The sequence below is a fragment of the Dipodomys spectabilis genome, unplaced genomic scaffold (assembly GCF_019054845.1).
Source record: "Dipodomys spectabilis isolate Male_0828 unplaced genomic scaffold, ASM1905484v1 ptg000095l, whole genome shotgun sequence".
NCBI classification, from domain to species: Eukaryota; Metazoa; Chordata; class Mammalia; order Rodentia; family Heteromyidae; genus Dipodomys; species Dipodomys spectabilis.
Window position 1 is genome coordinate 288,069 of NW_024870772.1, and position 144,179 is coordinate 432,247.

The 144,179-nt window shown below is 38.7% G+C and overlaps 2 protein-coding genes across 2 annotated transcripts; both read right to left on the reverse strand.

The window, feature by feature from the left end:
• Positions 1 to 10,854: 10,854 nt before the first annotated feature.
• LOC122112810 (sciellin-like) lies at positions 10,855 to 22,009 on the reverse strand. Its single transcript, XM_042685759.1, has 5 exons — positions 21,941 to 22,009; positions 18,434 to 18,508; positions 16,417 to 16,525; positions 13,972 to 14,074; positions 10,855 to 11,770 (listed from the first exon to the last, which is right to left on the reverse strand). The coding sequence occupies exons 1-5, from the start codon at positions 21,949 to 21,951 to the stop codon at positions 11,754 to 11,756; spliced, it is 315 nt and encodes a 104-aa protein (XP_042541693.1). The 5' UTR covers positions 21,952 to 22,009; the 3' UTR covers positions 10,855 to 11,753.
• Positions 22,010 to 22,614: 605 nt separating this feature from the next.
• Positions 22,615 to 94,382, reverse strand: LOC122112596 (sciellin-like). Its single transcript, XM_042685455.1, has 25 exons — positions 94,231 to 94,382; positions 90,993 to 91,054; positions 89,797 to 89,914; positions 86,803 to 86,862; positions 81,952 to 82,020; positions 76,586 to 76,725; positions 75,141 to 75,261; positions 73,058 to 73,123; positions 57,899 to 57,979; positions 55,619 to 55,684; positions 52,081 to 52,140; positions 48,040 to 48,084; positions 46,969 to 47,028; positions 46,625 to 46,684; positions 45,483 to 45,542; positions 44,712 to 44,771; positions 38,470 to 38,529; positions 37,399 to 37,458; positions 36,790 to 36,840; positions 35,049 to 35,099; positions 29,697 to 29,756; positions 29,494 to 29,553; positions 29,299 to 29,352; positions 25,645 to 25,707; positions 22,615 to 22,735 (listed from the first exon to the last, which is right to left on the reverse strand). The coding sequence occupies exons 1-25, from the start codon at positions 94,380 to 94,382 to the stop codon at positions 22,615 to 22,617; spliced, it is 1,860 nt and encodes a 619-aa protein (XP_042541389.1).
• Positions 94,383 to 144,179: the final 49,797 nt, after the last annotated feature.

Here is a 144,179-nt window from a genome sequence, read left to right on the forward strand (position 1 = left end):
CAGAAAGTTTCTGTAAAGAAAGTATAAGGAAACTTCACAATGGATCCAAACATCTCCATATGTATTAGACATGCCAGTGGTCACAGTATTCTATGAAAGAGTTAAGCATGTATGTACCTGTCTGCATTTTCGATGTCTGTGTTTGTTAAAATTTCATAGAAAATCTAAAGTTTCCCCCCTTTCTTTTGTAAATTAGTCATTCAGTATTGAATTAGAAAACAAAAATCATGATAATAAAAAAATAAATAAATCAGAAATCTTCTAGACTATGCTCATGTTTATACATTTTAACTTTTCTTCCTGTGGGATGTCTTCTGTATTTCCATATTGAAGTGTCATGGAATTAGGCACATAAGGAAAATCCTATGATATCTTTTGAATGCTGCCTCAACATTGTTGTTGAAAACATTCTCAGATTGTGAAATAAAGGTGAGATATTAGGTCCTGAAACAAATGTATGTAAAACACAGTGCCTGGAACAGAGTTAAGACCCAGGGAATGGAAGTAATTATTGTGTCAATGATTACTCATAGGGGCATAGTCTTTGATTTTTTTCCCTCATGTGTTTGCCTATCAAAGAAAACCTGTGTTGATGAACTAATTTTCTACCTCTTTTTACATTTCAAAATAGGGAAGGATCATTTTGTGTTGAAATTCAGTCTACTGAACAACATGATTAGAGAGACCAGAGCAGAAAGAAAAGCAATGTGGATTTAAGAGTTTGGGGATATGGCTAGAATTGAGATAAAGGAAAGCAGAGGAGCAGAGAGGACTTAAATAAAAGTAGACTGTGGTATTTGGATCCTCTCAACAGTTCTTTGAGAGGTACTAACAAAAGATGGAATTTTTAAAAATTACATTTCAAGAGTTGAACTTGCCTTCTTGAAAGTAGCACTGTTGTGAGTTAAGAGACTGAAACCTGAGCACCCCTGGATTTACAAGGCTTGACACGAAGATTGTATTGAAAAGGATTAACCCTACTCTAATAGAGATGAAGGTTTCTGTTGTACACTCCTGGGAGGTAACGTGTTTGCCCTTGGAATATGTCACCTGATGATTTTACTTGGGGTTTTGGCCATGCCACCTACTCTATACTAACAGTGTGATTTATAGTGGGGACTTTGAACTATAATGAAACAGCTTTACCTCTAGACAGTCTGGAAATGAAAGCCAGCCATTCAAGTGATCTGCCATGTCTCTAAACTGGACCCCAGTAAAACCTCTGGACACTAAGGCTCAGTGGCTTACCTGGCTGTCCATATTCAGTAGGTATATGCATGTATCACTGCTGGGAAAATAGGTGCTGGGGAACAAAAACTCAAGCTCAGCATTTAGCATCTCCTGAAAATAGCCCCACAGCCCTCTTCCCTTGGCTGATAGTGTACCATGATCTTTCCCTTTAAAAAACAGAACTGTAGCAGGACACTGCAGGCTCTGATGTGCAATCATGTAATCGTAGCTACTCAGGAGGCTGAGATTTGAAGATCACAGTGTAAAGCCAATTTGGAGGAGGAAAGTGCATGAGACTACCTCACATTAACAAGCAAAAAAAGCCATCAGTGGAACTGTGGCTCAGGTGGTATAGTGCTAGCCTGGAATGAAAAAGCTCAGCACACAGGCCCTGAGTTCAAGCCCCAGGACTGACACAAAAAAATAGACCGAAAAGAAAAAAAAAACATAACTGAGTATAATTGCTTTTCTGAGTTATATGAATTCCTTCATTGAACTATAAAATTTTACAGTGATCTTAGTCAATATTGTGTTTGCATCAGAAAGAAAGAAAGAAAGAAAGGAAGGAAGGAAGGAAGGAAAGAAAGAAAGAAAAAAGAAAGGCCTTCATAGTTCCTCTGAACTCAGAGGTATCAGGTGAGAGTGGTCTTGGACCCACACTTCTCAGAAGTGCTTGCGAAATATAAGGTGAGATTGTTCATTAAGAAAACCTAAAAGCAAAAATGGGAGGCACAATACAACGGAACAAATGTAGATGGTAAACCGCTAAACTACACTTCCACAGTTTCATTAGAATACATAGCCAAAATAGGAAGACATGGGAAGTAGACATGCTAATTAGTTATATATTTTTACAATAGTGATATAAATCAAGTAAAATGGGTGCATGTAATGTAGATAACACACATTATAAATTCTGTACATTTTCTAATTTTGTTACATGGCTTGATGTTATTCAGCACCTCGTATTAAAGAGGCTCTAAAAGAATCATAAATTTGAACAATTCAATAGTAAACCTGCAAAGAACAAAATGCAACTCTCAAAAAAAGTAACCTATACAAATGTGAGCCAGGAAAAAACTTATTTTTCAAATATAAAGCAAAGCAAAATTGATGTAGACCAATACAAACCACAAGTTAAGTAGGAGTTAGCAGTGTGTCAGTGTAATTCTAAAAGTTAATAAAATACTGCACTATCCAAATTAGAGAAAGGCATGTAAAGCTTAATCTGTCACGGTATTCCATTCTAGTGAGATCATTTTTAGATTATTGTATTCATTTGAAAGAAAAAGACTTCAGCAAGCCAGGTCTCAGTCTTAGCTTTGTTGCTGACAAATTGATCATTGAATGGAACTGGTCAGTCTTGCTCCCTAAATTCTTCACTTATAGATCCTGTAAATTTGGAGGCATCAGATCAAATGGTCACCCAGGTCTAAAATCATTTGCTCAACAGGGAAACACTCCTAAAAATGAAGCTTTAGTTGCAATATCTTCGTATACAAAGCATGGTATAATAGGAAGCCCTGGGCTCCCATTCACTGGTCAACTATCATAGGGATAGGTCAGGGACTGTGGCTCACAGGATTCCCCTCCCCTTTGGACATCTATCTTTAGCAGGTACATCACTAGTAGCTACATTCCATAGCCTCCCTCGGAGTTAGCTGTGGCCAATTGGGTGAGAGTTAATTGGTTAGTGATCAGTGGGTGTGAGTGAAAGGAAGGAAGCTTTGCCACATCTTTTCTCATCCTCTTCTTTCAATCAGGGGCACAGATAAGGAGATAGTGGGACAACTTTGACCAGGAAGCACTTAGATACTGTGCTCTGGACAATTTTGTGGACAGAATCAACTTGTGTTCTGCTCTGAGAAACAGAAGAAAAACACCATGTCTGAGCTACTACTGTGTTTTAAAGGCTTTTCAATATAGACATTTACTTGTACCCTAACTTACGCAGAAAGTGGTATTAGGAATCAGATATAATCAAACAAAAGCCTAAAACTATAATGGACAATGTGGAAATAAGTACTATTGGCTGGAAATCTAATGGCTATTATACCACAGCAAAAACACTGAGTAACATTCTCACTTGTATGTAATGGCGCACATGCTAAAGGAAGAGAGTGAAAAATCTTCGTGGTATAGTCCATGTTGGATACTCCTAGACTGGGAGTCCAGTTACTGAGAGCCTAGTGAGCTAGAAAACGCAGCTGCAACTTTACAACAAAGGACAAGAGATATCATTGTCTCTCAGAAACTCTACCGGGGACTTCCATTCAATGTTTTTCTCGGAGAATGGACTCATCCACAAAGCTCGTAGAGTTAGTCAAGTTACTATAACATATCAAGTCATTATAACAAATGCCTGAAATAAGTCCATTTATAAAGAGAAAGGGGTTGTTTTTCCTCTGACTAGGGCAGAATGTAGATGAGCTTAAAATATTTTATAGTGTCAAAAAACCAGGAAAGTGTCCAAATACCCAGTGAGAACACACATGACAATGTGACTATGTCAGAGAATGTGGAAGAGTTACCAGTGATCGATCCTGGCCTCATCTGAGCAAGACAATACATAATGAAGTAATGAGTTATAATGCAAAAGTATACAAGGAACGTCCAGGCTCTCAAATGGAGAAGACACAACAACCTCAAAGTTGAAGAAAAGCTGTTTCAATTTCAGTAGCTACTCCACCCTTAAGGAGATGAAATGTGAATCTCCATTCATCATTATGGACTGTGCATTCTCTTTCACCCAAGGAACACAAAATGGAAAGGCAGGGCAACAAAAGAGTAACTTTACCATGGAGAAATCTGACAAACTCTGCCTCTCCCAGGTAATTAAGATTAACACCAACAATAATAAATCATATGGTTAGAACAGACCTTCAATTGTGTGGAGTCTAAGAATGGTATTTTTCCTCTATAGTCTGCCTCCTCAAAACACATAATCCCAATCTACTCATGAGAAAAACATCAGAAAAAGTTTGGAGTGAAGAGGTCAATAAAGCCATGAAAGTCCAAGAAACTGTCACAAGCAGGAAGTGCTAAGAGGACATGATGTCTAAATGTGATGTGAGATCCTGGAAGAGACCCTGTAACAGAAAAGAAGACATTAAGTACACCCAAGGAAATCAGGGTAAACACAGACACTTGTTTATAATAAGCTGAATAGATTTTGCAAGCAAATACACTGTATACCATACCATTAAATGTTGTAGGCTTTATACTTCTTCTTTTCTCTTCTCTTCTCCTTATTCCCTTCTCTCTTGCTTTCTCTCATGACACTAGGGTAGGACTTCTGAGCCATTCAGAGCCTTACACTTCCTTGGCAGGTGGTTCTTCACTTGAACCATGTGCTCAGTTACATTTTCTTCTTTCCATGAAGTAGTTTCTCATAATGGTTGAAATTTTCATTTTTTAATGAGAAGTATGGTTGAGTAGCTTTCATAGGCTATTTGCTATCTACACACTTTCTTTGGTGAGATATCTGTTCTAAACTATTGTCTAATTGGTTGCTGTTATTGCCGAGTGTTAAAAAATGTTTGTATATATTAAAGACAAGTGTCTTGAAAATATTTTCTCGTAGACTCTGACTTATCTTTTATTCTTTTTAACACAAGTTTTTTTTTTTTACTGAAGTTCAACTTACTGGTTTTTTTCTTCTGTAGAAAGAAGACTTTCACCAAGCTTCAGGGCATGTTAATTGCTCCTGCTTTCTTCTAGAAGTTTAATAGACTTGCATTTTTATATTTAGATCTATGTTTATTTTGAGACAATCTGAAAACTTCATAAAATATGTTTTATAAAGCTTATTTGACTGTAACTGTTTCAAGGATTTAAACCTGTTCATAAATCAGTACTAGTATACAATATTTTAATAACACAAATCTCAAAAGGTCTAAGTGAATTAAGCTACATGTCAATTGTCAGAAGATACAATTATAATAAATCTGAAGATCTTAACTTATTTATAGTATTAGGTAACACCTATTCTAGAAAATTGACCCAATATTGCTCTGAGCCAAGCAAAGGGGAGGTTTTATGGTGAGAAAGGACTGAGAAAGCAGAAACAGGGAACAGAAAGTGAAATGGGTTGTGTCAAATCAGTTTCTTCCTAGAGGTTACTTTCTTTGAAATATCTTTGTAAAAAAGGATCTCCTTATCATAACTCTAAAACCAGCTTGTTGGGAGATTTGGTGGTTGTCTCTCTTTTCTGATTTTTTTAAAGGTCAAATACACAACTTGGTTTCCACTTATGGCCACAAACTTTAGCAAGACTAATTCCATTTTTGTCTTGGTTTCTTGGGACAAATTCAGACCAAACCAATAGCCTCCTACAAATTTTATTTAATATAATCTTCATCAATGATGTATGTTTTTGATGATCCATGATGAAACTACCATGGCTTAGTTCTTGTCTATTTCTTTTTTGGGGGGGCCGGGGTGGGGCATGAACTCTGGGCCTGGACGCTGTCCCTCAGCTCTTCAGCTCAAAGCTAGCGCTCTACCACTTGAGCCACAGCGCCACTTCCGGCTTTTTTTTTCCTGCTTATGTGGTGCTGAGGAATCGAACCCAGGGCCTCATGCATGCAAGGCAAGCGCTCTACCACTGAGCCACCTTCCCAGCCCTCGTCTCTTTCTTTCACACCCTCTCTTCACTAACTCCAGCCTCCTGGCAGTGGTTCTATTGTTGAATCACATCAAAGTCTCACTGGACTTAGGGCCTAGCCACATAAGCATGTGTCCAGTTGGCCATTAGAGGCCTCGAGAATCCTTGACCCTTTACCCTTCCTTTATCTCTTAGGAATGGAAGTAAAATTCACAAAGAAAAACTATTAAGGGACCACCTAATAGCATGTCCACCAAGAATAAGCTTGTGGTCTACTTTGCCCAGATGAGTGACTTCAGCCTTGGGTCCAGGGCTAAGCAGGACTCAACAGAGAGCATAAAGCAGAAGAAATAAAATCTGAACATTGTTTTACAAAGTAATAGGTGAAACTTAATAGTCTTTTGATTGTTCTGCCTCCTAGTTTTTTCATTCTCATCTCATTATACTATATTTAGAAGAAGCAGTTCTGGTTTACTCAACACTAGTTTAATTTCCACCAAATCTAAGACTGCACCCTTATTTATTTATTTATTTATTTATTTGCTTGCTATACTTTGAACTTGAATCCACATGTTTGCCAATCAAGTGCTCTGCGCTTGAGCTATGCACCCAAGCCTCTTTTCTTTTTTTTTGTTTCTTTTTTTCCAATAAGGTCTCACACATTTTGCCTATGGCCAGCCTTAGACAGTGATCCTCCTATCTATGCCTCCCAAGCCGGTGGGATTAGAATTACATGCCCAGAATATTTATTGAGATAGGGTCTTTTTAGACTAGCCTCAAACTGCTATGTTCCCAATCTCTACCTACAGAATAGCTGGGATTATAAGCATAAACCACCATACCAAGAGCCCTTTTAATACAGCATCTCTTAGAAGTCTTTCTCCATTCTAGGACCTTCTGTTTATTCGAATACTATTTAAAATATTTTCTCTATATCATACTACACTATTTTTTGTGGGGGGAGGGTCCGGTCGTGGGGCCTGAACTCTGGGCCTGGGCACTGTCCCTGCTCTTCAGCTCAAGGCTAGTGCTCTACCACTTGAGCCACAGCACCACTTCCGGCTTTTTTCTTTTTGCTTATGTGGGTGGTGCTGAGGAATTGAACCCAGGACCTCAGGCATGCAAGGCAAGTGCTTTACCACTGAGCCACCTTCCCAGCCCAGATACTACACTATTTTTAAAACTACTCAGATCACACAGAGTAACTCTGTTTCATTTCCTGTATGAACCTTCATAATGTCAGAATGACGATGTTTGTGTTCTGTTTTCCAAATGTTCTGCACTTAATTTAAGGTCTGTGTGACTGGGCAAGAGCTTTAGCTGTTTTGTTCATCATGAGGACTTAGAAAATAGCAAGTTCCCTCCAAAAATGTTTCATAATAGAATGATTGATGGTTGGTTATAAACCAAGAGTTTGTTTATACAGTGACTAGGAAGTGGATATTTAAATGTATGGATTAGATATTTACATCAAAGAGAACACAAGGACAATGGAGTTAAAAGGTCCTTTATGGATGGTATTGCTAAGATGTTTACTTCCCTCTCATAATGAAAAAACTAAACTCATTACCTACCTCACCTTTCATCTTTCAGAAGCAGTACTTTACAAATGGCAGATCCAATTTAAAAAAAAAAAGGTGGGGTCAAAATGCTGCCCATCATTTTTAATTTTTTTCTTCTTTTTTCCCCTATGGGGTTTTGAGATAAATTCTCTCTATGGACCCCCAGGCTGACCTCACACTTTCAATCCTGTCTTGGCTTCCTGAATGCCAGGATTATGGGCATGGGCTGACTTTATCTTGCACCAACATTTGCACTGGGTTAACGTCAAGTGAAATTCTTACACATAACACGTTTCGTGGTTTTAGGCCAGGCATTGGTAGCTCATCCCTGTAATCCTAACTAATTAGAAGGTTAAGATCTGAGGATCGCCCTACAAAGCCAGCCCAGGCAGGAAAGTCTGTGACATTCTTATCTCCAATTAACTACAAAAAACCAGGAGTGGCGCTGTGGCTCAAGTGGTAGTAGAGTACTAGCCTTGAGCAGAAGAGCTCAGGGGCAGCGCCCAGGCCCAGAGTTCAAGCCCCATGACAAAAAAACAAAATAAAATAAAAATGGTGTGACTTTAGGTATCTAGAAAAAAAATCATATAAAAATATGAACAGATAAGAATAGATTCAATACTATGTTTGAGCTGGTGGCTACATTGTAGAGCCAATATTCTAAACCTCAGGGTTTAAACAGAAGAAAATGAGCCCATCCAAGTATCCAAGTTAGTGAGGACATGTATGGTGACTCTAAATGCTGACTATTATAGAATAGGCTGAAAAGTTAATTTTCACTGTGCCAAACAACAATTCTACAGTACAAATAACACAAACAAAAGACCCTATCATTGTTAGCTGCCAATGCCGCAGATCAATCACCTGTTTTCACAGAGCTCTGAACATGCTGAGCAGGATTTTTTTTTCAAACATGATTTTTCAGCGTGCCAAAGAAGACAGGGAGCAACTGGCAGTGATGGTCAGGCCATCTCAACATTCATATCCAATGAGCTAAATGATTGCAAACAAATATCTAGGGATGCACAGGATACTTCTTGAATAAATTCTTACTTCTTGGCCTTATATTAAAAGTGCATTCTAGACCTAGGTGTGGGAGTACATGCCTATGATCCCAGTTACTTTATTGACAGATAGAAAAATAATGTTAGTGTGATCTTGTTCATAAAGTGAACTGGATGGCTGGATGTAAGAGTGCACACCTGTAATTCTAACTACCCAGGAGGAGGTGGAGGCAGGATGGTGGTCCCAGGCCAGCCCTTGACAAAAGTGCAAGACCCTATCTAAAAACAAAATGTAACAAAACAAACAAAACAAAAACCCGAAAGCAAAAAAGGCTGGGTGTACGGTTCAAATGAATTCAAACCTCAGTATCACCAAGAAATAAATAAATACTATTTTAACAAATTCTATTTCTGAAATTATTATATTTATTTTGCTCTCTAAAAAGGTATTGTCATGATGGCACCATTATTTCTCTTGTAGATATATCTTTTAATTAGTAAGCTAATTCAGGATACCATATTCTTAGATTTAGGCAATTATATCCAGGAAATCTATGCCAGTCATGATAGAATTAATTGGCTAAAAGAATTGATATCTTCCAACAAATTGTTATTGGAATCTGTCATTCTGATAGTGGGAATCAATTCAGACATAATGAAGTGGTCTTGAATCAGAAACCTTTCTCTCTCATTCCATATTTATTCCATTTTTACAGCTGCATTTAATGCAACATTATACAAGGAAACGTCCATTAAACAACTATAGAAGAGTGAGAACTGTGTTTCCTTGAGGTTTTTATACTTTAAAAAATGACATTCACATAATTTTTAATTACTACAGAAGCATTGAGATGCTAATAGTCTTTATAGAAAAGGGAGGGCTGCTATTTCATGACCCTTTTCTGCAGTGCATTTTAACTTGAAGAAAATTATTTCTTTTGAGTCACTTTGATAGCATGTAATAAAAGAACAATAAAACATATGGCTCAATTATCACTGCTTCTCATCAAGCATGAATTAATGAATATCAAATTATTATTAATTGTTTTTTCTGGCTCTTTCTCCATAAGACAATTATACATCACTGTATTTTGATAAGTACTTTGTGCTTAACTCTTTGTAGACCAGATTCTATGAGACACAGATGCATGAAATTATCAGAATAGTTCTTTGAATTTGTCAACACTTGCAAATTGTAAGATCATCTTTTGATCTCCCTGGTCTGTCAGTTTCCCACAGCTGCTTAAAACCTTCCTCAGCAAGTCCCCCTTCAAAAAATAGTTGTTATGTGTCCATAAAATAGTTTATAGGGGGCTGGGAAGGTGGCTCAGTGGTAGAGTGCTTGCCTTGCCTGCATGAGGCCCTGGGTTCGATTCCTCAGCACCACATAAGCAAAAAGAAAAAAGCTGGAAGTGGTGCTGTGGCTCAAGTGGTAGAGTGTTAGCCTTGAGCTGAAGAGCTGAGGGACAGCGCCCAGGCCCAGAGTTCAGGCCCCACGACCGGACCCAAAAAAAAAAAATAGTTTATAGGTTCAATTCCACAATGTTAATAATAATTCTAATTTCTCATGTGATTGTTGATTTTTCAATTCTTTCACTTAAAAATATCTCTTTAGCCGGGCACCAGTGGCTCACGCCTGTAATCCTAGCTACTCAAGAGGCTGAGATCTTAGAATCACGGTTCAAAGCCAGCCTGGGCAGGAAAGTATGTGAGACTCTTATCTCCAATAAACCACCAGAAAACCAGGAGTGGTGCTGTGGCTTGAGCTAGCCTTGAGCTGAAGAGCTGAGGGACAGCGTCAAGGCCAAGAGTTCAAGTCCCATAACAGACAAAAAAAAAAAAATCTCTTTAAAAATAAAAACTAAAAATGCAGCAGTAGAGTTCACCAGATAAGAAAGAAAGTGAATTATACAATTCATGGGTGGAGATGGGAGGGAAGGACTGAGATACTGTACGAAAAGAAATGTACTCATTAACTGACTCATATAATTGTGATCCCTCTGTACATCACCTTTATAATAACAATAAGTAATTTTTAATGATAATAAAAACTGTACCTGAATGCCTGTAATCCTAGCATCCTAGCAACTCAGGAGGCTGAGATCTGGAGAATCATGGTTCAAAGATGGCCTGGTAGAAAAGTATGCTAAGCTCTATCCTCAAAATGAATAATAAAAAGTGAGGCTGGAAATGTGGTTCAAGTGGAAGTACACCAGCCAAGGAAGCAAACCAAACAAGTACAAAATCATGAGTTCAAACCTCAGGACTATTAAAAATAAATAAGTTAATAAATTAAATATAATAAAAATGAAAATTATAACATAAGCAGTTAAAGATAAGTTAACCAGCATATCATAGAATATAAAAAATTGTGATCACTATAACTGACAAAATCAATGTCAATGAATATAGACATTCCACAAAAAAGATTCTGAGCAACTATTTTATTTTATAAGTGTTTTGTACATATAAAGTGCTAAGTAACATGTCTTTGTCATCCGTAACCATTACTTCACATAGATGATTTGTTTACCTGGATTTTGAAATGCATGCAAAGAAAATTTAACAAATTATAATACATAAATTGTACATATAATGATTTCACCTATTACCCATAAATCTCCTTCTTTCTTAAAAAAAGTTTATAAAAACTATGTGTGCAATAAAATGAAGGTTGGCACTAAGTTGAAACTGTTTATATGTTCTATATATTTATATGTTCTAAATATTTCCGTAAGCTTAACAGATACATATAACAATATATTTCTAAAGAGCAAACTCAAACTTCTTTTAGAATCAGATAATTTAAGGAGCATAAAGGTATCTTGGAAGTCATTTTCTACAATCTCTTTGTGTCATAAATAATATCACAGGAATCTGGAAAGTTTAATTTTTCTAAGGCCCAAATGACTCCTAATGTTGACATCCATCTCTTTGCCAAACTTTGTGAGAAGTTTTCTGTCAGCATTTCTCTTACAGATCCAAATTCTTATAGGAATTAACTGTGAACAAGTAAGATATTGAATTATAATGGAAACCCTGATCATAACCAAATTATAGGGCAGGATGGATTTGATTTGAGCTGACAACACTCCCTGCCTTTGACATTGACAACTAGAATCATGTGAAATTTTTAACACTAAATCTACACAGATACCAGATGGTTCTTCCTATGTCTATGACCTTACTGAAGATAATCAGATTATTTATATAATAGCAGAATTGCTAATTGTATACAAAGTTGATTTTCAGTATAAAGCTTCTCTATATCACATCTTTGTAAAATACATCTTGTAATTTATCATTCATTCCTTAATGAATTTTTTTCATCTTGATTTCCATGTGCCAGCATTATTGAATCCATTTGGCTGAAAAGTAAAAACAGAATCAGTTAGATGGACAAATTTAGCCTGAAAAATAAGCTCACAAGTGAAGTTTAAATCTACCACTGCAAAGGGTGAACCAATGCAGCAGTGATACTCACAAGACAGCATATTGGAAATTTACGTTACAACTGGTGGGGAATTGGGGGGAAAATGAGGGAAGGAGTAACAATGTTTAACAAGAAATGAACTCACTACCTTACCTATGTAATTGTAACCCCTCTGTATAGCACCTTGACAATAAAATTAAATTTAAAAAAATGGACCATTGGGCACAGTGGTAGAGAGTAAGACTTCTGGTTTTATTTTTGAATACATACATACATCACCTGTGGCTTTTGGTCCTGTATGAAGTACCAGACAGCAGTACATTGTACTAAATTACTGAGAATCATATCCTGGCAGCTTATGTGCATTGAAAAAAAAATGCAAGCTTCATGGAGTGTATAGAAGGAACAGGACAACTGCTAACTCTTTTGGTTACCAAGCCCCTAGGCCATGCCTAACCGTCATTGGTCTAACCGTCATTCACATGAAGAACCATGATATAATATTAGATTGTAATAACACTGTAAAATTAAAAAGAAAAGTGAATATGGGAACTGTCTGGAAAAAGCAGAATATAGGAGGCGAAGTATGAATATAATTAATCTTATAATTATTGACTCTGAAGCCTGATGGAATGTGGGTTTCTCAATTTTTTTTTCCAGATGTAGCTTCCCAGGAGCTCATTAAGTTCACGCATTTCTCACTAAGTTCCATACTTCAGACCCCATGTAGCAATGCCAAATAGTTCCCTCCCTCCACACCAAGACACTGGCGTGGCTGTGGAGACAGGAGAAGGCTTTGCACCCAGGACAACTGTCTTTCTCCTCAATATCAGTCTGGTTAAATCTAAAAGTAAAATGTAGAACTCACTTTAAAAAAGACAAAGCATCATAGAACTTTATTTTGTTAATGTAGTCATTGCACATCTTTTAAGTCGCTTTTAATTTTCATGTTCAATTTATAAAAGCTGTTATTTAAAAACACATGTCTTTAATATTTTCTTCTCATCTTTTTTACATAAAGTCCAAATTTCAGTAACATTTGTTCTAACCTTGCTTAAAAAATCTTACATGCCAAATTTAATATAGAATTCAGTGTGTGTGTGTGTGTGTCATTGAAAAGTAACATTGAAGTCAGATGCCAGTGACTCACTTCTATGACCCTAGCTATTCAGGAGGCTGAGATCTGAAAATAGTTGGAGATAGTGATCTCCATTTAAAAAGTGAAAAGCTGCCAGGTGCTGGTGGCTCACACCTGTAATCCTAGCTACTCAAGAGGCTGAGATCTGAGGATCTCAGTTCAAAGCCAATCTCAGTCCAAGACCCTTATCTCCAATTAACTACCAGAAAACCAGAAGTGGCACTGTGGCTCAAAAGGTAGAGCATTAGCCTTGAGTGAAAGAGCTCAGAGACAGCACCCAGGCCCTGAGTTCAAGCCCAATAACTGCAAAAAAAAAAAAAAAAGAATGCATTCAAATGCAAGTGTAAAAAATTATTCACAGAGAGGTGCTTCAATTTAAAAATCATTTTACCAGAGATCTATTTTCATTTAAAAAGCTGGAATTTTTTTTTTTTTTTGTCAGTTATGGGGCTTGAACTCTGGGCCTGGGCACTGTCCCTCAGCTCTTCAGCTCAAGGTGAGCGCTCAACCACTTGAGCTACAGCACCACTTCTGGTTTCCTAGTGGTTTATTGGAGACAAGAGTCTCACGGTCTTTCCTGACCAGGTTGGCGATCCTCAGATCTCAGCCTCCTGAGTAGCTAGGATTACAGGCATGAGACACCAACGCCTGGCTTAAAAAGCTGGAAAATTTTTCTAAACCAATGTCTTTTCTTAGTTAATCTTTGTCCTGTCTGATATCAGAAGACAAAAAATTATATTATTTTGATATATTATGTAGTTTATAACATTTATATTATAATAACATTTTGATTATTGTTTGTTTATACCATAATTACATATTTATATTTGCTGAAGTGATTATTACCATAGCTACTGAAAAATACCACCGAAGTATAACTATCTGTTGCTGAATTCTTAACTAAATTTCATAAAATGTCTTAACTTTATTGAACTACATAATTTCCAACAACACTTAATGTTCATCCGTGTTAGTGAAAGTGACTGCTCACTACTTACCTATAACTTTTGAGTAGCAAGGTTCACAGTGTATTGTCTGTTTATAAATCCAAATACTGTCACCTGCTTGTAGATTTTCCAAAGGGCGTTTGCATATCTCACACTGAAGAAGAACACACGTGCATATATAAATATAACACTTAACATTACAAACTAAGTCTAGGGCTCCAGAGAAATCAAGATAGAAAACCCTTCATTTTAGACCATATTCTTTAGTGACCTCAGAGTCTCAAGACAAACCAGGGGAAAACCGAGAGTCTCTGTGTCTAATTGACATACCATACTTTTCAAATGAATTCTCATATCATCTCTCTAATGGGTGGGTAGTATCTACTAGTGAAGTAATGGAGTAGCTATAATACTTGTAATTTGTTATTTCAAGGATACAAACTTGCCTTTATCATTTGCTTATGTAAGGGACAGCTATGCCCCAACAAACAAAACAAACTGCTAATCTTACAGGATTTAGGGGATATTTTTCTTATGATGAGTTGTATCAATCTAGAAATAAGATCTAATTCATAAATATATAAGTAATAAACATACAGGACTATATGAACTTGTATACAACCACATTAACCAAAATATGGGATATGCAGGAGAAAATTCAAATGGTGTAATCCCTTAGAGATAATTCATACTCTGACAAATTCAATACCAGGAAGCTGGTATGTGAGGTTGGGGTGGGGGGAGGGGCAAGTACACACAGATTCTCCATTAAGGAGAGGGGGTAAACTAATGAAGAGGAGAGGGAGACAATGTAGATAAATGTTCAACACACACACACACACACACACACACACACACACACACACACACACATACTGTGAAGCTAGAAAAATTGAGGGGATGGGTAAGGTTGGGAGAGAGAACAATTAAAGTGATGATGTTGATCAAGATACATTATGCTCATAAACAGACAAGTTAAATTATAATCTTCTTATACAACTACTTAAAGATAATAAAAATGTAATTTACAAAAAGAGAAAGTATTGACCTGTGGTTTAGATGAGACCACTGCTGATCAACTGATTTCCAAACAAGAGGTAGTCAGTGGCTTAGCTTTCAAAATTGGGCTCATTAAAGCAAAAATCATTGGCCAATATTTTGTATTTAGACCATTTCACATAACTATTCATCATCATGTCTAGAAAAATATTACTTTTTCATGAGTGTGGGACATTTTGCTTTTCACATACCAGAGCCATATTGAAAATGAAATTCTTCACTTCAAATATAATAGATGAAAATTATTTCTATTCACAAAGCACAATAAACAAGAGAATTTTCTATTCAGGTGAGATGATTTACATCAAGCACAGAATGTCAACACTAGAAAGGGTCCAGATTTGGACAAATGGCTCTAAAATTGTCTGCACATTAGATCTACCTAAGAAAGCTAATATATACTAAAAATACTAAATATACAAATATATACTAAAAATACTAATGCACGGAAACTGGTGGCTCATGCCTATAATCCTAGCTACTCAGGCGGCTGACATCTAAGGATTGCAGTGCAAAGCCAGCCCAGGAAGGAAGGGCTGTGAGACTCTTATTTCCAATTAACTACCAGAAAACCTTAAATGATGCTGTGGCTCAAAGTGGTAGAGTGCTAGCCTAGCGCAAAAAAGCTCAGAGACAGCACAGGCCCTGAGTTCAAGCCCTATGACTAACAAATATAAAAAACAAAACCAAAAACACCCACAAAAACTAATACCTGAAAATCATCTTTGGGATTTGTGGTTTAATCAGAAAGGTCTCAAACATTCTGCCCCACCCCCTTAACTTAGTCTTCTCAGATGATTATAGTCTGTATCTCCTCAACTACCACATTTTACAGGTAATGAAACTGAGGCCAATGTTCTTTAAGTGATTTTCCAACATCACATAGCCATAGTTAGTGGTAAAATAAGAACTCAGGTCTTCAGCTTCTCCTTTCAATACTCCTACAATTATACTAAAAGCTATAATATTGACCCCACCCAATGTTAGTGTGATAATGAAAAATAGTGACTGATGAAAATGAAGCAGTGAAGTATTCTGCTAGTGAAAATTTATTATTTGTGATTAAGCAACAATTCGTTACAATTAATTAATTTCAAAAGCAGACTGAACTTTACCCATTTTAAAGCCTATGAGTCATAATTTCATAATCTCTCTATACATATATAAAGCATGATTTATTAAAATATTTCACCTTTTCTAAAAAGAACAAGTGTTTATGTTTCTCACAGATGTGAATTTCTAGTGGAAGAGTGAATAGATGTATCCATAATCAATTCTAAGCCAGGATAATAATTACTAACTTTGGATGGTTAAGTAGTGTATTTTAATAAGGATTATGTTTTAAAGATTTAACTTCACTCTACATGTTTCAATAGATATTTTTACATGTCCTTATGCAATTTCACATTTAGTTAAGCAAAATAAAAACCTGCTTACCTTAAAGCAAGTGGAATGGCAGCAAATTTGTAATTCATCTAAAATCATTTTAGTTTCTACACCCAAGGGTTTGCGGCAATAAGTACACATGTCCCTTTCAATGACAGACCTATAAAGACGTAGACAATTGAAAATGAAGCAGATATATTCTTTATAAAGTCATGTAAAAATGATAACATTAATTTTGAGGATACTTCAGGAAATTACACTAAATTCCAGGAAAGCTCAGAGTTAATTTATTTTAATAATAAAATTGATTCTTTCGTTACCCCAAAATGATGTTAAAGAATTAACATCAGGGAAATGCTCAAATTATTAATTTATCAGCAATCAAGAGTGCAGCTAGACAAATATGCTTGAACTAGGACATACGTATCCCTTGAAGCTAGATGAGGGTTGTTAATTATTAATTTACATAGATCGTTTTATGGATTGCATAAGAAAATTATGTTGCAGATAATGTAAATTTTTAATTCTCAGACATTCAATAGAAGCTGGACGCCAGTGGCTCATGCGTGTAATCCTAGCTACTCAGGAGGCTGAGATCTGAATATCACAATTCAAAGCCAGTCCGGGCAGGAAAGTCCATGAGAGTCTTATCTCCAATAAACTACCAGAAAACTGGAAGTGGCACTGTGGCTCAAGTGGTAGAGTGCTCGCCTTGAGCTGAAGAGCTGAGGGACAGTGCCCAGGTCCAGAGTTCAAGCTCTATGACCAACAACAACAACAAAAAAAAAGACATTCAATAGGCCAAAAATAGACTCAAAATTGGTGGGTCTGTTGTATCCTGGACTCTAAATTTTAGAGTCACAAGAACATCTTTCTTACTATTATGGTAAAAGAAAAACAGAGGAATATCTATTATTACAAAACTTATATCCTATAGAAAGATATAACCCTGTTACAATGTTGCCAATGAGAACAAAAGAAGTTTTGTTTTGAGATATGGTCTTTCTCTCAGTGAGTAATACTTTCAGTCCTTGTAATAAAGAACCATCATTGGTGGAATAACAGCTATTTGCAGTATAGCTTATTTTTGGTGGTTGAGTTGAAATGCTGATTAGTTTCATTTACCCCACTAGAAATCTGCAGGCCACACTCTCCTCACTGAACATTAAATAGTAAAGAGGATCCATCCCCAGGAATGTAAGCCTAGAGTGAGGTCAGTTGGTTTGTCAGCACTAAATCAGTACACCCTCAGAGAGCTGAGTTGGGTGCAGAAATGACCCAGTAGTATAACCACACAACTGCTTGTAAGATGAGCCGGCTTTGGAAAACCACAAGGAAGGAAGGCTAGGGGCAGTGTAGTGATGCAATAAGACCCAAGAATATAGCCGGCCAGACACCTGAAATCAGCAACAGCAAAAGAGCTCACCTAGGAGACAGTTTGTAAGGTACAGAAAGGGCTACTGCAGTAGAATCAAAATCAGAGAAAAGCAGCGCCAGGAAATCAAAAGCAAAATCTGAGATGTAGAATTGTGTTCTGTTCTTTTCATACATGTGTATACCAACTATCATTATGAGAACTAGCTCTAGCATATAAGACAATGAGAATATCTAAATATATGCATCTGTAAGGGTATGGTATAGTTTGAGTATGAAATGTTCGCTCAGAGTCCATGTTTTAAACCCTAGGTCCCCAGCTGAGAGGCTATGGAAACTCTGGGTGGTGGGAGTAAAGCCTAGCCAGAGGAATCTGGTCACTAGGAAACACCTTTGAAAATTATACCAACCCCCCTGTGTTTTCCTCTCACTCTGCTTCCTGTCTGCCATGAGGTAAGATTCTCCTCCATCACACATTACCACCACCATGATATTCTGTCCAAGTGCATGGGGACAGGAAACCATGGGCTGAACTCTCTAAACAGGAAGCCAAGTTAAATTTTTCTTTAAGTTTTTTTATGTTAGGTATTTTGTCACACAGATGCACAGATAACTAATACACTCTGTATATATGCTTTGTGTCCATGTGTGTTTGCATATATTCATTTGTGATTGGAAATATAAACTTACTCACCTATCTGAAGTTGAATAAACAGTTTGTATATATCTTCCAGAAATGTTTTCCTGATATCCATCCTTTGGTGATTTGCTAAAAATAAATATATAGAGACACACAAGATTCAGGCTATTTTCCCAGAAATTGATGTACATTTCCATATACAAGTAACATTAAAAAAACTCTCACTTCCCTCCTAAAGCCTATAGACATATTTATTATTCTTTGTGATATACTTTTTAAAATTCATATTAAATACTGATTCATGACACACCTCCAAGCTGACATATTACTAAGGTAAACAGAGAAGGTAAGGAATATAGGCAAAAGTGTAAGAAGGTAAAGAAGAATCACTTTTCATGAAATTATTTGTTCTGATAAAGTTATATTGTAGTCTAACATAAAGGAAAGACACACATACACACACATACACATGCACATACACATGCACAGCATTCTCATATAAAGAGACTCAAACTTTTAGAGAAAAATACTAAATATTGAATGTTGAAAGCATTTATGAGTCATATGGAACGTAAGCAAAGGAAGTATAATCTTTTAAAGTCCTCTCTTTTCTATTTTGTAGATCAGCCCAATCAGTAATTAATCATCATTCTTTGCTGGAGACAAGTGAAATCTGCAATAAATTCTAGCCAGCTGACTTCTCACAATTGCTTCCTGAGTCTCCTGCTACCTGGGAACAGGAACAATGATGTTCAGTTTCACAGAGAAAGTGATAATTTACAAACCTCACCTGAAATACTTTATAACAAGAAATCTCTCTCTTTCTCTTTCTCTCTTATGCTTCCTCATTCACTCTGTACATCCCATAGGCAGATGGCTACCAGAACTACAGTGTACTTCATAAAACACATTATGCCACAGCATGTCTTACATGTAGGAGTTTATAGATGTCTAGGCGTGATCATATGTCACTACTCCTATTGCATTGATGAGGAAACTGAAACTTGCAGAGTAACCTTGCCAAGACCACATGACTAATGTGACTTAACCCCACCCTGATTTTAGTGACTGTGCAATCCTGTACTGCCTGTCAGGGTAGATCTGAGGGAAGTTTGAGATGTTTGAAGTGTATCACTAATCTTGTTAGGTTATATAGAAAAAAAGAGTCCCTCCAGAACATTCTGCCCTCAAACAATGTTATCCAGATATGTTACAACATTACCATTTACAATGATTTTTCCCAAACTTGAATGGAATCAGAAACACAGGATAAGTATATTAAAACACAGATTACTAGAACAGAGACTTTGGACCTGCAGTTTCTGATTCAACAAGTCTCAAGTAGTTTCAAATTATTATTATTATTATTATTATTATTATTATTATTATTATTATTATTATTATTTTGTCAGTCGTGGGGCCAGGGTGATGTCCCTCAGCTCTTCAGCTCAAGGTTACCCTTCTACCACTTGAGCCACAGCACCACTTCCGGTTTTCTGGTGGTTTATTGCAGATAAGAGCCTCACAGACATTCCTGCCTGGGCTAGCTTTGAACCATGATCCTCAGAGCTCAGCCTCTTGAGTAGCTAGGATTATAGGTGTAAGCCACCAGCACCTGGCTCTCAAATTATTTCCATTTTTAAGAAGTGATGTTGATGAATGACCCAGAGACCATATGTGGTGATTACTGTTCTACAGGTATACAAATGATACACACAATATACAATATTGTGTGTGTGTGTATATATATATATACTGCATATAGTGTATATAAATAGTATATATATGTATAGCTAGGTATATATATATACATATATGACATATACTTATACATATATACTTACATATATTAAAAATATGTGTATATATACATGTATATATATATATAATATCCTTCCATTGAATATCAAAATAATACTAATAGTAGTCAAAAATTGACTATAGTCATTTAGTTAAGCAATTCAGCATGATTTTTTTAGATTATGTACTTCTATGGACCAAGTTAAATTCTATTATTTTTCTATTCAATAAATTCAAAATGATGTTTAGTAGAATATGCTTACTTCCTGAAAAATCATTTCCTTTTTTTAAAAAATCAGTATTATAGTTGTTTGCCATTAGTTCCCATGAGATATTTCTTTAGAAAGTAAAATATTTGTATGAAATATTCCATTGGGGTTAAAATGCATGAAAAAGATTATTACATTAATATAAAATAAAAGCCTATCTCCTTTTTATTCTATATGCCAATACTTGGTGTCTTGTTGTCACTATAGTATTTAATACTCTTTACCTATTTATCAATTTCTTTCAGATTTAGTAGCTTCTAGCTACCTTCAAATTTACTCTGAAATGTTTTATCTTTTAGTTTAATTTGAAAACAGCAGAAATCACTGAAATACATTGGATTAAGAGAAAAGGCAATTTGGAAGTTGCATTCTAAAAGGTAAATTATGCATGGGCTTAAAGAGCCTTCTTAGAGGATTGCTTACCTCCTGACACCTATAGTTTCCCAAAGCACACCCCCATTACATTACCCTACCACTGAGCCTTGTTTTTTATACCTTAAAAAGTAAGTAAAGCGGGGTGCCGGTGGTTCACGCCTATAATCCTAGCTACTCAGGAGGCTGAGATCTGAGGATCATGGTTCAAAGCCAGCCTGGGCAGGAACATCCGAGAGACTTATCTTATCTCCAATAAACCACCAGAAAACCAGGAGTGGTGCTGTGGCTCAAGTGGTAGGGCGCTAGCCTTGAGCTGAGGGACAGCACCCAAGCCCAGAGTTCAAGCCCCATGACCGACCGGAAAAAAAAAAAAAAAGTAAGTAAGATCTAAGCATGGAAGTTCAGAGCCACTAAAGGCAGAAAAGTCCCCCATGAGACTCTTATCTCCAATTAACCAATCCAAAAAAAAAAAAAAAACTGGGAGTGGCACTCTGGTTCAAAGTTGTAGAGCACTAGCCTTGAGCAAAAAGAGTCCTATGAGCAACAAAAAAATAAAATAAAAAAGCAAGTGGGTTATGAATCATTGATCTTGTTTACCATTTTCCTCATCTATCACTCCAACAGCAGCTTTCATGAGTATCCAGTCCCTGTTATTTGAGCCCAGGTTACATCTACTCAAAGCTACACCTTCTCTTCAGACTGGCAGAAAACAACAGTAGTTACAGACAGCAAATTCAGATGGGAGCACCATATTAATATAAAAATATTTATAGAATTTCAAAAATCTTATAATTGTATAACCAAGTAGTCATACACACACACACACACACACACACACACACACACACACACATACACGTGAGAGCTTTCAAATGGCAGCCCTGTTGTATATACATGTATGATTTAAACTGTTTAGTCCCAGCCACTGGCTATGATTATGAACTACTTAACATTGGAAACAATACCAAGTATGATATTACAACTAGAGCTCATTATACTCATCACTTTGGCCTTCTCTTGGTAGGAAGTGTACCCTAAACAACTGGTATCTCTTTTTAAGATAGACAATTACATAATTACAAAATAAGGAAAGGTGATTGAAACACATTCCCAATACCTATTCTCCATGTATGTCCTTGTGTACACAATGGTGTCCCTAGGTCCTTGGTGCCTGGTTCCAGCACTGGAGCTGTAATACAAACCATTTTCTTTCATGTTGAAAGTTTCCTTATAAGGATAATAAAAAATAACTAGGCTGTTATCCAATTCAATATAAAAAGCAAAGCTTGTATTCCTTCTAAACTCTAATTGTTGAAATATAAATGTTAAAGTGCTGCTAATCAATGCTGCAACATTTCCTTGTATCTCATTCCCATTCCATTTCCAAAGTATAATTACAAAAACTGATCACTCAGATAATATTTGTAGTGAACAAATATTATCTCAAAAATCTGTGTACCATGTGTTAATGTTTACTTCTCTCCCATAAATCTCCCTAAATTTCAAATACAAAGGGGACTTGAACTGACCACCATGACAATTGATCAAATGAAACATTTAGAACTTGAGAAGGGATGTAAACAGCTATGTCACAAGTATGCTTTTTGAAACTGTAGGTGCTAAGGAAAATCCTACACCGATGTCCCAACAATAGTAGATTGCTACTCAACACTATGGTCTATGGCTGTTCACCTCTAATCCCAGGTAAAATTAGAAATTGCTGCATTTCAGAGGAAGAAGCAGCTCCCATGTGAGATTTAAAACAAATAAACTAACAAATGAAGAATAATCCTATCTTTTCTTTTTGTTGCCATACCTGGCAGTGTTCTTGGTTTCATAAAAAGAGACAGGGGGGCTTGTGGATTCCTTGTGCAGAAGAGCACTGGTGAAGCCATTCACTTGGCCATCTAGACTGAGAGAGCAAATGTACATAGTTAGCACTTACAATCAAAGCCACTTAGAGGCTTTTTGTTTTATGAAAATTCTATTCAATTTACATTATTAACATACCGTGAACCTCTTTATGACTGGTTTCTGCACAAAAGCACACTAAACACAGGGACTATTTTATTACCTCCATGGAAACCACTGTTATCTGTATGAATCACACATTGGCATGTGCCATGTTACTTATTGCCAGGAAAGGACAGCTTTGCATGGAGTATCAAAACCATCAGAAGTTGGTTCCCATAACCTTTTCACACAAGCATGTCATTTTAGAATGCTTGCTAGGTACAACATATCTGAGAATTTATCAATTTAATGAAAATGATCCAGGAGTTGCTTTGAGCATTTCTGTTCCCATCTTTTTTTTAATGAAAGGCAAAGCTCATCTAAAAATGATAGCATGTTTCAGACTGGAGGCATATTCATTTTTTACCAGTGGAATTGAGGACATTTTCAATTGAAAGGAAAAAAAGGCTCCTTTTCCTTCTTCATTCACATTGGTAAATTCTAACATAGGAGGGATGAAATTATAGGAGAGTTCAGATATTAATCAAGCTTTATAATTCTCAAACCTGCTTTCCATTTCCAGAGAACTCTTAAAGAAGAGGAAACATGGCTAGAGATAGAGCACCTTAGTTAGTTGTAGAACTAACACCTTAATTGTAGAACTACCAGGCATGAGGACTTATGTTTGATCCCCAGCAATGCAGAACAAACCAACAACAAAACTTGAGAGACAGAGAGAAAGAAAGAGAGAGAGAAGAAGCAAAGAGATAAATATACTAAAAGAATAATCTGTTTTAAGATAGATGCTTGACAAGTATATTTTTGAGTTCAAAGGATATCAAGTAGTGAAAAAGTAGAATTATTGTTATTAGATTTTCTAACATAATTATTAAAATGTCATCCCAAGAATAATAAATCCAACTAGGAATTGTTGAAAAATACTTAATTCAAGTGCTTGCCTAGGATGGATAAGACCCTAATTTTGATCTTAGATAGATAGGTAGGTAGGTAAATATGGAGGTAGGTAGGTAGGTAGATATTCAAATTATATTATATATAAGGTAAAATCCACCTGTTAAAAATAGGTAGCATTAAAGAACAAAGATGATGAGCAAATTTGCACTGGAGTCAACAATAAAAAATAAAACAAAATGCCAGTTTGCAAAACTCACAAACAGAAGACAAAAATAACTAGCAAAACAGTAAAGACATAAACTGAATTGGGTTTCTCAAAATTCTTATGATGAAGCCCCAAGCCTTAATGTAACTATTGTATATTATTTCCTTATTAATACTTTCATGAACAAGTTCAATGCAAATTGGAGTCACTATCAAATCAAATTAAATGGCAAGTTCTTTACTATGCTAAATTGTTCACTCATAATTTTTAACGTTGGCCACTGTCAAATAATATTTGAATGTGATTTGTGAATAATTTCTCTAATCCAGCCTATTCCCCCAAATAGTAAGCATGCTTCCAGGACAAGTAGATCGTCCCGAAATGTTATCCTTATCATTCTGTTGCAGTCTTTCTCAGTATGCTAAAGAAGGTAGAAGATGGTTTGGAGATCTACAGAAAGAAACCACCTTACTATTGGATTCAGGAGATTTTTGCAGGCATTGTGGAAGGAAACTAAGCTAGTTCCTCTTTCCTGAGCTTTTACACACTCTACAGGAAAAAAAAAACCTCAACATTATGTCTTACACACAATTAATAGAAATATATGAAAAATGTAAACTTACTGTTGTGTTTGTTTACTTTTTTGTCAGTTGTGGGGCTTGAACTGCGGGCATGGGCGCTGTCCCTAACACTCTACCACTTGAGCCACAGCACCACTTCCGGCTTTCTGAGTGGTTTTCTCACACACTCTCCTGTCTGGGCTGGCTTTGAACAGCAGTCCTCAGATCTTAGCCTCCTGAGTAGCTAGGATTAAAGGCATGAGCCACCAGTGTGTGGCTAAACTTACTGTTTTTAGAGTTCCTTTATATATAAGTAGAACTACTAAACATAGAAATGTTATTAAAGGAGGGTGGAGGGAGGATGGGAAGGGATGGGAAGGGGAAACAAGGAGGAGGCTACAATGCTTGATAAGAAATGTACTCATTGTCTTGCCCATGTAATTGTAACCTCTCTGTACAGTATTTTCACAATAAAAAAAAAAAGAAAAAAAAGAGAAAAAAAAGAAATGTTATTAACTCCTCTCTAAAAGTAAATAAATTGTAACAACAGTGAAACTTTTATCTTAATCTTCCTTGTGATGACAAATATCTTGTAGTTATTTTAAAGCTATTATACTTCATGCTATTAAAAATTTGAAAATTAGGTATGTGTACATGGATGGCTGTGGGAATTTGCTCATTTTTGTAACACAAGATCCCCAAGGAAAATATTCTCTGAGTAATTGCTACACCACTAAAAAAAAAAAAAAAATCTACCAAGCAACAGTAAGTAAAAATAAATTCTCACAGCCTAAGTAAAGAACTTTGAGTTTCCATGACTCCTTTTCACTAAGTAATCAGATAGGCCTGAGAAAGAAGTCCTAAAAATTAATATTTGATTATTTCTTTTCCTCTTATCATCTGCTAAGCACCAGAATCTATAATATTTTGAATTTAAATAGATTACTCTATTTTGTTTTGTTTTGCTTTGCTTTGCTTTGCTTTGCTTTCTTTTGTGACATGGGCTGTCACAAAAGCACCACGCAAGCACCAGCTCCGTCACTTCAGCCATTCTTCCATCTCTAGCTATTGTTTTTATTTAAACTCTATACCACAATTCAACTCCCCAGAAAATAGTATAAGATTTTAAAATGTATACAGGTGAATATGGAATTCATAAGAAAGAAAATAAATCATAATGAACCTTACCTTCCATTCTTATTTTCAGACACACGAGAATTTACTTCAATTAAATTTTCTAGGGTCTGGCTTCTAAAGAAACAAACATATATCACAATTTTAGAACATAAACAAATATAATAATAATAAATTAGAAGTCAGCATGTATCTAGACATAGTCATTTGAGGTCAATAGAGATATGGGAGATACAGTGCTTGCTTAATATGAAAAAGACCTTGTGTTTGATCCCCAGCATACAAAGTATAGATTATGTTATCTGAGAAAAAAATGTTAAAACGAATTTATTGGAAGATTTGGGTAGTCTGAAAAGATATCACTTACTTATATTCACATTTAGTTAACATTTAATGAGTACTAACCTAGTCTCACAAAGTACTAACTCTGTATTTTTACATGGTTTGTCTATTAAAATCTCTCAAAGTCCTGTGACATAGCATTTGGGGCAGGAAAAGAGTAAAAAATGAGGTCTCTGGGGCCACTTAAAATAACTGTTGGGCTGGGCGCCAGTGGCTCACACCTGTAATCCTAGCTATGCAGGAGGCTGAGATCTGAGGATCGTGGTTCAAAGCCAGCCTGGGCAGGAAAGTCTGTGAGACTCTTATCTCCAATTAACCACTAGAAAACCAGAAGTGTCATTGTAGTTCAAGTGGTAGAGCACTAGCATTGAGCTGAAGAACTGAGGGACAGCACCCAGGCTCAGAGTTCAAGCCCCATGACCGACAAAAACAAACAAACAAACAAACAAACAAAAAAAACCAACTTTTCGGGCTGGGAAGTGGCTTAGTGGCAGAGTGCTTGCCTAGCAGGCACAAAGCCCTGGGTTAGATTACTCAGTACCATATAAACAGAAAAAAAAAAACAGAAGTGGAACTGTGGCTCAAGTGGTAGAGCACTAAGCACTAAGAGGCTCAGGAACAGAGCCCAAGACCTGAGTTCAAGCCCCAGTACCAGAAAAATAATAATAATAATTGCTAGACAAAGTCTCAGACCAAACCATCTGCACATCTAAAATCAACTCTTGGATGTTTATGTTTAGACTTCAATCACAGACACACAAAAAAGTAACCCAGCACTGGAGTAAACTATTCCTAATGTGGAAGATAAACGGGTATCAAAGAAGATTGTATGCATAGATGAACACATCAAAGTAAAATTCCCTTATACAACTGAGACATTTTTATTTAAATGGTGGAAAACAGAGCCTTTGTATGCCTTCCAAGTTGTATGAACCATCAAGTAAGCCATTTAATCCGTGGCTTTACGAATTTATTGTATTTTAATAAATAATACTACATATCTCTGATTGGGAGACGTATAATATTTTCTCCCAAACAATCTATACTAATAATGTTTAAACTAGAGAGTCCCAGGCAATGCAAAGAATGGAACGTATATTTGCTTTGGTTCTTTGCACAGTTTGATATTACTTGCTAGATGGAAAGATACAAGAAAAGAAGTATGGACTTCTCACAAACTCCTCAAGTTAAAAGATGTGAAAATATTTTGTTCCTTAATTAAGACCACATCCACTGCATGGTGTCTTTTACACTGTGGCACAAGATGAATAACTGTGAGTCACAGTGTGAAAAATAGACTTTTATAGGAATCCATACTAAAATGTTGCAGAGTGCAGCCAAGACTGGATTCCAAACTCTCTCTGTGGCAGTGAAAGGAACACTTTGAGATTTGTTGTTTTTATGAGCAACTGGAATTAATCCCACCAAACCCACCGATTTCTCCATAGCTTCAGAGAACTGCTCAAGAGACATTGTTATTTACTACCACAATGGTAATACTTTTCAGTGTAGTTTTCAAAATGTTTGGAAAAAGATACGAGTTATCTAGAGGTGAAGCAACAAGACAATTTTGGATTATAATAGTGTAACTTAACTTTCCTCAGCCATGATAACAAATATAACACTTCCTTATAGAGAAGGCTAAGGAAAGCAAATGGACATTCTGGGGACCAAGAAGTTATGTCATTTATTATTCAACTTTTCTTTCCTTCTGTGTGTGTGTGTGTGTGTGTGTGTGTGTGTGTGTGTGTGTGTGTACACTGGAGTTTGAACCCAGAATCTTGTCCTCTCACATGTTTGTTTGTTTGCTCAAGGCTGGCACTCTACCACTTGAGTCACACCTCCACATTCAGCTTTTGGGTATAATGAGCTTTTCTGCATAGGCTAGCTTTGAACCACAATCTTCAAACCTCAACCTCCAGAGAGGCTAGGATTACAGACATGAACCACTGGTACCTGGCTACAACTTTTCTTAAGATAAACTCTGATAATAAAAAGTTATTAGCTCAACCTGAACTGCTTTTACTCCATCTTGTGGCCCAGGTATCTATTAACAGGCAGCAATATTTCTGTCTATACTGCTAAGTTGATCTACTTTTGTAAAGCATGAAACAGATTTACAAAATTAAGGGACTTCAAATCAAACTTTACTATGACAGGTCTTTTATGTTAGAAACTAAATCTTAGGTATTAAGACTTTACTGCTGCATGAGGTTCTCAAGTAATAGAGGACCTGCCTGAGGCCTTGGGTTCCAATCCTTGTACCAGAAAACAAAAAATCCTAAAAGAAATATTTGTTTCTATGAAAGGGATATTGAATATAGTGAAGTAACTGTCATAATTCTTCAACTTGTTGATATAGAGAGATGGGAACAAATTTATGTATTTTTATAATTCTTTTCATTGAGAGTGTCTTAAAGATCTTTTTTTTTTTTTGTCAGAAATGGGGCTTGAACTCAGGGTCTGGGTGCTGTCCCTGAGCTTTTCTGCTCAAGGTTAATTCTCTACCACTTTGAGCCACAGGGTCATTTCTGGTTTTCTGGTGGTACACTGGAGATAAGAATCTCATAGACTTTCCTGCCTGGGCTGGCTTTAAACCATGATCCTCAGATCTCAGCTCTTGAGTAGCTATAATTATAGGTATGAGTCAGCAGTGCCCAGCTCTTAAAGATTTTATATGAAATAAACCAGCAAGTCTATAGGGAATTTAGTCATTTCAATTTTTTTAAATTGTCGTTAAAGTAGTACATAGGAGTTGCCAATCAACAAAGTAGTTTATGATATTTTAAATACAAGATATAACTAATCATTTCAGTGGCCCTAATTCACTGTGATTCATTAAGCTTTTCATGAGTAAAATATAGTCCATAGCTCAAGGAGATAAAATAGATTTCTTCCATCTAATTTTGATGATAGCTCTCAGGATGTTAGAGCTAGAACGTCATAGGTATTATTCTAGGTCAACTAGCAAAAAGCAGTGAGTGATCTGATATTTCACCTTTAATTCACGACTATTGTTAAACACCTAAAATGTGCAATGTGCCTTTGTGCAATGAACTATATCTATGTAAAATAGACATCCAAAGTGACTGACTATGGCATATAAGTAATAGACCGAAGATTATCTCTGGGCATATAGTTCCTAGATGGAACATACACTCGTAAGTTGTGATGTGCAAATAAGCCCCAAACTGACTCCAAAAGAGGATACCATGTTTCCTTGTTGACAAGAGACACACAGATTATAAATGTGTCCTCACTTCAAACACTAAAGAAAAATAGAAGCTTTCTTCAAAAAAGAAAGGAGAAAAAAATCCTACCCTAGACCTTGGGAATATGTCCAAATTAATCAGGGAAGTCATTTACCGATTTGTGTTTCTGAGAGCCGATGGCTTCACGTTAACAATGTCCAAACCTTGACTGTTTAAAAGAAAAGCGGAAAGTTTGGATTAGTCATGTTTAGGGGTATTGTGCTAAGTCAATAAACAGACAGTGTAAATTTTATTCATCCAGGGGCAATCTACAAATGAAAATATTAACTCACTGCTTTTATTTTATTACCTCTGATTGCTTTTAATTGCTTCAGGGTTCACTTTGATGAGGTTATCTAGATCTTGGTTTCTATTTTAAATTTTAAAAAATAGAAAGAGAATGGCTTAATGATAAAGTTATGTTGCCAAGATTTGAGTTATAAATCTGCATGAAATAATAATAAAGCAACGTATTCTTCCTGACCAAAGCACATTAAAAAATAGTGCTATTACCTTTGGTTGTTTGTGAGAATTTCATGATTCACTTTGATGAGCTTATCAAGATCTTGGTCTCTTTAAGGGGAAACACATATTAAAGCAGCTGGGGTTAAAGATAATAGGTTCAAGGGCATTATAAATAGGAAAACAAGATTAAACTGTGAGACATTGTTTTGCTATAGAATAGCCATAATACACATCTTTTAACTTATTTAGAAGAGAAGAAAATATACTGTAAGCAAAGAGAATTTATTCTGATTTCACACATTTTATTACTAAAAGCATCTACAATGGCATGGGGATTAGTACTCAACTTATTCATTACAAAGAGTAATTAACAGTTTTTCCCTCTGGATTGTCCAAATATTATGAAGATAGAAACTGATTTTCAAGTCCTTAACACTTTCCCAAATTGTGTACTGATTATATTGTTATATATTTATAAAATGCTGATTATATATATTTTTTGGGGGGGGGTCTGGTTGTGGGGCCTGAACTCTGGGCCTGGTTGCTGTCCCTCAGCTCTTCAGCTCAAGGCTAGTGCTCTACCACTTGAGCCACAGCGCTGCTTCCAGCTTTTTTTCTTTTTGCTTATGTGGTGCTGAGGAATCGAACCCAGGGCCTCAGGCATGCAAGGCAAGTGCTCTACCACTGAGCCACCTTCCCAGCCCCACTGATTATATTTTTTAAAGATCTAAATCTGGAATTATTCTTAATAAAAGGAGTTGTATTTCACCAAAGTTGTGACTTCTCTTTAGGACACCGGAGAACTGGATTTAACACAGATGGCCAGATAGACATATACTCCCAAAAGTGTGTCCTTCCATGCAAAGCCCTACCAGTTTCTTTTCTAGTAACAGAATAGTGTTTTTACCCATGTAGTTTGCTCTCATTTACTGCCTCAGTATAACTCAGGTTTTAAGGACTAGAAGGTGGTGATATTTTTTTAAGGAGCCTTCTAAGTTGCCCATTTACTATTACTATTACTATACTATTATTATTTACTACTACTACTACAGTTGTTGTTGCTATTAAGTAGTACTGGTGTTTAAACTCAGTGCCTTATCTTATATTTGCTAAGTAGCTGCTCTACCCTCTACCACCAAGCCACTTCAACATCCTTTTCTTGTATAGGTTATTTTTGAGACAAGGTCTTATTTTTTGCCTGGGCCACCATAGACTGCTTTCCCATCTGGCTGGATAATGTGAAGCTGGGGTGAAAGGTACATACCTCTCTGCCCAGCCATTTGTCCAGATAAAGTCTCATGAACTATTTTTGGCCAGGTTGGCCTTAGACTACAATCGTCTCATATCCACCTCCCAAGCAGCTAGATGAAAGGCTTGAATTACCATGCCCAGCTATTTTATGGTAATTATTAATACATTGGCACAATCAATGTGTTTCACGGTGACATTTCATAAATGCATATATCCGAACTTGATCATGTCTACTCCTCTGCTTCCATCTCATACCCTCTTTCCTCTCCACTTTTCCTCCAATCCCCTTTCCCTTCCCTAATAAGATTTTTCTACTTTCAAGTCATATTTTTTTGTTTCCCCATATGAAAGAAAATATGTGGTTGTCTTTCCTGTGTCAAGTATAGTGCTTGACTTTTCATTCTTCTTTGTGGCTGAATGATAGCCCATTGTATACAGACCATTTCTCCTTCATCTACTCTTCTGTAAATGAACATCTAGGCCATTCCATGATTGGGCTATTGTGAACAGAGCAGTAACAAACATGAGTGTGCAGATATCTCAACTGTAAGCTGAGCTTGATTTCTTTGAAACTATATTCACGAGTGGGTGATCTAGTAGGATCACATGATAGTGCTACTTTTTGTATGGTGCTCTGTTACTTTTTTTTTTTTAAAGAACTTTCATACAGATTTCTATAGTGGCTGTACTAATTTACATTCCCACTAACAGTGTGTCAGGGTTCCTTTTCTCCTGTATCCTCTCCAGAATTTGTTCTTGTTATTATTGTTTGTTTGTAATAGCCATATTGACTATGACAAGATGGGACCCCCAATGTAGTTTTGATGTGCACTTCCTGGATAGTTAATGACATTGTGCCATTTCCATATATCTGCTAGCCATTTCTATTTCATCCTTTGAGAAGTATCTGTTGAGACCACTTGCTCGGTTTTGGTTGGTGTACTTGTTCTTTCATTGTTAAGTCTAGACTCCTAAATGCATACTCAAGAGAAATACACAGCAGGTGCCATGGCAGGCTATTGCAGGACCGATGCCATCTGCTTCCAGTGCCATCCAGGACAGCAACACACCTGCACCCACTACTCCTCCACAGTCCTTTCCTCTCTTGTAAAACAAAATACATTTCACTCACCACAAACACTGACACAGAGTTACAAAGGGTGAGGAAGCTGTTGAGAGATGGCGCATGAAAAAGATCTGAGCAAAGACATCCATTCTGTCTTCCAGCCCCGCCTCCTCTATAGGATGTGCTTCTGCCCACCTCAGAAATTTGTCCACCTGAATCTCTCCTCCTGGTTCTCAGATCTCCATGGTAGATAGAAAGTCCCTACCTGAGTTTTCACTGTTCTGTATTATCCCCAATAATAATAATATTCTCAGTTAAAGATAATCTACTGATGTCTATAAATACAATTAAAAGAATGATTTGGCAAATGAGAACTATTCCAAACATGAGTTTTGCTTATAAATGGGCTGAGTGTACCTGTTATAAAGTAGGTGCTTTGAAGATTAAATAAGATAATAAAGTCATAAAATACAACTTGTATATATATATATATATATATATATATAGAATAAGATGGAAATGTTTTAAAAAGGACTAAGACAACAATGCTTGAAATGGTTAGTTTAGCAATATTAAAAGAATAACAAGGAATAAAACTTTATATATATAAATAGTATATTCAAAAGCCCCAGCTTTTTACATGTAAAATAAGTCATATTTCACTGTAACCACATAGAATATACATGTTCCAGCAGAGTTAACAATAAGCATCATTAAACATGAAAAAAAAAATAGGGGAACGTCTATTTTAACTGGGTGCAAAAAGTTCGGTTCATATTTTATGAAACAGCATTTCATAAAATCCAATAAGAAACACATTTTACATTGTAATCTCATACTTCCTTCTACACACACATACACATGCACACACATACACACATACTTTTATGTGAAATAACTCCCTTTCTACACAAGAATGTTCATATTTTCAATTTGGCTCATTCTGTCAGGGTGGGGTTAAGATTGCTGATTTCCACTCACTGAAGTAATCCTAAAGCTCTTTAATAGATGGTGACCCATATCTTGAGAAAGTCTATTCAAGCCATGTCCTACCCCTTATCACTACTAAAAAGGCAACCTTCTGTGTTCATAAAACAACAATCTAAGTAATAAGGTTGACTTATCTTAATGTGTAGGCTATGTAATTTGTCTCCATGGAGTCAAAGCAAATACATTGAGTTTGGTGTTTAAAAGCACATGAATATGATATTTAAATTTTATGTAGGGAAAAATGCAACATCTTTTCCTACACAAATGATTACTTGGGACTTCATTAGAATATTTCAGTCTTATTTCCACAGAGGCCACAAAGTCACACTGGTGCATCATCTTCCACTGAGGAATTCTTTAAGTGACTCTGAGAATATTACAGGACACGCCCGCACTGTCCCACACTAGCTATGATGCTCTCTTAGAGACTCCAATGTTTTCAAATATTTCATTAACTTTCATGTCTTGGAAGATTAATAAACATATGAGTGCTGATGTAAAGACCAGAGTGGGATTGTGAGCTGGAAGACCTCACATAAGACTGAGATTCTCAGTGTGTAAATGAAGAACTTGGAGCAGATCATCTTTAGGAGTCTGTCTATCTCTAATATCTACCCAGGACATTATCAAATGAATTTTATTGCCTTTAGTGTCTTTTATTTCTTTTTAGATGCAACATACTGGCAATACATCCTATATTCAGCAAGCAGTATATGAGTGTTCCAAAATGTAATATATTAAATTGACAACCTATTATTGTCTTGGAGTAATATCTTTGTGCCCTTGGTACATAATTAGCTTTAATCTATGTTAATTGCCTGCTGTTAATAAGATTCAGAATGACTACTGAATTCTCTTTTTGGCGTTCACAGACTATAATTATACCTAATGTGCAACTAATGATACCTAGTCATAAGCTGGAAACTCAGTAGGTGCTCAGTAATTACTCACTGCCTAAGAGATCACAGAGCTCCGGTCAGTCTTCCACTAATTATCTCTGTGACCCTGGTCAAATCACTTAACCTTTCTGAGTCCTAATGTTCTCTTCTACCAAAGGAAGAGGTTCAACTAGAACAGTGGTTTGTAAAATGGTCCCAACCCATCTTTCTTCCATCTCTAAAGCCTTATGATCTTTTTTTTATTCATTGAAGATTCTGCAGTGGTTTTTTATTAAGGAGTGTTAGTGAGAATTGTACTTTATTTCATTTTATTTTGTTTTTGCCTGTACTGGGCCTTGACCTCAGGGTCTAAGCACTATCCCTTGGCTTTTTCCTTTAAAGGTAGTGCTCTACTACTTGAACCACAGCTCCACTTTTGGGTTTTTGGTAGTTAATTAAAGAGTCTCCTGACATGTCCTGGCTTCAAACCGTGATTCTCAGATCTCAGCTTCTTGCCTAGCTAGGATATACAGCCATGAGCCACTGGCACCTGGCATAAGCTTTATTATCTTTATTGGCACCAAGAAAACATAAAAATGGAAATAATGAAAACATTACCAAGATTTTATTTTAAAAAAATATAGAAATGGTAGATACAGTAATACATAAGGGTATAAATTGTTTTATACAGCCCAGAGACAAAAAGTGAATTTCATTTCCGTAAGAAAACTACTTCAAATTTTTTTCAAATTTTAGGACCATATTCTTTTGTGGGAGCACAAATTCTTTGTACAATGGACCTCATGAAGTTCCCTCTGTCTGAAAAGACTCTTTTACAAGCAAGTGAATGCAATGCTAATGAGTCTAATGGATCTAAGTCTATTTTTAAACTATTAATAAATATTAATTCCAGATACAAAAGCATTCATATCAATGTCACACAAACAAAGCAAACACGAACAACTTGTGCACAGACATGTCCCTTCTGCCCCCTTCTCTAGTCCCTTCCTTCAACGGTTTTGCTAGGGCTAAGAAAAGTGAAGGTTTTCCGCTATTTCTCATTTTTATTTACTGTTAACAAATAGTGTAGTTAACATCTAGGTTTCTAGGGACATATAAAAACTATGATGATCATTCAAGTTCTACATTCATATTCATGCTATTTTTAGTTAGGGAGAAGGAAAAACAAGCAAATAAATAATATTCCTCTCTTACCGAGCAGTGTTTTTGACAGCTTTGGGGCTTAGTTCACCAAACTTCTGGTCTCTGATAAAATAAAATAAAACCTAGTCAAAATCAACAGGAATTGCCACTTTTCAAGATTGGCCTAATTTTGATAGTTATAAATTACTGAATAGGAGCTAGAATAAAAATGAGTAAGACTACTGGATTTCTACTTTATATCCATTAATTGCCTTTTGTTTTGTTTTCTTTTTGAGACAAGTTCTCATTATGTGTCCTAGGCTAGCCATGAATTTGTAATCCTTCTGCATCAGTTTCCAGAGGGCTAGAGATACAGGCTTGCCCAACTTAACTAATATTGTTAACCTTCAAAACCACTGAGGTAGATTATTACCATTTCATTGAAAGACATTGAGCTTCAGAAAAATTAAGACACTTCCAGCAGCAAGATACCTAAGAAGTGACTGAGAGTGAACCAAAATTAAAACCAGAACACCTGTCCTGCAAATCCCACGCCTCTTCTCTTTCACGTACTTCTGCTCTCTTAAGTTCACAATAATTCCTTCCCTGCACACTACTTTTCACCATAAATCTTCATAATTATTTTTGAGATAACAGAGTTTCTTTGCCATGCCTTTAGTGATTCTTGCTCTAGTATGTAATACACCTTAATGTCTCAAGAACAGAAACAAATCAATAGCTTACAAAAAATATTCTAGTCAGGTATAAAAATGTTATGTGGCTGGTTTTCTCACAAGTCATTTCAGAATGAACCCCTAAGTTCATGACAGAGAAATGAGCAAATATTCTTTGGTTCATTTAGTTTTATACACATGTAAATGTTTAATATTTTAGTTGTTATTATAAAGGTGTACAGAGGTGTTACAGTTACCTAAGTCAGGGAAAAAGCACATTTCTTTTTGGACAATGTCATCCCTTCCCCAATTCTCTCCCAATTTTTTCCTCCTGTCTCTACCCACAAGTTGTGTAGTTCATTTTCAACATAATATCTAGTGAGTATCACAGCTACATTTGTTCATCCTGTCCCTCCATTTCTTTTTTTCTTTTTTTTTTTGGAGGGGGGGTCCAGTCGTGGGGCCTGAACTCTGGGCCTGGGCGCTGTCCCTCAGCTCTTCAGCTCAAGGCTAGTGCTCTACCACTTGAGCCACAGTGCCACTTCCGGCTTTTTTCTTTTTTTCTTATGTGGTGCTGAGGAATCGAACCCAGGGCCTCATGCATGCGAGACAAGCGCTCTATCACTGAGCCACCTTCCCAGCCCTTGTCCCACCATTTCTGTGCCCCACTACTTGCCTTCCCAAAGACAGCTAAATGAATAAACAAGACAAAAAGAAAACAAACACATGGAAGTGGCTCTGTGGCTCAAGTGGTAGAGAGCTAGCCTTGAGCTGAAGTGCCCAGGCCTGGAGTTCAAACCCCACGACTAACAAAAAAAAAAAAAAGGAAAACAAAAACAACAACCAAGAAAAAAAAAATTCGTTTTACACCTTTAGCTTATTAACTACACTTTTAATGTGTCAAAAGAATATTCTGAAGTAATAATTACATAGACTTAGCTTCAAAAATATCACTTTAAAACAATATAATGAAATAAAGAGGAGCAATAATAAAATCTATCTCTTGTTATTATAGATCAATAAGTCAACATGTTCTCATTTTTATGTCCCCTTTCAAAGTGCCCTAAGCAAAATAATCTTATGCTTTATATATAAATTGGAGAATTGTTCAAGATCAACAGCAATCTCAACAAACATACCTTTCATTTGCTGAAGGAGTTGCTTTGATATGATTGTCCTGGTCTTGGTTCCTAAAAATAATGTTTTAAGTTTGAATAGCTGACAAAAGCAATTAAAATCAATCATTTTTTTTCTATTTTTCATACTAGATTGAATCATACAACTGTTGCTAATTTAAAAGTCCATCATCAAGCCTTCTATCAACAGTTTGTGCTTGCAATCCTAGCTACTCTGGAGGCTGCAGTCAGAGATCTCAGTTTGAAACCAGCCCAGACAGACAAATCCTCAAAACTCTTATCTTTAATTAACCAGCAAAAAGTCAAAACTAGTAGCATCACTCAAGTGGTAGAGTGCCAGCCATTAAAAAGATGTGAAGTCCTAAATATAAGCCCTAATACTGTGCATGCACACATATACATGTGCACGTGCACGTGCACACACACACACACACACACACGTAAACACACACACACACACACACAAACTCTATCATCTCTCTTCCATAATGGCACAGCCAGAGAGACCCAAGAAAGGTCCTTAACACTGAGTTTCTGTTGGGTTACACATCTCATCATATTTTTAAAGGTGAATACAAAAGAAGGGAAAGAGAAGTATCTCATAAATCTTACCCTTGGTCAGTTGTATTTGTTTCAGGAGCCACTCTGATGAGGTTTTCAAGACTTTGGCACCTTAAAAGTATGGAAGCAATGACCAAGTCAATGGTACATTTACATCAAATGCTGGAAAATACAAGTGGACACTGACAAATATTTTCATAAAATGTTTACTAAAACAGAGGTTATCTATGAAAGTTGAAATTTTCTTATTTATATATGTATATGTGTATATATATGTACATTTTCCTTATGTGTCTATATTTGTATACACACACATACATATTTCCACACAACATATACACTTATATGTATATGATATAAATCAAAATTGTGTTGGGATAATGAATAATAACTAATGTTTTAGAATACTTTTTACTTTAAATGTGCTAGGCACAGTTATAAGTTGTTGATGAGATTTATCTCATTGAATCACCATGAAATCCTTTGATATAAGAAGCATCACAGTCCCAACTTCATGGAAGGAAAAATGAAGACACAGAAGGAGTAAACATTCTTCTAAGTGGTACAGCGGCAGGGGTGGACTTTAAAGCAAGTCAATCTAGTTCTAAAAAGTTGTGCTTTACCATGACACCAACGATTTTACTGGAATTTAGAAACTGCATTGGCATCAGAAGTATTCTGATATTAGCCAGCTTCATTTTCTCATTCTGAAGAGGAAAAGCAGAACAAAACAGAAGTGGCTAGTCCCAAGATCACACAAGAACCAGGGACAGAGCCAGGCCGAGGCCCACATCCACGGGCTCCATTCTAGTGCTCTTTCTCTTGTACCATGTCATTCTGTGAGAAAGAGAGAGAGAGAGAAGGAGAGAGAGAGAAAGAGTAAAATACTCTCTTCATCCTGGAAAGACAACTGTGGACTTAAGTGGTGAAATGGCACCTTCATTATGTTTATGTCAGAAATCAGTTAACCAAAACATTTCAGATAAGAGATAGTCAGGATATATAGCTTTTCCTTGATGATAGATAGCTCAGTTCAGCAGCAGCAATTGGAAAGTGGTTATTTAGTTATATTTTTAAGCATTCACACCAAGAAATGAAAGAGAAGAGTTTATAAAATCTTACCCTTGCATTCTTTTTCCTGTTGTTGGGCTCACTTTGATGAGGTTATTATGGTCTTTTGAACTTTAAACATAAACAAACAAACAAATAAATAGTCATTTGCCATTTTGATCAAAAAAGATATATGCTCTCAAGGTGAATTTTCCTCTTAAGTTTTGTTAGTAAAATACCGTGAATTAAAAGAATCTTCCTATGTATTCTAATTCTGCAGATACAACTAAAGTATGCTTTGTTAATCATTTCCATTTGTAGTACCTTTTTGTTTTAAAGAGATTTTACATCTATCCCAAACACAGAATAAACATTATGGTCCTCATTTTGTAACTAAAGAAGCTGCTTCTGCTTCTAGTTCAAGGAACTTGCTCAAAGACTCCCCACTGCCAAGTAATGAGATTCAGTCTTTCTGGTTCCAATCCAAAGGTTTTTCAACTCATCCTTTTGTATGAGTGCCACAAATTGGGAAGAACATGATAGAAGAGAGAAAATACACAATCTTTACTCTTGGTTCTTTCTATTTATTTTAGGGGCCACTTTGATCAGATTTTCGAGGCTCTGACCACTTTAAAACATTAATGAAATGGTAAGGTTAATGGTAGAATCTCAATAAGTAAAATATTTGTTAAAATTCAGAAACACTTTAAGAACTCATTGAAATCATGACAAAGAATTGAAGATTGTTAAAGGTGACTGTAAAAGTATATAGAAACTTATACATCTCTGAACTTATTGAGACTCAGAGACACAATAATCTTGGAGTCAGCAGCCATGAACAAATTTTACTCTATGTTTTGATGTCTTTAAAGGTAAGCCTTTGCCAGATGCACAAATCATTTTTAATTGGTCTACATACTGGCCTTGAGAAACATTCTAGAATGTATACTCCAATACATGTAGAACTTTAAAACCAACTTTGGAGAATCCATATTTTTTGGCTTTTTTTGACAAGTTTTCTTTCAAAACTACATTTATATAAATTAATGTTTGTTAAAAATCCATGATATGGGAGGTGGGGCTCAAGTGTCAGAGTATGTGCCCACAAACATGTGGCCACAAGTTCAGTCCTCAGTAACACCACCTTATACACACACACACACACTCCATGATATGAAATCTGATTATCTATCTAATCCTAATATATCTACCTGTATATTAGAAAACATATCCTAATTAACTGTTTGGGCAACAACCAATGGGAAGATTAGAATCTTCAGAGCTCATGTGAAACATATTGACTATAATATAAAAGTCCATGCCACCACTGCAAACACTTCAGTACTTTAGTGTTACCCTGTCTGTTTCTGATCTTCATGGATATTGCTCTGTTACCCCTGTCTGCTGATCTTCATGGATTTTGCTCTACTTTCTTCATATGCATGTTGTTTTCCACATAAACAACAAGTATTTCTCTGAACTACAGAGGATTCCACATGGCAAAAGGAGCCTCCACAAAAAGGGACATTTACACTTGTTCCACACTTGTGACCTGACCAAGAACAGATCAAGAAAGCCATGGAGGTTTCATCTATACAACATCAAAGCCACAGATATTTGTAGGCAACCAGATGTTGACCCAAGTTCTTTTGCTCACATCCAGATGTCCGAGGACATGATACCCGGGCTACAAGCAACAAATGTGCAGCATTTTGCCATGTAAATAATGAAACAATCAACCCCATACAGACAACCCAGCTGCTACTCCAGTGTGGCACTGGAGTTTTGTCTAAATGAAGTCTAAAGAATTTGAATAGCAGGAACTCAGAAAAAAAAAAATCTCAGGTTACTACTTCCAGATTTAAGTGTTCAAATAAATAAGAGTAGTAAGAATCTCTTCCTTCGTTGGTAGTGGCTGTAGAATATGCTTTCATTATATTATTATCATGATTGTGGTTTCTTTAAACCTTAATTGAGGCTTACAATGGAGAAGTTTCTTTAACTGTATTTGGGGGGTGAGAATCTTTTCTTTCTAGATTCTTGGAATGGAACCTAGGACCTCCTAGGCACTTGCTAGGAGAGTGCCACTGAGCTATATCCCAGCCCTAGAAGGTTCTTTACATTTCTTAGTTCATAAGTTAGTAAGTTAAAGTGAGGTAATTAATGTGGTAATCTAAGTAATGTAATGGTATAATAATTAAATAAATATAATTTAACTGTGTGAAGAGTCACCTCATGGTGTATACATTTTTCAATACTTCTACATTCTTTCAATCCCCAAGTTGGAAAGCCCAGTGGACTATAAACTAAGTTCTGCCTCACATGCTGGGATAGATGGCAGCAATACATTCCCAGGATTAGTCTGCATGGGGAGAAATAAACAGATGACTAAACATAAGCAAATGCCACACTTTCAGATAACAATATATGCTGTAAATTTAAACAAAAATAGTGCTTGGTGCCTCTGCTCTGGGGACAAGGAAAGGGTTGTGACTTAATTATATTCAGGAGTCATATATAACCTGTTTGAAAGGTGACAACATGAAGACAGAGTTTTCCAGGAGGAGGGAACAGCATATGCAGAAGCCCCAAAGATGACATAAAATAGGGGAGATACAAGTGGTAGGACTTTCTTGGGAAAATCACCAAACATTTGAATGTTATTCTATCTCAGGTGGAAAAACACTGATGCTTATTTGTAAAGAAAGAAACATGATCTGACTTTATTTTTAAAAGAGATACAGAACTTTATTATGAATAGAAAAAGAGAAATCACAACTACTATTTTGAAAAGCCCCCAGAAAGTTTATTCACACAAATATAAATACACACACATCACATGTAAGTTCCCACTCATACACACACAAAACTACACTATATACTATCAAACACAAAGCAGCACTTATATATGCAATTATGCACATGCACATCACATACATATGTACACTTGAATATTACATTCATGTACACACAAGCACACATCTAGATATGAGCACATGCATGCTTAGACGTATGCACACATACATGTACACATAAAAGCAATTCTGCACATTCACACACAGGTATACACTCAAATCTATAAAACATATAAAACCAGTGTCTCATGCCTATAATCCCAGCCACTCAAGAGGCTAAAATATGAGGATTGCAGTTTGAAGCCAGGAAAGTCCCTGTGACTCCTATCTTGAATATCACAGAAAAAGCCAGAAGTGATGCTGTGGTTCAACTGGTAGAGCACTAGCTTTGGGCAAAAGGGAGCTCAAGGACAGTGTCCAAGCCCAAGATGGGCAAAACAAACAGCAACAACAAAAAAAATAGGTCATAATTTATGAATTATAAATTGGAAAGGAAAACAAGGATGTTTTTCCCCAGAAAGTCAAGGTAAACTAAAAATTAGTGCACTAAGATACTAGGAAAATATAATTCACTTGAATTGTTATTGTGATGACTTGTGGGTAACACGTGCCAACCCTGAGAGTATTCTGATCCTTCTTTGCCAAAAGAGTAAACTGAAGGTTAAGCACATAGTTAGCAAGAACTACAATTTGCACCCAGGTCTTTCAGACTCCCTACTGACATTCAGAATTTCTGGTTACCATCCAGAATCACCCAGTAGTCAATGGGATCACACTTTGTCTTCTGCCTATTCATAAGACTGCTCAGGCCTCTAGTTCATTGGGTAGTTGTGTCCCAACCATGCTCCCACAGCCAAGTGCAAGACAGCATGGCACTGCACACATCTACTTTTAGCTAGCTGAGCCCTTTCTCTGCCAGCAGAGCCTACAGGCACTGGTAACACATTCTAGAATCAATAAATAATATCCCGCACAAAGTTAGCTGAATGGAAAAGAGTTCAAGGGAAGCCACATGGAATGATTTGGTGCACTGTTTTCAGCAGCAAGTCAACAAGTTCAGTTTCAAAACTTTTTTCAATCTGTTTTAAAATCAAGAAGACATAAGCTCTCCAGACTGGCTTGACAATCCATGGGTTAGGGAATTGTTTGAATCAAGTATGCTTTGTTGTTATATCTTTATATAAACACTACACATAAATATACCTCATAAGTATAGTTCACATACATGTACTTACAAAGACACACAGTATTTTTATACACACATGCACCTATTCACACACATGCACTTATACACATTACTTTTACACATATACTTATATAGACACATACTGTTTATGCATACAAAGGTAAACAACCTATCAATATAAGACTCATACTTCATACGTAGGCATAAACACATATCACTTGCACATACATGGAGATAAATTATTTCAGCTCATTAGAGATTAGTAAAAAAGAAATCCCATTTAATTTCTTAATATTTCTGAACCACAAATTCCATCCAAGATTATAATGGAAGAGACCATTCGGCATCTCTCATATAGAATTGCTTCATACAATGTGTTTGGAGAAAGGAGAATGGTTTTGGCTCACATTTCAATTTACTATCCTAAATGTAAGTGCTCAGAATTCTAATGTGTTTATAAATGTCTGACAAAAGGCAGAAGAGAATTTTCAATGCCTTATCTCTAGATGTTTTTGTTTCCGAGTTCACTTTTATAAGTCCAGTGAGGTCTTGTTTTCTATGAATAAGGAAACAAATTTTAATGAACTAATTAAAGCATTAATCAAAAGAATAATGAAATGAAAAAATAAGAAGTGGTAAATAGCCAAGTTTTCTATGGCACTGTAAATATTTGAAGTTCCAAGTGCAAATGGAAATTCTTCTATCTTGAGCTGACAACCATTTAAAGTTCTTTATTTGTTAACCAGAGACTAATCTTCTGTACAAAACCAACCTTACCCTGATTAGAACACCCTAAACATGAAAATAATGTTAGGTGAAGTGTCACACTGAACACAAACTAAATATAATTTTTTTACTTATAATTGGCTAGTTGGTTTGAAAATAAGAAAAAATTAACAATAATTTACCAATATTAAAAATAAGGATAAGAAGAAAAAAACTCGAATATCCCTTGAGCCCAAATCTTTGTAATAGTAATTTCCCTCAGAATAAAGTCATGGTAAATAATAAAAAGCAATACAAATATACCACATACAACAGGAAACCAAATAATTCACTTCTTGAGGGGAAGGGGGAACACATGCCATTTTGATAAAATTCACTGAGGGACCCAAGGTCACATAAGCTGAGTGACACCGAAGGGGGGCAAAAGGAGTGGTAAAGAATTGGGAATTGTCAGGGGCTGGGAAGGTGGCTATGTTTCTTAGACAAGGAAATTGAACTCAGTAATTCATCCTAAAAATAAATCAAAACCCCAAATCTAAGAGAAAACGCAACTCACTTGCAAATATTTAGACAATCAAAAAAAAATGTGGTTTTTATGGGGAATTAGAAGGCATGGTAACTGTCCACCTCCATGCTAGTAAAATGACATTATGAAGCGAAAAAGCCAAATTTCCTATTTTCATGATCACTTAGCAACGGTACTCACTGGACACTATGTTGAAAATGAACTATCAAAATTGTGGGTGATGCTAGGAGGGGAAAACTGGGAGAGAGTGAGGGAAGGGATGACATTGTCCAAAAAGAAATGTACTCTTTACCTAACTTTTTTGTTTTGTTTTGTTTTTGTTTTTGGGTCCGGTCATGGGGCCTGAACTCTGGGCCTGGGCACTGTCCCTCAGCTCTTCAGCTCAAGGCTAGCACTCTACCACTTGAGCCACAGCACCACTTCCGGCTTTTTTCTTTTTGCTTATGTGGGACTGAGGAATCGAACCCAGGGCCTCAGGCATGCAAGGCAAGCGCTCTACCACTGAGCCAACTTCCCAGCCCCTCTTTACCTAACTTTTTAAACTGTAACTCCTCTGCACATCAACTTTATAAGAACAATTTAAAAAATTAGAAAAAAGAAAACTTACCCAGTGGTATTTCCATTTCCTTTAGGAGTGATTCTGATAATATTGTCAAGGTATTCACCTCTTTAAAAAAAAGTTCACATAAGTTTCAAAATATTCTCATACTATTAGATGCCTCCTTCAGTCTATTTTATTGAAGATTGATGTTAAATCGACTTTATAAATTAAAAAATCGACTTTATAAATAAAAATTGCCTAACAACAATATAGTTAAACTCTAGGAGTTTATTGAGCTATATGTGAGTATAAATTTACATAGAATATCTGTATGATTCAAAGTGAATATCAGGGCACCAGAGACTAGTGTGGCTAAGGAGAGGCCAGCTCAAGGACGTGATGCCCTAGACACTACTGAGAAGATCACCAACACATCAGGGAGAAATAATCATGATTCAGACACAAGCAAGCATTTCTCACCTTCTACTGCTCTTATCAGTCCTGGCATTCACTTTGACAACAGATTCAAGATCTCGGCTTCTTTAGGAAAAAAAAAATATCAGAGCTTTAAGTCAGGCAAGTTCTGGACAACTTTCTCTGATAGCTGTCTAAAAAAGAATGTCCTTAAATGTGGTATCAAAAGTCTTCAGGGCCGCCGGACGCTGGTGGTTCACGCCTGTAATCCTAGCTACTCAGGAGGCTGAGATCTGAGGATCACGGTTCAAAGCCAGCCCGGACAGGAAAATCTGTGAAACTTTAATCTCCTATAAACCACCAGAAAACCAGAAGTGGCGCTGTAGCTCAAGTGGTACAGCACTAGCCTTGAGCTGAAGAGCTGAGGGACAGCATTCAGGCCCAGAGTTCAAGCCCCACGACCGACAAAAAAAAAAAAAAAAAAAAAAAAGAAGTCTTCAGGGCCAAATGACCCCCAAAGACCTTTAATATTATTATTCTTATCTTTACTAATTTCCAAAGCAGTACTTGATTTAAGCTGATCTAAGGGCACTTACAGAAGTTTCCCAACAGTCCTCTCACTTTGCAGTTATATGTCTTATATTTCTAATTCACATTAAAAATGGTTCATGTTTGAAATTTTAAGAAAAAAAATCTAGCTAGTTTTCCTGCACTGGCTTCTCTACATTTCAAATATGTGGTCCTTTGGGAAAAGCTTCCATTATCTGTGGCAAAAAAAAAAAAGTCTAACACTCTTATTTAACAAGGTGAGAGGAGCTAATCTGAAGGTTTACTTACCCTTTCTCATTTTCATCAGTCCGTTGATTAACTTTATTAAGACTTCCAAAGCTTTTGTTTCTTTATAATATTGAGCAGGGGAAGAAAAGAGAGAGAGAGACAGAGAGAGAGAGACAGACAGACAGAGAGATTTAGTTGTGGCGTTTATCTGACTTTTCCTATTTTTCTAACACATCAGTGGAGCTCTCCAAACTGTTTCTAAATATATGTAAAATACACAGAACTACATAAAGAGAATTGACTGTTCTCTTTAAAAAAAATCATCTGCGCTACTTGGCATGTTCACATTATAATATCATTGTTTTAACTAGCATCCTGCATTTGATTGCCAATACTTTTTATCATAAAGGCATTGTTGAGAACAGATCTGTGTCAGGATGGACTTGGAAAGCTAGATTAGCATTCTGGGCACCAATAAATGATTTTTTAAATAGCTGTGACAATAAAAATAATGATCACTTTAGAAAGATAAATTTAATGACTAACCAAATACAAAGGAAGCAGCCAATACAGGGAAAAATAGTAGAGACCTCATAAATCCTAACCTTTCACTATTCTTGAGGATTCTGGGAATTATTTTTAATGAACTTATCAAGAGTTTGGTTTAATCAACATGAAAAAATATTATCAGTAATGAAAAGTCAGTTTTAAGTATTTTTCTATGTTTATCTCTTCAATGCTAATATTTCAATTAATAGTCATTAACCCACTTTATGATAAAAATAAATGATAGCATGGCTATTGATTGCAAAGTGTTTATAAATACAAGGTAAAGATGTATACTAGAAATATTACAAATTCCAACTGCTAAGTATCTTTTGTGTTCTGAAGTCTTCAGTAGTGAGTGGCTATGTTAATAGACTGGTGTCTAATAATTAATCAATTTAGTTCATGAACAAGCCTAGTGTCCACTACTCCTACTTAGGCCATAGCCTTCCTTTTATGGAATAAAGAAACCAAAGTTAAGCCACTTGGCTAGCATCACTGAGAGCCAGCACTGTGATCACCTGGCCTCTCCTGACCCTGGCTCAAAGCCCTGTACACCAGCCTGCCTAAACCTGGCCCTGAATAAGTCTACCCCAGAAAACAGTAATAGACAGTCTTGGGCTGAAGCAGAGCGGCCTCTCTTTAGCAAATCTTACCTTTTGCCATCTTTGTCCATCCTGGTATTCACATAAATGAGACTTTCAAGACTTTGGGCTCTGTAAACACAGGGGAAGAAAAGCCAGTAAAAATTCATATTGAAATAAAATTGTGTGGTCTCTGGAAAGGTCAGATACAATAAACATTCTCTATGAATTGCTCATTTTCTCTTACTGAATGGGAGAGCAGAATCCTTCCAGGAAATTATGTCAGAACTAAATGTACAATGCCGGGAGCACTCGACCATCTGCTAGTGCTAGTGCATATGAGTGGGAAATAATGCAGCAGCACCCAGTAGCTAACAGCTGAAGGAGTAAGACAAACACTTTTCAAGTGCACTTACCTTTTTGCTGTTTGCTCTGCCTTTGCGCTTGCTCTGAAGAGACCATCAAGACCTTGATTTCTTTAAATATATTGATTATAATTTTCATCAGTAATAATAACAGATGCCATATAAACAGATCACTTTTACACCTAACATAGTAAGCAGAAACTGAGAAAGACAAGCCAAAGTTCTAAAATATTACTTGATTCCAAACACACTTGGCTTGTTCTGTCCAAGGTTGGTATTCTACCACTTGGGCCACACCTCCACTTCTGACTTTTTGCTAGTTAATTAGCGGCAAGAGTCTTGTGGACTTCCCTAGCCAGGCTAGCTTTGAACCACCAATTCTCGATCTCAGCCTCCTGAGTAGCTGGGATGATAGGTGTGATCCACCCATATCGAGGATCTTTAGTGACTCTTGATTTAAAACTTTTTCTCCTTGAAAAGCTACAGATTTAAGTGACTTGTCAGTAGTCAGTCCGGCTAATCACTATTGTCAGAACAGGATATGAAAAACATCTCATGAATCTCAGATTAATGAATTCATTTGACATTTTTAAAAATTTCCTCCTCCTACTTAGTCCCAGACTGATAGCTTGTTAGTATGCAAAGTATACTAGTAGTAAGAGTGTACCAAGTACACAGAGCAGAGAGATAGCTAAAATTCCCTAACACCCTCTCTGCTGCCATTATTCACATTTCTTAGCATATTTTAACTTTTGCAAGTATAAATGGTTCAAAATTAGAACATAATGTTTCCTAAGATTTCAGTGGGTTTTAAAATAAAGTATTCAATAATCAAACAAAATTCTGTGTATATGCTGGAGTAATAATATCCAAGAACAATCGTTATTTATATGTAACTACTATAATAGAGTATGAAAATCAAAGACACCTTTCTATCGTTACATTTCAATAAATATTCATACTAATGGTACAACGAACGGTTATTTCCACCCCACCCCCCGAGATTAGAAAGATATTTTTTTTACTAGATTGGCATACATATCTCCGTGTTCTATGATGGAAAAGCTATTTCATAACACAGAATTAAGTAGTAAGACAAAAATAGACATTTTGAAATCTTACCTATTTAAGCTTTTGTTCATTTTGATGAGATTATCCAGTTCTTTGCTTTTGAAAGAGAATAATCTCATGTTAGTAAAGGTTGGCCCAGAGTCCAAAGACAGAGTCACCCTAAAATAAGTGCTCTGAAAGCTAGCACATCCCACTTTGACTATCTGTACAAAGCTTATGTATCCTTCAAGATAATCCTCAAACAACGGAGAGTCCCCTTTCCTTATGACTAAGAAGTCATATTTGGAAACCATGCAGCACTGTAGGGGGAGTTTATTTCTTATATTCATATATGTATTATATATATAGCATATATAGTATATTATAACATATATATTATAATTATATAATTATATTACATTATGAATATAAGGGATATAGTCATTATACTTTGAATTATAGCAATTTCATACTTGTCAAATATTTTGTTGTCCCACAGACACACACCACTTAAAACTTAGGACTGTATTTTATATCACAGCCTCTCCAGTCTTTAATATGATATCTTTAAATAGATGCTTGAATTACAGTTTTTGTGATTCCGAAACTCAGGGTCTCACACTTGCTAGGTGGCACTCTACCACTTAAGCCATGCCTCCAGCTTTTAACATTTATCTTGCAGATGGAGTCTTGCAAACTTTCCTGCCTAGGCTGTTCTCCAACTCTGGTCTTCCTTGCCTGAGCTTCCTGAGTAGCTAGAATTACAAATCTACCAGTACCCTGCTTAATACACATTTTTAAATTGAATCAACAAATATAGAGTACATTGATTAATTATAGATTCAATCTTTGGACAATGTCCTTGTATAGAAAATAGAAATTGGAAGACATTGGCTTATCTGTAAATCTGGCTTCTTTCTTAAATTCTACTACTACTTTATTCTAGGTCAGCTAATTTTGCTAGCCTGTTTCCATATTTGGGAACCCAAAGCACTTTTTGGCTGTTTGTTCTGGAATAAATCTATTTAAGCCAAGCTTCTGAGTTGGGGAATTTCTCTTAAGCTACGTGGACTCAGCTCTCTCCCCCACATAGACATCCAGGCGAGTGACGTGTTCCCCAAGGCCTTTGGCTGCCTCCTTCAGTTTGCTACCCACAGTGTCTTCCTTTCTTTTCTCTCCCACCCACCTCATCTCCATTTTTCCTGCCTGCCTCCTTTAGTTTTTTCCATTCACAAATCTCAGTTCTTGCTGCTCTAGAATCACAGTTTCAGAGCTCACTCAAAGAATGTCCCTGAGCTGAGTCATGTCCAGTGTTGACCAGAAAGCCATAAAACCTGGAAAGTCAGCAGTTACACATCCAGGCTTCCAAGTCATTTATCAGGAAGCTTGGATCCATCCCAATCTAGGGGACACCACTTCTCATTGGGCAGTTGCCTTGGCTCTTAATGAGTTGCCTTTGTTGTGTGGACTCAATTTTCCCATCTGTAAAATGAGAATATCCATCTTAGTTATCTAGGAATATAGAGCACCTGGCATGATGCCTGGCAAGTCATTGATTGTGGCCAACTTAATAAATAGGATCTGGTCAATAATAAACTTTACATTGAAGACATGCTTGATATATATATAAATATATATATATGATATATATATTTTTTTTTTTTAATGAATGTAGAGACATCAAGACACTGTCTCAAGCTTAGGATGAATTGGCTGAATCACTTATTCAGAGTGAAGACAGCTAGCATAATGCTAGTATCAGAATAGCTGTGAGGGTAGGCCTCTTAGATTCCCTGAACAAGTTTAAAGTTTAGTTAACTGCCAAACATAGATTAATTGTCTCACATAATCTTACATATTTAAGGATAGAATTTCAAGTTCAAAATAAATGGTAACATATATTTTAAGTTGATACCCTAATGTCCCCATCCAAAAACAAACAAACAAATACTACTTAGTGACCTAACATGGTTCTCCATTGTTTGTTTGTTTGTTTTGGGTGGTGCTGGGGTTTGAACTCGGGGCTTCACACTTGCTGGGAAGTTGCTCTACTACTTGAACCACACCTCCAGCCCCATTGGTTAAAATTCTTTCTACTAACTCTGAGGCTGCATTCAAATGGAAAGAACAAACCCAAGAATACTGTAAATTCAGTGCCAGACCTTTTTGACTGACATGAGAGTCACAGAACAAGACTCTCGGGATCTGGGATGGCCTGTGTTTGTGACAAGAAAAATAGCATAAATCATGAATAGATACTCGGTGGTAAATAAAGCAAATGGAGACTATGTTCTAAATAAAGAACCTAAGCTTTCAAAAATGACTGTAAATTGATGAAAGCTTTGGATATTCTTTCACCATTGCATTTGCAACAAATTAAATGTTCCTAATCAGATAGCAGTAACGCCTTCTTCCTCAAAGAACAGCTCAGATAAATAAAGCTATCTCTGTTCCTGTAGACAGCCCATCATACATTATCTGTGGCTGGGAGATTTGAGCATTGTGGATTGGGAATGGTAATGGGAAATTCAATCCAAAGGCTATTCTCATTGCTTTTGTTTGATTTATGCAGAACTACAAATTCCCGTCCATCTCACTCACTTATCCCCCCTTCAAACATGCCAAAAAATATTGTCCAATCTCCATTGAAAACAAAATATTCCCTCAAACAAAAGTAAATGAATAGAATTAGAGATCTAGACATTTAAATGAAAGAGGGAAAATGGGAACAAAACATTCCAGATACCTTGAAAGCTCCTGATTCATGGCTCTTATTAGCTTACAAATTTGCACAGAAAGCCAAATAGCCCTCTTCTGTTTTCTTCTCTTCCAATCATTAAACTATATTAAACAATGAAAAGGTTTGCAGGCTTGGGATGTAAACAATGAAATATTTATACCCAGAATTTTCTCATTGCTCATCATGATTTTACCATAGCCTGCTATATAAATAGCTCTTTTGAGCTAGTAGAATACCTGACATGCAATCATATCTGGTGATCAGGCAAAATATCTACACTGAGCATTGTTGAGATGATAGGGAAGATCATGCCTTTACACCAATAACATGGGACAAAGGCAAACACAATTAGGTATGAGGTATAAACAATGGGGTTCTAATTTCATGAAGAGGCAGAAGTCACATTTCACTGAATCGCTTAGAGGTCACTTCACAGAGGGCCTGATATGTGATCAGGACCTTCCGAAATGGAAGGATTTGCACAGGTTGATATGATGACCCTGAGGATGGGCAAGATTGCTGTGTAGACAGAATGGAATAAACAAAGGTAGAGTATCTGGGATTATAGAAAAGTCTAATCTGGCACTGAACATAGAATAAATATATGCATGAAGGCAGAAATAATTGGAACATTACACTAGAAACAGCTTAGCCAAAGCCTTCAAGAAAGTTATAAATAATTAAGTAGACAGTAAAGACAGAAACAATGGATATTTGGGCAGAAAAAAAACTAGCATTGATGGGGAGCAACGGTTTAGAAGATGAGACTGAAGGGATATAAGCAAATATGAATGGACTGTGAGTTTTTTAACTGGGTGAGGCCACATGGGCAAGAGAGGTGTTTCAGATGTTCAAGCCATACATGCCTCTTTTACACAGAGATGGGGAAAGGATGAAGAATCAACACTGAGTTCAAGGGCTCTGAACGTAGCTTCGTGGCAGAGGACTGGTCTCACATGTATGAGGCCCTGCATCCTATCTCCAGCAATCATAAAACAAACCAAGTTATCATGGTTCCAGAAAGGTGAGCACTTTGGGAAGAAAGTTGAACATGGGCTAGGACATCCTCAATGAAGGTGTGAAACAGAGATGGAGATTTAGGCCAGCAACACAAATTCAGAGCTGGAGACTTGGCATAAGGTTGGACAGCTGAGGTCACTAGGAGGAGAAAAAAAATCACTGGCAGAGGCAGCAGAGGAAGAGTGCACCCATTATTTATTAGAGGGTACTTAGAGAGAGGCATGCGTTTTCTTCATAAGTTATATGTAGTAAACATCATGGGAGTGTGGCTCATATTTGGATTTTTAAAGATACTAGCTAGGATGAAACAGCAAGAGAAAAAGAAAATCAAGCTTGAGAGCCTGAGACCTCACCCCTTGTCAGCTTTCTGAAGTGAAGTGGCCACCTTGACAATGTTGTCCAGGTCCTGACTCCTTCAAGCAATGGAAAACAAAGATCAATGTCAGTGGAGCCAGGACTGAAGGAGCTGAAGGTGTTCATCTGTTACTAGTAAAGCAAAGGATAGTCCACATGTAACCCAAGTATTGAAGACTTCAGTAGAATAACAAAGTGGTCCTATCATAGAAGCTCACGGCCCACACAGACCAGCCATCTCCCACTGACACATACATACATTGCCCACACCGTACCTATTCTTCATCATTCTGCCTTGGTGTTGGCTCTACCATCTCTAGAACCCACTGGAGGAACTACATTTTTCTCCTAAAATATTGGAGTTTCAATATTCCAAGTTCTGTACTTTAAAATGAAATATTGAAGTATATCATATATATATATATTTGATAACCGCACAGTAAAACACATTAAAATTTGTAACTAACATTATAAATGTTACTTTACAAGAAAGGAAATGGAGGAAGGGAAGGAGGAAACAGTGCACTAGCTTTACACATACACATACATATACACATACACATTCACATACACATACACATACAGAAGTGAGCGGGGATGACTTTAGGAGTTTAGCTCCTGGATCCAAGGAACATTAAGCAATGGATGCCAGACAATAATTAATCCCTCAAATGCAATGAAAATATATTTTATTGGGCATCTCAAAGGAAGAACATATATTTTAAATGGTAGGATCAATGGAAGTGTCTAAGGGTCAAAGGGCTTGAATCCATGCTGATTTCTGTAGATCATGGAAAGGAATAACAAGGTTTATCTGTAGTCAAAACATGTGTCATCAATGGTTAGTAAGGTTGAATGAAGAGAAGAATTTGTTGTCAGGTGAGTTGGAAAACGTCATCTACTTTTGGTGATTCAGAAGACACAAGAAGGCTAAAGGTTCTGAAAACTCTCACTGCAAAGACAATTCTATGGTTTTTCTTTCACAGATTATGTATGCTAGTGTGTGGCATATAAGAGAAATCTGAGGAATGCTGCAGGTTGTACAATAAGTTTTTAGGGAAAAGGAAAGGATTCATTTCAAACATTTGGGTGTTTCAAACTGGGACTCTTCTGAACTTTGAAGACTTTTCAATCAAAATGTTTTGAACATTTTTTTATCCTGTCGACAAACCTTTAAAATGACACTGTGAAAATACTTCCAAAAAGAATATTTTTCTCCAAATGAAGGAGAAAGAGCATTAAGTAAGATACAACCAGAACAGATGCTGAAGCACACAGGAAGTGCTAGACAACAGGTATAAATCTATACTGTTGTGAGGAAAAGAGACATTTGGGAAATGCCAAGAATCAGCACTGGGTGGGAGCCTGTACTGATACTGCAGGACAGGCTGGAGCCATCACAGGGTAAAGGCTTTGCAGCAGTTTTTTGCAGTTCAACTAGAAAGGACTATATCCTGCTATTCATGTACACACACTCCCAATGTGGCCTCAAACTGGAGCAAGTGGTAGGAATATGAGGTGAACAAGTCTTTCCTTCTTTCTAGGAGCTTGATCTTATTCTGTAACTATGTTCATTCATCCAGTTTTGGCTTTTTTGGAGTGTCCTAGGTATTGTATATATGTTTATCTGAACTAGGGAAGGGCAGGGGAACAACAAAACAGTGAGACAAAGGACAAAAGGGAAACCTATGCAACAGCAATAGTCACAAGACAATATGTTGGAAATGATCTGAACAACTTGGGGAGACCATTGGGGGTAGGGAAAGAGAGAGAAATGAGGGAGAGGTAACAAGTTAGATAAGAAATGTAATCACTACCTTATTTATGTAACTGTAACCCCTCTGTACATCACCTTGACAATAAAATTTTTAAAAATAACATACAACTGTGTCCACAGGTCCTGTGATTTGCTTAGGATTTCCCTACTGCAGTGGTAGCCCCCTGGATGGTCTTGAATTAGACAGCATTCACTCAGCACTATGATCAAGGTCATTTATCAAGAGATAATGTGTCATTGTCTTCACAGATCCTCTAAGGGATAGAAATCACTATAGTGGCCTCAGACAAGCGTCCAAACTTTACAAAATTGATGGCAATTAAATAAAAAGGGAAAAAATACTGACGCAAACAACCTTATGAGTCAGAAGAATGGTCAAAATTTGAAGAGAGGATAGAAGATGACTAAAACATACAACAGATGAAAAACGTTTAGTCTTATTTGTTATAAGTAATTTTTCTCTATTTGAGGATGGGCTTTTCTAGGTAAATGTAAGCTTTCTAAAATGTCTTTCCTTTCAACTTTGCTTATTCTTCATACTGCCCTCAAAATTATGGTTCTAAAATGCAATAGTATCACAGCCTGTCCTTACTTTATTTCTCACTATGATTCATGTAAGTTCTTTTTGACATGATATATATTTTTTCATCATGTGACCTCAACCTTTAGAATCAGTCAGATTTTCTAATCTGGTACCTTTTGGATATCCAAAACATACCTAACAAGACATAAATGCTTTTCTTCCTCAAAGCAAGCATTAAATACACACCTATGTATTTATGTACATGGTTATATTTTTCACTGTGCTTGGAATACTTTTTCCCATATTCCACAAGGCTCAAACTACTATTTATCCTAGAGTTTCCATACTGAATAATAAATATCTAGATAATTATTAATTTCACATAAACATGGGTACAAAATAATAACATATATCTTATTTAATGTATTTTGAATATATTGTTAATATACATAGTGCTGATAATAGAATAAAAACATGTCTAGCATTTGAGCTATCAGAGCCACTTACATCAATGGAATAACTAAAGGAACTTTGCAAAAACTACCCAGCATGGATTAGATGTATCATATAGAAGCTGAAATTTCTGGCTAGAAGGCCTAGCTAGGAAGTCTCTGTATTGTGCTCCAATTTCTTCATCTGCTTAATGGGAAGAATTTTAAAAAAGACAAATAAAAAGCAAGTCTGTGGGGAATAGCACAATGGACATCAACTCTCAGAATAAGAGCTAACAAAATTGCATAGAAATAATCACTGTCAAGCTGGGCGCTAGTGGCTCACACCTGTCATCCTAGCTACTCAGGAGGCTGAGATCTGAGGATCACAGTTCAAAGCCAGCCCAGGCAGGAAAGACTGTGAGACTCTTATCTCCAATAAACCACTAGAAAACCGAAGGGGCGTTGTGGCTCAAGGAGTGGAGCACTTGCCTTGAGCTGAAGAGCTGAGGGATAGCTCTCAAGCCCAGAGTTCAAGCCCCATGACCGACAAAAATGTGACCTTAAAATGTCTATGAAGTGTCTACAAATTAAAATCAAAAATAAAATAAAATATAAGGCTTAAGATACAAAGAAAAAAATTATTTAAGTAGCTGTAAAATATTTATCTTATTACTCACTACACTGAAGTCAGCTAAAAAATGATTTATAATTTGCTGTTACTTTATGCTCTTAAAATGCTTTGTGCTAGCAAAGCATCCTTACCATTTCTACAATTGCATTTGTGTACACAGGAGTCACTGTACCTTATCTTTCTTTCAGTGGGTCTGTTGGTTTCTGCTTGTACATCTGGTTTAGGTTGACGAATCTGCCTAAATTATTAAACATAACATGTGAGATAAAAAGACACTTCTCAGTTAAATTTAAATTATTAGGAGATACTTATATTGAAAACTTTAAATATACTTCAGAACAATATCACCACTTGACATAACAAAGTTTACTTTTGGTCTTTAGCTTAGCTAACATTCAACAATTTCCTGTTTGAAAGTCTGGATTACAATATGCTAATATAATCATTTTATCTTCTTTTCCTATACTCTTTAATTCACAGGATACATATAGAAATACCTGTTCTATATATGTTTATGTTCATTTTTTGCTTCCTCAGAACATTTTCATACTTAACTATTAAACAACAGTATATAATAATATACACTATAGTATATACTATCTATACCATATATATATACCATATATAGTATATAGTATAGATAGTATATACTATATATGTGGAATATACTATATACTAAGTATTATATATTATATAATATATATGATAATATATGATAATAAAATAATAAATAATGATATGGTATTTTACAATAGTAACAATCTTTTTTGTTGTCATATATCATAGGGATGACTTTTTTCTTAAAGACTTATCCCATCTGAATACCGTTAAACAAGCTATTTGTTCACAGAAGGTAATAAATCCGTATTACTAATACATCTACCACATTAAGAATGGCCACAATGAAGAGAGAACATTCAATTATGCAAGGTTCTGTTACACTTTTTTTTTTTTTTTGGGTCCGGTCGTAGGGCCTGAACTCTGGGCCTGGGCGCTGTCCCTCAGCTCTTCAGCTCAAGGCTAGCGCTCTACCACTTGAGCCACAGAACCACTTCTGGCTTTTTTCTTTTTGCTTATGTGGTGCTGAGGAATTGAACTCAGGGCCTGAGGCATGCAAGGCAAGCGCTCTACCACTGAGCCACCTTCCCAGCCCCTCTGTTACACTTTTTTAAAAACTTTTATTTTTATTATCTTTAAGTAGTAGTACAAGGGAATTGCCATTTAACAAAGTAGTTTATGAATACAATATCTCTTGATCAATTTGTGATATGATTTTTTTCCTCTGTTCTCTTTCTTAGAACATGGGTGACCTACTTATCCACTTTTGCTTGTTCTCAAGAAGTTACATTCAACTAGTTTTTGTTCTCCTGAGGACATGTGTTAATTACATTAAAAAAAAAACTTTCCCTTTCATATTCTTTCATTAAAATCATCTAGCTGTGATTAAAGTAATCAGGGTTGAAAACACATGCAAGTTGTCCTCATTTTATTTTTCAGATCATTGGTGGAAGAAAGAAAAGAGAGTAGTAAAACTGGATAAGACCAATTCCTGTGAAATTTAGCTTCTTTTGAATCTAAACAAGCTCATTGCTCTAGTGCTACTGATTTTAGAGTAAAATTTAGGGGATAAAAGGCCAATTTATCTCAGCTCTTTAAAGAAATCTTATTCAAATTACCACTTAATTGCTCAATACTACGAGAAGATAAATCAGGTAAGATAAAACCTTAAGAAGTTATTTTTATGAGATAATTATAAGTATTGTACAAATGAAAAGTTATAAGTCTAATCCATATTATTAATTAGTTCTGTGATAGAATATTCTCTTGCCTCATTAAAAAATTATGCTCTCATCCTAAGGACAAAATTTCAAAGATTCTGTGAAGTTTTACTAAATAGAAGTTTATATACCCAGTTTTCGTCACCAGAAGAAAGCTTGATGAGCCACAGTACTGCTTGTTGGTCAGCACTTTCTAGCTGGTTACCCTCTTACTAAAGAACAGTTCTATAATTGTGACTTGTTGAAGAATAGCTTGATAAATTGTGTCTTACATGGTGTCAAAAAAATCACCATCAAAAAAGCAAAAATACAAAAGAACCAAAGGCAAGCAATCGAGCATATCTAATGTATGCCATTTCTTAATCTCATAATAATGATAATGGAAATGTGGAATGTACGTCTTGCAAAATGGTTCAAGATTATGAAACCGTGTGATGGACACTTCCTGAACACAAATATTGGTTTATTTTCTATCATGAAACTGTATTTCCATAAGACAATAGGATTCAAAAGCAAGAGTTGATAAGTCAAATGAGGGAAAGTCCTGTGAGTGTTTCACGGGTGAATGTGCATGGAAAACATATCCCGGCTTTGCACAAAGCAGGTCACAAATTTACTTCTTATTTCTCTGGAACTTCAATTTGACAAGAAATTCTCCAGGTCCTCGATCTTACCTATTATCCCGTCTCAACTGGTTAGGAGAAGAAACAGCAGAACTGGGTTTTGGAGGTATTGGAGGGTGAACAGCTGAGTCCCTTCGAAACAGAAAAACAGCAATTCATTTCACCATGTAACGATGGTGGATGTGGGATCTGTTCATTAAATGCATTCATTGCCTACATGAGAATAGCTCTTACATTCTACACTCCCATATGTGAGAGGCATCATAGTTGAGAAGCCAAGGGGGACAAACTTTCTAGAGATCAAATAGTTAAAATGTGGTATTTGAAAAGTTCATGCAACCAAACCGGAAACCCTACACTCTTGGACTATCGCTTGCACTATGAATTTCTTTAAATAGCTTAGTATTTGCTAGTATGTTAAGCTCAATCAAGTCATGGCATTTTCAGTGGGCCGCACATGAGCATAGTAAATGGTTCTTGAGCATTAACGTATAAGCTTCTTTAGGAATTATGTCAGCTAGCAGGCTGTTATGGAAACAGCTTTAAATTTCACAGACCTCAGGGTAAAGTTGGCTTGAAGCATTTAGCCAAATCTGATACATATTGTCACATAGACTATTTTGATGCTAGCAAAGTATAAGATACATCATTAGCTGAAACTTTCCAATAAAGTACCATGTAGCCTCTGGGTTACCTTAATTTTATGATGGAGGAATAGAGATGGGCAGTTACAAGTACATTTTGGAAGGAGTCAGCTGTTCCGGAAGGCTTGGCATCTACCCCCCCCCCCCCCCACATGCCTCACCTTCTACTGCTACTCCAGTGAGGTTTTTTTCTGTTTGTTTGGTCAGTTGTTGGGCTTGAACTCAAGGCCTGGGCACTGTCCCTGAGCTCTTTTGCTCAAGGCTAGCATTCTACCACTTTGAGCCACTGTTCCACTTCTGGTTTTTGAGTGGTTTATTGGAGATAAGAGTCTCATAGGGACTTTTCTCCCTGGGCTGGCTTTAAACTGTGATCCTCAGATCTTGAGGCTCTTGAGTTGTTAGGATTACAGGCCTGAGCCACCGGCACCCAGCTCTCCAGTGGATTTGTACCTAGTGAGAGTAGTCCTGCAATGTGAGTTCATGGCTCCTCCTGGCCTCTCTGTATGCACTGAGTCAGGCCGCATGAGTCGCCAGCTGGGTGACAGTGGGTTACCCTGATTCCATTTCTTCATCTGTCATAATCCTTCTGTAATAGGGTTGTTGGGGGATTGTCAGGACTGAATGAGATCAGGCTTTTATCCAACACTCTTTGGTAGCTTTCTATATGCAATGCACTCTATGAGCTAGATAATGCCCCCGGCTCTCAAAAGGCTTTCAATATACAAATTAGTATATGTCAGAGGGAAATAGTCCATATAGAAAAGTAAAACAGAGTAAGGAGACAGAGTGAAGGCTGGGCACACTCTTCTATTTAGAATGGCCTGGAAGGTCTCTTAGGAAGGTGAAATCTGAGCTAAGACACACAGGACCTGACAGAATGAACCCTGAGGATACCTGCAGAAGAATGTCTAGATACTGTTTTCACCCACTTGAAAATGGTATTTGATGGGATGTGATCACCAAGGAAGTCATCATAGCTAGAGAGGGAGGGAAGGCCAAAGGCAGAGATGGGGGGGCGGGGACAGGGAGGGGAGGATGTGTGTATACCACAGTGTTTGTCTGGAGATCAAGAATAGAAGGGAGCAGTGAATGAGGCTGAGGAGGAGTGGCCAAGGAGAAAAGATGAGGAAGAGGAGAGTGTGGTAACCTCCAAGCCAATCAAGCAAAACGTTTCAAGAAGGAGGTCACTGGCTCTGCAGAATGAATGCTACCAATAGACCACTTAAGCAAGGACTGGGAAATTAGCATAACTTTGGCAGCAAGGGGGTCATTGGTAATCCTTGATAGAATTGATAGACTGTTGGGGAGGTGACATTATAGGAATGGATTTAGAAGAAAATGGAAGACAAAAAACCAGAAAGATTGGAGTAGGAGTTTCGTAATGAAGAGGGAAGAGAAGAATGGGTAGCTAGCTGGAGTTAGATGGCCTACGGCAGATCATTGCTGCACATAGATGTGATGCGAAGAATGATCCAGCGAATCATTCATGCAGAGTAAGGGGAATTGCTAGATGGATATTCTTGGTAAATGGTGGGCTCCAAGTCAATACTGGGTTTTAAAATCAGGGGCTGGGCACTGTCCTGTTGTTTTTTTGTTTAAGGCTGACACTCCAGGGACCCCCTAGGGTACAGAAAGTTCTCTGTTGTTTACTTTTGTTTTCTCAATACAAAATGAATGGCAGACATTAATTAAAGTGAGAAGGATGAGCAGGTGTTGGAGATAAGGAGAGAGAGAGAAAAAAATAATATATGAAATAGGAAATGAGGAGAGAAGGATTGTAGGAAGAGCCTATGGCAAAAATCCCTAGGCCAAAAGCTGTGGCTGAGGTGAGGGATTCCTGGAATGGCTGTCTTGCATGTAGGGTGAAAAATATATTGGAGAAGAAGTCAAGAAAGTGAGAGGCCTGAGTGGGAAAGGGTTTTCCATTCGGATCCTGACATTACTAATGCAGTAACAAAGGTAAGAGGTGATTGTGAAAGACAGAATGCCTGAAGCCAAAGTCTCCAAATATTGGGGTGGAGTGTCTCACAGACCTTCAGAGGCTGCAGAGGTGAGGAGGAGAAGCTCCTGAAAACATGGCTTCAAAGGAGAGGGGAATGGGGGGGGGGGGGAGTTTAAATGGACAGGAAATGGCAATGGGAACAAACAAGACCCCTTTGAGTCCCAAACAAGCCCTTCTGATATGTGTGATTAAGGAAAAAGCACCCCTCACTGGGAGTTCCAGTAAGGGAGAACCCAAAGAAAGGTGCATGACCATTCAGTGGGGGCCATAAGGTATCTTTGCTAATCATGGATGGAAGGCTGGACATAGGGATGTCGTTCGATTTGGGGTGAGTGCTGGTCCCAGTGGTGAGAACAATCCCGACTGTAGGTGCTAATGCCATGCATGCCGGCGTGTGGTACACACACACACTTAGTCCCCAAGGCTGCTTGGCAGTGTATGGTGAGGGAGCGGTGAAGACTCTGGGTGACAGGCAATGGGAGCAGTACAGCGTGGTATCTCCTAGCTCCTGATGGTGGCTTCTGAAGCAGCAGGGCAGAGACGGAGGGCACGATAATAATATTCAGAGAAGTAATATCTCTGTCCTAGTTTAATGTCAATGTATACATGGAGCTTATTTCATCTGTAATGATACCATCTTTTTTTTTCTCCCAAAGTGTCCCGATGTTGGGCATACGTATCCAGTAATATTCTATAGCATATCTGTGTCAAGTAGCTGATTGAATGTTTCCTCCCAAACACAGGGAAAAGGCAGAAGGAAAGAATCTGTCCTGGATAATAACAGGGTTGCACAGGGCACTGGATGTCTGAAGACAGGCAAGATAGGAGAAATGGTATGATGCCAGGCTTTGTTTATGCCAGACTATGGTAGAATGCCTAAGTCCTCCACTAGTATTGATTGGGTAGGTATGGGAGAAAGACATGAGTAGAGAAAAGTGAGATCTAGTTTGCGGATTGCTCAGGAAAGAAAAGGAAGGGGTCAAGAAGAACTGAACTGGCAAGAAGAGCTGAGAATACTACTTAGATGATAAATGTTTCTTCCTTGCTACAGCAGGAGTTGTGCAATTCAATAGGACTTTACTCAGCTGGAGGGGGGTTTCATTTGCATCTCTACAAGGCTAGTCACAGATGACAGAACCTCTGTGTGTGTGTGTGTGTGTGTGTGTGTGTGTGTTGTGTGTGTGTGTGTGTGTGTGTGTGTGTATAGGGGGTGGGGCCAGGGGGAGATGAGAAAAGTCATTTATGCCATGCCAGAGAGCACCACAGGAGCCAAGCAAGGGGATTAGAATGCAAGAGCCAGGCAGGAAGCTGTGTTGTAAAGAGGAGGAAACAAGAGACATTTATTGGAATGACCCCCATTAAATTCTCTTTTAAGATACAAAGTTGAAGCTTGACCGCCCATCCCCCATCCCCAGTGCCCTTCCCTCACTCTGCAAGTCCTACACAGGATCTGGTAGCAAAAATGCAAGGAAGAGTTTGAGGAATGAAAAGGCAGTTTTCATGAAAACTTGCAGATTGTATGACAAAGGCCGGAGTTAAAAGCAATTGCTGCAAGGAAGGCTGTTTATGTTACTCCACAAGCTGTTGGGAAGATCATTTCATTCCATCCTGGTATTTTTCAACAACGCTTTTGGTTCTGAGACTTTGGTTCCATCTGACTTTGTGACCATTTCTGTTACTGTAACAGAACAGCTAGGTTCTACCTCCTCATATTTATGTATTTCTTTTTCACATTTCATTGTGTCTTGCTTTTGTTTCAGAATTTTAATCTGAGCTGGAATTTATGACTGATGGAGTCTCATTAATCCTCCATCTTTACTAAGTTCTCACATACAGTCTTTGGTTTCATCCATACATAAAACTTGGGGGTATGATTTTATTTTATTTTCACTAAGGCTCAGAAAATTGGGTAAATTGCCACATTTTCTTTTTCTTTCGTCTGTTTATTGGCATCTAGATTTCCTGACCTGGCTATTGTGAAGAGTGTTACTGTAAACATGGGTATGAAGGAAGATTCCATCAAGTAAATGTCCAGGAAAGGTATAGCAGGGTGGTTTTCATTTTTTGAGGAACCTTTGTACTGATTCCCACAGTAGCCGGACTAACTCACATTTTCACCAGTCATGGATAGGAATTCCTCCCCACAACCCCTACATCCCTACATTGCTTCCTTCATGTTTACTATTCTGACCAACTCAGGGGAGATGGGATCTCAGTGTACTTTTGATTTGCATGCCTCTGATGGCTAGCTATCAAGCAACACTTTAGAAACAATAAACTTTATCTCTGGCTAATATTTTAATTGTTTTCACATGTTTTTTTGTTGCTGTTGTTGGTCATGGGGCTTGAACTCAAGGCTAGTGCTCTAGCACTTGAGCCACAGCGCCACTTCCAGCTTTTTCTGCTTATGTGGTGCTGAGGAATCGAACCCAGGGCCTCATGCATACAAGGCAAGCACTCTACCACTGAGCCACCTCCCCAGTCGCCTTTCACATGTCACTTTAATGTTTTATTGAGTGTCAGACAGTCTTAATTTTTACAAAAAAAAATATGCTAGTTAATTTAAAGATTTTTTGGATTGAGATAAAAATGAAATCTAATATTTTTGTGCAGCAAGGAATTGAATTTTATAGAGGATTCAGTACCAATAGAGTTAAAAATTTTTTGAAGCATAATTAGAAAGGTTACATTTTACCATTTATAGTTACAGACAGAAAAATATAACTATAGTGCAAGGTTGTCATGGAAACTTCCCTTCTCAATCAGGATTTCTTTTTCTCCTCTAACCACACCAGTCAGCTAACTGTAAGTGAAAAACACTAACAAAGAAGAGGTTTATTCAGATGCACTATATTCATAAACTGCTTTGTAAATTAGCAATGCCTTTGTACAATTACTTAATGATAATAAAAAATATTCAAACAAAAGAAGAGGTTTAAAAAAGTAAGGATGAGAAACAATGGTGACAGGTAAGAAATATCATATTTCATCCACTATTTCTTTTTGTCTCTGTAATTGACAAATAGGTTTTGTTGGTAGTGGTTATATTGTGCTTCTTAAATCAATATTCTGGATGGCACTCACTGTCTATACTGTCTGTTTGCTTTAATGAATGGATTTCTCAAGTGGACCTACAATGACCTTTAATCACTGAACCTTCAAACCATCTAAATACAGAGCCAGAAGCATTTGAATTTATCAAGTTTTACCAGTGGGTTTGGAAGGCAGAAAGCAGTTTAATACCAAGTTTCTAGACTGATATTCCCAGATTCTATGTCTCCTAAATGACACTCTTGTCCACTTCACCTCTGGCTTGAGTCTAGCAAATGTGATTACTCTGAAAGGGCTCAGAGACCATGGGAAAGAGTTTAAGAGTTTGAAATATTAGCGCACGCACTACTGATGGCAGATAAACTTCTTTGTGACAGGCTGTCTGACGCTTTTTAAGATGACCTTCCCATCATTTTCCACATGGATGACAGGTAAACTTTCACATATGTGTCACAGCCTCTAGCACATGGTCAGAGTGCAAACTGCAGAACAACACAGCACTAGCTATTAAACTAGAAATAGGAGACTGAAAAGTTATTTAATCTTACCACAAAGAATAGATATCTACCCAGAATGTCCCATGCTAACAGATGTTTGTCCGCTGACAAACATTGGCTTTCTTGGTTACAAACGCAGAAAATTCCCTTGGAAGAAGAGTTCATTGCTCCACATACATAGATGCACGCACACATACATTTGTGCACACCCACAATCACACACTAGTGCTCACGCAATGCTCACCAGCATTACAACCTCAGCTCTGTTCTACCCCTGCTCACTCTTACTCATTCTCTGAGGTGTTTCTTAAGCACTGTCTTTTCAGCCAATGGACTCCAGATGCATCCTCGGTTGCCTCTTTTTACACACACACACACACACACACACACACACACACCATATGTTGTATCTGTTCCCACCTTTTGTAGTCATGATCTTTCCAAGAGCCACACTCTCAGTCAGGCCCAAGCCTGTTTAGTGATCCTGACTCAAAATGGTACCCGGATAAACGTTGAGACTCCTGAAGCCAGGACTGGGTGTTTCACATATCTAAGTGCCAGACAGCTAGCAAACTATTTTCTTAGCTCATAGCCAGAGATCAAAAAAAAATTTGGTTTAGGGTGTGTAGAAAGGAGAGAGGGAAAAGAAAGGTATTTAAGTACACAGAAATAAGGCCCAACTACACAAACAGGATAACAACTTGAAAGAAATTATCTTGTGGATACTTAAAATCAATGACTTGAGATGTACATATTGATAAAACGCTGTGAATATGTTTATGAAATCTTGCAAAGGCGTATATACTGATGCCAATTGAAGGGTGGGGTGGGGTTGGAAGAGATGGGAAAGCAGGATGAAAGGGGTAACGTAGATCGAGATGCACTATATTCATAAACTGACATGCTGAATTAAAACCCCTTTGTACAAATACTTTTAAAGATAATTATTAAAGTTGAAAAATGATGACATTTAGCTGAAGAATAAAAGTTAAATGATGTTTCAAGCTGGCACACTATTCTTTATCACAAGAGGATCATACACAATAAGGTTTCTGATTCTAGATAGCAAAAAGAACCTCATGGGGCTGGGTGCCCATGGCTCACGCCTGTAATCCTACTTACTCAGGAGGCTGAGTTCTGCAGATCTTAGTTTGAAGCCAGTCCAGGCAGGAAATTCCCTGAGACTCTCATCTCCAATTAACCACCAAAAAGCTGGAAATGGAGCTGCAACTCCAGTAGTAGAGCACTAGCCTTGAGCAAAAAAGCTCAGGGACACTGCACCAGGCCTGGAGTTCAAGCCTCGGAAATCTCTCTCTCTCTCTCTCTCTCACACACACACACACACACACACACACACACACACACACACACACACACACTTATATCAAGAGCTGCAGGAGCTATGAGAGGAAATGGGATTCATGCCAGGCTTTAAGGGATGGTGTAGTGGTATTAATTAGATGGTGGAATCCCTCAACCCACTCTACGTCCACCCTACCTGCCTCTCATTTCACCCTATATTCACCAGCTAACAGTAATAGTCCAGTATCAGTTTTCTAGTTCCTCCGCTGACAATTGACATGCATTAAGGTTCCACACTTGTCCTTTATTATCCTCTCCACAGGCAACAACTTTATGCCAAAGAGTGGCATGAACTTACACACGGGAGCTCCCTCTCTGACTCCTTCCGCTCAGAGGGCCCTTGTCCTCCTTCACATCTAGATGGTGGACCTCCGCCGCCCTTGCAGTTGTCCTTGAGAAGCCTCCCTTTACAAGTTGACTCCCTGAGCAGGTGACTGACTGGTCAAAGCACCAACCAAATTATGCTTATGGCAAGCTACTGCCACCTAGTGGTGATACATTTTCTGGGTTCAGCACCCTGATCTCTTTATTACAATGATTGGATAAAGAGGTGTTAAGGAAGACAGGGAGGTCAATGACAGTTTGAGGCTTTAAATGTGGACAGGAACACATGTTGATGTGAAATGACATGAAAAAAGAAAACTGTAGTCTAGGCTTCCTCTCAAAGTGTGAATGTGTCGTCTTGTTTGATTGTAAGCATGTATCATATTTGGCTGTTGTAATAGGTACAGCAAAGAACAAAACCACCTGGCATTGAGTGGAAAAGGAGAAAACGGGAAGCGGCAGCAACATTTCTGTAGAGAAATATCAAATGAGATGATGAGAGAACTTACAAACAGGGCTGGGAAGGTGGCTCAGTGGTAGAGTGCTTGCCTTGCATGCATGAGGCCCTGGGTTCCATTCCTCAGCACCATATAAGCAGAAAAAAAAGCCGGAAGTGGCGCTGTGGCTCAAGTGGTAGAGCACTAGCCCTGAGCTGAAGAGCTGAGAGACAGCGCCCAGGCCCAGAGTTCAGGCCCCACGACCGGACTCCCCCACTCCCTCCAAAAAAAAGAACTTACAAACAGGGATGTCTGAGATTCTGTTTTTTGACACTTAGTCTAGGCTTGTCCAATATGTGGCCACCACTCTAAATCTTTATCAAAACCTTATACATAGATGGGTGTTGATGGCTCACACTGTAGGAAACTGAGATCTGACAGTCCCAGAAGGAAAAACCATGAGACTCTCACCTCCTATTTAAAAAGCCAGGAGATATACCTAAGTGGTAGAGCTTTAGCTTTAAGTGAAAAAGCCAAAGGACAAAGCCCAGGCCCTCAGTTCAAGCCCCCATACTGGCACTAAGTAAATAAATCCTTACCCAAGCAGCACTTACACAAATCAAAAACTACAGGTTAGTGTCAAACTGAGAGAACAGAACAGAGATCAATTCGAAGTAAAATCCTAAATAGAACTCAGATGAAAAACAAATACGGCCACAAGAACTTTTGAAGGAAAGATAGCATTGAACATAGAAAGAGATGTGTGTGTTCATGGTCTACAGACTTTGGAAGAATAGTCCATTTAAAACAGAGGAAGTGGCCAGGCTCATGCCTGTAATCCTAGCTACTCAGGAGGTTGAGATCTGAAAATTACAGTTCAAAGCCAGCCTGGGTAGGAAAGTCTGTGAGACTCTTATCTCCAATAAACCACTCAGAAAACCGGAAGTGGTGCAGTGGCTCTAGTGGTAGAGTGCTAGGCTTGAGCTGAATTGCTGAATGACAGCGTTCAGGCCCAGAGTTCAAGCCCCAAGACTGACAAAAAAAAAAAAAAAGTAAGTAAGTGTGAACCAAAGAGCAAAGGAAATTTATGAGGGCTGGAGGTAAGTGCCAATAGTCAGTGCTAAGGACTTGGATCTTTATTCTAAGATGATATAAAAAAAATCATTCTCATTGTTAGCTTTATACACTTGTTACACATTGCAATTATTCTTTTGTATACATCACTTTATCAACTGCATATAGAGAAGACATTATTTATCTTGTTAATCCAGGGAAGCTATGATGAAGATGATGGAAATGGAAAGAGGCATATGGATTCAAGAAGCATGAAGGAGATAAACTGACAGAATTTGCCAAGGGGTTGGAGAAAAATATGAACAAAAATAGGTTCAGGTCTGCATAGTGTCAAGTGCCTGGAGGACAGAGTTATTTACTGAGATAAAAGACCAGGTTAGGATGGAGAATTCTGGATTTCACTATGAATATGTTGAGTTTACAGTGCTTTTGAAAGCGTTAAGTAGGCCCAGGGATCTGAAGTGGATATAAATGAGAGCAGACAATACAAGTGACTGCTGACTGGTGTAGACATGGCTGGAAAGCACGCAGAAGACAGGAAGAGCAACTCTGATCCTCTGAGCCTTAGTGGCATCAATGGTTGGTAGAAGATGAGGAAGCAGGAAAGAGACAAAGGAAAATTGGCTTACAAATGAAAAGAAAAAAAATCAATTCAGGAACTGGTGGCTCAGGCCTATTATCCTAACTACTCAGGAGGCTTTAATCTGAGAACCAAAGTTCACAGTCAGCCCAAAGAGACAAAACCGAGAGATTTTAATGTCTAATTAACCATCAAAAAGCCATAAGTGGGGGCATGGCTCAAGTGGTAGAGCACCAGCCTTTCATGAAAACATGAAGAGGGACAGTGAGAAATAGCTGAATTCAAGCGCCAGCACTGGCATTAAAAAGAGAGGGAGGCCGGGCGCTCGTGGCTCACGCCTGTAATCCTAGCTACTCAGGAGGCTGAGATCTGAGAATCACAGTTCAAAGCCAGCCTGGGCAAGAAAGTCTATGAGACTCTTATCTCCAATAAACCACCAGAAAACTGGAAGTGGTGCTGTGGCTCAAGTGGTACAACATTCAGCTGAAGAGCTGAGGGACAGTGCCCAGGCTCAGAGTTCAAGCCCCACAACTGAAATAAATAAATAAATAAATAAAAAAGAGAGAAAGAGAGGGAAGAGGGGAAAGAGAGAAAGGAAGAAACTACATAAGAAAGAAAAGATAAAGAAGAGTGTGGTGGGGGACTAGTTCTCAGGTCATTGAGTAAGATTATAGTAGAGGTATGAATAGCTGAAATAGTCCCAAGGATTGCAGGATCAGTGAAGAGTCTTCAGCAAGAGTCCTCCACCTTGGGTGGCGCTGTTTACAAGAGCCACTGGCAAGAGGGACAGGAAAATGGGCATGGAAAGCCTGGGCTGGACCTAATGGATTGCCAGTAGGGCTAGAAAATTCTGAGGAGGCTACTTTGTAAGATTCAAATGTAGTTAAAAGAAAATTCAGTAGGGTAGGAGATGGACCCAGAGAGGTGGGAGAAGAAACAGTTGAAGACCACAAGGACTAATATATTCTATCTTGGTTAACAGGGAAAGAAAATACATGTTATAAAGGCTTTTGTAAGATTTCAGAAGATTCAATCTTATTGGCATATTGTGGATAATTCAAAAGGCTACGTTGGTCATGTCTGTTCTCAGAGAACATTTCCAGCCCAAGGGCCAAAAGCAAAATGACCCAAAAGCAACCTTAGAAATCAGCTGGTAAGGATAAGAAGCTACTTACATTTGAATCTTTACACGCTATGTCTTGCTGTCTGAGTTAGGCATATCTCTTTAACAGCTACCAAAAATGGGGTAAGAGACTTTCAAAATTAGCCAACTCTTAACCCTTCAAATTTGTTTAATCAGCTGTTTAACCCTTTCATTTTGAGATTAAGGTACCTCACACATAAAATGATACAATTCATAGGAAATAGAATGTGATTTTTCTGTCTTAAATTATTTTAAAATTGGCCGGGTACGGTGGCTTATGTCTGTAATCCTAGCTACTCAGGAGGCTGATATCTGAAGATTGTGGTTCAAAGCCAGCCGGAGCAAGAAAGTCCTTGAGACTCTAATCTCCAATAAACCACTCAGAAAACCAGAAGTGGCTCTGTGGCTCAAGTGGTAGAGTGCTAGCCTTGAGCTGAAGAACTGAGGGACAGCACCCAGGCCCAGAGTTCAAGTCCCACAATAGACAAAAACAAAAATTATTATTATTTTTTCTTTTTTGTCGGTCGTGGGGCTTGAACTCTGGACCTGGGCACTGTCCCTCAGCTCTTCAGCTCGAGGCAAACGCTCTACCACTTGAGCTACAGCGCCACTTCCAGTTTTCTGGTGGTTTATTGGAGATAAGAGTCTCATGGTCTCTCCTGCCCGGGCTGGCTTTGAATCTCGATCCTCAGATCTCAGCCTCCTGAGTAGCTAGGATTACAGGCGTGAGCCACCAGCGCCCGGCAACAAAAATTATTTTAAATCTGGCACATGGTTATTTAAATTCAGATTGACCTCACTTGCCTCTTGTTAAGTGGATAGTTATTGATGTAGATATAGAAATAAGTATAGACTTAAATGCAGACTTATATAGTCACAAGTATATATATATGTATATAAAGATAGATAATGAGGGCTGGGAAGTTGGCTCAGTGGTAGAGTGCTTGCCTCATATGCATGGGGCCCTGGGTTCGATTCCTCAGCACCACGTAAACAAAAAAATCCAGAAATGGCACTGTGGCTCAAGTGGTAGAGTGCTAGCCTTGAGCTGAGGGATAATGCCCAGGCTCAGAGTTCAGCCCCCACGACCGACCAAATAAAAAAAAGAAATAATGATGATAGATAGATAGATAGATAGATAGATAGATAGATAGATAGATGATGTTATGAGTTCTATTGATAGTAAGTTTGCTTGAGACTCTTAGGGTGATATTCATGCTGTGCCAACAACACATTCAATTTCTTCCAAAATATATTAGCTAACAAAGGAGGGAATGATCGTTGGTTTAAAAGGAGCATGGGAAGAAAGGTCAGGCAGAAAATTCATTCTTGAAATGAAAAGGAAATCTGTGTATTTTTCCAAGTGTTCTAAAAGAAAATAAACAGATGAACATGAAATTTCAGAGACAGTGTTTAAAAAGCACTACGCGTATCTAAGAAATTGTCACAATGAAGCCCTGTTATACTATTAATGAATGCTAATGAAAAAATGAAAAAAAAAAGAAAATGAAGTTTCAGAGAAAGCTTAGGTGGGGAAAACGTACTTGCAAAACAAGCAGAGATGAGAGTCAGGATGTTGGGATTAAGGGGAAATTCTTTTGGAGCAATAAGAGGGAAGACAGGGAAGCAGGAGAGCAGGATACTCCTGATAGATAAAAGAAATAAGCTTGGGCTATTATCTAGTGGTAAGAATCAGAGTCATTTTTATCTTTTTTTGACCTATTTTCATTTTCATTGGGCTTCTCTGGAGGCAAAGATCTCTTTTCGAAGCTTTTATTCCCTTTCATCATTTAATGATTTCTTCTGTGTTTCAGAATTTAATTTTTAAAAAGGCTATTTATCAGCTTTGAGAATGTACTGGCTTGAAGGTAAGAAATATGAGCAGTGCTCTGAGCGCTTCAAGGAAAAAGCACTTTACAATCAAAGCCATTGCTGTACTGCTATTATTTTCTCCTTCTCCCCAAAACTTGGCAAGACATTATCCCTGATGCTCAAAGAGATGTCTTTCGGTTTAGTCATTATATTAATAATCTGCGACTCAAAAGGGAAATAGAGATCTAAATTGATCATGAAGCCCAACAATCTCCTCTTTTCCTTAGCTATGGATGTGAGCCAGGAATCAAAAAATAGGAGCATTGTAACTCATTTCATCTTCCATGTAAATCACATCCAGCAATGCACACATTGTAAGGGCATAGAGCCAGGCACTCCTCATTCTGGGCAAACAGCTATCCACAGGCTCAAAGGCAGTAGAAGTGGGAGATGTTGACTCATGAAGAATCCTGGCATCGGTTTTTACACAGTTTTTACCCAGTGGCTTACTAAAATGATTGCTTGTATTAATATCAGGCCAATGAGGGAAAGATCAAGATAAGTTATTTTAAAAGGAAACAAATATTTCTAAGATAAGCACTTGTTATTGTCTACCAAAACAAAATTGAGCTGCATGCTGGTGGCTCACTCCTGCAATATTAGCTACTCGAGCTGAAGCTAGCCTGGGAAGAAAAATCCATAAGACTATCTCTAATTAACACCTAAAAGCCAGAAGAGGGGCTATGGCTCAAGTGGTAGATCTCTGGGCTTGAGAAAAAAAAATGAAAAAAGAAAGAGAGAGAGAGAAAGAAAGTATGAAAGAAAGAGAGAAAGAGAAAGAAAGAAAGAAGAGAAAAGGAAGGAAGGAAGGAAGGAAGGAAGGGAGGGAGGGAGGGAAGGAGGGAGGGAGGGAGGGAGAGAGGGAGGGAGGGAACTCAGGACTTGAGTTTAAACCCAATACTGATGCCCACATATGCACACATAGAAAAAAAACAAAATTGGATAGATCTATAATGTTCCCAGAAAAGAAAATTGTAAGCTGTAGAAATTTTAGTACACGTTTTCCTCTCTTTTCCTCCGTGAAAGGGATTGCTCATAGAGAAATGCCTAATTAACAGGCAGAGGGGAAATAAACTGGAACTATAACCCAAAGCTGACAGCTCATACTATAGGAGTCACCTGTTGGTGAACAAGTTTAAGAGTAAAAAATTTTGAAAGAAGACAACTCCACATTGTGACTGTCCTACATATTCTATAATTTGATTTGTGTATTTATATATTTATCTCTAGAAACATTATTTTTTTCCAGTCCTGGGGCTTACACTCATGGTCTGGGCGCTGTCCCTAAGCCTCTTTGTACTCCAGGCTAGCACTAGAGCCACAGTGCCACTTCCGATGTCTTCTGACTAGTTTATAGGAGATAAGAATCTCACCGACTTTCCTGCAGGCTGGCTTGGAACTACTATCCTCAGATCAACTTCCTGAGTATCTAGGATTACAGGTGGAAGCCACTAGTGCCTGGCTCTATATAAACATTTTGGTTAAACTAACTGCTCCCACCAATAACAAATACAACTCCATGTCACTAATAAGGAATGTGTCCCATGTCTCACCCCATAGCCATCAAAACTCAATGCAGCCTGTCATCTAGCTAAGGACACTGGAGTCTCGGATGGTGTGTGACTCCCACCACCACTGTCAGGGGTTATGTGAATGCAATTAGTTAAGCTAGGATGAGATACTGGAATAGAATAGCCCCTAATTCAATATGACTGGTGGTCTTAAAGAAAAATTAATTTGGATTCAAACACACACACTGACAGAAGATGGTGTGACGATGAAGACTGGCATGAGGAATGTTTGTTCAGAGCAGAGAATGCCAGAGAGAGCCAGGTATCCACCCACTGCCAGGAAGGGCTTGGAACAGAATCTCCCTCCAGCCCTCAGAATAAGCCAACCCTGCCCATACCTTGACCTGGCAGTTACAGCCTCCAGCATTGGGAGACCATGACACTGCCATTGTTGGAGCCATTCTGTGTGTGGTACTCCGCCAAGCAAGCACTGCAAATGAGTCTAGCCACCTGCTTTGCCCTTGTTGTTTGATGTCCTACCAAGGATGTCAGCCTTGACCTCAGTCCCATCATGCACTGTTTTCCTTCATAGCTCGGAGCTCACAAAATTGCTTCCAATTTATTCCAAAGCGTCAACAATTATACGTTGTCAAGGCCTACCACGTTCTTCCATTTAGTGGCATAGCAATTAACTGTGACACTTTCCCCTTACCTTCTGCTGGCTCCCGTGCTAGGGGTGGCACTGTAACCCGGAGGCGGAGGCGGGAACCAGGACTGTCTGGAAAGAGATGACATTAGTTATAAACAGGGTGCTTCAAAGGCTGCTCTGCCCTCGGTTCTGTCAGGCAAAGCTGGAAATAATTTGACCGCCAAAAAGACAATGGAATTACTTTTATAGAAGTCCTTGGAAATATAAATGAGCATTATATCATAAATAAAATAGGAAGTAACTACCCTCTATTTAAGGCTATTCACTCTCCAGAGTAAAATCTTTTTATTATATTTTAATTTCCTTTAGCACTAAGCAATGCGGAAGTTTTCTTTCAAAAGAAAGCTGAAGAAATTAGAAAAGAATAAAAACTGGTCAATCTACAAGTAGGTGTACTCCCTAGTTTTCTACCTGAACTATATCATAATAGAAATAACTATTTTTTTGCCAGTCCTGGGTCCTGGACACTGTCCCTGCCCCTCTTTTGTGTTTTTTGTTGGTTGTGAGGCTTGAACTCAGGGCCTGGGAGCTGACCCTGAGCTCTTTTACTCAAGGCTACTGTTCTACCACTTTGAACCACTACTCCACTTCTGGCTTTTTGAGTGGTTAATTGAAGATAAGAGTTCTTAGGGGCTTTCCTGCCTGGGCTGGCTTTGAACAGTGATCCTCAGATCTCAGCCTCCTAAGTAGCTAGAATTACAGGCGTGAGCCACCTGATGCCTGGCTGAAATAAAAACCTTATGCTCAATCAAAATAGGTTTTTTTTAAGCTTATGACAGAAAACTCTGATGGAAATCATGAAAACATAAGTGACCATCACAACAAAGCTAATCTCAGCTCTAAGCTTAATGAAAAAGAGATCCTTCATGTAAAAGAGACTGTTTGGTGGGTGTCAGTAGGTGGGACTAGGAGAAAAAAAGACAGTGATGGAGGGTGAATATACTGAGAAATATTATAATAAAATCTGCTAAAATCAGGGAGGAAGGTTAAGAAAGAATAATATAGCCAGGGATGAATTTGATCTAAGTATGTTAAATGCAGGTATGTAAATAGCATAAGAAGACTTCTTTGCACAATTAATTCATCTTAATGAATACTAAAAATAAACCAAATTAACAACCTATGGACATCCTTAAAGAGAGAGAGAGAGAGAGAGAGAGAGAGAGAGAGAGAGAGAGAGAGAGAGAGAGGACACCCCATCCATCAAAAACCCTAACCATGACTCCAGCTGTTCACACAAAGAAAACAGGACAATGCTCAAGCACCAAGGCATAAGTGTGCTGACTTGCCAGGTGCACCATGATTCCCAAGTACTGTGTTTTCTCCAACATGAAAAATCTCTCCCCACATCGTGCTCTGTCCTGTGAAGATACTCATACCCCCTGGAGGGGTCTCCTCCTCCAGGCTTAGAGGTAGAAGCATGGAGCTCAACCCAAGCTGCATGTAAGAGGCTGCCCAGGACAAGCTGGAAAAGGTGACAGTCACACAAAGGCACCCAGGGATCCCCAGAGACCACCTCTGGCTCTGCCTTTGGAAGGTGGTCCATCCTACAGCAAAACCCAGGAGGAAGGAATGCATAAGGCTGGGTTTCAGAGCAGTCACAGGTGACCATTCTTTAGGTTAAGACTGTCATTGTAGAAAGAGTCTATAAAACAGGTGCCTGAGACAGACCATCCTTTAACATCTGGGCTTCCCATTCAAACAATTACCTACAGAGAAGTCTGGGGGATGTATACTCAGGTGCTAGCATGCCTATTTAGCAACTGCAAGTCCCTGAGTTCAAAGCCCAGTACTGCGCACATGCACACATGCATGCTCGCACACATACCCCCCCACACATACAAAGTACATAGAGGGCTTAGACTCTAGACCAGTGGTAAAACTTTGACCTTTGGATAAGTGGAGTATTTGAAAAGGACACTGGGGTTTGAAGACAGCAGTATGCAGGAGCTGGAGGAGAGGAAGAGGAGGATGCACCTGTGTGTCAGCTACATGAGTTGGTCTACAGCAGGAGTTGGTATACAGGATGAAAAAGGAGAGTCCTTTGCAGACGTAAGCAAGAGACAGGTCAAGAAGCCCAGCATACCTCTTTTTCTTCACAGGGGTTGCAGCAGTGGTAAAAGCCATGCGATTGGTGGTGTTCACATCCAGCAAGCTCCCAGGTTGCCTATTTAAAGGTAAGAATAACAAATCATCACCACCTCCACCTTATAAAACAAAAAAGCAAAAACACTTTGTCATCTACTCCTGCTCTCTACTCTCCACAAAGAATTTCATTGGAGGACAGAAAAACAACCAAAACTAGTTCTTCCTTCCTTAGCCTATTTTGAAAACTGTCATTTCATAACTAGTTAAAAACTGCAGGAAGTGAATGTAGAAGCTATTTGTCGTGTAATGTTAACGATCTAAAATTCAGGCCAATGAATTCTGGTGTGCTACAACTCTTACTTCTGAAGCGCTTGAATTACATTGTGGCTAACACAATTATACTGTGATTGTTTGCCTTAAAAGTTGTGAGTGTGGGGCTGGGAAGGTGGCTCAGTGGTAGAGTGCTTGCCTTGCATGCCTGAGGCCCTGGGTTCGATTCCTCAGCACCACATAAGCAAAAAGAAAAAAGCCAGAAGTGGTGCTGTGGCTCAAATGGTAGAGCGCTAGCCTTGAGCTGAAGAGCTGAGGGACAGTGCACAGGCCCAGAGTTCAGGCCCCACGACCGGACCTCCCCCCCAAAAAAAAGAGTTGTGAGTGTAAGAAAAATAGATAAATCACACATATTTAAGGGTCCACTTACCATTTCATCTTAGCCAGGTCTGTACCTGGCCATCCATAGCTATGGTCCAGCATGACATAACTGATTTCTATATAAATACACATTAAAACTTGGATTCAAAGCCAAGCGCCAGTGGCTCACACCTGTAATCCTAACTACTCAAAGCTGAGCTCTGAGGATAGTGGTTTGAAGCCAGCCTGAGCTGGAAAGTCCATGAGAGGTTTTATCTCCAATTAACCAAAAAAAGCCAGAAGTAGCCTCAAGCAGTAGAGGTCTAGCCTTGAGCACAAAAGCTCAGGGACAGTGCTCAGGCCAAGAGTTCAAGCTCTGGGACTAGGAAAAAGAAAAGAAAAAAGTATATGAAATCTACCTGATTTAGGTCACTTGTAAATGCCAGGAATGCATGTCAGGGAAAATACTTTTCAACTGATACACTTCGAGCACATTTGTGATATCACAACTCAGTGTGCTCTGGAGGAGAAGCTGTAGATTTAAGAGAAGTTGGGGAGGAATGAATTGTAGAAGAGGAAAAGAGGTGGGTACCAAAGAAGGAGAAGCAAAAACACAGTCTAGAGGTGTTTTTGTTTGTTTGGGTTTTCCTTTGTTGTTGTTGTTGTTGTTGTTGTTTCAAAGGAGACAGAAGGATTGACTTAACTTTTGGTGCATGGTAAAAGCCATAGTCAGGAGACTTGGTTGGTGGAATCCTAGGCGGTAAATATGTAAATCTTGGGAGATGATTTTTTTTTTAATATGTCCTTTCCTACTAACTTGACCTAAGAACAGTAAGTCCTGGATGCTGGGGTAGGGGCAGGGGTCTTTCGTGAATGTGTATAAAGAAAGACACATCAATTTAAAAAGTACGTACGACTTGGCTGTTTCCGGTGGTCTAAACGTGGACAGAGTTCTGGTAAAAGAGAGAAGGGAAAAAACAGTATGAGACACAGTGAAGAATTAATAATGCAATTACTTGTACTTGCCCATGAATTTAGAACTATTACTATGAGAGGCTAGATATTATTTGAGAGAAAGAAAAAAAAGGATTCAAATTTGAATACATTTGGTTAGGTGATTTCATGATTTTTTAAAAAAATCTCTTGTACTAGAATCCCAAGGATATGTTTTTTTTTCTTCAGATGATGTTTAATTTGTTGGGTTCCATCAGAAAATAACATTTGACTTTGCATCTGTCTTATAATCTTGCCACCAGGACACTGCACAGACATATAAAACTGGTAAGAACTATGACCTCAAGCAATGGACCTTCCACATTTTGTGACATGTATTGCAAGTTTTAATATGATGGCATGGAAGGGCATTACAATATGGAAAAAACAGATGAACACACAACTGATTAATCTGACTAAGAATTTGTTAAGGCTTTTGCAAATGTTTTAAAATTACACATGTTTTCACTTGATATTTGTCCTTTCAAACTCTCCGCCAGATGTTCAGTGTATCTGAATAACAAATAACCCTTCACATTTTTAAGCCACACAACATTATGTTCTAGCCACGAGCTGAAGACTTCACTGCAGAAATTTTGTGTTAAGAATATAGAGAGTAAGAACTGACAGAAAGATAGTAAGATTGAGGAACTGTGAGTAAACAACATTTTGAAAATGATTATACATGAGCCTAGTAAAGGTAGCAGACACCGGAATACCTATTGGTTACTCAGTTACCCAAGTTATTGATACATGTGTTAGCAATACCATTTCTGTCTGAGATCCTTTGTGAAGAAATAGTACAAAAATCTTGGTAAGCATGAAGGTTATTCATCTCCTTTTAGACTTCTTTCATGATTGAACAAGTTCACCACATAATACTTCTCTTATAAGCAAACTATTTTTCAGTGTCATATGTCAGGAAATCTTACATTAAAAACTATTTATGAGGCTATTTTGAATAGTCTCAATGTTAAAAGTAGGGTGGCTTTTACCCCAGTGTCTTTTTTGCCTCATTGAGCACCGGAGCCATTCATTGCTCATATATTCTTCATTGTTTACCTAACAATAATGCTTCATATGTCAGTAAAAGACATCAGTGAAGTACTGAAATACTTAAAGAAAAATGTTGTGGCACTGCCAATTCTGTGTTTGCCCAAGTAGTTACCTTCTCCTCCTGAGCACATGGAAAGACAAAGTTATGATTGGAACCACTTGACTAAGTTCTAAACTAAAGAATGTGGGCAAACGTGTTATTTATTTACCACTTCTATCATAAACCCTCCTATATAATATTTCATGTTCTTTATTCCTTTTTCAACATGGCTCTGGTGTCTAAGAGCATAAAATGGCTAGCAGCATGAAAACATGGAGAGTGCTAAGGTCCCTGAGTCACTGCCAACAACTACATGAGATTCTGGGGAGGCAGGCAATAATAACTTGTATCATGTTATACTATATAGATTCAGGAGAGAGAGCTCAAAATAGTTCCTCTACCTTGATGAGCTACTTACTTTGACTAACATACTTAGATAACGGGCCCCAATTGGGACCAGAAGATTTAACCTCTCTTAGATAAGGTTTCTTCACAGAAAGTAGATCTAGAAAGAATGTGTTTGTCTCTCCCTCAAATTAAGAATGTTGTCATTCCATGCAATGATGAGATCTCCGGAAAGTAGCCCTATTCCTTCCTTCTTTCCTTACCTCACACCATCTAGAAAAGTTTCTTATAGTGCTGGGCTATGAGGAATAGCTCTCTGCTACTCTGAAGATTTTTTTTTAAATCTTAGGATATAGCAAAGTAAGTCTCAGTCAGCAAGACTGATATGCGGACCCTATACTAGAGTTCCACTTTCCCTACACTCTTGCCTTCACTACCCACTTTAGGACAGGACTTATATAAACATTCCTGCTACGATGGATCCTAATTTTGTCCCTCTGGGGGGAAAAAGGTCATGTGGAAGAAATATGACTTCATTGCTATAAGCCGAATACTAAAATGTAGTTTCTACATGTCACCCTGAACATGTGTAATGAAAATATTGAATGATAACTCTGACATATTAAATTTCTGGGTCAACTGCAAACATAGTTCTCTTTTTTTCTTTCTTTCTTTCTTTCTTTCTTTCTTTCTTTCTTTCTTTCTTTCTTTCTTTCTTTCTTTCTTTCTTTCTTTCTTTCTTTCTTTCTTCATAGTCCTAGGGCTTGAACTCAGGGCCCAGGCATTTTCCCTGAACTTTTTTGCACTCTACCACTTAAGCCATATTTTAGTACTTAATTGAAGATTAACATCTCCCAGATTTTTCTGCCTGGGCTGGTTTCAAAACCTCATATTTCAGCCTCCTGAGAAGCTAGGATTGCAGGCATGAGCCAGCATCCCAAACATAGCTCCTATTTATGGTACATAACATTATAAACTTCTTACTCTTCCATACATAAAAGAAGATGAATAATTGGCTGTAACATTCCAGAGCTCCCACAGTCTTTACAGATTTTTTTTTACAAGATAGGCAGCAACTAGTACAGAATCTTTGAATCATATACAGGAAAATCATGTTTAAGCTGATCATCAGGCCAAAGACTGTGACCACATCCCTGCCCAAATCGAAGCCTCTGAACCTCTGAGATGTTTAGATTTCAGGAAATGACCATAAATGCCACAAGTAAGATGTCAAGTAATCAGAAATATTAAACCTTAAAAGTTAAGTGCACTTCAGCAACATTCTGACAGTAAACTTAAATGGCATTAATAAGAAAAACACAGCATAAAATAATAGTAATAGCTACATATTTTTTTCTGATGGTTGTTATGAATTTTTTCCTATTCTTCAGAGCACATTTACAATGTAAGGATACTTATTTTTGTTTTACAGATAAAGAAATAGAGGTCTCAGAGAAGTCAAGTGACTTTCTCCTGCCCACATAGGTAGGAAGTAGTCTGTCTTAAAATATTTTCACTTGATCCCAGTGCCATGCATCTGATTTTATCATCTGATTGTCACTGAATATAATATAATAAGGTAACATATCTGCCTTCATTGTGCCTTGCTATCACATTCTTCCATCGAAACTAACATTCTAACATATTTGTTAATGTCCTGTTTCTGAGGGAGGTTAACCTTGTAGAAATTAAGTTTCAGCTGACTTGTTATTTGAAATAAATTGTTTTGAAAGGAGTTGCTCTTGAAGATAGGGCATAATACAATTAGTAATATGGTCAAAAGAAATCAAAGAAATTGCACTTGCAGAATAGAACACTAGGGGGCTCCCTGAGCTAGCTTTTCCAAAATAGTCATTTAACTACCTTGAGTATTTGCACCACATCTTTGTGCTACTACTTAAGTTTCATTTCTCTAGGCATGCGCATGCACGCATGCTCTCTCTCTCGCTCGCTCGCGCTCTCTCTCTCTCTCTCTCTCTCTCTCACACACACACGCACACACACGGAATTCTTCAAGTATAAACAATGTACTTTCCTTATATTCAAAAATAAATGCATTCTTATTAAAATGCACAGGCAGACAGACACACAGCTATATTTCATCATTTTCCTCCTGAGAGAATTTTCTGCCTGGCATTTTGAAATGGCCTGAGTTTTAGAAGTCTTACTTACTCCTGCTAAGAGGATGTCTTTATTGACCCTTGTGTTCTCTTTCTCACATTTATTTTCATAGTTAATTTATTTGAAATGTCTGTATAAACACAACATCATCTCAAGACCCATTTTTTAGTGGAAAAAAAATAAATTTCGGCTTTACTGTGATTCTGAGTCCTGGATGTACCCTAAAATCCTTTCATAGCTTGAAAGCAATAACAAGTACTACCTCTAGTTAACCAAATCAGGATTTGAAGAGTAAGGCACAGTAAGACTATGGCATCAGCAAAGTTTAAAAGTTCTTCAGCATTCTGAGCTACTGTGATGACTGATTTTCAGCTTGACTAGTTTGCCCCGTAGGTCTATTTCACTCCTAAGAACCCAAGGCTAGATCTTGATCTCAACTTTTAGGAACAGTTCTTACAAAAATCTTGGGTCCTCCACATCGCTACTTTTCTTAATCATCATATTGTTTCCTTCTTTAATTAACTGTGAGATAGAAAACCTGCTTAAGCAGGCTGAAGGAACAAAGATATCTTCTCTACTTCCTCTCCAGGCACTGCTGTGCAGATGTAATCCTTCTACAAGCTCAATTTTGACAAGGCTAATAATTAAAAGAAGAGAGACGCCAACTCCGATTCTCTTCAATTAGGGCAATTGACTTGAAAGCCAAGAATAGTGAGAAGCACATATACTTAAATTAATCAGCACTGAGGTAGTGAAAATATCAAGGCTCAAAAATGTTATACATTTCAACACATCTGTCTAAAACCCATTGGTGTCATTTTGGTGTACAAATAGCAGCAACATTTTGTTACAGGGAATGAGATCGATTTTCACCAGCCTTAGATATGCCTAACTCTGGTTAAAGATGTTACCTTTACCTTTTACTTATGTTTACCAAGCATCTCTACCGAAGCTAGGTGAGAAAGGTGATTGGTGGGACTAACGTTCAACTTGATAAAAGTTTCTTGGTCCTCTTTAGCATCGATGAGCCCTTTTCTTTCTACATAGCAAGGAACTAACCACAGATGCAATATAGTGTTCTCATTCTATCAGCTCTATGACTCGGAGGCCAGATAACACCCTGACTGTCTAAAAGGAAAAGCAATGTCTTTATCCTGAAGGGAACCAAAGCTTATCCCACTATTAAAAATCCACAGCCTCTTTAGTTGCACTAAAGCCGATGTTTCTCCACCATCAGCATGGAAGAACACAGCTTCATAGCCACAAAATAATTTGATTCTTCATTTTCAATGGAACTGGCAGGTTCCATGTAGTGCCCTCTCTATCTTTCCTTAAGTTGAGATCACAGTAGTTTTGAGCTCTCTCTACTAATTCTGAACATCTAGGATCTTCAAGATAATCCAAGGTAAAAAAGATAAAAAAAAGATAATCTAAGGTATCTTCAAGATAATCCAATTCGATGAGGCCAGCTTTCCCTTGAGATACAATATAACTGGTTTAAGAAGTTTATTTTAGTAAACAGTTAAAGACCCGATAGCTTTATAAGAAATGGGAGTTGGTATGTTAACACATACTGAACACAGAGTGCATGTGACTTCCCCTTCAGAGTTCAAAGGTACCTCACCTGTCCAAAGTGTCATCAGATCTGTACCGACTAATGGTGATTTGGGGCACATCTTTCTCAGTTATTTTCCTGTAACAAAAATAGTCACAAGTCATTTCCTGACTTAGGAAATTGGAAGTCCTCAATACCACACTTTAATAATGATAATAAAATTATATTTAATAAATAGTCGTGAAGTATTAAATAGTTAACAATAACACAATGTATAAAACCTATCACATTTGGCAAATCAGCAAACTATTTAGGAAGGAAAAGTACGTGTTACCACAGATAGGAAAATTTGGAGTAGCCACATCTTCCATGGTTGTGACTTGAATAGAATAAATTATGCTAGATCCAATTCCCAATGCTACTTAAGGATTCTTCTTGTCGCCAATTATTTTAACTACACTGTTAACATATTCAAATTAAGAACAATGTTTTGGAACACAATCAGCGCAACATGTAAAAAAGTTAATAACTAATATGTATGCTTGTCAGCACTGTAGATTTTTGCATAATAGAAACTCACTCACTGACTTACCATCATGTTTTTTTTGTAGTTTTAGCAGGGCCAGAAGCCCAAATGATGGGTGAAATCCTAAACCACATTAACATTCAGCACCATGGACAGGATTGAAAGAAAATCAGTCACTGGGGGAAGAAAAGAAGGGAAGGGGGAAAGGGGAAGGGGGAAAAAAAGAAGGAAACAGGAAGAGCCAGAAAGCAATAGAAAGAAAAACACGAGCGATGAGAGAGAGGACAGATGTAGAAAGGAGGAAGAAGGATAGAGAGAGGGTGAGGGCAAGGGAGAAGGAGAGGAAAAAGCAGAAGGAGAGAGAGAGAAAAAGAGAGAGGGAGAGGGAGAAGCACAGAGAGGGAGGCAAATGACAGAGAGAAGCTGGAAGAGAAAGGAATAATTATAGAGAAAAAGGGATGAGCAGGAAAGATAAGGAGAGTGAAGATAGAAAAATAAGTTCAACAGTAGGAATCACAGTCACAGAAATGGAAAAGAAAAGAAAAGAAATTTGGATCAAACTGGTCCAATATAAAAACAATTTAATGCCTCATGCCACCTAGGATACAATGAAAAAAGCTTTTTGAGGAATTGTCCCATGATGCTTTGCATTTAAAACCATCATTTGTTGTTGTTTTTTGTTTTGTGTTTTGTTTGTTTTTCAGTCAAGGTCTATTTTTATTATCTTTAAGTAGTTGTACAAAGGAGTTGCCATTTAATAAGGCAGTTTATGAACATAATATATCTTGATCAATGTCATTCCTTTCCACATTCTCACCCATCCCTCCCCTCCCCACCTCTTCCCTCACTCTTCTTAATTTTGTAGGTTATATATTGAATTCTTGTCTGCATTTCCCCCCTCTTCTCTTCATTCATCTACCCTTTCCCTTTGACCCAATCCCACCCCTTTCAAGTACCCACTTCCTGGTATTTTATTTTTCTAAACTTTGATTTTGCTTTTCTATGGAATTACACTATTTGAGATCTTCCTTCAATCTAGTGTTTTTCACTTAATAATCTGCATACACTTGCATACCACTCAACATATTTGCTTATAAGTTCATAGTTTAAATCAAGCTTCCATATATAAGGAAAAACATGCATCCTTTGTTTCTGAGACTGACTTAATTTTTTTCCAGGACTTTCCATCTCTTTACATATGGTACAATATCATTCTTTCTAATGGGTAAGTAAAATTCTATTATGTATGTATACTATATTTTCTTGATTCATTCATCCATTGAAGGGCATCTGGGCTGATTGCATACATTGGCTATGGTGAATAATGCTGCAATATACATGGTTGTGCTGGTGGCTTTACTGTAGCCTGACTTGTAATCTTTTGGGTAAATGCCCAGGAGTGGAATTGCTGGATCATAGGGGAGTTTTGTGTTTAATTTTTTGGGGAACCTCCATACTGTTTTCCAGAGTTGTTAGATAGTCTACCTTCCTACCAACAGTGTATTAGGGTTCCCTTTGGCAGCATTCTTACCAGAATCTCTAATTGCTTGCTTGATTGTGACCATTCTAACTGGGGTGAGATGGAATCTCAAATTTGTTTTGATTTGCATTTCCTTTATGGCCAGAGATATTGATCATTTCTTCATGCACCCATTGACCATTCTTGTTTCTTCTGAGAATATTTGCTTTAGCTCATTAGCCCATTTATTAATTGGGTTGTTGGCTCAAGTTCTCTGTATATTCTGGATATTAGGCCATTGTCTGATATGTAGCTGGCAAAAATCCTCTCCCCTTCTGTAGCCCGTCTTTTTAGTTTGTTGGCTGTGTCCTGTGCCATGCAGAAACTTTTTAGATTGATAAATCCCATTTATCAAGTCTTCCTTTGATTCGTTATGCTTCTGAATCTTTACTCAGAAAGTTTCTACCTGCCAACTGTCCATGTACCCCTACTATTTCCCCTACTCTTTTCCATAATAGTTTCACAAACTATCGTGTGAAGCTGACACATCAAAGCTATAGTATTAAGATTAAACTCTTGATTTATTTTTAAATTTCATGCACATATTCATTTTCATTGCATGAGTTTAGAGATAAGCAATACAAAGTACTCTGCTGATGCTTATAATGAAGTCTAGAATGAAATGTCTGTAGTTTTACCCACACAGAATTATAAAGACAAGCTAGACACACATAGTAAAACCCAGAAAGCAGTTAATGTCATGAAAGAGTTCAGGCAAAATTTAAGATAGTTTTAAGTTAAGAAAGATTACCTTCAAGTGCAAGAACCAGAGGAGCTTTATTATAGATGAGATGCAATTTGGCTTAAGCTTTTGAGAATAAATTGATTGGGACATTTTCAAACAGCAAAAGTATCAGTGAAGGAAGAAAAATGTCCAGGGGAAAGTTACCTAACACAGCTCTACAGTATTAAAGCAGCCCTCAAAGTGGAATGCTGGTGTGTATTGTGTGAGTACAAATATGAACAGGAGGGCATCTAACCCCTTCTACAAACAGAGACCATCACTTTATCTGTCTTTGTCTGGCTTTATCCTTTCTAGCAGGTATCACAACAAGACACACTACACTGTGTTCATCTGTTGTCTTTCTTCTTCTCCCTCCCTTCAACTGTGGGTTGTATGGAAGCAAGGACTTCGTTTTGGCCCTAGTCCTAAACCCAGCCTCTGGCTTCCAGTGAGCATTCCAGCCACTCTTCATGCTGTAGGTCTTAGCTGACAGGGTTAAATAACTGCTCCAAGGATGCACACTGTAATAATATTCCCTAATATACGGACATTGTGGTGCTGTGATCTAAGATGATGATGTATCATTCTAGTCTCTGTTTATGTCAGCCTTTGCATACATTGCCATCTCTGCTGGAAGGAAGTTCCTCTTTCCCTGCTCCAGGCCTATCAGCCCACCCCTGTTCACTTGGGAAACCCTTCTTTATCCTTTAAACAGCAATAGGACCACATCCTTGTTGGGAGGCTCCATTATTCAGACAGAAGTAATCTCTCCTCCCTCTGTTTCCATAGTATTGCCATAGTATTGCCTCTTCCTGGTCAATTTTAGTATTGAAGCTTATGGACCTTTTCCCATGAATGCAAGAGCTTCTTCATGTTGGTTATGGTATAATCAATTGAATAAAATAAGCACAGCAAGCTGGCACTGGTGGCTCATGCTTGTAATCTTAGCTACTTAGGAGTTGAACTCTGAAGATTGTTGTTTGAAGTCACCCCAGGCAGGAAAGTCATGAAACTTTTATCTCAAATGACACCATAGAAAAAGCAGGAAGTGGCACTGTGGCTCAAGTAGTAGGGCACTATCCTTGAGTGAAAGGAGCTTAGGACAGTGCCCAGGCCCAGAGTTTGAACCTCAGGACTGGCAAAAATAAATAAATAAATAACACAGCAGGTCTCATAGTCCTATTACCCTAAAAGAGAATGCATACATACTAAGAATCTGATGTTTAATGTCTACTGTCTCACTTCAAAATAAATGGATGTGTTCTTCAAAGTTCTAGGAAAAGGTAAATAGTACGGAGGGAGCATTTCCATTGCTCAGCTCACCAGCCTGCCTTGAGTTAGATGCATGAAGATGTAGGCGAGTGCACAGGGAGTCTGCAGACTGCAAAACTGAAGCTGGTATCAGGAACACAAGCATGCTACTTTGTGTAGAGGATTTTAAGCAGTTTGAGAAAAGGCCAAAAACTATGAAAAGGTTTAAAACGGTTGAAATTCATAGATAAAAAATGTGAAAACAAACATATTCAAGGTATCTGTTTATCTTTAAAAAATCCATCCTCTCTTGCTTCTCAGTATCAAACTAATACTAGCTACTGGATCAGAATGAAGCTCAATATTAATAATTCTTTAGTTTCTTCTGAGAGGTGTGGTTGATTGTATGCCTATATTCACAGATATGTGTTAATGAGGGTATTCTCTATTTACCTGATCAATCTGAGATTAGTGGCATCTTTGGATCACATGTTGTGTCTGACTTTTCTTACTAATTTGCATGTGTCTGGCTTTTTCACCACTGAGTATAAATCCGCATTTCTTCACAAACCCAAGTGTTTCCAAAACTAAATGTGGTATCACATACAGCAAGTGAACTCTGGAGCTGCTATTTCTGTATTGTAGCTTTCATTTCTCTAAAGTCCAGTAGGACCACCTCAGGGATTCTGTTCCTCCTCTGAGCCATAGTTTCGGGAGCTGAAGGAGCAGTTTTCCCCATAACAACCCCTGATGCTATGCCAGATTCTGCTTTTCATGCCCAGAAAAAATGGTCAGAGACAGCCTATGTCTAGTCCCAAATACATACCAGGCTTGAGTAAGTCTTTCAAAACTCCTTTTGTTGTTATCTCACTAATGATGCAGCTTGTTGAAAATACCTACCTGTCCAAAGCATCATGGGAGTTATGCCGGCTGAGCACCACCCGACCGTAATTTTCATCTCTGAAAAGCAAGAACAAAATTTTATCACATCAGAAGCCACCATAATGTTTGGAAAGCACCCAATAAGAGAGACAGAGGTATGGGGCGCCATTTCTGGCCAGGTGAATTCATTTTTACTTCAGGCCTAAGAACATAGTGATGAACCTATTTTAACCAGTCACCACTTGCAAGCACGGTGAAAAGAAACAAGTCTGTCAAGACAAATGATCATTCATCCTGTGAGGATTTCCTCATGATTCAACAAGGAACACTACTTGTTTTTGTTGTTGCTTTTCTAATGGGAGTAGAGAGCATGAAGCCATCTATTTTTATTAGAGGAGGTCTTTCTTGTGGGAAGGCAAGTACAAAAGCCTCCTATGAATACTATTCAAATTCAATTAAGTCCATTAGGTTTGGATATTTTGATGGATTTAACTGTTTTCCTTGACAAAATGTAGGCAAACAAGTATTGATATTTGTGGTTAAAGAGACTGATTTTCTTAGGCAGGGTAGCCCATTTTTAAATCACGAGAATAAATTATTCTGCCTCCAATGTAAAATAACCATTCATTTTTCAGGAGAGGAAATGGATGACGGATTTTGTGGCTATCCTAAGACACAGGGTAGCAGATGTCATAGATGACGTAAGGATCCAGATCTTTGTATTCCAACCCTTTTTGCTTTTTCTTGTAATCAACCCTGCACTAGATCTTTACACACAAAAGTCACAAAGCTATGTCTGTCTTCCTTTGGACAGTGAACTTGAAAGTACAGGCAGTTTTAGGAAATGTCAAAACATGTAGTGAAGCTTTTGGACCTGAGCCCAAGCCAAGAGTAAATACCTAAACCTTCATGTCAAACCAACCAAACCTGAAACACAACATACTTGCTGGTTTGGCTCTTCTAACATTACTCAACGCTCTGGAACCATGTTTAATAAAGCTATAAAAGCACTGGAGTAGACAATTAAAAAGAAGGATGAACATTGAAACTGAAACAATCCCTAGCAACCTACTTCCTCAAAGGACTCCCAAAGAATGTATTCTAGCTTCCTCAATATCCCTCCAAAAACTCATAAGGATGTAGCAGACACCAGGTGTGTCACACATGAATACAAATCAAAACACACAGCCCAGAATCAGGCAGTGGGGGTTAGAGAACACCAGCCAGTTTCCCCTTCCCTCAGCAGCTGCCTGGCCATCCAAACCAGCTTCCTGTCCTCAGGAGGGAGGCTTAACCAGCATCACACCAACATACCTACCAATTGTGATCTCCTGAGCTGTCGCTACCTCCACCTGTCTGAGGAAATATTTCTGATCTAAAATTTCCTATCCACACACTCAGTATCTTGCAAAAAAATATAAATACCTTTTTAAGTGCTGACAGAAATACTGTTCATTCATGAACCCAGGTGTCCGAGAGTGCTAATTCTAATAGTGGGTGTCTACATGTGATGAGTTTGTACAAACCCTAATAAGTTCTTAAATAAAAGATAGTACCAGAAATTAAGATACATTTTGATATATTTGGACAGTTTATAGAAAGTTTAAAGTAAGTCTCGTAACATAGGAAACCTGGACTTCAAGTCTGTTATCATCTGAGGTTAACAAGAGGTTATTGTTGGGCTACCCTGTATCTTGTAGGATGCTTCCACAGCTTTTTAAGCCTCTACTCATTAAATATCAGGGGCATGTCCCAATTTTGATAAATGACAAATATCTACAAACATTGCCAAATGTCCCCTGGAGGGTAAAGTCATCCCTGATTGCAAAAGAGTGGTACAGAGCAAAGACAATGGCCATGTTCAAATCTCATCTCCATCACGTAATAGCTGTACGCCAATGGACAATTATATCATTTCTCTGAGCCACAGATTTCTCTCCTATAAAATTAAGACATAATACCTACCTTTTTGTATTTGCTGTGAGGTTTAGTGATGATTCATATACCATGTATCTAACATGAGTGTATAGATTTTTATTATGCATATATATGATATGATTTTCATAGATAAGAAAATTTATATATGGTAGATGAATGTTTTATAATATGCAACAAGAAAGCATCTACGATGGACAAATAGCTGTTTTAAATCTATGTTTGAATGTGGCTATCTGTCTACCATCATTGTTTGTAGACATTTAAACAAATACCTTGCAGAAGCAATTTTTGAAACAGGTGAGACTTTACTGCCAGTGATTTCCCATTCCAAGTACAGTCACATTTTCATGTCTAATCTTTGGATGAGACTAAAATAAGTGAGGAATTTAGGGTTTTCACTAGTGCATGGAGAAATTTAAATAAATTATGATTAGATTTGTAAATCTGGAAGCATACTCTTATGGTTTTGTTTCGATTGACAGGATCAACACACACCAGGAATCACCCTGTGGACTAAACAATGCCTGTTGAGAAATTGAAACATTGTGTTTTCTTTTCAGTTTGTCAAGAAAACACAAATAGACTGGGCACTGATGTCTCACATCTGTAATCCTGGCTACTCAGAAGGTTAAGATCAGAGGTTTGTGGTTCAAAAGCAGCCAGGGCAGAAACATCCCTGAAACTCTTTTCTCCACTTAACCAGCAAAAAGCCTGAAGTGGAGCAGTAACTCAAGTGGTAGAGCACTAGCCTTAAGCAGAAATAGCGAAATAAGAGCTTAAGGCTCTAAGTTCAAGTCTCAGTACTGGCACATGCACACACCACAAACATTTGCTCTAGGTAGCAACCATGCTCTCTCTTAGTATTCTCTTGTGTTATATAGGTATTAAGATAGAGATATTTTTGAGTATCTGACAATGCCAATTTATGCATAATAAATCCTACCCAAAATCAGACCAAGAAGTAAGCGGCTTTGGAAGGAAAAGTCTTGGGCGTCTAATTGTCCTTAGTTTTCCAAAAAAAAAATGAATATCCCTTTCTACTCATCCACCCATATTCATCCCCTCCATACTTACTTTTCCTCTTCAGGACGTTTCTTTATCCAGCTGTTATCCTGCAAAAAAGCCCTTCTTTTGTTTGCTTCATGGAAACATCGTTGCTTCTGTGCAGTCCCCTGAGAGGAGTGCTTCATATCTATCAACAGAAACCAGAAAGCCAAGAGATGCAGGACAGCGGGGCTCAGTGGGGATTTATTAACCTGAAAATCTTGTGAGGCACACTGATTGGCTAGCATCATCTCTGCTGGCAAGTCCAGTACTTTTTTAAAGCAGGATGTACCAGCTAGAAAGAACAAACCCTACAACCATCATCAAAGATAAAATAGAAAACTGTTCAGGTGCCAACTGAAACTGTGGGTATAGCTCATAAAGCCCATCTGGCTCTGGGGAATATACAACCACCAGCCTGGACTAACCCAAGCCAGGCTTCAGATAGCTGGCCCTTCTGCTTAATAGGAAATTTGCTTCAGAAACACACACAGGACTGGTTTTATTATACCTAGTAAGTAGTAGTCAATGGATCTAGTTCTTTGACCCCTTGGGAGTCAGAAGCACAGTAGGTCATCCTCAAATAAGGTCATTTTTTTCTGCTTTATTGTTTTGTTGGTTTTTTTTTAAAGAAACTTTACAATTGCATGAAGAAAAACACTTGTACTTTTTCTTGGATTTAATTTAAGCAATGATGATTAAATTTGACTGTTACTTTCGAATACTCTTTTTTTTCTTTTCTTAGATTTTAAAAGATCTTTCTGTATCCTTCACTTTCTCTCTCTTTATTTCCCTCTCCCCCCTCCTTCTGTCTCTCTTACATACATTGAGACAAGGTCTGGCTGTACAGCCCAGGCTAGTCTCAAATTCTTCACCCTAGCCGGGTGCTGGTGGCTCACGCCTGTAATCCTAGCTACTCAGAAGTCTGAGATCTGAGGATCACAGTTCAAAGCCAGCCTGGGCAGGAAAGTCCGTGAGACTCTTATCTCCAATAAACCACTAGAAAACTGGAAGTGGCGCTGTGGCTCAAGCAGTAGAGCACTCACCTTGAGCTGAAGAGCGCAGGGACAGTGCCCAAGACCAAAGTTCAAGCCCCACAACCAACCCCCCCCAAATCTTCATCCTTCTACTTCCTCAGCCTCCCAAGTGCTGGAATTATAGGCATGAACCACTGTACTTAGCAGGTTTTAAAGTGTTTTGAGGAAAGGAAACATTATCCACATTACCATTTCCTGTAGGAGACTTCTTGCTCAAGGGAAAAGTAGCCATACTGCCTTCCGGTAAGGGTCTAAAAGAAAATAGGGGATGACAGAAAGCTCAAAAATGTCATCAAACATCTTAAAGTGACTATTTCACTGCCAAAATACATTTTTCAATGCCAGCATACATTTTTCAATGTCATGACAAAGCCTCATAATATAGTATAACAAATACATTATATAAAGTTCTGTCAAACTGGGTCTGGGAAGGTGGCTCAGTGGTAGAGTGCTTGCCTTGCATGCATGAGGCCCTGGGTTCGATTCCTCAGCATCACATAAGCAAAAAAAAAAAAAAATAGGCCAGAAGTGGTGCTGTGGCTCAAGTGGTAGAGCGCTATGCTTGAGCTGGAGAGCTGAGGAACAGCACCCAGAGTTCAGCCCCCACGACTGACAAAAAAAAAAAAATAAAAAGTTCTGTCAAACAACCTGGGAGTTCAGCTACTCCAGAAAATTTTGTTTATAGACGGAGAAAACAAGGCCTAGCAAAGTTAGTGTCCCCAATATTATATAACAAGCAATTAATACACTTATTTAACCAATTATTGAATTCAATTATTGAATTCAACCAATTATTGGGTGCTTATATTGTTCCTGGTACCAAAGTGCCAGGGGCAGGGGGGGGAGAAGATAAGTTATAAGTGTTGGATTACAGTCCACCTAGAGAAAGAGAAGTTGTATTGGAACTCAGTGCAGTGTGAATAAGGTCAAAGCAGTAACTACGCATGAGGGAAACCCCAGCAATAGATATGGCATTAGAAAGGAAGCTGTCATGTGCATAGAATCACAGTTGTATGGAAACACTGGCAAATGTTGGTAACCACCATATAAGAAAGCTAAATATTCTTTAGCCACAATGCCAGTCTTTAGGTGGTACTGAAGTCTGAACTCCATCTGGAAACCAGCACTTTACAACTTAAGCCATCCTCCTAGCTCTGTGTGTATGTGGTCTGTGTGTGGTGTAATGTACCAGTTCTGGGACTTGAACTCAGGACCTAAGTTCTGTCTCTGAATTTTTTTTTTCTCAACACTAGCACTCATTCACCCAAGCCACAGTTCCATTTTTCATCTTTTTGATGTTTAATTGGAGACAAGAGTCTCACAGGCTTTTCTGCCTGGACTAGCTTCAAACTGCAATCTTCAGCTTTCAGCCTCCTGAGTAGCTAGTATTACAGGCACGAACCACTGGTGCCTAGCTTCTAGTTATTTTCAGATAGAGTTCAATGTTTTTGTCCAGTTTAGTGTGTCTATGCTTCCCAAGGAGTTGGGATTACAGGTATGAGCCACCTTCATCTGGCTCCAACCACTTCTCTTGAAGGTGTTAAGGTGTTAAGATGAGCGACCACCATCCTGGTTTCCCTGAGACTGATTTTGTTCCTCAGAGCTGAATTATGCCTCTTTGTATTCTTACCACTATATCCTTCATAACCCTGTCTAACATATATACACACACATACTAAAACTTAGAACTTTCAGAGTGCCAGTGGCTCATGCCTTTAATCCTAGCTACCCAGGAGGCTGAGATCTGAGGATTGTGGTTCAAAGCCAGCCCTGGCAGGAAAGTCCATGAGACTCTTAGCTCCAATTTAAAAAACAACAACAACAACAACACAGAAAACCGGAAGTGGCACTGTGGCCCAAGTTGTAGAGCGCTAGCCTTCAGCTGAAGAGCAGAGGGACAGTGCCCAGGCCTAAAGTTCAACCAACAAAAAAAAAAAAAACTTAGACCTTATGACTCTGCAAGAATGAATATAATTCATGCTGTATTATGTTCATTGTTCAAATTTGTACTTTTCATCTGATAAAAGGTAATAAAATCAGAATGTTTTTAAGTGGGTCTTACAAGTATTGTGAGCATTAATTTCTATGTCTAGTCTGTCCCAGGACTTGTGAAAGTAGGATTTCCTAGACAAAGAGTATGCATGTCTCCTTTACATTGTTCATTCAACCAGAGAACTAAACATTAGAGGCCTTTCAAACATTAAGCCAGAAGCAAGTTCTTGGTCTAAGCTTACCACATTCAAATCCTGTACCTGAACCACTTAATTTCCCCCCATCAAATGGGACTAAAAAAAAAAACTGTCATCTAATCTGAGCACTGGTCAGCAGGCTGAGGTCTGAGGATTGTGGTTCAAAGCCAGCCCAGGCAGGAAGCCTATCAATTAATCACCTAAAAACCAGAAATAGAGCTGTGGCTCAAGTGGTAGAGTGCTAGCCTTGAACAAAAAAAAAGTTCAGGGACAGCACCAAGGCCCTGAGTTCAAGCTCCACTACTGATAAAAATAAATAAATAGAAATAAAAAGCTATATGAGAATCAAGTGAAGATACACACACACACACACACACACACACACACATCCTGTCTAAAATAATTGCCCATCATACGGTAGGTACTCAGTAATCATGCCTCGATCACCTCAGAAAGCAAAGAGTTAAGGCATATGAGACATAGGGTTTTGTATGGGGAAGGACTGGAACAGACTTGAAGCTGGACAGCTAGATAGGCAAGGTATGTGGGGCAGCCTCTGGAGGGCTTTGGAGGTTGATAAGACTGTGGCAGGAGGAGGAAGAAAGAGCAACCTGAAGACAAACATGTATCTCCAAACCAGTGTGGTGGCACATTTGTATTCCCAGTGCTGAGAGGACGGTTAACGCTGAAGAATCATAAATTAGAGGCCCACCTGGCTTTCCTACTGAATTCAAGGCCAGCCTCGAACACTGTTTTAAAAAAGAAAAGATAGACAATCTGAAGTGTCGCAGAGCAAATCCGTCACTGGGCACTAGTCCTCGAGGTACACTAAAGGTATACGACGAGAGTGTATATTGTTTTTTGTTTTCTTTTTAAATTCTCAAGCCTAATGCTTTTCCTCTATGTTCCAATGGAGAAGCTTATTTAAAAGCTGAAGGAGGTTTTTGAAAGGTATGTGTGACTTTTTCACTGGTAAAATATTATATATCACAAAATGTCTATGTGATCAATGTTTGTCGCAAGTCACTTGTGGAGTCCCCCCTGTGTGTTGCTCACTGCCTCAGGTGCCTTAAGCACATGATCTTATTTAATATCCTTCCAAATGAGGACTATTATCTCTAAATTATAGGAGCTCAGAACTTAATATGCACCAATCACACAGGAAGTGACAGAATCGGGCACCGTAATTAGATCTATATGATTCTAATGGGAGGGTTCTTTTCCGTAAGTGATCTTACACCGAACTCAAAGTGTCATGTGAATGGCCAGTAGCAGCCATGTGGAGAGATGCTCTGGTGGGTCCCAAGATGGGGATAAGGGAAGAGTGGCTGGGAGGAGTCATGAATGTGGTGGTAAGGATGGTGGCGGTAATGGATGGTGGCTCTAGCATCTCCTGACACTCCGCCTGGAGCCTCACCCTCCTGTCCCCACACTGAAGCTATCCTCGGCCTGACACAGTGACCTTGACCGTCTCTTGATATTTCTCCCTACCAGGTATGTGACAGTACTTCACATTCATTCCCAGACTGATAGGGTCCACTGACACAGCTAAATGAGAAAAGACAGAATATTGTATGCTGTTTTCAGAGGGCAATATTTCAATAAGAATGCTGGAGGGTTTTTCCCTCTGAAACAAAAAGATGGCTGATAATGAGGAAAATTACATTTTTATCATAGTTACGTGTTGCCCAAGCATGAGGGTTCCATGTCAGATGGTCCAAGGTGTATGAGGTCTGCTCTTAGCACTGCTCTTCTATTCTCTTGGTGACTCCCTGATGTCCTACACACCTTTCTCAGCTCTGCCTGCCCCTGTTTCTGTATAGACCCATTGGCCACTGCTTCTGCTTCTCTGAGAACTCCTTTGTCACAGTTCTCTGACCATCTCCTAGTGTTGAGTCTGTTTTCTGGTCCCAAAGCCATCCTAAAAGTTCTAAGCTACAACTTCAGAGGTACAAATCTGTGTCTCACCAAATTCTATTTTCACAGACATTTTACAGCAATAGAGTTCTTTCCATCCTGGCCAAAACAGAAGACAGTATTTTTAAATGTATGGTTATCAATTGTGTTGTTATTAAAGATGGATAAACAACTCGTGTGTCAGAGGTTATCCTGTTATAAACCTACTCAGAAAGGGGTATTTTTTGAACTGTTTTGTTAACTAGCAGCTCCTTTGTACAACCTCTTAATGATAATAAAAAGAATTTTTTTAATTTAAAACGCTACTCAGGGGCTGGGACTGTGGCTTAGTGGTAGAGTGCTCACCTAGTATGCATGAAACCCTGGGTTCAATTCCTCAGTACCACATAAACAGAAAATGCTGGAAGTGGAGCTGTGGTTCAAGTGGTAGAATGCTAGCCTTGAACAAAAGAATCTCAGGGGCAGTGCCCAGGCCCTTAGTTCAAGCCCCAGGACTGGCAAAAAAAAAAAAAAAAAAACACCTATTCAACACCCAGGTCAGGTACTTCAGTGGGCTAATCGCCTTCTAGATTCCATCAAAGGTTTAGGGTCTCATGAGAAAGATAAAGCCTTATCTTGGTTCATAAAAGCCATTTCCTGTACCTTTGTCTAAACAATGACAGCAGCAAATGTGGATTGGTTGATTAAATTGTGGCCTCACTATGTAGCTGGGGCTGACCTCAAATGCCCCATCCCCCCCTAAGCCTCTGAGTATGAGGATTACAGGCAAAATTACTGTGTTCTACACATGGACTATTTAGAAAAAGACATGTGTAATTGTTTTAATATTGTCAAATCTTCTTTTACCTGCAATGTGCTGAATGCATATGTTGGAATTTTAATGTGAAGTCATGAAGTCATTAAAAACATGTATTTGTCTTACACACACTATATTCTTCTATTCATACTACTTATGGTACCTTTCAAAAGCAAGGTTTTCTTCTGCATGTGGCCATTTACCCTATCTTCTTCTTCTTGAGGCTTGAAGATGTTCCTATATAAAAGTCACTCTTTTACTGCCTCAGCCCCACTCTTCTTTCCAACAGATTCCATCTTTAGTTTCTTTAGATGCTCCCCCAAACTTTCCATCTCCCTCAGATCCTCAGACTTTATCTGACCCTCATGGTCTTAAGATCATTCATTTCAATCATTGCAGGGAAAGCTTTTGATACAATTCAATATGTCTTCACAATGAAAGCTCTGACTTACCTAGATCATTTTTTTTTTCCGGTCGTGGGGCCTGAACTCTGGGCCTGGGCGCTGTCCCTCAGCTCTTCAGCTCAAGTCTAGCGCTCTACCTCTTGAGCCACAGTGCCACTTTCAGCTTTTTCTGTTTATGTGGGGCTGAGGAATCAAACCCAGGGCCTCATGCATACAAGGCAAGCACTCTACCACTGAGCTACCTTCCCAACCCCTCTGACTTATCTAAGAATAGAAGGATCCTACTTCATCACAATAAAGGCTACAGACAACAACCCATATAGCGTACATTATATCAAGTGGGAAATACTAGACCATTTCCTCGAAAGTCAGAAATGAAACAATATAAAATGAGACACTCTTATTCAATATAGTGCTTGGGGTTTTGTCCAGAGCAATAAGAAGTAAAGGGGAGATAAACAGGAAACGAAGAAGTTGAGCAACTCCATTTTCAGACAACATGGCCTTTATACTTTACAAACCTAAAAGACTCCACTAGAAAACTTACATCTTGTGAAAACTTTAAACAAAGAGGACAGAAAATCAACATACACACTTAGTAGCATTTCTGTATACCAATAATGAGCATGCAGAAAATGAAATCAGGAAAACAATTCTGTTCAGAATAACCTAAAAAAATTAAATACTTAGAAACATACCTAACTAATAAGGTTAAAGGTTTCCAAAAAGGAAAATATAAACTACTGGAGGAAGAAATTGAAGAAGATAATGACAGAAATGAGAATGTCTGGTCTTCAGGCTCTATAAGGCCCAAGAGGTCACTCAGTACATAAGGGAAAGAACATCTATGATTCTCATCAGCAGCCTGTGGTTACCTATGTTTATTGATAATTTTGGATAATCTTCAAATGATGTTATACATACTTAAGTGCCCCATGGCAGAAAAAGGTTCCTCACCTCTGCTTATGGAAAGAATCTGCTTATGGATTAACAGAATTAATATTGAGAATATGGATATACTATACAATCCCCATTAAAAATTCCAATATCACCTATCACAGAAAAAACTCTACCCTAAAATTCAAATATAAGCAGACAGAAAAGAAAAAAAATAGCCAAAGCAAGTCTAAGCAAAATATATATATTGGAGGTATTACAATGCTTGACTTTTCAACAAAGATGCCAAAAATACATGTTGGGGGAGGGGAAGAAGAATGTCTTCAACAACTGTTGTTTGAGAAAACTGAGTATCTGAAACTACATTCTTATCTTTGATTCTGTATAAAAATTAATTCAAAATGGATCAAAGATTTAACTATGAGGCCCAAAACTTTGCAACTACTTGAGGAAAGCATAGAGAAAAACCGAGAAACATAAGCATAGGCCATGCCATTCTAAATTAGACTCCAGTTGCTGAGGTGATAAAAAAACAAAAGATGATAAATTACATCAAATTATAAGGCTTCTTTCTGTACATCAAAGGAAATAGTGAATCAGAATCAGGAGATAGCCTACAGAATGGAAGAAAATATTTTCTAGTTGTTCATCAGATAAAAAAAATATTCAGGACACTAAAAACTTCCAAAATGTAAACTCCAAAAGGAAAAAAATTAATAGACAAATAAATTGGACAATTCTCAAAAGAAGTACAAGTGGCCAATAAATAATAAATCCTTGAAGAAATTTTCAACAACTTCAGCCATAAAGGAAATTCAAATTAAAACAACACTGAGATTTCTATCTCACCCCAGTCAGAAAGTCTATCATCAAGAAAACAAACAACAAACAAGTATGCAGGAGACATAAAAGAGCCCTCCATGCATTGTTGGTGGAAATGTAAATCAATGCAGCCACTAAAGGAATCAGAATGGAGGTTCCTCACACAGCTCAAGTTAGAGCTACCACATAATTCTGCTATACCATGCCTGGATATATATGTGAAGAAATGCAAGTCAGCAAGAAATGGAGATCTCTGGACACCCATGTTTATTACAGCGCTCCTCACAATTGTAAAACTGTCGAATCAGCCACACTGAACAGCAACTGACAAATAAGACCATGAAAATCTGGTACAGAAATATAATAGGGTATAATTCAGCCACAAAGAAGAATAAAATCATGTTGCTTGCTTTTTCAAAAAAGTACATGGAACTAGAAATCTCATGTTAAGCAAAGTTAGTCCAACTTAGAGAAACAAATATTGCACGTTCTTTCACATATGCAGAATCAATCCATCCATAAATGAATAAATAATAGGATCCGAGTATAAAACACAGGGAATTTTGGAAACCAGAAGGAGGAGTCAGAAAGAAAGGAGTGAAGGGAGTGTGATATGAACAAAATACTTCATTCACATTTGTGAAAATAGAATAATGAAATCCATATATAATTGTTTCAAATTGTTTCAAAAAGTGTAATAGAGGGGAAAAATTTGATCAAAGAGCATTATAGGCATCTATGAAATGCCTTTGTATAATTAATATATGCTCATAAAAAATACAATTTTATACACATATACACATGCACACAATTCAGCCATGAAGAAGAATGAAATTGTGACATCTGCAGGAAATAGGATAGGACATGGAATCATCATGTTAAGTGAAGTAAGCTAGATTTAGAAAGACAAATATCATACATATTTTCCCTTATATGTGGAATGTAGCATTCATCAGTAAAAACACTCTCCAGTGATAACTATCAATCACTTAAGCCCTATCATGGACTATATCTACTCCCTGCAAATTCAAGGTCAAGCCTATCTGGAGTCCAGTACCTTGTATTTGGTATACAGAGGCTTTTAAAATTTTTATGCACAACATACCTAATGAGAAAACAGAAGAGAGCAGAGCTATAGAGAGTTTTCTCCAGATCATTAAACTAAAATTAGCAGTCCAAGTAGATATATACCTTGCTTCTTCTGCAACTTTTGTGTACTTTTCTAAAATATGGGTGTATATACCTCCATTTTCAAACCTTTGTTTATATAGTTGACTTACTCCTCCTAAGGCGCTTCATATAAAGAAGACTCACTAACATTTCGGAGAAGGGACACTGGAAACGAGACACAACGAATAAATTATTTAGATTCTTAGAGCTCTTGAGTATATAATTACAATGAGTATTCAGGCCTACTACTTTTCATGTCTAGAAGAAAGCCAGTTGGCATGTAATGGATTGCTATAAAATTCACTCTTCCAATTAATTATCACAATAATAAGATGATTCATATCTTTAAAGAATTTAACAACTGACATAAATGCAAGCCTAATAAATGAGGCTGTTATTTGGCTGGGGAACATCTTAAAGTTACATGGATTTGTACCAGGATAAATTAGAAACACTGAGCAGCTGTGGACAGGTGTGCAGCAATTAATACACAAAGCCCTTATATCAATGTTCTCAGGAAGAGAAAATGGAAAAGGACCCACAAATGGCCTAGAAACCAGATAATGGCCAGGAAAAGCTGTGTGGGACCAACACAGCTGGGCCAGAGACTTTGTCTTCTTGCTCTTAAGGAATGCTTGGAGTTAATGGCCCAGCCTTAACCAGATGTTATCTCTAAAGTCATGTTTTCTCAAGTTGGCACTTGGTAAAGTATACACCATTCATTCTACAGTGAATTCAATATTCAAAACATACTTCTTTTGTTTTCTTTCCAGCATCCCCAGGAATAAAAATCTCTCAGATCAGTCCCTGTTAATTCTGACAGAGAAGGCAGCCAGGTAAACAGAATGTAGAGAATGCTAGCTGAGGGGAGGCTGGTTCTGATGGTGTAGACCACAATCTATCTATCCACACCCAGCAGATCACCCTCCTACCACTGGGCCTGGACTCAAGATTTCATGCCAAGGACAGAATAATAGGTTGAAAGGCTAAGTTTTGCAAGTTAGAAATGTACTCCATTACGCCACAGTCAAACCACACACACCATCACACACACATGTAGCAGGGTAAAGACATTCTCATTCCCATAACATGTGTGGCTCTTTTATAAAGATGAGTCTGGCTTTTGATGTATTTATGTATTTATTTATTGCTACTACTTTATGTGAAAGCAATTTGAAAAGTCACTGACATTATCCAGTAAGACAGTAAAGACAGCTGACTTTACATTCTGATTCTCTCACTCCATACCTGGCAAGTTGCCTAACGTTTAGGCTTTATTTTCCTTATCTTGAAAATTCCAGAGTTAGACTAGCAGAGCAAAAAGCCCTCCATTCCAATGGTAAAATTATATCAATTAAACCTAAGATTAGCAGGAAGCTAAAATTTCAGTAAAAGTGCTGGCTTGACTCTGTGCATGTTCTGTATATCCTAACATTTAGAATCATCCCAATATTTTGGTGAGATTTTAACAGTTATCATGTCTTTAGTTTTTCCACATAGTTTTCCCCCCAGTATTTTAAACACCTCAAGTACAGTAAGTATATTAAAAAGGCTACATCTGCAAAATTAGTCATGGAAGTGAAAGATGGCTTTCAATTTGATTACATGTCATGAAAAATAAAACTATACTGAACAAATGCTATACTTTAGCTTTCTGATTACATGTTGGAAAGTCAAAAAATAAAACTTTTGGGTAAATGTGTGATGATTAAGCGCTGACATATCCAAACCCCTCTGGAACTTCATTCGGGTAGTAAGCAGCCATAAGAAGTAATGAAAACCCTCACCTTCCAATGGAGCCAGGTAGGGGAAGGGAGCCATCCCTGGAGAGCCAGGGCTGCTTGAGCAAGTGACATGTGGTTCCTATAGTATCATCTCATAAATGGAAATGGTAAGGATGAAAAGACAAGTTAGAGCTGGGAAGGTGGCTCAGTGTTAGAGTGCTTGCTTTGCATGCATGAGGCCCTGGGTTCTATTCCTCAGCACCACATAACCAGAAAAATCCAGAAGTGGCGCTGTCAGTCCAGTGGTAGAGCACTAGCCTCGAGCTGAAGAGCTGAAGAGCTCAGGGACAGCTCCCAGGCCCAGAATTCAAGCCCCATGACTGACCAAAAAACAAAACACAAGTTTGACAAGTCAGCTTAAATACTAATTAGAGGAGATTAAAATTGCTTAAAATAACTTTTTATTTTTATCAAAAGTCTGCTAACACTGGCATTTCAGGACTAGAACATGAACAGAGGTTGAAAGTTGGTTCTAGATATCTATAGAGGTTCTTAGATTAGAATTCAGAATGTAACATAAAGAAGCAAGCCATATGAACACAGGTGCCTGGGGAGGACCACACAACTCTGCGCCACTCTGCTCTGCCTTTTTACTGAGTACATAGGTATAAGAGAGGGTGAATTTCTGATTTGCGGAAAATAGAGTGCATAGGCATGGGTTAGGCATGTCTCTTAACAGGTTAGCTCAGGGTTCTCAGCAGTTAAGAAAGGAACAAATAGGCCTTGTTGCTATAAAACAACAGAGTTTAAAATATTTACAAAAATAAAACAATGGAGCTCACTATTCCAGTAAAAGCATCACTTGTGACAACAGGAAGGTCTTTTATTAAAATATCATTTGAAAAAACAGATCTGCAAGAGATCATCTCAAGATTGCTTGAGTTGAAGGATTTGTTACCCTTACATGAGAAAGGCATCTTCTGCAAACAGCCCCTTGCAAGGAAACTCAAAGGACTCATTTCTGTGATGCTCATGATGGAGGTAATTGCCAAGTGAATAGCAATGCGAACTAAAAGCATGATCCCCAAAAGCAGAGCTATTGGACATGCAGAATACTCATTGGAAGGTGCCAAAATTCAACTCCGAGAAAGACAAAGATAATACAGACGGCTCTGATTTTAATCATTTGGAAGGAGGGCAAAGAAAGTCATGCATGTAAAGTAGAGCAGATTTCTTTACAGTTGCAAATATAAATCAACTTACCCTTCTTGGACAGAAACCCAGAACTCTTCACTAAACCAGCCTGCAGTGATTCCCCAAGTGGATGGGGCTGAAACAAATGAGAAGCAGGAATTTCCTCAGAGAGCTCCCACCTCCACCTGCCGTGTTAATGAACAGCTTAGAAGCTTCTCCCTCAGCGCTGAGTCACCCAGGGAGGAGGTGGGCGGTATGAAAGAGGGTGTCACCTTGTGCAAATACCAACTCCACTAAAGCAGTCTCACTCATGGGTCTCCTATCTTTGTTTACTGAGCTCTTCATATAATTTGTGCTCTTGTTATGCCACAAATGTTTCTGCTATCACCCTTTGAACTGATATCAACAAGATACAAAACTATTAGTGACAAGATGGCAGCCCCACCAACCTATTCTGAATTCTTTTTTTAAAATCAAAAAAAGCACTCTGGATAGAAGAAATATCCCCTCTCCTTATCTCTTCTTCTTCTTTCTTCTTCTTCTTCTTCTCCTTCTCCTCCTTCTCCTTCTTCTCCTCCTTCTCCTTCTTCTCCTCCTTCTCCTTCTTCTCCTTCTTCTCCTCTTCCTTCTTCTCTCTCTCTCTCTCTCTCTCTCTCTCTCTCTCTCTCTCTCTCTCACACACACACACACACACACACACACACAATGTACACTGCTTGATTAGGAAAGAAAAGTCCCCAGAGCTCTGGAATCTAAACACACAGAAGGAATCTGTTGCATGGTTCTGCACATAGGACCAGAAGAAAAAGATATCCTGAAATGCAAGAATTCTCATCCTTATTTTAAGATGTTAAAAAAAAAGTGAAGATTAAAAAAAAAAAAGTGAAGAGGATGGTTGATATTTCTTTTGTAGAAGGAGGAGTAAACAAGGAAGAGAAACGCTGGGTGGATGCTTCTCTTACAGGCTCTGAAATGTACCTTTCATAATAGCTGAAGGAGATTTTTAAAAGCTTAACAAATCTGGAACATAGCAGAGGAGCCAGGTCATTAGAATTTCCTGGGTCATCTTTATTCATCATCCACATCAACAATTCACAAAATCTTCCTGAAGACTGCTTCAGAAATCTACAGGGAAGCTGAGCTATGCCTGTGGCAATGATCACAGAAGTAGAAAGGTCTGGATGGGTGGGCAAGGCAATTGCAATACAAATTGCAGCCAAAAGGTCCTTTCCTAAATGTTCCCTCATTCTGAGCTGAAAAATTTGAAAGTGTAAAAGAAGGTTGTTTTCTTGTAGTAAAACACATATATATATATATATATATACATATACATATATATATATATATATGTTTTAGTCTAAGGGCCAGTGACTCACACCTATAACGTAGCTACTGGAGAGGCTAATATCTTAGAATTGTGGTTCAAAGCCAGCCCAGGCAGACAGATCTTCAAGATTCTTAGCTCCAATTACTCAGCAAAAAGCTGGAAGTGGAGGTGGCTTAAGTGGTATAGCACCAACGAGGAGCAGAAAAGCAGAGTGAGCGCCAGCTCTGGAGTCCAAGCCCCAGTGACATCACCAAAACAATGTTTTCATTTCTGTGATGCCCATAAGTGTTGATTGGATTGAGGTTGGGTGTTACTATTACAAGTGAGAAAGTTGAAGAACAAAGACATGACATGGCTAAATCTCAATAATAAACTAAAAGTCATATTCAGCATTTGAACTTAGTTACACATTTTAGAGCTACCCATTTTAAAAGCCACCTGGTAGGGACAAGTAGTTACTCATATTATAGAATGCTTAAATGGATGTTGTTGTCCCTCATAAAATACACTATAATGTATTCTTACACTGTAATGAAGTAAATATTTGCTGTCCAAGATATATTTAAGGAAGCTGAGCTTCTAAGCAATGATTTCTGCATGTAATTAAGTTTCTCTTCCTTTATATACCATAACATACTTTCCACTAAGCCAAACCAGAGTCATTTCATTTATAAGCAAATCTCTGATTCAGAAAAGGTCTAATTATTGACCTCTCCCCCCAAATTCAGCTTTTCTTATACTAAACAGACATTTACCAAAAAAGACACTGCCTAAACCAACAAATTCAAAATGCAAAGAGGTCAGAATCCGACGGAAAATGTGTTTTTGTTGTTATGAACTTATTATCACCCTAGTGCTCAAACTACTGTGTAGTTTAAGAAAAGACAAAGGAAATTCTACTTAAGGTATTATTTGAAGCTCATGTTATAGAGCTGTACACATGGCTTCCTATCCTGTAGAGCAGATATGCTCACATTTTTCAGACTATGAGGTTTCTGGTTTGGTTTTGTATTAATTCAACTGTTGCAATGCGATCTAATATGTATGTGTCAACAATTACTAATGTTTCCTCTGCAGTTATGGCAGGTCAATAAAATTGGTGACAAATTTCTAATGAAAACGCTGAAAATTAAAAACAAAGAAAACACCACATCTCAAACACACAATGAATATGAAGATGGCCAAATGGGTATGGCCTTGGTTTCATTCTGGCTTTAAACTGAGAAGCTTGGAGCATGCGCAGAAACAACATGTTTTTATAACATTCATTTCATTGTGACCATCACAGTTCTTGAGGTCTCTTTAGAATGTAAGAACAGAAACTGGCAGGGCAAATAGTTTTCTGGCAATTGATTGCTTCATAGAGACATAGGATTGAGTCATAGGTTAAGTTTGAACTTACCTATGTCATGCTTCCTTGGCCATGTCCATCATAAATCTCAAATTAGGAAATGTTTCCTGACCCTGACTCAACAAATAAGACAGACACTGTGATGCCACATTGCTCTGTCTATGTCTTGTATCCAATGGAACAACTAGTCAAAATGAACATCTATTCTGTATATAAAAGAAAATACTCATTGTTCCTTTAATGTGGCTAGCATGCATGTAGGAAATTTTCATGCCTTCATTTTCATGTCTTTATGAATAATTGCTATTAAATGACTATTACCTCCTTATCCAAGAAGAATATCAAAACTGATATTAGAAGTGCAAATAATAAAAAATAAATTAGCATCTTGGAAATGTTCTCCAGTATTATTCCTGGACCTTAGGGAATTTGAAAAAAAAAAAACAACAAAATAGTGCCCCCCGCCATTTTTCTCCCAGATGGGAGAAATAAATATTATGTACCTCTTAAAATAAAAGACATCTCATTAGAATAGTAATTGCAGAGCCAATTTATCCTTGTCCAAATGTAGCTAGATACCACAATTAATGAATGACTGCCAATCTACAGGAGCTGGTACATAGCTTAATACTAGAATGATGCTGAGTGGTGCAGAACACATCACAGACCCTGTAGCAGCCTGCTGTGAAGACTCATTGCTCACTCTTGGCAAATGACTCAACCCTATGCCATGTCCTTCTTGGTAAGATTGGTGATAACTATCTCTTACCACTTAGACAGGTCAAAATGATAATATCAGAGTTTCTTAAATCAAGACATCAAACTGATGCTGTAGAAATCACCAGGAGGAATGAGAACTCAGTTCTTTCTGACTTCTCTTCTGGCTCCAAACCAATAATAGATTTCTGCATCCTGGTTTTGGAAATCAGATAAGACAAGGCAAAACTGGTCTAATTAATAAGAGAAGAAGGAGCAGAGATACAATTGGGTGAGCAAAACATATGTGTCTCCAACGGTACTGAAGTAGAGAGATGCTGCTTGAAAGTTTTGCCACTTTACTCTTTATGCTTTTCTTATGTCCACCGAAAACAGCAATGTGGCAGTCCCCGAAATCCCAATTCCTCAGTGTGTTCATGGCTCTGGTTTCCTGGTCTCCTGAACTTCCGTCGGCAATCATGAGCTGGTTGGCAAATGCACCCTTCAGGCTTCCTGATGAAACAAATAGTTCCATATGGATTGGAAGAATAGGTCTTGATCCCACTGAAAAACTTAGAATGGCAAATTAATGTGTTTACAGTTAAAAATCTTACAAGATTGTCATTTTGGAACTTCATTGTCTTTACTTCCGATTCTCATCAACCCACTGTCAATTCTTCCATTTTACACCAGTCTCTCCACTACCAAGTATCTGAGTATTCCATAATAAGCCCCTTGAGATGAGAGGCCTTCGTGTTTGTCATACTTGTGATTCTTGAATCATGAAAGCACTTAGTTTGTTGGCTGAATAGAAGAATGATAATTATGAAAAATGCGTGTTTATATACAAGAGGCAGTCATTGTTCACTAAAAGTCTAGTTGATCTTCATAGGTGCTTTCAGGTTTTAAGGCTCTGCAAAGCTCAGTGGATCATGGGAACACACTCACAGTAGCAGTCTTGCAGAGAAGACCCACAGAACCTAAAATGATGACACTTAGAAACCTGCAGTTTTGCCGGGCACCAGTGACTCACACCTGTAATCCTCGCTACTAAGGAGGCTGAGATCTGAGGATCACGGTTCAAAGCCAGCCCCAACAGGAAAGTCCATGAGACTCTTATCTCCAATAAACCACAAGAAAACTAGAAGTGGCACTGTGGCTCAAGTGGTAGACTGTTCATCTTGATCTGAAGAGCCGAGGGACAGCGCCCAGGCCCAGAGTTGAAGCCCCACGACTGACCAAAAAAAAAAATGAAAGAAAGAAAATAAACCCACAGTTTTAAATCTACAGTTAAGAAGCAAGGTGGAAATCCCATTGCAGTATAGATAAGCAAGCATTACCGCCAAAAGCTATGTCGTTATAAAAGGTCAGAGAGGCCATATGCAAGCTCCAATTATCCTCCTTCTCTAAGGTTCTTCTCAGGATCCACTTTCTCTCTCTGGTCAAGAAGCACTAGTTTACCAGCAGAACACATCCCTCTGGAGCCTCCGCTGGAGTTTCCTGTCTGCTGGTCACGTCAGCACAGGTTTCACCAGACATGAATAATCAATCTCCCTGTTATCAATAAACAATGCTGACTAGCTGGTGCAAAGCATCACAAAACTTGTAGAGCACTCTGTTACAAAATAATGCTGTCAATCAGTGTGTTTCAGAACATACTGGAAAAGCTCCTTTCTTCGGTTAGTACAACTGAAGCTAACTCCAGATCTGTTGGAATTAACTTTCTTAGCACAGGGTTAAATATGAAGATTTGAGAGACAAGAACAAAAAGAAGGATACAGTCTTAGTAGCTTTTCTTAGATGCTAAGAATATTTCCAGCCAGATGCCAGTGGCTCACACCTGTAATCCTAGCTACTCAGGAGGCCAAAATCTAGGATTGTGATTTGAAGCCAGTCCAGGCAGGAAAGTCCATGAGACTCTTATCTCCAATTAACCACTTAAAAGCTGGAAGGGAAGCTATGGCTTAAGTGGTAGAGAGTTAGCCTTTAGTAAAAACGGTAAGGAACAGCAACCAGGTCCTGAATTCAAGCCCCAGTACTAGTGAATATATAAATTCAGTCAGCTACTTTGTAAAAACAAGATTAATTGTCCAACATAACTTTGGGGATCCATGTTCACAACTCAATTCTCTCACTTGATCTTCTCTTCTTTGTCATGCTATCAATCTATCTCAGTTTAATTCTTCCAAGGAAGATCAGCTTAGGTTGTTCAGCGGTCATTGCATACTGGATTCCTGAGAGTAGAGTGGGGCTTGGGTTAGCAAGGGAGAACAGTTTAGATTAGTGACCTACCATGTCTCAATCAGAAATAGCACCACAGGGTTTAAAATAAGCCTTGAATTTTCTGAGAAGTGAGCTTCAGTTGTCAGAGATTGTTTCCCAAAGAAATGCTCTTGCATTACCATGTGACAAGGGACAATTAGAAGCCCACAGATAGCAATAGGAAATCACTAATCTTTCTCCTTTCTTTCTTTCCTTTTCTTTCTCTTTCTTTCTTTCTTTCTTTCTTTTCTTTTCTTTCTTCCTTTCTTTTTTTTTTTTTTTTGTGGGTTGTGGGGCCTGAACTCTGGGCCTGGGTGCTGTCTCTGAGCTCTTCAGCTCAAGGCTAGTGCTCTACCACTTGAGCCACAGTGTGTCACTTCTGGCTTTTTCTGCTTATGTGGTGCTGAGGAATCAAACCCAGGGCCTCATGTATGCAAGCAAGCACTCTACCACTGAGCCACCCTCCCAGCCCCTCTCTTCTCTTTCTTAGTGTCTCTAGACATATACTAGAGAAATGTGGCTCTCTGTCTATCCTCTTCACTCAATGTTTCTGTTGCTTGGTTCTTTACTTTTTACACACTGAGTCTCAAACTACCTAAGAGTTCCCAGACTACCACTCGGCTTCTTTGCCCACACTCAGAATCTAATCCCTCCTACTTGTCATACCTGCTCTTCCTCCCCTTCTCATGCTTCTCCTCACAACTCATCCAGTTCATCTTCAGACCATCTTCTAAGTCCTTATATAATCAAAGGAAAAAATCCTTCAAAAGACAACAGAGAGCTCGTATGTCTGATATTTAAAAAAAAAAAAAACACTAATTTTGATTCAGTTAGCATGACAGTGCACATCTGTAATTCCAGCACTCGGGAAACTGACACAGATGAAGTGTAAGTTTGAGATGAGCCTGGGCTACATGTTCAGGACAAGGTCAGTGTAGGCTATAGAGTAAGATCTCACCTCAAAACAAGCAAGCAAACAAAAAAATCTGACTTTTGCAAGTTTTACTAGGGGTAAATAATATAGACAAGGTGAAGAAAATTTAAACTGATCGCTCAAACTCCCAAGAACAGGTTTGAAATATGTAAAGCCTTAATTGAATTTATTTATAGGCTAAAGAGGCACAAAAACAACCTGTAATTCCAAAGCCATTATCTACTTGACACATGACAGCTACATCTTGTAGAAGAAGTATACCTTTATATAGATGACTTCCTCCCAATCCAGAGAAATTCCCAAGACACCCTGAAATCAACATTAGCAAATAAAATATGTCACCTCTTCACTTTGAACACAGATGCAGACAATGGTTGCTAGGAAAGTATCCAACAGGAAAACTGTTATGACAGCTGTCTCTCTCAATGGAACTGATATAACCCAGCATCAATCCCTCTATTCCTTGGTCTGTTGCCCAAAGTCGATTCTCATTTCCTTAAAGAACTAGACAGTAAATATTTTATTTGAGGTTAAATCAGTCATCTGCAAAACACTCAACTCTGCCACAGTAGCCGAAACCATCCGTGAACAATATGGCCAAGGGAGTAGACAGAGGCAGGTGGCCTAGAGTAGCTGAGAGGGCTGGCCAGGCTCTGCTCTATGCGACCTTGAGTGTTCATGGACCAACACATCTCTTCGCCTTCTCATCCTTCTTGTACAGGAGAAGCTCAGTAAGTAAAAGAGCATCGAATTTCATAGCCAGAAATTCATCTTCCAGTTCCTTGTGGCCCAAATCACTTGGAAAAGCTTCAGTAGCTTAGTTGGAAGATTAGAATCTGTTCAAAATTATGGGATTCTTCTTGACCTCTAAGCGATTCACCTTATCTGATTTCATCCTCCAGCCTACTCCCTCTCACTCTCCCTCCCTCACCTCCTCCTCCTTCTCTCTCTGTCTCTCTCTGTCTTTCTCTGTCTCTCTCTGTCTCTCTCTCTCCCTTTCCAATGCTAGATGTTAAAGTCAGGACCTTAAATATGCTAAGGAAGTACTTTAACACGGAGCTATATCCCTATATTTTATTCTGAGACAGCATCTTCCTAAATTGCCCAGGATGACTGAAATTTTAATCCTTCTGCCTCAACCACCAAAGGGCTTGGATTATAAGTATATAAGATCATGTCTCTTTGGTAGTTTGCTTTCATGTTTTAGTTTCTATTGTTTTGTTTTAAAGACAGAGCTTTGTGACTGGGCATGGTGACTTACACCTGTAATTCCAACTGCTTAGGAGAAAACCAAGAGGATCTTGGTTCAAGGTTAGCCCAGATACAAAGATAATGAGATGCCATCTCAACAAATAAGCCGGGTAAGGCTGAGTAAGGTGGTATTTCTGTATGGTTCCCAGACATTAAGGAGGAACATGTAGAAGGATTGTGACCATAAGACCAGCTTAGGCAAAACTGTGTGAGACCTATCTAAAAAACAACCTAAAGCAAAATGAGCTGGAGGCATGGCTTCAGTGCTAAAGTGCTTGTCTAGCAAGCACAAGGCCTTGAGGTCAACCCCACTAGAATTAAACACACACACACACACACACACAAGGATTGACTCTCAGTATGTAGATGAGCTGGCCTCAAGCATTCAATCTTCTTCCCTTAGCTTCCCAAGGTCGAGTTTCTGCCACCTTACAACAACTTTTTAAAATCTGATCATCATCTTCATTTCAGAAGAAGAAACAGATTCAGAGAGATTAAGCAATTCAGCTAGAGTTTCACAGCACTCAAAGCATATAGGGAAGAGGCAGCACTTTACCCCCTGCTTCTCCTGCTCTAGTCCCTCCACCATACCACTTCCCCTTGCATGCCATGACCGCAGCCTTTCTCATGCGCCATGCCTACTGTCTGTGCTTGGAAGCCCAGCCTGGGCTCCCACCACCACTTCGAACCTTCTTCCTCAGATATAGCCACACTGCCTGACTTGCCCATCCAGTCTAGTGATACTTCTGTAACACAGAAACAGGGAGTGGACTTGACTTCACACACTCAGGCCCAGCCCCACCTAGAAAGGCTGGGAAGGTATGTGTTTGATGTTGCTAAGCAACCACAGAAATCCCAAGACACTCTGGTCCTTGGGAAATGAGGAAGGACAGTTAACTGCATACTCCATCATCTACTGGGATACTCTGGGAGCAGCTCAATTGCTCCTTCCAAGGCCTACAGACACTAAGGGAACACCAGATCCCCAGAAAAACTTTTGATTTCAGAGCCAAAATGTATGAAGAGCAAACTTTCATTGACATCCCAATATTGTACTAGATGCCCATCTGCCCAGTCCATTCACTGTTTCCTATCCAGTCCTGTCCAACAAGTAGGTACACAGGCATGGAGAAAGAAATAAAGAGATATTCAGTGGCACTTTTTCCACTAAATAAATGTATTTCTTCATGCGCTTTGGCAAGCGTCATAACTAAATCCTTCACCAATAACATGAAAGAGTCATTACAGGCTAAATGGCAAACCCTCAGCTTTAACTTTAAAATAAAATTTTTTTAGGGTTGAGCATGGTGGCATACTACTGTGATCCCAGCTATTAGGGAGGTAAAGATAGTATTGCAGTCCAAGGCTAGACCAAGCAGAGTTAGTACAAGGCCCAGCTGAGAAAATAAACTAAAAGCAAGACAGGCTAGAGGCTTGACTCAGGCTGCCAAGCATGAGACCCTGAGTTTAATCTGCCAAAAAATAAACATAATAAATAAAAAAGAAATTGATATGTGATGCATTTGTGTGACTGACTCAAATACTGTGCCATTAATACTTGTTCGATTACTTGCACACTTATTTAAGGAGACATGAAGGTATTTCTGTTTCATTTGGAGAAATAAACCAATGAACAATATTTTTCTATTGTTAAAAAAAAGGAGACATGTAACCTATACACACTAGTCACCATCTTAATATGTGTTAGCCACAGATTGCTAGCAACCAGCAGCATATATCACCCCCTACCAATTATTCTTTACCACCAAATCACATTTTCCATGTTAAAATTGATTCAATTGAAGAAGTCAAATGACAGGGAATTGTCTTATAACAAGATTCATCCTCAGTAGGTTGCAATTAAGCTATTTTATGAGACCTATTATCCTTGCTCTTCTTTTCAAATCTTTTCTTCAACAGTTAAAAGAAAAAACTCTGAGCCAGGTGCTGATGGCTAGTGCCTGTAATTCTAGCTACTCAGGAGGCCCCTTCCCCATGATTCCCTCGGTGGAGATAACAGCAGTAAAAAAGGTAGATGACTTCCAGAGCCACCAGAGTTAGCTGTGCAGATTAGAAGGTAAGAGTGCAATATTGTTCCCAGAACTCTGACCTGAAAGATGGCAGAAGCAAACCAAGCAAACGATGGGCTAATTGTGATAAGTGAAAGAAGTCAGGCTCAGAAAGCTGCTATGACACATTGTCACTGAAAAGGTGATATTGACTGAAAAGTTATCATAGAAATAGTAGAAGAGTGGGTACCAGCCTGGGAAGGATCAGGGTGACTAGGCAGAAGAGGGCTAATTGGCTCTGAGGCTGAGTTACTTAGTAGGAACAACTTCCCATGTTCCATAGCACTGTAGGACAACTCTTGTTGATAGTATTTATCTGTCAATTCTGTTTTTCAAAACAGCTAATTGAGAAGACTTTGGAGTCCCAGCATAAAAAGTGATACACATTTCAAGTGATAGAAATGCCAATTACTTCATTATTACACATTGTTACATGGGTTGAAATATTACCCTATACCTCATAAATACGAGTACTTATATGTATGCTTTATGTGTTAATTATACCTACATTGATTAAAAAAAATAAAAGATAACACAGTAAAAAAAATCATAAAAATAAGAAGATTGGATGTGGGGTGTCAAAGAATTCATTTTTGAAAGTAAAGGAATTTATTTAAAAATAACAACTAATGGGGGAGACTGATAAAAGGGGTAATGTTGACCAAGATGCAATGCACTTACGAATTGATTTGTTGACTTGAAACCCCTTTGTATAACCACTGAAAGATCATTCGTAAAATCATGTGGAAAACAAGTAAAGTTGTTCCAACTCCTCTAGGCAAATTCCTAAACACAGAAAAATGCTTTCCATCCACCTAAGCATCCCTGCCTTAGCTTCACCGCGCAGCTTCCTGGGTCTCCCCAGAAAGGAATGCAGCCCGCCCAGCAGGCTGACTCACCTTCCACAGCCAAATCTGACCAGGCCCAGCAAACACACTGAAAGGGGAAGACATTCTTTGGGGATTTGCGTGAGGGAAATTGGCAGCTGTGCCTTCCCCATGAGGTGTGGCCAAAACCAAGTTCCTCAGCCAGGGGCACAGGATTATTAGAATCTCTAGAAAGAAATCATTATTAAATTGTATTTACCCAGAAGTCCCCTTGTACATTAAAATGCCTGCAGACTTCCAGGCAACTGATATCTTTGAGGCTGAAGAGAAGAGGGGGAAAATGCTGGCTAGAACCTAATGTATATTCTTCAAAATTAAGAACAGTGAGGGAAGGAGTAAGAAGGAGAGAAAGGGATGAGAATGTTGAAATGGGTGGCATTGATCCAGATATACATTGTATTTATTAACTGCTTTGTTAGATGGCAACTCCTTTGTGCAACTACGTAAAGGTAATAATTATTTAAATAAAAACTGTTTAAATGAAAGGGAAAATGGAAGAAGAGAACAGAAGGGAAAGGACTTAGAAGAGAGAAGGTGAGGGGGAGAAGAGGGAAGGTGAGAAGAAAAAGAGAGAAAAGTATGAAAGAAAGATCTTTGCAAATGCTTTCTGTACCAAGCCAAGGACAGGATGGAACTAACTTAGGACTGCATCAAGAGATACTTGAGTTCTTCCTGGACTGTGAATGGCAGGAGCTATTCAAGTATCCATCACATGCTGGAGGGATGACAGGACTAGATAGGATTCTTTTTCAGTCCTACAGGGTAGGGTATACAGAGATGCTATTAACCCTCCACTGCTATACAGCAAAAGTTCAAGAATATGTCAGAGGAATTTGCTTCCTGACTCATCTTTTTTTTTTTTTTTAACCACTAGAATTCTTACTAGACAAAAGCTCAGGTTACTCCATCCTATATTTGACATATGGTCTTCTTACTTTGTACCAAACATGGTATTGGATGCTGAAGGTACCATTCCTCTGATGCCCTCACTACTGGAAATAAGGTGTGTCCTGTTGGGTGAGTAAGACCTGGAGCCTGCAGAAGTGAGCTTTGCTGTCACCCTGGGCTGAAGGCTGAGTGTTGGGCACCTCAGCGGATGTCAGCGGTCATGGCCCTGTGAATCACTTGTGAACCAGGCATGACCCATCTGAAAGCCAGAATGGAGTATGTAGAACATTGAAGGGTATTTTTTGGTTATTGTTCATTTTTTTTAATAAGGAAGACTGAGTTGTCCATGGAAAGAGGCAAATGAAATAATAGGCCAGCTCCTGAGGGCCAGAAAGACCAGCTGCAAAAAATAAGAAGGGTGCTGAAGAAAGAAGTGATATAAAATATGTGTGAGACTCTGAAACTACATTATGGTAACCTCATTGACAAAACCTTTCACTGTCCATGAACATTTCTGATTGCATGCTAGACCACAAGTTATTAGTGAATGTGGCTTGCAGCCTTTCCCTCTCCCCTGCCCACTGACGTGCACTGGACCCCTCATGGTCTCTTTACTAGCCCAATATTCAAGAATGTACTTATTGACAAAGATGTGGGGAGAAGGAAGTTGATGTGTCTGAAAATTCTATTGAATAGTGCAAAAGGAAGCCTGGCATGATGGCAAGGAGAAGGATTATGAATTCAACCTGGCATATAGTAAAAGTCTCACCAGCATTGCTGGACACTGAAGAATTACTACGTAGGCTGACTGCCAGTGGCTCGCACTGGTTATCCTAGCTACTCAGGAGGCGAAGACCTGAAGATCACAGTTGAAAGCCAGCCTGTGCAGAAAAGTCCGTGAGATACTTATCTCCAATTAATCCCAGACAGACAGAAGCACACACACACACACACACACACACACACACAGAAGCACTACCCCCAATTTTTTATTGTAAATTTCTACCAACACACAAATATTCTGAGCACTTGTAGGCAGGTCTATATGCTTAATTTGACAATCAAGATCTGTATTGTTGTGTGTTTTGTATTGCATAAATGTTCTGAGCAACATCTGCCTTCCAAGATCTTTGAGTTACAACAGGTAACAGATTAGGAACTACATACATGTCTCAGAAGGCCTGACAGTGGGGCTTGTGTTATAATCTGCCAGGAAGGAAGGAGAGAAGCAGACACTACTGTTCTTCAGACACTCGTGGGCAAATAGTATGTTTTGGCAGGCAATAGATAACAGTGTTTTCTGAAGCTACTTCACATCCTCTCATAAATTATTTTACCTCAGTGGTGAGCATGCAGCTGGATCATGGTCAACTATTTCCTGTAGTTCTTGAAACGTTCTATTTCCTAAAGCTATCATCACCTCTGTATTCCTCCAGCCTTGCTGCTTCCTTGGCCCAAGGCTTATTGACACAAAGCATAATGTATGTCATAGAAATGTGGAAAATACAACTGAGACAGGATAGTTTAATCACTTTTTAAATAGTATAAAAACTTGCCTCAAAAGCATACTATTTTATAATTGTAAAAAATGATTTGGCATATAACTGGAAAGATACTCCATTAAATTTACTTAATTTTAATATTTAAATAGCTATAAGAGGGGCTGGGAAGGTGGCTCAGTGGTAGAGCGCTTGCCTTGCATGCCTGAGGCCCTGGGTTCGATTCCTCAGCACCACATAAGCAAAAAGAAAAAAGCCGGAAGTGGCACTGTGGCTCAAGTGGTAGAGCGCTGGCCTTGAGCTGAAGAGCTGAGGGACAGCGCCCAGGCCCAGAGTTCAAGCCCCATGACCGGACCCAAAAACAAAAAAGAAAAAAAAAATAGCTATAAGATATTTTAAAAGGACATCTCACACACATGTAGATTAAAATAGAAGGTGCATCTCTTTAATGACAAAGATTTTTCCCTTTGTTATGGCTCAGATCTGAAATGTCCCACTAAAAGTTCATGTGTGGAAGACTTGGCACCCCAGCCTCTGGCACTTTTGGCAGGTTTCATAGGTGGGTCTTAGTGGTTGCCCTGGAAGGAAAGAATGGAACCTTAGGGCCTTCCTGAGTTCCTTTGCTACCCTGCCAACCTAAGGTCAACCAGCATCTTCCAGCTTTGGAAGTGATGCTCTCTATGCCAAAGGCACCAAGCAACAGGATTAAGCAACCATAGACTGAAAACTCTGAAACCACAAGTAAAAATATATCTCTTCTCCATCCATTCAGGGCTGGGCAATGAATTGTCTGTTGGCCATATAAGGCCTGAGAAATTACTTGGTACATGACAAGATAAACATCAGCTGATCACAGTTGTCTTCCTGTATTGATAATTTTGTATAGCCCTCTAATGATGTTATAAATATCCAAATGGCCCTTGGCAGGAAAAAGGTCCTCCATCCTTAAATACCACCCTTAACTATCACATAAATCTTTCCTGTTTTAAAATTAATCATGTGAGGGATTTTTGTAGTAGACTCACACAATCCATGAACAAACAAACTCTAGTTAGGTTTTGGTCAGATTCCTTGATCAAGCTCTATTACAGCGCCCCTGAACTCTCCTCTCAGCTAGACTTCTAGCCGTCTGTACTCAACCCTGCATTGTTCAATCACAGCACGAATACTAGTAGGTTAACTTGCCAGAACCATCTATTTTCAATATCTGGTCAAAATTCTTGCCCTTCTGGGGTAACTCATGGGCAAAAGAAAGGAAATGTACTTATTACCTGACGTATGTCAAGGTAACCCAGCTGTCTATCACCTCCAAAACAACAATAAGATATTTTTTTAAAAAATTTACCCTTCACCCTCCCCCAGGGGATATGTGATCACTCACAGTCAACTTCAGCAAGCCTGGGCCTTCTCCACCACACAATTTCATCTTAATCACTCTCTATCCACTGACCTCTTCCATCTTATTTTGGCTACAAATTCTCACTTTTCCTTAATTTATTGGTCGTTAAACCTGATCTCTTTCTATCTCTGTCTCTGTCTCTCTCTCTGTCTGCTGTCTCTGTTTTCCTTTCCCTGCTCCTTGAATAAAGTCTTCCTCACTGTCATAGTAGGAAGAGGTAACTTGATGTTGGAAGACGAGGCTAAAGGGCTGAAAGTTAGTGAAAAGAGAGGTTGCTGCACTGGCGCACCTAACACACCAAATCGGTCACAAGACTATTTGGATCCAGCAGCCATCCAAGGTTGCTAAACCAGTGGCTCAAACCTGTAATCCTAGCTACTCAGGAGGTTGAGATCTGAGGTCAAAGTTCAAAGCCAACCCCGGGGCAGGAAAGTCCATGAGACTCTTATCTCCAATAAATGACCAGAAAGCCGCAAGTGTCGCTGTGGCTCAAAGTGAGAGAGCGCTAGCTTTGAGCTGAAGAGCTCAGGGACAGCGCCCAGAGTTCAAGCCCCAAAACCGGCAAAAAAAAAAAAAAAAAAGAAATGGAGGGACAAAGAGTGCTATGTAGCATTGGTACTCACTAGACATTATGTTGAAAATGAACTATACGACTTGTGGGTGGGGACAGAAGAGAAAAACTGGGAGACAGCCAGGGAAGGGTTCAAAAGTAAATGTACTCTTTACCTGACTTGTGTAACTGTAACCCCTCTCTTACATCACCTTTATAATAACAATTTTTTTTAAATGCACGACAGAAATGTACAAAAACAAATGACATTCCTCTTTGTGAGCCACAACAGAAAAGGAGGCAGAAGTAATACTTTAAATATGAATGCATTAAACATACCAAATACCAAGAGAAAAATCTAACAGAAGATGTGCAAGAATTCCATGGGGAAAATTACCCAACTTGATTGGGATCAAATGAATAACTGATAACTATATGGTAAGAGACAAACTATTTTGTGAATTGAGGAGAAATCAGTATTATAATATATTGTAGCATAGACTGCTAGCTGTTCATTACTATCTTTTTTCCCTTTCTTCTAAGGTAATAGAGTTATGATTGGACACATGGCTCTCCAGCTAGAACTACATTTCCCAGGCCCTTTTAGCTAGGTGTGCCTGTGTAATTAACTTCCCTCCCACAGAAGGAGACAACGCTGCCTGTGTTACCACGCACTTTCTCTTCCCATTGGTTGGAGGCAGGTTATTGCAACAGGACCACACAGGAGATGCCTGGTTCTTTTCTCTATGATCTATGTGATAAATAGTCCTTAGCAGAGTATATCCATTTAAAATTTGACTGAGCTGTACAGTTGCAATCTGACCATTTCATTTACGTTTTACCTCCATCAAAGTAAATTTTTTCCTCCCCAAGGACTAACCTAGTTAGAGAAGACTGAGTTTGGCCAGAGCTGTAACTAGGCAGCATATGATTTTAGGCAACAGATGATATTGGCCTGAAGGGAAGTGATGTCGGAGAAGATGAAGAGTAAGAAATGATTTGAAAAGATATGGAGGGAGGTAAAATGCAAAGGATCTGGTAGAGTGGATGGTGACAAATTTGAATGTGAGAGATGGCTAAGACAGTATTGAGAAAGAGCCTTAGCACCCTGGGTCTGCATTGGTTACTCGATACAAATGTATTAGTCAAGGGGGTCAAAGATGATTACAGGCCCAGGCCTGTAATCCTAGCTACTCAGGAGGCTGGGATCTGAGATTTGTAGTTGAAAGCCAGCCCAGGCAGAAAAATCCATGAGACTCTTATTCCTAATTAACCATCAAAAGCTGGAAGTAGATCTGTAGCTCAAGTGGTAGAGCACTAGGCTTGCATCAAAAAAAAAGTTCCTGAGTTCTAGTCCCAGGACTGGCCCCAAAATAATAATTAATTAATTAATTGAATAATAACATTTCTGTAGTGGAGTTTTCTAGTTGTTAGAGGAAGAATAGCATGAAACAAAGGAAAGAACCTTAACGTCACAGAGTTCTCCTGGCTAGACAGCCTCAAGGTTGTCTGCCTCCAACTACACACTTGACAATTGTACTTGACATTAGTAATTATCCATTCTCAAACATGTCCATCTTCACATTCGGGTCTACAACCAGAAAATGATAGCTGAAGGATTTAAACAGATGCCATATGTCTCCTTGTGAGGGCCATTAAAAAGTGAAGTGGCTGATTGTGGTGAGTGAAAGTGAAAATTTTTTGATAACACAAAATGTTGATTGATATTCTATTTTTACAGGCTCACCTCACTGAATTCTATAGAAATGGCTTATCACAATTTTGGAGTGCTCAGATCATTCATTGTTTGTAAACAAGCAATCCTCTACTGCAAAGCAATAACTTGGATATTATTTTTCTACTAGATAGCAAAAAATAAAATAAAATTCCCTTATTTTCCTTAACTGTATTAGAACATTTGTGGAAAGTTTCAGCAGAGCTGCCTGGCATATTGAAGAAAATACTACCCAAAAGAAAAGGTGGGGCTCCAGGATGAGTAAAACAAAAGTCATGCCAAGAAAGATAAATACCCACCCTTCTTCAAAGATTATTTCCAAGTGTCTTTAAAATAATGCCAAAGACAACATCTGGTAGGTTTACTTCATCTCAGCCTTCCTTACTCTAATTCTAAATACCTAGGATATCACTCACAACCCACCAGTTCTACCTTGAGTTAAAAAAAAAAAAAAACTATTAGGAATGGTATATGTGGAGGGTGGGAGGTGGTGGCTTATGCCTATAATCCTAGTTACCCAGGAGGCTGAGATCTAAGGATCACAGTTCAAAGCCAGCAGGGGTAGGAAAGTCTGCGACACTCTTATCTCCAATTAACTCCCTCCCCCCCCAATGGAAGTGGTGTTGTGGCTCAAAGTGGTAGAGTGCTAGCCTTAAGCAAAAAGAGCTCAGGGACAGCCCCAAGGCCCCACAACCACTCCCCTACACCCAAAAAAGAACCCTATTAGGGATCCACCTGACTGAAATCAACGTGATCTTGTTTGATGTATCATCTGAGTATTACCTGATAGAGAATGAGCAGAGACGACACAGGGGCTCTGTGGCCATATATTTGAAACCAGAGACACTGAGGTGGTACAAGCTCACAGCATCCCTGTGCTTCCTTGCTGGCTTACCCTACACTTTCTTTGAAAAGAGAAAAAAAGCCTTCCTTCCTGGTTATCACACCAACATTCTCTGGTTAATAAAGCAGTCCTGTGGGAAGCTGTCCAACCTGAAATATAAGCCCATCAATCCATAGAAACATCATTAAAAAAGATTCTTTGGTAATATATACCCTACCTCCTGCCAAAAGAAACCTTAGTGGTTCTGAATCACAGTTCCACAGTGGCAGTTCACAGTGACCACAATGCATATTAAGTCTCATTTAGAATATCAGCCTCCTCCTTTGTTTACCCTTCACCTCCCTTCCCAGCCTCCCCCCTCCCCCACACCCAATCCTTCCCCCCCTCCCCCCCCCCACCGACATTGTAAAGCTGGTTTTGACATGACATTTTGTACTTCTCATTGTTGCAACAGGTCCACCTGAATCCTTAAACGACTTGTTTGTCCCCTTCTCCTCCACAAGTTATACTGACATCAAATATAGTGAAAGCGGGAGTTACACTGTGGGGGAGGGACATACAAAGCAACAAAGAAATAATCTTATAAATGTGTTAGAAACGCATGCATGAAAGAAAAAAAACCATTAAAATACATATTTAAGGGTTCGTTTTCCTAACATCACATTCTCTGACCTTTTCCGCTTGACTCATACTATATATCTTGCAACTTCTTTTAATGAACAAATTCATTGAGTTGGACATGTCCTCATGTAAAATATCCATGCACTTTTTAGTTTGGGACACTAGAGGGAAACAAAGTGAAATGGTTACTGGATATTAAGCTGTTAATAAAATGCTGTTCATTCAAGTGTGTTCTTTTGTTATCTTGTTGGGAAATGAGTAGTGTTTAAATGGTAGCTTAGTTTCAAAGTATACAGGCTTGCACTTGATTTCACAACACTTCAAGCTCACTTTTCAGAAACAAATTTCCAACTGGAACCTCCGGTGATCCATTATCTGTGGTAGAGTCAGAAAAAACAGTAAAGCAGTCATTCAGGTTGCAGAAAGGCTCGGGTTACACAAGCCTATTATTCAAGGCTTATTTAAATTCTGTTTAGGAAATTGCTTTTTCCCAAATATAAGCATACAATTTTCAATGGTATTAAGCACAGAATGTGACCGACCCATCTCTGGCTTTAGCTTCTTCTTCTTTTTTTTTTTTTCTTTTTTTCTTTTCTTTTCTTCTTTTTCTTTTTTTTTTGGTATAGCAATGAGGTGGTCACTCCCAGATATAGAACAAGTATTGTGATTCCATGCATACATTTCATTGCTATTCTCCCAAAAAGAAAATGTGTTTTGTTGTTTTGTTGATAAGACCCTAAAAGAAGAAAATGGACTGACTACCAAGAGACAGATATGAAAACCCAAAGGTTGTGGGGGCTATTGTAGTATTAAGAAAGAAAACACCATTATTTTTCTCACACTACGAATGAGAAAGCTTATTTGCTCTAATTCTCACAGAAGTACCTGGAAGAGATGGAAATGGACCCTTTCTCGACGAACCCAAGCTTATAGTCATAACAAGTCTTCTAGTGCAACAGCATTTAAGCCAAGGTGTGGCACAGACCTGAGCTTTAATAACTGAAACTGACACCTGCAACGCCAGCAGCAAAATTCACAATAGAAGGGAACATCACCAGGACACAACCATTTCTAAAATGCAAATAATGTCAAATGTTTTTCATTTCAATGCTTCTCTTGTTACAAAACAAAGTCTGACTCACTTAGAAAGAAGGGGAGACCATTTTTTCTGAATTTCAAGCAAACTGACCTATACAGCCATCTGTAAGTGGCAAAGCTTTGCTGGGTGCTTGTGTGAAATCTCGGGTAAGAGTTGGATCTCTTCTGATTTGACACCCAGCATTTTCAGGTTACACCAGCTTGGTAATAGCCAGTTGTATTAGAAATCAAATTTATCACAGCAGGCTTACAGAGAGATTTTAGAGATTAGATTTGGTGGTTAGGTGGAGTTGTAATTATGTAAACATTCCAACACCTCCCTTTTGATTTCTTTAGTGAGCCTAGCATATTGCCTCAACTTCTTGCCACTCACAAAACTAAAACATAAACACTAGAGTAATGGAATTTATTACAGTCTGTGGTAGAAAATGTGGAGAATTACTGGTTTTCCATTTCATGTTGGGTACTGTGGAGGAAGAGCATGCTATACATGTATTTAACCTCATATGTGAGTCTGTACCTGCTTAATTTTAAAGACAGCAGTGAAGTTGTAGTTACATTTTATCTTCCATATGGTTTTAAGCTGGTGTTTACTGTGAGTATGCAGCATGTGCATAAATTGTTCCTTTAATTCCTCCAACAGTCCTATGAGATAAATACTATTTTAAAGAAACTGATATTTAAGATGTGACAGCTGATAAACCAGGGTTCTTTGAGGACTTCCTGAGCCCTGGTAGTAGTAGTAGTAATGCTGCCTCCTCCTCCTCCTCCTCCTCCTCCTCCTCCTCCTCTTCTTCTTCTTCGTTGTCGTCGTCGTCGTCTTATTCTTCTTTGTCTTATTCTTCGTCTTCTCTACCTCCTCCTCCTCCTCCTCCTCCTCTTCCTTCTTCTTGGACAGGAAATAAATTTAAAGTTTTATTTGAATATTTACAAAAAGCAAGTTTAAGGAACCTGTGTCTGAGATACTGTGGCTTGCTATGGAAAGTATTGCTACCCTTCCTTGTCTGGATCACCATTAATGAAGATATTTCTGACTATAATTTAAATTGACCATGTACATGACCGCCCCTGTGGGAAGCGTTTTACTCTGTGCTTCCATCCGCGCACACTTTAGCTTGTAGTTAAAATGCAGTCCCATGCTCCTGCCACTCCTCCACCTTGAACATTGTCTCCACAACAATGAGGTTATTTTTATTGTCCTTTACATCTAGGACTTAGAATATATCACCAAACCTCTCTTATTTCCTCTGGATGATTAAGCATTACAAACTATAGACATATAATTTGAGACTTTCTGGAATGTGCTGGAATAGGACAATAGAAACCCAGAGGATAAAGACATCTTAGTGGGACATAGATTGCAGGAAGCTCCAGGCAGTGCACGGGGTCTTTAACAATAAATAAATAAATAAATACTTAAAATTAAGTAAAGGGTCTGAGAAGGAAATCCACAATTGTCACCACTGAGCCTCAGGAAGGAATCAATCCTCCACTCAAGCATACATCTGGTCCTGGAAGGAATCCACTATGGAGAATTTAACAACAAGGTGCTTAGTACAAGTAGTGCTAATACTTCTCTTCTCAGGGTCTGGAAGGGAATCTTGAAGTACAATGAGGGAAGCACAGAGCCTGAACGAAGCAGCACGCAGAAAAATGCCTCAGTCCTTGCGTACCTCATTAATCAAGCCTTCTTGTCATTGGAGGGAGATGAAATGCTCAAATTTGGGTGCTAATGGGAGCTATAGCTGAGCTCTTCCTTGGTTAAATTGTTGTCATTTTAGATTGATTGATGGTGACAACCATACCCAATTCAAAGTAATTCACGTTTGTAAAAGAAAACTAATGGCTCTTCAGCGGCTTCACTGACTAAGTATTCACAATGACCCTTGATGTACAGAGTGGCTAAAGTGGACATGAATCTGCAGGAGATCAGTGTCCAGATAATTAACTGCTCACCATTCATGTAAGTAAACAGAGCTGAGTGAAGACATCAACTTTCTCTAATAAAGCTTTTTTGCTTCCATCATTGTTTCCTTGAAACTTTTTTTTCCCGTCAGTCATGGGGCCTGAACTCTGGGCCTGGGCGCTGTCCCTTAATTCTTCAGCTCAAGGCTAGCACTCTACCACTTGAGCCACAGCGCCACTTCTGGCTTTTTCTGCTTATGCGATGCTGAGGAATCGAACCCAGGGCCTCATGCATGCAAGCCAAGCGCTCTACTACTTCCCAGCCCTCTTGAGACATATTTTTCAGTCACCAAAATTTCTTACATAGATATAACACAGAAATTGAAAAAATTTGGTAACTCCTATTTCATAGTTAAAAATAAATAGTTGCGTTAAATAAATGGACTGAAAATGGAAAACAAATAACTTAGTGTTACTGTTTGCCTATGAAATCCTCCACAGGCTCACATGTTAAATGTTTATTCTCCATCAGGTGGTGCTATTTAGCTTAGAGGTCCTAGAAACTTCAGGAGGTAGGGCCTGGTCAGAGGAAATAGGTCCTGGGGACTTTTCTCTGAAGATTACACCTGATCCCTAAGCCCTCCCTTGCATTCCATTCCAGTCTGTCTGCAGGTGAAGAGTCTCCTCCAAAGGCTCCCACTCCTATGATGCTGAAGGGCCCAGAATCAGTGGAGCCAAGGACTGTGGACTGAAATTTCTGGAACCATGAACTTCTGGAACTTTCCTCCTCTAATTGTTCTATCATTGTTGTTTGTCAGAGCAATGGGAAAAAGTGACAAATTCAGAGAATGGTACCAAGAGTGGAGTCCTTTCTGTGATTTATCCTATGTGGCTCTTGTTTATTTAAAAGTGGTTTGCCAGAGGACAAACAGACAGACAGTACACCTCCAGTTCCCTGCTATCCTGTAGCTACTTGAAATCCTTCACTACTTCCTTGCCTAGGGCAGCTTGAGTATTTAAGGCTTTCATAATTATTTAAGCATCTCCTCCTTGCAGATGGGAGATCCCGAAATCAAATGTTTCCTTTCAATATTTTGTAACGGAATATTTTATATATAATACCCAATGAGGCCAAAGTTATAGCACTGAAAACATCTTGCTGGGTTTATGATCTGATAGCACAGATAAGGTAGACAGATGTCCATATACGAGAAATACTTATAATTTCAAGAGTACAATGAGGGGTTGGGAAGGTGGCTCAGTGGTAGAGTGCTTGCCTTGCATGCATGAGGTCTCTGGGTTCGATTCCTCAGCACCACATAAGCAGAAAAAGCCAGAAGTGGTACTGTGGCTCAAGTGGTAGAGCACTAGCCTTGAGCTGAAGAGCTGAGAGACAGAGCCCAGACCCAGAGTTTAGGCTCCACAACCGATTTAAAAAAAAAAGAATGCAATGAGGTTATTATATAGATTGTTTCAGTAAATGAGCTGAAAAATGTCACAAATCATGAAAACTTCCTGAAGAAAGAAAGCATGAATTGAGATATAGAAAGGATGGGAAATGGGAAATGTTTGCTTACAGACTGCTTGAATCCGGGTAAATGAGGAGTGTTGAATAATAGAATGTATTTGTACACACATGCAGGCATGTGTGTACTTGTGTATGCACATATGTGTGTACATGCACACATGTACCAGCAACTAAAATGTACAGGAAGGGAAAAACTATAGAGAAGAAAATTTAAATAAAGTTATGTATTGTGCAATTCTACAAAAACCCAAGGCAAAGTGATGAATTTCTATGATTTTCTTAAAATCTGACATATTTTGGCTAATTCTTAAAACAATTATAAATTTAATATTTTCTTGTACCAGTTCTGGGGCTTGAACTCAGGGCCTAGGCACTGTCTTTAGACCTTTTAGCTCAAGCCTAGCATTCTACCACTTCGGCTTTTTTGGTGGTTAATTGGAGATAAAGCTCACAGACTTTTCTGCCTGGGCTAGCTCTAAACTGTGATCTTCAGATCTCAGACTCCTGAGTAGCTTGAATTATAGGTGTGAGCCATCAGTGCCTAGTTCCATGATTTTAAGCTCCGAACTCTTTGGTGTATTGTCATGCATTGATAAAATGAATACATTTCCTGGCCATTTTTCTCAACACATAATTAAACATGTTTATTTTTTTAACAGGAGAAAAGGTTATTTGTTACAATTTTTTAAAACTATTGTGGATAATTCAAGCTCTATTTTCCAGGAAAGAGAACTGTTGTTAACAAGGAGCTACATTAAATAGGAGGAAATGTCTTTGTATATTAATGTTCTGGATCAGCTTCAAAATCATCCAGGGCAGGACAAAAGCTAATACACTGTGTGCAACTGAGTGGGTTCTGAAACAAATGTGCTAAAAGATAAACTGCTATATGAATCATTCCTCTTGCTCTCCTGATCCATCAAGACCATCTCAGACCAACAGATCTGAATTTCAGTTTAGACACCCACACCCACCCGGCAACCTCATTGATTTACAGTGATAACAACTGAGCAGGAAAAGAAAAGCCATTCGTGAAACAAATGATTCAACTCTCAGTCAAGGTTGGGGTGGATAATATTCAAATATGCTATAGTACTTGACTCTGTAGTATCACTTCATGGAAATCTGCTGAGCAGCAAAACACTTTTAAAAGTAATATGGAAAGAACTATGTGCAAAAATTCATAGTACATCACGCAAGAACTCAAAGATGTAATATGGTATTTTCTGATCACCCACATCCAGAGACTGAGTTTCTCTGATATGTACTTCCCTTTGATCCTAATATAGAAGCACAAGTATCTTTCTCTAATGCCCATCTGCCTCAACTGCCTCTTGCAACGTGGGCAAATTAAATGGAGATCCGAGAGGAAGAAATCACGCCTGAATCCACATTCAGCCCATTTATTTAACACAACTATTTATTAGAAGTTACCAAGATTTTTCAATGTCTGTGTTATATCTACGTAAGAAATTTTGGTGACTGAAAAATATGTCTCGAGGAAACAATGGTGGAAGCAAACAGCCTTATTTGAGAATGTTAATGTCTTCACTCAACTATGTTTTATTAAATGAATGGTAAACAATTGAATGGCAAGCAGCTGATTATCTAGACACTGATCTAGACACAGATACATGTCCATTTCAGCCACTCTGTACATGAAGAGCCATTGTGAGTGGAGCAGCTGAAATACCATTTATTAGCTTGAGCATTTGTTGTTTTATACTCCCTTCTCCTCTCAAGGTTTGTTCATATTTATAGATCGCCACTAGATGCTTAAGACCCCCATATCAGTTCAATTCCCTCAATTTTAATCCCAGTTGGATCTATGAGGATCACCATACCCCACCCATCTTACCTGAATTATCAAGCTCTCTGCTAACCAAGGTGTCTTTTTCCTCTAAAATTTTCACTTTAATAAGGAAGTTAAGTTTGGAAGTTCAATACTTTCTTATGTGGAGGTTCAAGTTAGGCCTCTAATGGCTTAAAGTTTGAGGGTTATAGTGAGTGTTGATACTGTTTTATAAACAAACCTCTTCCTGTCTGTCTCTGTCTCTGTCTCTTTCTTTCTCTCTCTCTCTCACTTGCTCACTTGCTTCATGTCCACCATCAATTCACAATTTCATCTTTCAAGTGCTCCCCATCATGACATAACCTTAGCACAGGCCCCAAAACAACAGGACCAACCAATCACGAACTAAAACCTATGAAACCATTTGCCAGAACAAATCCTCTTTACTTTATAAGTTGTTTTATCTCAGGTGCTGTTACAAAAATGGAAAGCTGACTGACACGAATGCCATGACTCAATCAATATCAAACATCTTTGAGGATTGGACCCTTTGATTACTACAAAAATCACCCTGAAAATCACCCACCCAACTCCCAGTTGCCTCCTATGTGAGTGCTGCTCACAGCTTCTGCCACTCTAATGAGGAATCTAATGCTCTGGTGAAATCCCACCACTCATTTCAACGGTGTCTCCTCTCAATACAGTACTGTACTCCACAAAGTACAGCCTCCATTGTGATTTTTGTTATTGTTTTAGTCCTAGCACTCTACACAAAGGAAGTCCTCCATGCAGATGTCACAGGGTCTTGGTCTTGGGGAGTTCAGGGAATGGATCGCATGTAGAAAACGCATGCCCATATCCTTACATCTTTAAATCTTTTCACTTCTCACATAAGAAAAACAGGTAGGCCAATGTTGAGTCCAGGTTTCAACAGTGCACTGCAGGAGTAACTAAATCCCCTCACGTTGAATTTAGAATGGTGAATAGGTGGAGGAACGCATATTCAACACATTTCTCCCTGTTTAGCCAACATCCTCAGTATTCATTATCACACATATCAGCCAGATTTTTGTAACTTTAGGTTAAAAAACAAAACAAAACAAAAAAACTTGTGAGTCTTTGAGGTTGACTTTGTAACTGACTCGAGGCATTTTTAAATGGGTAAGAGGGTATATTCATATTTGAAGGTTTAAACACTGATCAACCCAAATTCACCCCTGCATTCATATACTGTGTTGAGAACTTCTTTTTAAGCCACTACTAGGGCTTGAACTCAAAGCCTGAGCACTGGCACTTAGCTTTTTTGCTCAAGGGTGACACTCTATCATTTGATCCATACTTCCACTTCTGGATTTTTGCTGGTTAATTGAAGATAGGAATCTCTCACATTTATCTTCCCAGACAGGCGTTAAACTGTGATCCTCAGATATTAGCCTCCTTCATAGTTAAGATTACAGGTATGAGCCATCAATATGTGGCTATTGGAAACTTCCTAATAGAAGATGTTAGAAAGAGTTCAAACTTTTACCTAAGAGACTAGGGAAGTTCATAAACTGATGTAAGGATATATGACCTGCAGAACAAATCTTTGATCCTCATTGTAATTGTCTCCACACTGTGGCTGAAAGAGATTCTTGCTAAGAGAACACCTCACAAAATAATAATATATTTTGACAATTTTTTCAAGTAATAGCTTTCAGCAGTGGACCATCAGGCCCACACAATTTACTTTCTAGTTCCTGCAGAAGAGGTCTCACATTCATTCTTGCTTCTAAGGATGGGGGGGGAATGAATTCTGAGGGGTAAATCGGCTCAAAGTGAAATAGGAAGTGAAAGCTGTGCAATCATGAAACCCTCAGTCTGTCTGCATACTTGGCACTGGCTATTCCTCATTAACCGGCAGAATGAGATAGCTCAGTTTTATTTTGTTTTCTTTCTTGGTATCCAAGCATCAGAACCTACTTCCTGTGCTCATGGCTTACCTTTTCCAGCTCACTTTTCCAGGTCCTTCCCATTAGGCCCTGGGGCTCAGTTCTGCTGACCAACATGCTCAACAAGTGCACACAAGGAACTAGGACACAGAGAAGTAGGAGCCTCCGGGATATATTTGGACATTTGGGAGTAGAGGCAGCCATCTCCTAAAGGCAACAGTGCTCCTGGGTACTGCAACAGGGTCCAGTTCCCACGGCTACCTGAGCGTGTTGTGATGGACAGATACACCAAATGAGAGGGTGCCATGTTCCATTCCATAGCAGTGAATCAAAGGACATGTGAAGACCGGTATGTCCCACTGCAATGTTGGAGCAGGTTTCATTCCAGCCTTTGAGAATGACTGCTGATGTAGACTGAAGGTTTGAGATTAGTACCTTGAAACCTTATACCCTCCAGCTAAGGATATAGCTCAGCAGTAGAAAAGCAGAGAGCTTGCCTAGGAAACATGAGACCCTAGATTCAATCCCTCATACCATAAAACAAGAAAGAAAAAGGAGATAGGTAGGTAGATAGATGACAGATAAACAGATAGATAGATAGATAGATAGATAGATAGATAGATAGATAGATAGATAGATAGATAGATAGATAGATAAGAAAAACAAAAGAGAAGATAATCCAAAATGTGACAGTATTAGGAGGTGGACATTTTGGGAGATGATAGGGTCAAATAGGCAAAACTATCATGAAAGAGATGAAGACTGTTAAGAGGCAAACTGAGACTTCATGATTTCTATTATACCTTGAAGAAACAGTGATTTGGAATCTAGCAGAATCAGAAGTAGTGGTAACATGCTCTCGTTACTGTCTAGTTTCTTAGATTGACTTCCTAAAGTATAAATCATATCCTTTTACTCTGTCCCTCAAATTTCTTGCTTCTTCTCAAAATAGATCCTAAATCTAGGGAAACAGAGATTTTTACATGGAGAACAGGTAAGCAAAACTTAAATGATTAGCGATATCTTCTCCCTCTTACAGTGCTAGAGAGAAGTAGGTTTCCTATTATCTTTATAAAATAGTAAAGATTCTACCCATAGATGAAAGGAGAATATTTTTCCTCCCACTATTACCCTGTAAAATCCTTATCTAAATTCAACTTGGAATTTTGCACAATGAAGAAATAGGACCTACAGCTTTCCAGCTCTAAACAACTGTAAATTCTATATCACCCAGTCTGATCCTTCCATACAAGGCCCCTTGCCCAAGTTCCCCACCCCCCCTGCAAAATGAGTTCTATTTCCATTTAGCTCCACTGATCAAAAGAACTGGCCAAAGGAGATAAAATAAAAATTGAAAAGCTGCCAGTTCTGAGTCATGTAAGCAAAAAATAATCTTGTTACTCAGCATTTACATAATGCAGTATTATGTTTTCAGACTATGTCTGGCCATCAATCAAGACAAACCTTAATCGTGAGCGATGAAAGAAGAGACAGAGACATAAGGAGACTGACAATGTCAAAATCTATCAACCAGGACCAAAGTAGAAACAAGTGAATAACTATATTATGTGAGTCACATGTATTTTCAATGAAGGGTTATATAACATAACCTTCAGGTAGGAGATTATATAAAATCCGGGTTGGATTCTGGATTAGAGCTTATTTCTTAAACCCTGGCACTCTCCGTGTTCCATTCACCCTAGTCTGCCTGAAGCTGGAGGGTCTATTTCAACCTAGTAGGCCTGGCTTGTCCAATGGACTAATCTGACCCTTGCATACATCCTCCCTACAATGAGGCAGTTCTTTCAAGAATCCTTAAGCATTTGTTATACATGTCAAGGTTTCACTGACCTTCAAATAAATCAATAAGTGAAATCCATCCCTAATTTCCATCCACCCCTATAGCCTAGGCCACCTCTGTTCTCATTTGTTTTGCTAGCCACGATGCCTCTTTCCCCCCCTCACACATGGAGGCGCTCCAAGCATCCTCTTTTCCCTCTTTTCCTCCGTGTTGGACTATGCCCGCCCCTCAGAGGCCTGTCCAATTCCATGTCTGTCTCTATTCTCTCTAGTCCTATTTTCAACCTTCATGCGTTGGCCTTCCCCAAACATTGTTCTCTGTCTTGGATGAGTTGGACTCCCTTGGGACCTCACAGCAACATCTTTGGCCCATACTCCCCAACTCCATCTCCCTGCCTTTGTTCCAAGTTTAACCAGATTGGGGGTGACAACATTGAGCAGTGACTCAGTCTTAATTTGGGGTAAGGAAATAATTTGTGGATTTCAGAATAAAAATGCTTCCTTTTATATAATAATAACCATGAAGAATAACCACTCGCTAGAGGCCCAGGCCTATAATCCTAACTACTCAGGAGGCTGAGATCTGAGGATCACAGTTCCAAGCCAGCGGGGACAGGAAAGTTTGTGAAATTCCAATAAACTACTCAATAAATGTATTTCCAATACATTTCATAAGTAACTTATCTCCAATATGTTGAATAAGTAAACTACCAAATAAACATTATTTCCAGTAAACTACCAAAAAGCCAGAAGTGGAGTTGTAGCTTACGCAGTAGAACGCTAAACTCAGGCCTTGAGTTCAAGCCCCAGGAACTAGCACAAAAAGAAATAACATTCCTAAAAATTAATTATTACCTCTTTGAATGGAAATATAATGAAATAATATTTTGTCCCAGAAAGATATGTACTGTCTCATATGTCCTAAGGGTAAAAAGATTGTCATATTTTTTAACTTAGGAGAGGTGCTATGCAAACAATGGAATGACGAAGGCAGAGCTCCTGGGGAACAGGCACAATTCAGGGGGAGAAGAACAGAGCAAGGTGTTACTCTGTCTGTTCCCATTGCAGAAGGGATTAAAATTGGGTGTCTCTGCCTTGGTTTGTAACTGCAGGTCGATTATAGGTGTCTGAGGAACCTAAGTCTCTGATATTTCCACAACTAAGAAAATATGGTACCTTGCATGCAGCAGTCACTCAAACATCTCGATTTGAACTGTCACAAGTTATTCCAAGGAAGAAGGGAGTTTCACAGATGGATCTGTAAATGTGGTAACTGTGGAACCAGATCTCTAAAGAAAAAAAATGAGTGAGGATTTTATCAAGACGATTCAAGAATCTCCATTCAAGAATGGAACAGGATTTGTAAAACCTTGGGAAACCAGTAACCGTAGCAATAAGAACAGCCATCGCTTAATACACTAGGAACTTTTCTAAGTTTCACTATCCTATCAAGCGTAAGATATAGACAAAATTTGACCAGAATATAGAAGTTAAAACACATGCTCAAGGTTACATGGCAAATGATACTGGACTTTGTACTCTAGGGCCACAATGATCATCTGCTGCCAAACACTGACCATTCATCCAGAACTGAGGCAGTCCCAGTCCACTCCTAGGGCATGGAGGCCTCGGGCCTCACTGCTTCTCAGAGTGGAGCTTATCTGTCCCTCTGCTTTGACTCCACTCCTTTTCTACCTGCCATCAGCTCTTGGTGTCTAACACATGTTTGGTTTTTCTTTTTCCTAGTGCTTTGTCCTCTTCTCTCTGGGTGTCTCACATGCATCCTCTCCAGGAGAACATCTCACTATGCAATGCGTAGCCATCTGTAGATACTATTTGTAAGTGTGAGCAGTTCTACCTCTAACTGACACACCAATCTCTTTGAGAATGTCCTGCTGTATTCTAGTGAGATGATGATGTTCACATTCCACACCCTACCCAATATGCCAATGCCTTATCTTCATATCTAGTCTGATTGTGGAACAAGCAAGTCACTAATCTTTGAACAGTCAGACAAATATAGGCAACCAAACCAGATCACACACACACACACACACATACACACACACACCATCTAAAAAGCAATAGAAGAAGCAGTAAGCCAAACATGTTGCTCATCGGGTAGAACCTTTGCTATATGCTTTGGCCCACATTCCTCTCATCTAGGGAATTTGGATCCAGGCTTCTGTAGACACATTTGTCACAGACAGCTAGCCAGCAAATTTCTCAACAAAGTTAAATTAGGCAGAGCTTGGGTACCACAGAACTTTGGCCTTACATCTGACCTCCTTTTGGCTATGGCCTTTACATCTGCTGCCTTTGGCTATGTATGCCCTTATCTACTGAGGCCAAGGGAGATAAGGCCACGCTTCTAATGGCAGCTCTTACATGCTGAGCCATTTGTGGCCTGGGTATTCTGCAAGGAGCTAGGGGTTGTTTGGGAGTTTTTATATCACATGTATATGTTGTCCTTGGCTTATACATTGAGACAATGACCAGGGAAAACCTGAAGATATGTGAGAGGGAAGAGACAATGGAGCTAGGACTCTAGGGAAATGGATGTAGGGGGAGGCATTGGTCTTGAAAATAAGAGGAGTCACCTTAGGCTCCTCTGAGAAGAAACATAAGGGTGAGATTGCAAAGGCAAGCACACTTAGTGAGCAGGAGGGACGTGAAAGACTTCTGCAGGTAGATTCTGTCTCCCCAGTAATAGGAGACCAAGGTCATCAGCTGACAGTGAGTGTAAGGAGTTTGGGGAGGATTTACAGAGATGAGGGAAGACTTGGAAATGCCCCAAGGAGAAGCAAGAGAACAGCCACTGGGAACTGGGGAAAGAACCATTTATCCACACCGAGGCAACTGTTTCTATTTGCATTTGCTAATAGCAATTAACCACCACTCCATAGACAATTTTTACAGAAAGACCCAGACAAAGGGGGAAGGCAAACCTTCACTGAAACTTTCCAGTACCAAATCAGGGACTTGTGAATTCAAGCCAATTTCACAGGACAGAAAAGCCTTTCACCTAGCTTTTCAGTTTTGTAATTTTACAGCTTGGGGCTATTCAGAGTGAGCTCGGCTTCCTGGTTTAGACCTCAGTAATTATTGGACAAAAAAAAAAAAAAACTTGACACAATAACAATTTGTTCTTCATGGAATCTAGAATTTTTTGTGGATTTTTTTAATTTTTGAGATAAAGATGTTAATCAACTCCACACACAAAGATTAAACAAAAGAATTACAAGAGTATTAATCAGTAATATATCGATGAATTTGCTTTATTACTGGTTTAAAAAGTGTAACCACTAAAACAGTCTTTGTTTGAATTCCAATAGACAATAGAAAGCTTATCCCCAAATCTGTGAGGAATAACTCACTGTGTTTGGGCATGGTATATGTGTGCTTGTGTGTTGATATACACATAGAGGATTAATTCTTCAAATGTCCTGTCTGCTGGGCTCTGGAAAAGGACTGAATTGATACAGAAATTGTAGGCTGCATTGTAGATTGTCAGTTAGATTCATGAAGTGGAGACATGCTTCTGACATGTTATAGGAAATTGAACTAGAGAATCAGCTGGTCTGTCCTAAAAGAAGACAGCATCTGGATAAAATTCAACATGTAATTTGAGCTTTGTGTGTATTTTGAATAAAAATGGTTGACAGAACCACCCCCCTATTTAAATTATTGAAAGCTAGTGATTACAAATAAGTCTCCCGGCTGATAATTAGAGTGGTGGGGAAATCATGCAGAACACCAAAAGGTTGGATAGGATTCCAGAAGTGGTTTCCCTTCGAATTGAGTAATGCAGACAAAAGCAGTCTGATGGCCAAAGAATTAAGTATTTCTCAGCTATTGCATATGTGCATGTAGTCCGAACAGAAGTGGGTTATTTCACTTAACTCTTGAAGGTTTGGGGGCCTCAAACTGACATAAAACAAAGCAGAACAGAGATTAAAAATCCATCTTTCTCTTGTTCTTTGCCACAGCCCAAAGCATCACTTTTTTTTTTCAAAGATGACTCGTAGACACCCAGGTTTTCATTGGAGGCACAACATGATAAAGAAACAAAGATGAAATCTTTTTGAAGGCTGAAGTGATTCAAAGCGGTCCCTAGAGGGCAGCAGTGACATTGAGCCTGTCGAGCTAGGCAAGAGCTGAGATCAGAACCTTAAAATGAAAACTGGTCTGCAGGGGTTTTTGCATTTGATTGTTTATCATGTAAGAAAAAGCAGGGGGGGTGGGGGAGGTAAGATATTTTCCTAATCATATTCATGCAATATCAATGAGAAACATGAATAAAAACCATTTCTACCAAGCCCATGCGTGTTTGCCTTGGCACACATTTCCCTGGACTGGGAGCACGTGACACTGAGGTCAGTTAACCCCTCCCCCCAACCCGTTCTTATTTAACCCTGCCTAGAACAAGTGCACCACAACAAAACACAAGTCACTGTCTTATGCCTTCTAGAACATTCTAAGGAAGCTGCATTGGTAGGTTGCTGGGGCTGTGTGTGTGTGTGTGTGTGTGTGTGATTTCTTATTAAATTGTGAAGTCCACATTATTACTTTAAAAAAAAAAGTCCCTACAGCTCTGTGTGACCCACGCTTTTTGTGGGAGGTGAGGGAGAAATGACTCACAGGATGCTAAGATGCGGGTGAAAATGTAGATAAAATGGTGACAGACATCCAGGCACTGAGCACTGATGCTTTCAAAAATCATTCCCTACAGAGAGCCAGGCTGTGGGCGGGGTGAGCACCATGGAGAATGAATCCTAAACGTGAGGTAGGAAGAATACCAGCGCTTACAGCTGACTTGTCAGGGAGTTCCAGTCTAGAATTGGCTCTTAGCCATTTGAAGGCAGTAAGATCAGTAAGATAGTATATCAAAAAAACATTCTTCCGATCAGCAGCTGCTGACTTGATCACAGAAATGCGACAATAGATATAGTTTGCCAATGTTAACAGGCACCAAAGAACCTTAGGAAAGCTAGACATACCAGAAAAGAATAAAGACAGATGTCGGGACAGCACATTTTGATTCCTGAAGCAGATATATGGCATCCTGCCTCCTTGGAGAAAAAGTGTCTTATGCTTTGAAAAATACCTGTGCCCTGGTTCTTGGTAAACTTGACTGGCCTTACTTGTTGGCAATAAACAAGAATAAGAGTGATGTGAAGGGACAATTCCCCAACCACGTCTGAATCATAGCCACAAGTATTTCATATATTTTTGTCAGTAAGTGCACATTTTTCATACGAGCACATAGAGAAGTGAGTTGCGTGATCAAATGTAAGACAACCTATATGGACTTTCCTGAAGCATTTTATTCAAGCTTCTTCTCTAAAAAGAAGATTCTATCAGCCCTTGGATTGGCTTTTCCTTTCCTACCATTATGTGTGTGTATGTGTGTATATGTATATGTACAGATATGTGTGTATGTATGTATATGTGTATGTGTGTGTGTCACACAGGATCAGTACAATCAGACAAACAAAATATTTGGTCATGTGGATTCACTATGATCAACCCACTTAATATAACAGGCAACTACTAGCTGGGTACTGGTGGCTCATGCATGTAGCAGCTACTCTGGAGGCTAAGATCTGAAACTGGAGCAGGAAAGTATATGAGACTCTCATCTCTAGTAAACCAAGAAAAAGACAGAAATGGTGGTGGAGGTTAAGTGGTGAAGTGCCAGCCTTGAGCAAAAAAGCCAAGCAAGAAGAGGAGGACCCTTAGCTCAAGCCCAAGGACTGGCTCAAAGAAAGGGGGCTAAGGAAGAGAGAGACAGAGACAGAGACAGAATGAATTAGTAAAATTCCCCAAGGCCTTCCTATGCTACCGTGGCTCTGGATGTCCAAGGGTTTTACCTGGTTCCAGCACACACAAAGGAAGAAGCTAGATTGTCCCAGTAAATTTCAGGACCCATTGTAAAATAAGTTAGTGACACACAAGGGTAAGGGCTCAGCTCCAAAAGTGCCTGCAAGTGCGAGATGTGCTGAGGCTGCATTACACGGTGAAGCGGGTTCTGGATATTCCCATCTCACACATTGTTCCATGGCCTAGGACCTTACGGTTCATTTGGAATTCCCTAAATGTTGACTGAAGGAGACTGCAAGATAGAAATGAAGCAAGAAATGGGAACTCACTCAGCACGCTTCCCTGAGCACACATACCTTCCAGTGCAACTCAGTCCTCCACCCAGCATCCAGAGGCAGAGCTCCTGGCTAGCCTCTCCACCTTGCTGCCTAGGGCAGGCTATCCCCACCAGCCGTGCCAGTTGTTAGGCTCTTGGATACGACAGGACAATGCGAACAGGATTATGGACTGGGTCATACCTGCCAGGGCGCCTCTAGCGTTGGAAGTGGGCCAATAAAGGAAGGAGAAACATTCACCTTAGTTTCATGACTATTGACAAGATCTTCAAATTCGGGCTGCCATTATTTGTTATGTAAATTTCAGAAACAAATAAGCAGGTTTGTTCTATTCTGAGCCCTTCCTGTCTTTTTTGTCTTCGCCATCGACAATGCCATTTCTGTGGGCTGCATAGCTTCAGGAGGAAGATTTCCTTAAAGATGAATGCTTTAAGACGTGGGAGTCTCACGCTTGTCATCCTAGCTACTCAGGAGGCTGAGATCTGAGGATCGCAGTTCAAAGACAGTCCAGGCAGGAAAGTCCGTGAGACTCTTATCTCCAATAAACCATCAGAAAACTGGAAGTGGCGCTGTGGCTCAAGCAGTACAACAGTGAGCTGAAGAGCTGAGGGACAGTGCCCATGCCCAGAGTTCAAGCCTCAAGACTGACCAAAAAAAAAAAAAGAAGAAGAAAAAAAAAAGTGAGATTCCAAGGCTGGGATTGTGGCTTAATGGTAGAGTGCTTGCCTAGCATGCATGAAGCTCCGGGTTGGTTTCCACATAAACAGAAAATGCCAGAAGTAGAGCTGTGGCTCAAGTGGTAGAGTACTAGCCTTGACCAAAAGAAGCTCAGGGACAGTGCCCAGGCACTCAGTTCAAGTCCCAGGACTGGCAAAAAAAAAAAAAAAAAAAGAGTGGGCTCCACTGTAGCAGACTCTATAAAGTGGATTCTATAATCCTAGCTACTCAGGAGGCTGAGCTGAGATCAGGAGAATCACAGTTTGAGGCTAGCCCAGACAGAAAGTTCACAAGATCAGTATCCTGAACAAGAAAACCTGGGTATATTGTCATACGCTTGTCATTCCAGCTCCACCGCAGAAATGAGGTTTAGGTAAAAGCAAGAACCAATCTGTCTAGCAAATGCAAGACCCTGAGTTCAAACCTTAGTACCAACTCCCCTTTAAAAAAAAAAAAAAGATACTAGATTCTTTGATTTGCCAGCAGGTTTTAGCTCTGTTTCTATTTACTCCCTCCATAGTTTTCCCTTTCTCCCTCTTTTCCTTCCTCCCTCCCTTCCTTTCTCCTTTACTTCTCCTTACTACTCCTCTTTCTTTCATTTATTGTTTTTCTCATGACTTTCTATAAGCAGAACAAAGAAGTGTTTCTTCTTTTGAAGAAATAAGAAGGGAAACAGGAAGAGGCAAAAAAATTCTACAAAAATAACTGCAAAAGTGTAGTGGGACTGTGCTTAGTATACACTATAATATTATCAACTGCTTTGCTATTAAAAATACTGAATCATAATTCTGGCATATTGCCAGTGGATATTTTAAACTTCAATATACTCTTATATATGTAAGTTCATTCACAAAACTCAGTAGAGCAAAACGTCATGCTTTCCCATGAAAGATCATTGAAGACACCAAATAGACTCTTTAAAGCCTCCACATTCATGTTTTAGTTAGGATCATTTGATTAATAAAACAGAGTGGGGGGAGGAGGGATGGAAGGAGGTTCACTCCTGATATCTGTGCCAGCCATGACTGACTTGTTCGCCAATCATTTTCCTGTCTTTCCAGTTGGATCCAGACTGGTGACCAAGTGCAGGGAATGAAATGTGATTGAAAGACGCCCAACACCCCCTCAGCTACAATACCTCATCTCACCTTTCCCTTGGCCCTAACCTCATTCTAAAGATCTAGAGAAGTTTCTAGCGTGTAAATCACAGTGTGGAAGAAGCTGCTTTGTCCTCATAGCCAGCCACCTAGAGTGCTCGCAGAAATCATAAACGTCTACTGGGATTTGGGGACTCAATTTTTTTTGTTGTTGTTGGTCATGGGGCCTCAACTCTGGGCCTGGGCGCTGTCCCTCAGCTCTTCAGCTCAAGGCTAGCGCTCTACCACTTGAGCCACAGCACCACTTCCGGCTTTTTTCTGCTTATGTGGTGCTGAGGAATCGAACCCCCGGGCCTCATGCATGCAAGGCAAGCACTCTACCACTTCTCAGACCAGAGGATTCAAATTTTAAACTTTGAAATGTCAAAGTTCTGTGTTAAATTTCTTTAAATTCTTTCAAAGGCCACACAGACTTGCCTTTCTTTCATAGGGAGGAATGTACCTAAATTTTTCTAGAAAGGTAAGTTTCATTCCCAACTAATTTTGGCCTGAAGCTCGACACAAAACCAGAGCTCTTTGAAGATCTTTGAAACCAAGCTTCTGCAAATAATGACGTGGGGACGTGCATTTTTCCCCGCCTGTTATCCATGGAGCCCAAGACATGGTAAACTGTGGATATTCTGTTCAATATCCTTAGTACACACAAACCATGTGTCAGAAATCAACAAGGAAGGTCTTCCTGATGGGAAGGAGTCAGTGAGAGAAACCCAGGAAAGGACACAGCCTTATCAGACAGCTAATAAGATGGGTAGAGGGAAGCCAGGTAGGCATGAGGAAATGGAGGCAGAACATGAGAAGATGAAGGTGAGAAGGAGGGCAGGAAGCAGGACTAGCCGAGATCCCTTAAGGCACCCCACAGAGATCTTGAGGTCCTCCCCAGGGATGTGAAGAAAATAGGAACACACCTATCTTGAATCTGACCCTTCAGTCTTCTATTTATCTTTTCTCATCTTCTTTTCGCTTCTGCACAAGTCCTACCTTTTATCTTTTGTTTCCTGAGCTCTATTTAAAAATAGCTAGAGGGCCTGGGAAGGTAGCTCCGTGGTAGAGTGTTTGTCTCTCACGAATGAGGCCCTGGGTTCGATTCCTCAGAACCACAGAAACATAAAAGGCTGGAAGTGGCACTGTGGCTCAAGTGGTAGAGCTCTAGCCTTGAGCTGAAGAGTTCAGGGACAGGGCCCAGGCCCAGAGTTCAAGCCCCATGACCGACCAAAAAAAAAAAAAGCTAGATTATTTCCTGAATTTTTTGCATAAATAATTTGAAGTAAAGTCTGCTAAACTAGACCCAAGCAAACAAACTGATTAGGGAAGTACTTCCACACTTCCACAGTTTTCTCCAGACCCTGCTGCCTTGCTCAGGCCCCAGGTCCCCCTGAGGTATCTTGTCAGAGTCTTAAGGAGACTGGCACACCAGCCAAGCCACTTTTGGATCATTGTAAACATCAGCCATCATGGACTCCCTCAGGTTTCTATCCAGTACTTTCATTCAGCTTTGAAAATAAATTAAAATAAATCTTAGCCTCACTTTTTGCAATTCTCTGGAATTGGCTGCCACCAAGCAAGATTGAGCAATCAATTTCTCTGAAAGGAACTCCCATTTTTCTGGGAAAGTTGGGGCACATTCCTTCCTAGCAGAGCAGGGAAAGACTAAGTGGCCTTTGGCAGAATTTTTGGACCTAATTGGCTATGAAAACAATGTTTCACAATGATGGGATGGGATGGCTGTGAAAAATTTTGATTTGACATTGCCCATGGTCTCCAAAAGATCCCTAGCTCCTTTGCGCCTGTGTCATTTAACCCTGAGATACTGAGTTTGCTTCAGGCCTCATTCACCCAGGTAAACCACATTGTCCAAGGCTTCCCAGAGACTAAAGGAAGCCAGGAGCTGGGGGTTTTGCTCGAAGGATAGTTTTATCTTTTTGAGTCATGAGACCCTGAGCAGACTTTGTGGCTCTGACTTTTGGTCCTTATCTGTAATTAGAAGGTGGTTAGACAAGGTTCCCTTCTCCTTTACCTCTTGGACTCATCCAACCTATTCAGCCAACACATTATTTCTACCCTGAGTGAGTCTTCTAAGAGGAGTCTTCTAACATAATAGTGAGATCCTTCCTGCCCTCCTAATCTAAAGGAAATATTAATTCCCTATTCATATTAATTCTCTAATTCTCCCTGGTTTCTTTTCTGCTTTCCTCATTACTTGTTTTATCCTTCTTTTATTTATTTTTTTAATTTTAAATTTTATTGTGAAGATGATACACAGAGTTTATTGTGAAGATGATACACAGAGGGTTACTGTTAAATAAGTAAGGTAATGAGTACATTTCTTTTTGAACAGTGTTATCCCCTTCCTCATTTTCTCCCACTTCCCCTCCACAAACCCTTCTCCCCCACGTTGTAAAGTTCATTTCCAGCACAGTGTCTATGAGTGATAACATTGTTGAATAGGTTCACCCTTTGTCCCACCATTTCTATGATTCCCCTTTCCTTCCCCAAATCAGATAAACTTATATACAAGATAAAATGTACAGAAATAAAAAATAGTTACAATAGAGAATAAACCAGGGGAAAAAAGAAAAAAAGAAATAACTGCAAACAGTACAATAAAAAAAAAACCTCTTGTTTTTATTTCTTGGAGTTGATTTTGATAAGCATCATTTTATATAGTCATATGCACATAGCCACTGTGATCCTCTGCTAATCCCACTCCTGGGCGTAATTTATCCAAATGACCACAAACAAGGCCACACTAAAGCTACCAGCACAACCATGTTCTTGCAGCATTATTTACGATAGCTAAGATATAGAATCAACCCAAAATGGCCCTCAGTAGATGAATGGATTAAGAAAATGTGGTATATATACACAATGGAATTCTATGCTTCCATCAGAAAGAATGACATTGCCCCATTTGTTAGGAAATGGAAAGACTTGGAAAACATTAAGCTAAGTAAGCCAGACCCAAAGGAACATAGGTTGCATGGTTTCCTTCATTTGTATTATCCTTCTTTCAAAAAGAAATGTATTGGTTCACCGTCAACATCTCCTCTCCTGTACCTACAATCATATTATGTAAGTCCTATGAGCATCCGAATCTGCTCTGTTTGGTTATCACTAGCACATACTAATCACTTAATTGAATGAAGAGAACAAATAAATCCAAGGTATGCTATGAGAAATGGCAATGCTTTATTGGTCTTGTGGGATATTTCCCACATACAGGGCAATCCGATAGTCAAATAAAAGGAGGTCTGGAACCATGAGACTAAGACTGAAGGCTTAGGGGAGAAGCTGAGGGGGAAAATGAGAAGAGAAGGAGACCCAAGGGAGGAGGGATTTCTTTTGAGTCCCTGCCGAGAAGAAACTTGGTAGTAGCAAGAAGGACAATAGAACTGAAATATCTGCATCCCATCCAACCTTTTTTTTTTTTTTTCTATTTTGGAACATTCAGGTGAACGTACCAAAGGATGGCCTAGGGCTATTCTTGCTGGGCTTCCTAAACCCTTTGGAATGTAGCACTGTGTCTGCACTGTGATCCTTATCATCCAGTGCAGTTGCAGGAATTAAAATGGATTACAGTGTACAGTGCTCCTTTCACTTTGATTTAAGATAAGTAGTAGCCTTGAGTCTGTGGATTCCTTCTCATCCAGAAATCTTCAGCCATCTCCTTATGAGCACAAGATGAGTTCATCATCCCATCAGTATTGAGATGTCTGCTCAACGCTTCTGTCTTTTAAACAATTTTGTCTCATCTTTCTCTGTTTACTTCCTTTCTTTTCAAAGGTCCAAAAACATGCTCCCGTGATTTCATTTTGGAGGGATTCCAGTTACTACAGACTGCACCTGCTAAACCCAAGACAACTTCCCTATCAAAAATTAGGAGTTCAGGCTGGGAAGGGGCTCCACGGTAGAGTGCTTGTCTTGCATGCATGAGGCCCTGGGTTTGATTCCTCAGCACCACATAAGCAGAAAAAGCCGGAAGTGGCGCTGTGGCTCAAGTGGTAGAGCACTAGCCTTGAGCTGAATTGCTGAGCGATAGTGCCCAGGCCCAGAGTTCAGGCTCCCACAACAAATAAAATAAAATAAAATAAATAAATAAATTAGGAGTTCATTCAGACCCTTCACTCTGACCTTTTTGCAGCCTTCAATTTCTTGACCACTCATTCCCCCAACTTCTTCTCCTGCTTTTTCTAACACCACACACTAAATTCCCACTTGCTGAGATGACTTTCTTTTCTTTTTTCTTTTTTTTTTCGCAGGGGGGGGGAATCCATTCGTGGGGCCTGAATTCTGGGCCTGGGTGCTGTCCCTCAGCTCTTCAGCTCATTGCTAGCGCTCTACCACTTGAGCCACAGCACCACTTCTGGCTTTTTTTCTGTTTGTTTATGTGGTGCTGAGGAGTTGAACCCAGGCCCTCATGCATGCAAGGCAAGCGCTCTACCACTGAGCCACCTTCCCAGCCCCAGAGATGACTTTCTTACTCCACAGACTCTGGCTTTTCCTCTCCTACTCAATGTCCAAATGTTGCTGCTCTTTAAGAATTAGCCTCTGAGCATCTCTGTCTTCATTCTTGAAATAATTGCAGCTATTTCTATGCACTTGAAACCATTCACTTTGCAGCAGACTTGTAAAGGTTTGAAGAACAGACCTCAGAAATTGCATCATAAAAGAGTGATTTTTGTGCTTCCTTTGTATGTTCTTCCCCCTATAGTATATGATCCCCTGTTGTCACTGTACTTGATTTTGGTACCCTGCATCTTGTATATATATTTGTTTAATCTGGGGAGGGAAAGGGGAATAACAAAATGCTGAAACAGAATACAGGATGACCCATTGCAAAAATGATACCCACAAGGCAGTATATTGGAAACGAACTTTACAACTTCTGGGGGGGGGGGAGGGGGAGGGAGGAGGGAGGGAGGTGGGGGAAGGAAGGGATAGTAGGAGAACAACAAGGAGGAGGTAACAATGCTTGACAAGAAATGTACTCATTGCCTTACTCATGTGACTGTAACCCCTCTGTACAGCATTTTAACAATAAAATAAAAATTTTTTAAAAGTATAATATGAGCCAGTACTGTGGCTCACATTTGTAATCCTAGCTACTCACGAGGCTGAGTTCTGAGGATAGTGGTTCAAAGCCATCTGGGGCAGAAAAGTCCCTATGAGACTCTTATCTCCAATTAACCACTCAAAAACCAAAAGTAGAGCTTTGGCTCAAAGTATTAGAGTGCTAGCCTGGAACAAAAGAGGTCATGGACAGCGCCCAGGCCCTGAGTTCAAGCCCCATGACCAACAGCAACAATAAAAGAAAGTATAACATAGAAGACAGCTTTGAGCTCATCATGAGCGTCATTTTATATTGGGCCAAACAAGAGTGTTATTATCCCAGTCCATCTTGCCTTCACTTTTAAGAATAAGAAGGAGACTAGCTAATTAAAAACATCCTATCTCCAAACATCCAAATAGAAGAGTCTCATTCATTATAATAGATTCCATGACAGCATACTGCAAAGTTCTTTCATATTTTCACTAAACAGAGAGGAAATGTGATTGAAGCAGATGTGTTTATAAAGAGCAGATCGAGGTGATATCTCCATGGACTGAAGGCTTCTTCAGGGGGAGCTATTCATGTGGGAGAATCGTTGGGTTGTTCAGTAATATAATTACCTCTTTGCAAGTCTAGCCCAGTTTCATCAGGTGAAAAACAAGACTGTCTCCTGTCACCTTCCCTCCTAATTAATCACTGTCTTCCCTGCGGACTCTCAATGTGATCTGTCATGAAGTCATAGCAATCACTTTGGGGTTTGATGCTGAAAAGAAATTGTAATAACACACCCTCCTAGTGCTCCTAAATTTGTGCCATT

Bases quoted from the DNA above. Each gene is read 5' to 3' on its own strand.
- LOC122112596 (XM_042685455.1), bottom strand. From the start codon at position 94,382: ATGCTAGAGCCACCATCCATTACCGCCACCATCCTTACCACCACATTC. The intron at 89,915-90,992 runs GTAATGTGGATA...TTCTGTTGATAG, and splicing joins GAAGTCTCCTACAGGAAATG to ATATGAAGCACTCCTCTCAG. The intron at 75,262-76,585 runs GTAGGAAAGGAC...TTGTTTTATAAG, and splicing joins ACTGTTCTTAGGTCAAGTTA to GTGGAGGTGGTGATGATTTG.
- LOC122112810 (XM_042685759.1), bottom strand. The intron at 16,526-18,433 runs GTGAGTAAGTTT...ACGTCTTTATAG, and splicing joins GTTTATTCAACTTCAGATAG to GTCTGTCATTGAAAGGGACA. The intron at 14,075-16,416 runs GTAAGCAGGTTT...GTTCTTCTTCAG, and splicing joins GCCATTCCACTTGCTTTAAG to TGTGAGATATGCAAACGCCC.